Source organism: Elephas maximus, chromosome 16 (assembly GCF_024166365.1).
Source record: "Elephas maximus indicus isolate mEleMax1 chromosome 16, mEleMax1 primary haplotype, whole genome shotgun sequence".
Classification (NCBI taxonomy): domain Eukaryota; kingdom Metazoa; phylum Chordata; class Mammalia; order Proboscidea; family Elephantidae; genus Elephas; species Elephas maximus.
The window spans coordinates 7,211,631-7,355,809 of NC_064834.1; the positions used below are offsets into that span (position 1 = coordinate 7,211,631).

Genomic DNA, 144,179 nt, shown 5'->3' on the forward strand with positions numbered 1-144,179 from the left:
AATCAGGTAGACATCACAAAAAAGAAAATTACCAACCAATATCCCTCATGGACTTAGAAGTAAAAATCCTCAACAAAATTCTAGCCAATAGAATTCAACAACATATCAAAAAAAAAAAAAAAAATTCACCATGACCAAGTGGGATTCATACCAGGTGTGCAGGGATGGTTCAACATTAGAAAAACAATGTAATCCATCACATAAATAAAAGACAAGAACCACATGATCTTATCAATTGACTCAGAAAAGGCATTTGACAAAGTCCAACATCCTTTCATGATTAAAAAAAGAAAAACTCTCAGCAAAACAGGAATAGAAGGAAAATTCCTCAACATAATAAAAGGCATTTATATGAAGCCAAGAGCCAGCATCAACCTAAAAAGAGAGAGACTGAAAGCATTCCTCTTGAGAAAGGGCACCAGACAAGGGTGCCTTTTTAATCTTTTAACCTTACTTTTACTCTTTACCACAACAGCTCGTTTCTATTGAGCAGACACCAAGGCTGGGTCTCCCTCTCAGGGCCAGAGGCTGTCTGATGTAATTAAAAAAAAAAATTAGAATGAGTTAATTGTTGGTGGGTGGGCAGAGAAAAGCTTCCTCACTCCTAGGAGTTGGGGGTTCAAATCCCTGCTGTGCCACAGCTGTGAATGACACTGAGAAAGACATTTCACTCTAAGCTTCAGTCTTTCCGTCTGTGAAATGGGTTCATAACCCATACCTGGGCCCCGGGAGCTGTCGCCTCAAGCGCATCCCTTCACCTCTTCCTTCTGTGCCGGGGCCCCTGAGAGGCGCGAGGGACTCAGGGGGCAGCCCCTTGCTGGGGAGGTGCCTAGGCTGGCACATCGGCCCCTGTGCTTGCGGGGTGTCTGGGCTCTGCGCCACCCGCGGGGTGTGCCGGGCCTATGGAGGGGGCGGGTTCGCTGGAGCCAGAAAGCCCGGAGACGCCCAGGAATTTTGGCTCGGACCGCGCGCATTTCCTCCCGGGCCGGCCAGCGCGATCCCGAGGAGGCGGCCGCGGGCAGACGCGGCGCTGCGCTCGGCCGAGCAGCACCATGCGGCCCCTGCTCTGCGCACTGGCCGGGCTCGCCCTGCTCCGCGCCACGGGCGCCTTCGCGGGTGAGTGGGGCATGGGCCGGGGGACTCGGGGAGGGCCAGTCGAGGATGAGCAAGACACAGAGATGGAGGGACGGAGAGGAGTGAGAACTGGGAACAGAGAGAGATGGAGACGGAGAGAGAGAGACAGAGAAAGAGAGAGAGACACAGAGATAGGAACAGAGATGCAGAGAGAGAAAATCAGAGGAATGGAGACAGGGAGAAAAGAGAGAGGGAGGAATGAAGAGAGGAAAGGAGAGGCTGAGGCAGAAAGGGAATGTGGAGACCACAGATGGGCATGGACTAGGATGGAAAGAAACAGGAGTTTGAGAGACAAAGGAGCCAGTGAAGAAGATAAATAGGAACTAAATGGCAAGAGAAAAAAGGAAAGAGATGATACGGAGGCAAAAAGATAGATTGAGAAAGACAGAAAGAAAGAGAGTGAGGGGGGAAACTAACTCGATGCCAGGCCCAGAGCTGGGGAAAACAGGAGACAGGGCCAGGCAGAGATGACGGGAAGTGGCAGGTCACTGCAGGGTGACGGTGGGGTGGGCTCCAGTGGGCTCCCCTCCCTCCAGACCAGCTCCCTCCCAGAGGCCCAGCAGAGCACCAAGGCCTGGTGTGGTCAGGCATGCTGGGTAGCTGAGCTCAGGCAGGTGACCCAGCTGTCAGGGACCAGGCAGACTGCCCCAAGACAGTCTTCACCTGCCAGGTGGGCTGCGTGGTTTCCGAGGTCTGGGTGAGGAAGACAGCCTCGGGACCTGCAGAGAGCTTTCCCGGGGGCCTGGGCTGCTGTGGGTGGGGGTAGGGGCATGGGAAGGAGCTGCCCTCTGGGCCTCTGATGGCTACCATGGTCCTTGCCTTGCACTGCCCCCTTTACCCTTCGCACCCCCCTGCCTTTAGTGCTGCTGAATCACAGGTGAGACCCCCAGGGGCCAGGTCATATTAAGTGTTGCTCCAGCTGGTAACGGGCAGGGCTGCAACCCAGTCCTTCAGGAGTGGGCACAGATGTTCGCTCCACCGCACCAAGGCCCTGCGCACTGAACAGCACTCCACAGTTTACAAGCCACGTGCCCGTTCACCCACTGTCTCCTGCAGTCCCCTTAGCCAGAGAAGGCTTGGCGCAGCCCAGGTGTCCGGATGAGAAGGAGGCTCAGGTCTCAAGGTGGTGCCAAGGCACAGCCCTCACCAGGCCCCCAGCTCCTGGCCCTTTGTTGGCCCTTGCCTCTTCCAGGCTGTTCCCCCATCAGCCTGGAGCCAGGGGACTTTGAGTTACCCAGTCAGTGCCCTGCACTAAGATGGAAGCCCCAGGTTCACCTGAGGCCACAGTGAACTCTGGGAGTTAGCACTGAGGGAAAGGGTCAAGGCCAACCCTGACCCTGGAGGAAGGGCCTGGTGTTCGGGTTACCTCAGGTAAGTAGCTTCACCTCTCTGAAGCTGTTTTCTCTTCTGTAAGTGGAGGAGAAGGGTACTCACCCCGCAGGGTCGGCTATGGGGATTGGGTAAGCGGGGAAACGCCCAGCACAGGAGTCAGGACACATCGAGTCCTTCCCATGTCCACTTGGACAACTCCATTGTTTCTTTGAGCCTCAGTTTCTCCACCTGTTAAGGAGGAACAACAATGGCTTCTTCACAAGGCTGCATGAGGAGTGGCAGGGAGTATGCCCGGCATGGAGCCTGGCCCACAGCAGCTGCCCTTCCTTTGACCTCCCTCCCCCTTAGCCTCCTCCCAGCTCAGCACCAGGGTGCAGGGGCTGAGGGGACAAAGAACCTCCCCCAGAGGGAGGAGCCCCATCTGGACACCAAGTGGCCTCTTTTGACACAACTGATCAAAAGGGCACATGGCCAGGTCTTTCTCCTGCAGAGCAGCTGGGTGGGTTGGAACTGCCAACCTTCTGGTTAGCAGCTGAGCACTTAACCGTTTGCAGCGCCATGGCTTCTTAAGAAAAATAGAAAGTATAAATGTGTGAACAAAATATCACGTTGATGTCACACATTTTTGTGTATAACCTTTCAGACTTCAGACAATATTCTATTTTTTTTAACTTTTTATTATGAAAAGTTTTGGATAAAAAATAAAGGAAATAGCATAGTGAACCCCTGTGTTCTGACCACCCTGCTTCAACAAGTATGAACTCAGGGCCAATCTCATTTCATCTGTAAACCCGGCCTTCTCTTCCCTTCCTTTTTTTTTTTTTTTTTCTCTTCCCTTCCTAGATTATCTTAAAGGAAATCCCAGACATAATATAGTTTCATCTGTAAATACTTCCATATGTATTTCTAAAAGATAAGTACTCTTTTAATAAACATAACTGCAATACCATTATCACACCCCAAAAATGGACAATTATCATCAAAATCCAATCAGTGTTCAAACTTTCCTGATTCTGTCGTATGTCTTTACATTTGGTTTGTTTAATCCAAATAAGATACCTACGTTGCGTTTGGCTGACATGTCTGTTAAGTCTCTTTTAATACATAAGTTCTCACTTCTTTTTTCATATCCCCTCCCCCTTTAAAATTTATTTGTTGAAGAAACTGAATTGTTTGTCCTGTAAAGTTTTCTACATTTAAATTTTATTGATTGCAACCCCCTGGTTTCATTTAAATATTTCCCTGGTATTTAGAGCTGGAAGCTTTGTCTGATGGTAGTTAGATTTTATTTTGGGTACAAGAATGCTTTATAGGTGGCCTTCATTATTTTAATTTGCCTTTCTTTGACTACTGAAGTTAGACTTTCTTCAAATTCCTAATGGTCATTTCTACTAATTCTTGTAAATTATCCTAGACTTTTCCAATTTTGGTGTTGGGATTTTTCATATTGATCCGTAAATCCTCTTTATATATTAGGGGAAATGTTTTGTGTTACTTGTAGAGACTTTTTATTAAGGTAAAGCTTTACTTGCATCTCTCTCGTGGTGTATTATTACACGCATCTTTTCATGTGTTTGTTGGCTGCTTGAATGTCCTCTTTGGTGAAGTGTCAGTTCATGTCCTTTGCCCATTGTTTAAGTGTATTGTTTGCCTTTTTGTTGTTGAGTTGTTGAAGTTTTCACCGTATTTTAGATATTAGACCTTATTGGATATGTCCTTCCTGAAGATTTTTTTCCCAGTCTGTAGGTTGTCTTTTTACTCTTTTGATAAAGTCTTTTGATGAGCATAAGTATTTAATCTTTAGGCAATCTCAGTTATCTAATTTGTCTTTTGTTCATGCATTTGTAGTTGTTTTTGATAGTCTTTTTTTAATAGGTCCCATAGTCAAGGTGAGGCCTTAGCTGAGTTCCTTTCTTATTTTGCTGCTAGAAGCGTTTGCAGGATCAGTAACCATTCTTACCCACGCCTGGGGCACCACTGGGGGAGCCCTCAGGGTCCCTCCCACTCCCCATGGGCATCTGTCTTCCACTGGGGTCTTGCTTTTTGTTTTGGGTGAAAAGGAAGATGCTAAAGAGCTGTGGCAGGGATTGTGGCCTTTTTTACTTCTTGTAAAAATAAATGTAGTAGAGAGCATACCACTCAGAGACAGTTTGACCCAAGGCACACATTTGGGCTCTCTGGGGCCTCAAGGCAGCTGCGTAGGTGTCACGTGTACAGCTCATCTCTGCTCCATATCCATCCACCCAGCCTCTCATTTCACAGAGGAGGCGGCTGAGGCCCAGGATGGGAAAGCCCTTAACTTGCACAAAGTCACACTACTGCCAAGTCATCTCTGACTCCCAACCTTGTATTCTTTTGATGAAGTCTTGGTCATCTAGTGCTGCTATAACAGAAATATCACAACTGGATGGCTTCAGCAAACAGAAGTTTATTATCTCATAGTCTAGTAGGCTACAATTCCAAATTCCGGGCGTCAGCTCCAGGGGAAGTTTTTCTTTCTGCCGGCTCTGGAGGAAGGTCCTTGTCATCAATCTTCCCCTGGTTAAGGAGCTTCTCAAGTGCAGGGACCACGGGTCCAAAGGACGCGCTCTGCTCCCAGTGCTGCATTCTTGGTGGTAGGAGGTCCCCCGTCTCTCTGCTCGCTTCTCTCTTTTATATCTCAAAAGAGATTGGCTCAAGACACCTCCAGTCTTGTAGATTGAGTCCTGCTTCATTAACATAACTGCCGCCTATCCCACCTCATTAACGTCATAGAGGTAGGATTTGCAACATATAGGAAAATCGTATCAGATAACAAAATGGTGGACAGTCAGTCACACAGTACTGGGAATCATGGCCTAGCCAAATCGATACGCATATTTTGGGGGGACACAATTCAGTCCATGACACATGGCATATAGGGAGACATTTATCCTGGATGGCTTTTTAGACCTTCTCAGCATTCTGGGGGTTTTGGAGTGTTCTAGTACATTGTTATAACCCAGTGCATAAAAAAAACCCAAAAACACAGTGTTCCAAGGTAGAAGGAATCTTTATGGCTTCAGGGAGTAGAGCTGCCCTCCAGCCCTGACCACCACCAGCCAGTCTACCTGATACACAATACCAATAAATGAGAAATAAACACATATATAATTGAGGGGAGCTCTTTGTTACAGTAAGGTCCCTGGGTGGTGCAAACAATTTGCGCTTGACTACTAACCTTTACTAACCTAAAAGTTGGCAGTTCAAACCCCTCAGTGTCCCCATGGAAGGAAGTCCTAAAGATCTGCTTCCAAAAAAAGCACAACCAAGAAAACCCTATGAAGCAGTTTCACTCTTCAATACATGGGGGTCACCACAATCAGAATAGACTCGACGGAAGTGGGTTTTTTGGTTCCTTTGTTACAGCAGCTTAGCTTGTTCCTAAGCAAAATACTAACCGAATTTACTGGAACGACATTGATAAACTCTCAGGGTGACCAGCAAGGCTCAAATCCAGACCAGACCTGGAAAATGATTGAGACCAAGGGAAACAGACACAACCGTTCCCCAACAACAACAAAAAAAATGTTCCTCAGAATCTGAGTTCACTTTTGGGGGACTGAGGGGACCCTTTCCTGTTTCAGTCACAGGACTGCTTCACATATTGGACTTGCTCATATGATTGTTTGAAAATAGGCTCTGCTGAACCAGAACCACAAAAACTTTACACAAATATTGAATGTGGTCAGATATATTATCATATTATATTGACTTTTTTTTTTTTTATTGACTTACAAAGCAGACTATGTCTTATGACGATCCAGAAAGCACTGCAGATCTGTCAGGGTCACCCCTGAGGAAAGATTTCTTTTCATCCAGCACAGGAGACATCATTTGTGTTGTGAACACTTTCTTAGTGTTTGGGTCGCAGATATAAGAGGTGTCGTATGCTCTCAAATGGTGGGGGGCCCATACTTCCTACCCAGGCGTGGATTATCCAAGAGGCAGGTAAGCACCCTGCTTACCTTGCTTACCAGATCATCTGTAGTGAACAATTTCACATTTTTCACCACATCAAAGATTTTCTTCTAGGTGCAGCTGGCATCTATCTCCCTCCCAACTCCATAGCACCTTCCTACACAATCAAAACCTCTTTTCCCGTGTACAGTTCCTGACAGGGATTTCCCAGTCAGCAATGTAAACACAGGCTTCCTTGTGCTTCCTTACTAATCTGTAGTGCACAATTTCACATGGGTTTTGATGTGGTAAGTCCCATGTGAAACTGTGCACTACAGATTAGTAAGGAAGCACAAGGAAGCCTGTGCTTACCTTGCGTTTGGATAATCCACCCCTGTTCCTATCTCAGAGGACTGGGACCCAGTGGTCATGTCTCTTCAGAAGCTGGGCCAGCGAGCACCCGACCTCCGGCATCCACCCGGTAGCTTGCTCTCTCCAGCACACGGATGCCCCACCCACGGCCCCCACCCAGGGTGCACACCAGGCCCAGAGCAGGAGCCGGGCCAGAGAAAGCACCCAGCATCAAAGGTTCACTCTCAACTGGCAGAGCTGGGAGGGTGGAGGGAAAGAAGAAAGGAAACACTGGGGAACCACAGGCTTGGCTGTTCAAGGTCCCTCATAACCATCCTTCTGCCTTCCCCACATGTGCTCTTGTTTGAGCTCCCCAGCAGCCCTGTGAAGCAGGCATTATTATTGTCCCTTACTGGCCAGGAAAGAGAGTACAGTGGGGCTGCTGTGTGCGTACGGGGGAAATGGAAGGCGCCCAGCTCCCGCCTGGCTGGAGCTGCTGGTCAAATAAGCAGCCTCTTCATCACTCACACTGGCTCTGTCCTCGTAGCTAAAAGTTGAAGCCTGTGGGCATCTGGAGGCAGGGCCTCGGGCTGACCCCACCCATGTCCCGGGGTGCGGGGGGAGGGGGCAGCAAAGGCTTGGGGAGGAGAAGGTTTCCTGTGTTGTTGTTAGGTGGCGACCAGTAGGTTTCGACTCATAGCAACACTATGCACAACAGAACAAAACATTGCCCAGTCCTGCGCCATCCTCACAATCGTCACGCTTGAGCCCATTGTTGCAGCCACTGTGTCAATCCATCTCATTGAGGGTCTTCCTCTTTTTCACTGATGCTCTACTTTACCAGGCATGTTTCCCTTCTCCGGGGACTGGTCCGTCTTGATAACATGTCCAAAGTACGTGAGACGAATTCTCGCAATCCTCGCTTCCAAGGAGACTTGTTCATTCTTCTGGCAGTCCATGTTATACTCGATATTCTTCGCCAACACCGTAATTCAAAGGCATCAATTCTTTTTTCAGTCTTCCTTATTCTTTGCCCAGGTTTGCATGCATTTAAGGCAATTGACAGTATCATGGCTTGGGTCAGGCGCACCTTAGTCCTCAGAGTGACATCTTTGCTTTTCAACACTTAGGTTTCCCATAGTCATGCAGCAGTTAGTGGCTGAGCCAGGTGCAGGACTGGGGTTGCCACTGTATTTTCTACCATAGTCTGCTGAAGTCAATGCCATGGTCAGACCACAGGGAGGACGGAGCAGGAAATACAGGGTAGTTGTTAGGGCCCTGGCCTTTAGTGGAAACTCTGGTGACGTAGTGGTTAAGAGCTACAGCTGCTAACCAAAGGGTCAGCAGTTTGAATCTACCAGGCGCTCCTTGGAAACTCTATGGGGCAGTTCTAGTCTGTCCTATAGGGTCACTATGAGTTGGAATTGGCTCGACGGCACTGGGTTTGGTTTTGGATTTTTTTTGTCCTTTAGTTTGTTGGGAGGACTGAATGAACTCATGGTCAGCTGCACCGCGGTGCACAGAGTGCAGATCTGCCCAGATGTGAAGGATTAGTGCTGTGTCGGTGTGGATAGCAAGCCCAGCCCAGTCTTTTCCTTAGAGATGTTTTGGGGCCAAGTTAGGCCTCATTGCAGACATATAGAGAGCAGGGTGTTTCAGGCCAACAGAGAGGAGCGGCTTTACGTTGTCTGTGACTTACAAACCCAGCAGATCCCCACTTGGCTGGCAGGGCCCCATTGTTTCCCCTTGGCCTAACCTGGGAAAGGAAGTGGAGAGGGGAGTAATTTAGGGACTAGCAGAGGGAGAAAGGCTCTGGGGAAAGACTTGGCCAAAGGTCCCTGGGTGGAGCTTGAGCGAACACACACACACCAGGACAGATCCCTTCTTCCTGGGACAGCTCTCCCTGTGAGTGGGAGTAGCTCTCAAGTCTTTCCCTCTCCAGACTGATCTTTCAGCTAGTATGAGTCAAGGATTTGGAGTCCCTTCACCAAGGCCCCCTCTTGGCCTGCTCCTGCCTGTCGAGGGCCTCTCAGAATAGAGCTCAGCCTCTGGGCGTGGTTCCTCTGACCACCTCCTCCCGTGTCCTGAATGTTTTTATATCAATGTGTGCAGCCTGTAATGGCTTCTGCTTTTCGTTGGCATCTCCAGCATACAACTGTCTTTTTATTACGGAAAATTTTAAACAATATATTTTTTAAAAATAGTAGAATGAACCCTGTGTCCCCATTACTCAACTGCAGTGATCAACTTTGGCCAATCTTGTTTGCTATATACCACCACTCATGTCTTCCTCATTCCCCAGGCTGAATTATTTTGAAGTAAATTCAGGATATCATAGCATTTCATCTGTAAATATTTCACTATGGATTTCTAAAAGACAGTCTTTCAAAAAAGATAACCAAGCTTCCATTATAACACCTCCCTCCCAAGTCAACAATAAGACCACTGTCTTTTGAAGAGGCTTTTCTAAGCTCAATTCAGGGAAATAATTAAATACATTTAAATATTTAAATAATTAAAAACAAAACAAAACAAATTGTTCTCCACACACAACAACAAAAAAACCTTAAAGATGTTCAGAGTGGAAGGGAGTTCTTGATTGTCATCCTTGACTGACAGAGTCTGGATCCAGAGGGAATTGGAATGAGAGAATCTTAGGGCAGGTGGGCTTTGAGGCAGAGCTCCAAGAGATGAGCTTACTGAAGCGGGGTCAGTCATCTGGCTAGCTGTGTGACCTCGGGCAAGTCACTTAACTTCTCAGAATTACATGTTCATCACCAGTAAAATAGCACACCATCTCCTCCTCACCTCAAGACCTGCCAACCTTCTGGACAACTTTAAATATCCTCTTGGGCAACGCATCCAACACCAAGGCCTTACAGTTAAAAAGAGTTTTGCTCCTGGAGAGGTCTTAACCCTACTCTGCTTCAGATGTCCCACCACCGTGGCCACAACATTGGTCATTGTTACCTGAAGCTGCTCCACCTCTAAAAGCTGAAATTGCAGTATCCCTTACAGTTTGTTCCCTCTGTCGCTGCAATTACCTCATCCCCTCTATTTTTCCCAATTTATTGGCCCTCTTATTGGCCTACTTTCTTCCTTATCCGAGCTAGACTCCAGAGCTCATCCGTTAAACTGTCAGTGGATAAATCCTACATTCCGTGGTTGTTTGCCCTCCACCATACTCATCCTGCAGACTCCCCGATTCCGCTGCAGACAACCACCTGCCTTTGCTGCTCTACATCCATACTTCTGAGCACTGTCCTGGAGGACTAGTGCTTCCACAGTGCCTCATGGTTCCTGGTCATTCTGCAAGGTCCTCACATACAGCCTTCCTCATTCTCCGCATCTCCTCCTGAAGCCCTTCTCTTACTCTAGCCCCCATACAGTGGTGTGCTGATAAACTGACCCTCAAAAAAAAAAAGCACTTGCCGATTTCCATGGTGTAAATGCTCTCGCCATGACTCCTATTTATTGGCTGTGTTTAACAGTCCACTCACAAAATTTCTGAAAATCTAACTAGCTCTCCTCCCTTCTAACCTGTGTGAATTTTCAGCAGGTGAGTCCCCTCTTACTTTACAAAATGAACAATGCTATCAGGTGGGAACTCACTCAGCTTTTTGTTCCTCTAGAAATTTATCTATAGCCATTTTTGGTGAATTCCTCTCTCCTCCTTCCCTGTGTTGCCAGTTCCCCTCACAGGCATTTCTGGATTCCGTGACCCCCTCCCGTCTCTCTGGGAAATGCCTTCCTTTGGTTCTCCTTCCTTCTGCCTGTCCCTCAGCTGTAAACACTACAAGCATGATTGTGTTTCTCCAATGCTGAAAAAACAGGAGCAACAAAAAGAAGCACTTCTCTAGACCTTGTGATCTGATCTCCCTCCCTTCATAGCAAGCTTCGTGAAAAATTTTTCCAGGATTAGTTCCTACCTCCTAACCTTCCCTTGGAGCCCTGGTGGCACAGTGGTTAAGAGCTGGGTTGCTAACCAAAACGTCAGCAGTTCAAATCCACCAGCTGATTCTTGTAAACCCTAGGGAGCAGTTCTCCTACGTCCTGTAGGGTCGCTATGAGTTGGAATCGACTTGTCAGCAATGGGTTTTCTGTGGATTAACCTTCCTTTCTCACCCCACTGCGATCTGAACTGCTGTGCCTCCACACTCTGCTAGAAGTGTGTTTAGCAGTAACTTTTGTATTGCCCTGTTTTTTTCAGTCCTTATCTTGCTAGATCTCTCTGCTGTGTTAGGCCGTGCGGACACCCCATCCTCTGTGAAGCTCTTCTCCCTGTTTCTGGGACAGCACCCTTCTTCCTGTCAGTCTTTGCCGAGGTTCCAGTTAATTCTGATGCCCACAGACACCTTAGATCCACTGACTGTAGAAGCTGAGCTCTTAACAAGGCTGCAAGTCTTCTGGTGTGAGGGTTATTCATGCTACCAGATGAAGAGGAGGAACCCACCTCGGGGAGGAAAATAATGAATCGAGAATTGGACAGATTGAACCCTAGATCTACCACTTACTAGCTGTGTGACTTTGGACACACCACTTAACCCCTCTGTGCATCAATTTCCTTACGTGTAAATTGAGAATAGCAATAGGTTATTGTAGAGGTGGAATGAGTTAAGAGTGTGCTCAGTAAGCATGGTACACGCTAACACTCATCAAGTGTCAGGTATTATTAACTGGCCACCTGTGTCAACGGTACCACGAACATGTCTCCACCGTTTCTTCCTCTCTTCCTACCACTGATACCTCCGTTCGGCCTTCCTCACTTCTTCCCCTGATGACTGCAGTAACCTCCTGTCTTCAAAGACCAAACAAGAAGCCAAACCAGTTGCTGTCAAGTCAGTTCTGACTCACAGCGACTCCCTGTGTTTCGGAGTAAAACTGCACTCCGTAGGGTTTTCAGTGGCTGTGCGCTTTCGGAAGAAGATTGCTAGATCTTTTCTCTGAGGCTTCACTGGGGGGATTTCACTGCCAACCATTCAGTTAGTAGCTGAGCGCTTAATCATTTGTGCCACTCAAGGACTCTTGTCATCAAAGGCATTTCCCTCCAATCCATTGTCTGTATTTTGAACATTCATGTGTGTGACTGTTGTGTTAAAACAAACCCCAAAACAAGCATTATAATTGGTTTCCGAAAGTCTCTGGCATAAAGTTCAGCCCCCTTGGCTTAGTATCCACAATCTACCTCTCTGTGTACTTTCCAGCCACTCCAGCTCCCTTGAGGGTTTGTCCCACGAGCCATGCTATGTCATGCCTCTCTGCCTTTGCACGTGCTGTTCTCCCTGGCTGGAACCTTTCCTCCCTGCCTTAACTGGCTGACCCTGATCATTCCTGAGCCTGCTCTGGCGTCACCTCCTTGAGGCTCACCTGTGACTGTAGGTGATCACGGCCAAAGGGACACATGAGTGGTTGGGGAGGCACACGCTCGCATGCCCACCCACACCTGAGCGTCCCTGCTCCTCCAGGTGGCTGTCTTCAGGACCTCACTCGAGCCAGTGTTCTTCCAGAGTCTCTAGTTACAGGGAAACCGAGGGCCCCATGGTGACTGGCCTTGTCTTCCCACAGCTGCTGAACCCTTCAGCCCCTCCCGAAGAGACCCAGCCCGGAGCAGCGTGTGTGACAGACACATGGCTATCCAAGGCCGCTTAGACGTCATGGAAGAGGTACAAAGGGTACTCTGGGGAGGACCCACAGCTTCAGGATCACCTGCTAGGCTGGTGGTTACAGAGCTCAGCCCAGCCTCGCTCTGGAATGTCAGGAGATTCTGCCCAGTGACCACCATGTTAAACAGCTCCCTGCCCCATTGGGCTGTTAGGCTGACCAGCTCCCAGCAGGCCTCCCCTGGAGCCTTGCTTACAACCCAGTCAGAGATCTCCGCAAAATTACTGACAAGAATGTAGAAATTCTGTCACTGTGTTGTTACACAGCCATGGTTCTTAACCTGCGCTCCATAAGCTTATGTGGGGAAAAAATGACATCTTTATTTTCACAGAACCCCATAACCAAATCCGCTGCTGTCACGTCCACTCTGACTCATAGTTGCCCTATAGGACAGAGTAGAACAGCCCCATAAGGCTTCCAAGGAGCAGCTGGTAGATTCGAACTGCTGACCTTTTGGTTAGCAGCTGGACTTACTGCAAATATCTCAGAATATCACTTATTCTCATCAGTATGCCAAATTATGGTAGCCATTGGACCTGATGTTAGATCATGTCATTTAATGGGTTAATAAATATATATATCAAAATTTTATTTTTTAATACTTGACTATTTAATTGGTGTCCTTTGTAATCCTGTATGTTTCTTTCTTTCTTTTTTTTTTTTCATTTAAAGCATTATTCTGAGAAGGGTCCATAGGCTTCACCAGACTGCCAAGAGGGCCCATTGGTCAAAAACCATTACAAGAACCCTGAATAGAAGTAATTTCAAAATCCCAAACCTGTCATTTGGGAGAGATGCCACTAGGGGGCAGGACAACAAAAGGAGTGTGAGGTCCAGGTAGTGTCCTGAAAAGGAAGACGGTATCCCAGGGTGGCTCCACCACAAACCTGTGACCGGGTAAAGCCAGTGAGCGCCAGAGCCAGGAGCAGCCCTACAGAGGGAACCCTTCATCCAGCCCCTACATATTGTTATCTGGGGAAACTGAGGCACAGCTGGGGCAGAGCCGGGGCAAGGAGAACGCAGGTCCCCGCTGAATCCTGCACTGAGTGCTCATTAGGATGTGGCTGATAAAGGGAAGTCAGGGTTGAGTCTGACCCCAAGGTCCAGGGTGAACTCGGCAGCACGCTGTCCTCGACTGTCCCTCCTCCCCTTGCTCTGAGCAGACAGTGGAGAAGACGGTGGAGCACCTGGAGGCAGAAGTGAAAGGCCTGCTAGGTCTGCTGGAGGAGCTGGCCTGGAACCTGCCCCCGGGGCCCTTCAGCCTAGCCCCCGACCTCCTAGGAGACGGTGAGTGGCTCGGGTGGCAAAGAGGACGGCCCCCGGAGATGAGGCCGGGCAATGGGGCAAGCAGGACAGGAATGGCTGGTCCCCCACATGGGTGCCCCTCGACAAGCAGGGAGAGGCTCGGGCCCTTGGGACAGGAGTGGGGGGGCACACCCCCTCCCACTCCCCACCTCGGGGGTTGCTGCAGCCCAGCGTCAGGTCAGGGCTCCCGGAAGAGCTGGCCCCTTGGGTTCCCCTTTCAGCAAAACCCTGAGGCCGAGAAGCTGCCTCCTTCACTGGCCATTTCCACTCCGCAGACAAAGCCCCTGGGCTCCTTTCCTCGCCGTTCCGTTCGGGGTCCACGCGTGTTCCACCACAACACACTCTCGGGGAAGACTGGTGTTTCCACTGCTCAGGGAGGGGTGTGTGCCACCCTGCTCCCTCCCTGAGCCCCGAGCTCCCTGGCACAGGAGTTCCCAGGCCCTGGGAGAGGGAGAGATGGAGGCTGCAGGGCACTCCGGGGCCCTGCATCGCCCCCTGCTGGCTCACTCCCAGGTCGCCCCCTTTCTTTCAGATCCCTCCTGAGCACCAGAGGCGGAAGCCCAGAGGCTGGAGGTGCTACACCTGCTAGACAGCTCTTCTCTGCGAGCAAAGCTGCCTTCTCGCCTACCTTTTCCAGCACTGCATGAAATCACAGCAACTCCTTTGGTCCCCTTTGCGTCTGCTGAAAAAACGACCCTTGTAACACAGGCCCTTCCACGTCTACTCCCATGTCCTGAGGTCCGCATTCTCTCCAGGCTCAGACCCGGAGCCCCCCGTCATTTCTGCGTCAGCACTCCTTGTTTCTGGGAGCAGGCAGGGCAGGGGCTGGTTCACAGAGGAGAGGGACCGGCCGGAGAGACAGCAGAAAGCCATTCTAGAGCCTTCCTACTCAGTGTGGCCACAGGTGAGCACAACAGCGTCACACCTACTCGGTGTGGCCACAGGTGAGCACAGCAGCATCACCTGGACCAGAATTTGCATTGTAACACCATCTCCAAAGGAAGTGTCACATTCAAGTTTTTATTTAAACTGATGTCAAATTCACATAACAAAATTCACCACTTTAACCAGTTTACACTACAAATTCAGTGGCTTCCAGTGTTTTCACAACGCGGTGCAACGTCACCACTATCTAATTCCAGAACATTTTCATCGCCCCAAACAAAAACTCCTTACCAATTAGGAAAATGGAGGGAGACCCCTTTCATCCTCTCACCATCCCCTGGCAACCACCAACCCTTTTCTATTTCTAGGGATTTGCCTATTCTGGGTATTTCATACCAATGGACTCACACAAGTTATGGCTGTCTGTGTCTGGCTCCTTTCGTTCAGCGTAATCATTTCAAGGTTCATCCATGTTGTACGTATCAGTAATTCATTCCTTTTTATAGCTGAATATTTCATTGTATGGGTATACCACATTTGTTTATTCATTGATCAGTTGGTGGACATTTTGTGTTATTTCCCCTTTTGGGCTATTATGAATAATGTTGCATGAACATTTATGTAAAAGTTTTTGTGTGAACAGATGTTTTCATTTCTCTTGGGAACATGTCTACGAGTGGAACTGCAGGTTTGTATGGCAATTCTGTTTAACTTTTTGAGGAACTGCCAAACTGTTCTCCACAGCAGCTGCACCACGTTACATTCTCTCCAGAAATGTATGAGAGTTCCAGTTTCTCCACATCCTCTCCAACACTTGTTATGATCTGACTTTTCAATTATAGCCATCCGAGTGGGTGTGAAGCGGTATCTCATTGTGGTTTTGATTTGCACTTCCATAATACATAATGGTGTTGAGCATCTTTGCATGTGTTTGTTGGTTATTTGTATATGTTCTTTTGAGAAACATGTATTTGCCCATTTTTTGATTGGATTGTCTTTTGTTGAGTTGTAGGAATTCTTTAAATATTGTGAATACTAGACCTTTATTTTAGATATATGATTTGCAGGTATGTATGCTTTGCAAATACTTACTCCCATTCTGTAGGTCATCTTTTCATTTTCCTGATGGATGGACAAAGCTTTTCAGTTTTATGAAGTCCAAGATATCTATTTTTTTCTTTTGTTGCTTTTGCTTTTGATATCATATCCAAGAATCCATTGTCAAATCCAAAATCATGAAGGTTGACTCCTATGTTTTCTTCTAAGGGTTTTAGCTCTTCCACTTAGGTCTTTGTTTTGAGTTGATTTTTTTATTATGGTGTGAGATAGGGCTCCAACTTCATTTCTTTGCATATGGATAAGCAATTGTACCAGCACCATTTGTTGTAAAGACTATTCTTTCCCCTATTGAATTGTCTTGGCACCCTTGTAAAAAATGAATTGGCCATAGACGAATGGGTTTATTTCTGACTCTCAGTTCTATTCCACTGATGTGTAGATCTATCCCTGTGCCAATGCCACACTTTATTACTGTAATTTTGCAGCAAGTTTCGAGATTGGAAAGTGTGTTTTCTAACTTTGTTCTTTCAAGACTGTTTTGACTATTGGTCCCTTGCAATTCTATATGAATTTTAGGATCAGCTTGTCTGTTTCTGAAAAAAGGCAGCTGGAGTTTTATTAGGAATTTTTTGAAATTTGCAGATCAATTTGGGGAGTACTGCCATCTTAACAATATTAAGTCTTTTAATCCATGAACACAGGATGTCTTTCCACTTATTTAGGTCTTCTTTAATTTCTTTCAGCAGTGTTTTATAGTTTTCAGTGTACAAGTCTTGCACCTCCGTGTTTACTATTTTTATGCTATTATAAATGGAATTGTTCTTAAATTTCATTTTTAGATTATTCATTGCTAATATACAGAGATAGAGCTCTGGTGGTATAGTGGTTAAGAGCTCGGCTGCTAGCCAAAAGGTCGGCAGTATGAATCCACCAGCCACTCCTTGGAAACCCTATGGGGCAGTTCTACTCTGTCCTGTAGGGTCACTATGAGCCAGAATGGACTCAACGGCAACAGGTTTTTTTTTTTTTTTTAATATATGGAAATACAACAGATTGTTTTATTGCTGTAAAATATATACATATTTGCCAATTTAACATTTTTTCAGTGACACCAATATACCACTGATTTGTGTGTGTTAATCTCATATCCTGTAACTTTGCTGAATTGGCTTATTAGTTCTAGTAGTTTTTTTTGTGAGTACTTTGGCATTTTCTGTATATAAGATCATGTCATCTGAATAGAGATCATTTTACTTCTTCCTTTCCAATCTGGTTGGCTTTTATTTATTTTTCTTGCCTAATTGCCCTGGTTAGAACTTCCAGTACAGTGTTGATTATAAATGGAGAGAGTGGAAATCCTTGTCTCATTAGAGGGAAAAGCTTTTCAGATGAATGTCTTAATTTCTCCTTCATTTTTGAAGGGTTGTTTTGTTGGATATAGAATTTTTGGTTGACAGTTTTCCCTTTCAGTACTTCAAAGCTGCCTTCCGGACTCTATGGTTTCTGCTAAGAAATTGTCAATCTTATTGAGAATCCCTTGTACATGACAAGTTTCTTCTCTCTTGCTGCTTTCAAGATTCTCTTCTTGTCTTTGGCATTTGACAGTTTGTGTCTTGGTGTGGATCTCTGAGTTTATCCTACTTGGGGTTCATGGAGCTTCTTGGATGTGATTTGTGTTTTCATCAATTTGGGGATTTTTTGGCCATTTTTTCTTTAAATATCCTTTCTGCCCTTTTCTCCTTTCTTCTCAGGGTTCCCATTATGTGTAAGTTGCGCTTAACGGTATCCCACAGGGCTCAGGATTTTTTTTTTTTTTTTTTTCTGCTCCTCTGTCTGGGTAATCTTAACTGAACTGTCCTCAAATTAGCTAATTCTTCCTTCTGCCTGCTCAAATCTGCTGTTGAAATTCTCTAGTGAAAATCTTACTTCAGTTATTGTATTTTTCAACTCCAGATTTCCTATTTGTATCCTTTATATTATTATTCTCTATTTGGTGAGGTATTGTTCTCATGGTTCCCTTCAGTTTGTATATGGTTTTCTGTTGCTCTTTAAGAATATTTAAAACGGTCGATTTAAAGTCTTTATCTAGTAAGTCCAACTTCCGGGGTCTCTCAGGGAGTCTCTATTACCTTCTTCTTTCCCTGTGTACAGGCAGGCCAGACTTTATGTCACTGCATGCCTCATAATTTTTTGTTGAAAACCGAACATTATGAATAATCTGACAGTTCTAGAAATCATATTCCTCCCTCCCAGGCTTTATTGCTGCTTCTTGTTTAGTTTTTAGATGGCGTACCGTATTTTTAGGCAAACATTTTACACTGCAATGCCAATTCTTTCTACATGTCGCTGTTAAAAAAAAAAATTAGTATACTGCACTTATGAAAATACCTCACGGGGGAGGTCACGGTCGGCAAATAGAAGACATGCATTCTTTGCATAAAAATACAGTAGTTTGTTTAGGGACTTTTCTGAACTAATTTTGCAATGTCTGTAGTCTTTGTCCTGTGTGGCCACTGAATCAGTGCCCATTTCACTTAGTGGTTCTCACAGCCTTTGCAGATGGGCTTTGTGTGTCCAGGCACACCTTCAGCACTCAATGGGCAGTTCACAACTCTGCTCAGCCTTCCTTTCCCATCTCATCCCTCAGCCTTTGCTTCCAAGCTTTTATGTCTATTGTTTGCTCCATCTGTTATCCCTTACTCTATGCAGCAGGGGCTAATTCATTTGCCTTTAAATGCCCCCTCCCAGTGTTGCCATCTCCACTCTGGGAGAGTTCCAAGTTAGAGGAAATAAAGGTAAGCCCTTTGAGCTAGTCCTTCAGAGAGCCACCAGACAGGTCAAAACTTACCAAAAAAAAAAAAGTTGTCATCGAGTCGATTCCGACTCACAGCAATCCTATAGGACAGAGTAGAACTGCCCCATAGGGTTTCCAAGGAGCAGCTGGTAGATTCAAATTGCCAGCCTTTTGTTTAGCAGCCAAACTCTTCACCACTGCGCTACCATAGTTTTTTGAGAATAAGGTCCATTCTAGTCTGTCTGGTACTAGGAAGCTGTACCACGAGTGCAGGCTGTTGTCTTCAAGGTCCCTGCTGAGCACAGGGATTGGGGCCAGGTAAGTTAAAACGCCACAAAGCTCTCTAGCCCAGATTCAGGTTTTTCTCTTCACTAAGCACTAGCTAGCATGGCTGTTGTAAACTTGATTAGTTTCCAGAGTTACGATAAAGTTGATTCTCACAATTTTTGCAGCTTTTTCACAGCTTTTGTGCTGACCACATTAAAGTTTAAGAAGCTCTGATCTAGTTTATCCCTCATTTTACAAAGGGACAGTGGAGGCCCCAAAGGGGAAGTGACTTACCCAGGGTCAGTGGCTGAGTTGTGTGCTCTTTCTGCTTTGAGACTACATCAGCTTTTACCGTTGGAAAGGAACCAGGCTCAGGGTGGATCCCAGTATTAAGCCAAGAGGCAGCTTTCCAAGGAGCAGGGGCTAATGGTAAGAGCCCCTGGAAGAGCTGGGGGCTTGACTGACTTCTTTGCTAAGAGGAGATCCTGTTTGGGGGCAGGTAGGGACCTGAGTGATGATATCTCTGCTCTTTAGAGGAACACAGGCAGAGAGCTTCTGGGTTTGGTAAGGTGAACATTTTAGCTGTCATCTGCCTGGGGGAAACATAATTAGCTTGGTTTCCATTTCCAGGTCTGACTCTGGGTCCGTACCAGCTGGGGCAGGAAAGGGCTGACAGCAGAGATGAAGGGCCAAGGCCTAGGCTGGCAAGGCCAACAAAGGATGGACACAGTATGGCCATTCAGTCGCTGCTTTAACCACGGGCACCGGCAAAGGTTCATCTTTCAGATCCCACATCCCAAGGCTGGGAGTAGCCTTGTTCCATCTCCCATCACCTGACTGAACTCCGAACAAACACGCCCTGCCATCTGCTTACCTGCTGCCTGTGTGAACACCTCTCGTCTCAGGGAGCTCTCTGCCTCAGTGCAGGAGTGTTTAGATCAGCATCAGAACCACGAGGCGACCTGGTTACAGATGCAGTCCGCCAGGCCCCGTGCTTGATCAGAACTGTGAGGATGGGCCCCAGGGAATCGCACTTTGACGAGACCCCCAGGTGATGCCGATGCACACTAGGGCTGAGAACCACTGCTTCAGGCCTCTTTACTCTCCACCAAGCGAGCCCTCCAAGACTCCTTCCTTACGTTTTGGACCCAAGTGCCTCACTCTAGTCCCTGTCCTGCCCCTAATACATGTTCCTTCCAGCGCCCCCACAGCTGCTGAAAATTTACTCAGGGATGAACTCATTTGATGTCTTATCCTCTAGTTGCTATTTTGGAAGTGAGATTAGACATGTAGCATAGATTGGCCTTGACTAACACCTCCAGGAAGTAGGGAAAAAAAGTGTGGTTCTCTCCCAGGAAGATGACCTGTATGGTCATGTGTCTCCTTGTTTTTTTGTTTTTTGTCCTAGGCATAAAATCAGCAGTATTGACCCCAACCTCCCGCTGGTCTTGGAGGGCAGTAATTTTTTTCTTGTTGTTGTTCCTGGGGTCATCTCAATGAGCTCACTCAGTCCTCCAGTCCATAGTTATCATCAGTTGGCGCTCATGGTCACGGCCAGGAGGGCAGCCAGGAAGCCAGGGAGAACCAACACTGGAAAACCCAGGGGTGGTCACCAAGAGTGTAGACCAGAAGCTTCAAACTCAAAGTCCTGCAGGGGACAAACAGGCAACATGGGTTTGGTGTGACACAGTAGGGAGTGGTGAGGCCTGTGGCAAGACGGCAAGTACACACTTTGTCTACAGGGGCAGCTGCGACGTGGCTCCGGCAGCTCCTGCCATACAGGAATGCAAGCCTAGTGTTGCTCAATTTCTGATTTTTCAAGAGAAGCCAAGATTCCTGAATTTTTAAAATATGAACTCTCCCAATGTTAAAATGTTGGCAACAAAGTCAACATTCTAAAGAGACATTTTGAGATACATGAGACTAAATGGGCAGCTCTCGTCCAGAGGTGAAATGAGAAGGCAGAAGGGGACATTAGCTGGTCACACAGACACAGGAAATCCGGGCTGGAAAAGAGAAGTGTGCTGTTACATTATAGGCAGAGCAACTACCGTCACATAACAAGGCGTGCGTAAATTTTTGTATGAGAAACTAACTTGAACTGAAAACTTTCACTTAAAGCACAATAAAAAAAAAAAAAAATTGGGGGGGAACAAAGTAAATGCATCTGCAGGCTAGATACTGCCTACCGGACTCCAGGTTGAGACCTCTCGTGTAGACAACTGGGCAAAGTAATGGCACGGAACCTTCAGTCACATCAGAGCAGGCTGGATCTAGGCCCTGGCACAGCTCAGGCCCCCAGGGTCTGCCCGAGTTCATGGCAAGCTGTGCAGCGCCAAGCAGCTCATTCCACTGGGCGGGTCCCCCCTGGCAACTGCGAGCAATGGGCCAGCCCTATGGGAGGGGTTTCTCAGGAATGGGGCCTAAGCCAGGCAGGCCAGGTCTTGGGTGGAAGTGGACTAGCTCGAGAGGCTCCAGGCCCGGAAACTGAGGCAGGGCTGAAGGAGGGAGGATGGGGCTCAGTGATCCCAGTACCCATGCCAGTCTCCCCTGGCTCAGGAAGGCAGGTCTAGGTAGACCAGGTTAGCGCTTAGCTCGTGGCTGCTGCATGCCCCTTGTGTTACTCTTCTCACTACGCCTAGGGCAGTGACAGTCGAGCGGTACCCCAAGCAGATGTCTACTCTGCGGACAAAACATTCTCAGGGGCCCTTGGCAGGTCCCAGCAGGCTTGATCTTCCACCCTAGTCTCTCTGGACTCTCCCCTTTATCTAAACTTTTCAACACAGTAGGCGATGGACAGACCAGAAAGGGATCCGACCAGTAAGACAAGCTCTGGCTTCTGGACATGACACAGTGGTTTCTAGAAACTGCCTCTTCTGGAGTCCCCTTCTCTAAACACCACAACCACACACCATCAACACACAACAAAGGGCCTGCTACAGACCACAGCAGGGGAGACACATTTCAGGCCAGAGGCTCCCAGAGGGAAGACACCGGTCTTATGCTTCTTTGGGCTGTTCCCACCCTCTCCTCTGCCCCCCCCACCTCCCCCCCGCCCCGGCCATAAGGCTTAACCACCAGCTAAGCTGAGATGTACTACCACGCCTACCCACACCCTTCCTCAGGAGCCGAGGAAGGACCACACTGTTCCTACCTCACCCTCAGGGGACTTCACTGCACCCACACCGGACCAAGATCCTTGTGGCTTTTCAGCGTCTGTGCACCCACTATAGATTTCAGGAACCTCCCTCCTCTTGTCTTTACAACCCAAGTTCCTGTAAATGAGCTTCTGCTCAGGGGTTCCTGAGCACAAATTTCTACTTAAAGTTACAGGAATTTTTATTGGTTAATATGCTGGAACTGCTGAGCAGCAGGGTGGGATAATGAAGCAGAAGAAAACAAGCTGGCACCAGGAAAAAATTCTAGAACATTCCAGAACTGGCTGGCTTTAATTTGCAAACAGCTTTTGGTTATAGACATTCAGGTTAAAGGCACATCCCAAAATACAAGGAGCCCTGTCACTGCCAGGGAACTGGCTTTCTCCTCGTGGTTTTACATGAAAGATGGAACAAATGACGCCCTGGTCTTTTTTTTCCTCTAAAAAGGAGTGCGTTTGGCAATAACAAAACTCATGACACATACTCACCAGATGCAAAGATTTACCCTTAAAGGTCCTCTTTTTACGCCCCAGTGAAGACACAGTGCTCCCCCACCAGAAATGTGTACACAGTCGACAGACTTGCATGCATTTGTCTGGCGACGACCATAGAAAAATATGCCTCCAGATAAAAAATAAAACTACATGACTGAAATGAAGCCAAGAGTCTTAGACACAAGCAAAAGGAAAGGATCACATGAGACAGGAAATAAAACATCTACTTTAGCAGGAGGCCATGGGGAGGGGGGATCCTTCCTGAGAGAGGTTTAAACCGACCCAGGTCCTTCAGCACAGTATGTGGGTCAGGAGGGGTGGGTGTAGGACAGGGGCTGAGGCTCTCTGGGTGGTCCACGCTGAGACCCTCAGGCTACTTTCTGGGTGGTGTTAGAAACAGACATTCTTTTGGCCTTTTCCTGGCATTGCTGTTGCTGGCAGGCAGGCAGAAGTGACCGCCGGGCACTGCTCAGTCATTACCACCACAGATCTTCAGCAGAATCTTCCGGTAATCCCCCGAAGTGTCTCCCTGGCCACGGGAACAAGGAGGACACCAGTTAAGGGAGGCCACTTTTGACCTCCCAGCTCCTCATTTTCTTCATTTCTGAGTCCCCTTACAGAGAGGCAGGCCTCACGCCAGAGAAACTCCCCACCGCACTGGCCCTACAGTGGGTGTCAGGCTCGTATGCTCGGTGTCACAGGTGTCACAGACCATAAAAAGCTGTGCTCCCTGTCACCCCAATTAGAAAAGTTAGAATTTGGAAGATGAACACCGAAAAAATTAAACATCAGCCACAAGAACCACCGCTCAGGGCTAACTGGTGCTGGTCTTACTCGATGCGTGTCCTGAGCCACATGAGGACCATACCACAACGCACTGTTACGTCCTGCAGAGGAACTGGAATCGACTATTACATGACCATCAACGGTGGGGACCATTATGATTCAGGTGTCCCAGTTCACACCGACGCCTCCCCTGGAAAAGCAAAGCCTGTGGCTTCTTCCCAATGCCCACAGCCCACTGACCCACCAGGGATACTCTGTAAATAGTCACAATTCTCTGCTATCAGTGGCATCGTTTTTAGAGCCAGAGAAATGGAAACTAGCTTCTCTGAGTGACTTGCCCAACATCAAACGCTACTGACATATATATCACAGGGGCAGTGGTGGTTCAGCAGTAGAATTCTCGCCTTCCGTGCGGGAGACCTGGGTTCGATTCCTGGCCAGTGCACCTCATGTGCAGCCACCACTTGTCTGGCATTGGAGGCCTGCACGTCACTATGATGCTGAACGGGTTTCAGTGGAGCTTGCAGACTAAGGTGGACTAGGAAGAAGGCCTGGTGATCTACTTAGAAAAATCGGGCCAGTGAAAACCCTATGGATCACCATAGTCTGATCCCATTGTACAGGGGGTGGCCATGACTCGGGGCCAACTCGAGGGTGGCTAACAACAACATGTACATGACAAAACGTGTTACAGGGACCGCCTCACTCAATACTCACAACACCCACAGGGAGGAACTATTATTACCCTGACTTTAAAGATGATGGAACTGGGGTTCAGGGGGGTTCAAGGAAGCTGCCTGAGACCACACAGTTAGCAGGTGGAAAAGCCAGAACTGGGGCCCACACTCTAAAGCGCCTTCCTCTGCTGCCTCCACCGTGACATGAGCGGAAGCAGCAGCATCAGTGAGCCAGAGCCCAGCTTCAGAGCCCCTGGGACGTAAGTTCTCACAGGTGGTCAGGACGCTGAAGTCAGGCACCAACCAAGGTGGGAGGGTCCTGGTATCTGTCCACACGGTGGGGGATGCAGGGTGGGTCGACAGCAGGGTGCAAGACCCACCCTGCTCTCAAGGAGCTTACAATCTGTTTGAGGGCAACTGGATGTACAACTGAAAAGCTAAAAAGAAACAACTCGAGGTCCATAAACAAGATTCCAGTGTGCGGCAGAGGCCTCGGCCATGGGAGGTGGGAGGAGGGAGAGATATGGGGGAGACTGGAGGGGCCGGGGAGGTCCCAGGTGAGTAAGCCACCAAGAGGCAGCCCCAGGCCGTACCGAGATGTCGTTGTACAACGACTTGCCGTACATCCTCTTGTATTCCGCTCTGATGTCCAGAAGGTCAATCTCACTGCGAGACACCATGATGCGGATCAGGGTCCGGTCCTTGGTCCCTGCTCCCTATAGAGAGCCCGCCCGAGAGTGTGAGTGCCAGTCCCCCTCGCCTGCCATCCTCCCTGGCACTCTGGTCCCCTCCTGTACCTCCCGGGGCAGGGGGACATAGGGAGCCTCACTCCCTGTCCCCCTGAGCTGTCAGGCCTCTTGGCTGGAGGTGTGGTTCTCCCCAGGCCTCTATCCTCAGCCCCAGCCCCGGGAGGGCTGAAACCCCCCTTCTCCATCCCCAGGTCCTCTGCACGCAAACATTACGTACCCTCATGGCCTTGTTGAGCCTTTCAGCAAAAAAGGCTGGGGTATTCTTGAGACATTTCACTAGAAAAGAGAAACACAGCACAACTGGATTTACAGAAAGTCCTCAGTCCCAGGCGGCACGGAGCATACAGACATCCAAACATCAAGCCCATCACTGCATCCACCTCCCCTACCCCTCCAGGCTCACTATCCCACAAGCATGGCTCCAGCTCTTTGGAATTAAAACATGCAACCTCTTTCCTGGCAACCAACGTGGCAGAAGGAGTGAAAAGCAGAGAGGGGCCAGGGTTTTAAACGGTGCTTACAGCTTCAAAGGAGGAAGCATGGAGGGTGAGGAGGGACCAGGCCTTGGCTTGACGGGGGAGGAGGTGAGTGGAGATGCAATGACCCTCCCAGAGAAGGGGACCAAGCAGATAAAGCGCTCCCTAGAGTTCTCTGTCCAGCAGGCCCAAGGCCCACCAGGAGGGGCGTGCAGGGAAATGAGGCACATTTATGTGTGTCCCACCCAGAAAGCTCCAAGAAACCAAAGCAAAAATGGGAAAACTGCCATTTTTCCCAGTGGGTATAAACAGGGGCTGCGAGGGCCGTAGGTGGGGGCCTGACCCCTTAGGGTGGGGGGGACCAGGAGCCCATCAGGCACTGCTTTAGAAGGTATGGGCACTGCCAGGGGCACGCCCCTAACCCCCCATCCTGGGAGCTGGGCCAGCTGTTCTTAGCACAGGCCTGCTTTCCTGTTGCAAGTAAAAATCTTTCCACGTGTTTCCATCACAAGCATCTGACAATTGCCTGCAGGGGTGTATTTTTAGAAGAAACTTGGCAGGATCAGAGTCATCGTCCTCTCAGAGAGAAGCTGGATGCTCTCCCGTGAATACCCATGCTGCAGCTCCCTTCCCTAGAATGGAGCTTGAATACAAACAGGATGCCTCTGGGACAGAAGGCCCACTCAACTCAGCAGTGGTCCTGGAAGGGGTGTGACCCCCGCCAAGCAGCTGCTGAATCTGGCAACAATCGACCCTGTGGTCCTCTGCCTATACCACCCCTCTGCCAAAGGGTGATGAGACCCTGACAACTTACAAACACATGTTCACCCCAGAGACAACCAACCCTGGGGGAGAGGCTGAGCCCAGGCCCTGTGGGCAGTGGGCAAGGCAGGCCCAAAACACCTACCCACAGCCAGCATGCCCTGCTCCAGGTCCCCGGACATCTCCCGGCAGATGCTCTTCTCAAAGTCCCGGCCTGTCATTCGCTGGTACTCGTTAAAAACTAACAGGAAACAGAAGAGACAGACGGTGAGGAGGCCTCTACCCCTGAGACTTAGAAACACCAGCTGCCCTTTCCCGGAGCCTACCCCGTCCACTTGATTCTCAGTGCCCCAGACGGCCCCACCAGGGCGCCAGCCCAGCCCTCCAAACCCTGCTCCTAAACAAGGCAACACCCCTGCCCCACACTGCACCTCGCTGGCCTGCTTACTCCATCCCACCTCATCCTCTCCAGGCCCTCCCTGCTCCCCAGCAGTCTCTCGTTCGCAAGCCCCACAGGTCCCTTCCCACTCCTCCTCTGTCATTCACATGTCAGTCTTGTCCTTCTCAACCTGTCTAGAAGCCAGCTGCTCCCTGCTGCTTCCCCAGCACCTCCCACAAGGCCCCGCCCACACGGGAGCTAATTTATCCTTGCAGAATAACCCAAAAGTAAATAAATGTTAAAACAAATTCCAGCTCATGACAACCCCATGAGTGCTCCAGAGGGTTTTCAATGGCTGATTTCTCAGAAGATTGCCAGGCCTTTCTTCCAAGGTGCCTCTGGGTGGACTGAAATCGCCAACCTTTCTGTTAGCAGCCGAGCGCCTTAACTGTTTGCGCCACCATCCAGGGACTCCTAGTGTTATTATTATAATTCTTATGCCACACATTGCATGACATTGGGTTGGGTGCTCTTGGGGGCTCACGACTCTCTTCTTACACATTCTAGTGAGTAAAGATGCCAGCCAGCAGGAGCCTACCACCTCCCTCACCTCTTCCTTTGCTTCCTCCAGAACGGGACGCTTGGAGAAACTCAGGAAACCCCTGACAGCATCTTTTTATATCACCACCAGGGGGCTCCTCTGAAGAAGCAAAGGCTCCATGTAGAGCAGAAATGTCCCATGGTCCTGGCAAGCTTAGTTTCCCCACAATACCTTATCTGCCCTCATCTAACTGGCCCCAGGGAGGCCCAGGACTGCCTTACCTGCCACTAGATGGATCCGGCTCCGAGAGCACAGAACTGCGTTGAACTTGGACTCATCTGTTCCCAGGCGGTTCTCCCCAGCTGCATACAGCTCCTGGACACAGAGGAATACAGGCATGCAAAGAGGGCCCTGCCCCACCCCGGTTCAGGGCACCAGGGAAAGCTTGGCAGACAGCCTCCTCGCCCTGCTGGCCGGGGGGAGACGAGGGGAGGTAGCACCCCGGCACGGGAGCTGTGTTTGCTGAGATGCTGCTGTGTAACATTACCAGGCCATCCAGATACCCTCCACACATCCCCTCGTGGGGCGACACAGGGTCCTGACACTGGGAGAGAACTCTGGACCAGAGAACCAAGGTACAACCCAGGCCAGCTAAGGAACAGCCATAACCTGCCCAAAAGAGCAGTGACACCAGGAAGAAATGGGACAAGAGGCCTGGGTCTGAGTCCCAGCTCTGCTACCAACTTGTCGTGTGGCTCTAGGCAGGCCACTGCCCTCTGAGCTTCTGTTCCCTCATCTGGAAAGCAAAAGGACTAGACTAGAAGAGTCCTCTCTTCCAGCCCTAACGGGGGCATTCCTTGTGGTCCTTCTCCAACCTGACACATGACAGATGACCAAGAGACCAGTGGGACTTATGCAGGGGCAGGTGCAATAGTGGGGTATGCTGGAGCCCCTGGGCATGTCCAGCTCCATCCCACCAGGACACCACAGGTGTCTCCAGCCAGAACACTATGGAATCAGTTCACTAGCAGGAAATGCAAACTCCTCCAGAGAGGGACCAAGCCCCGATGCCTGGACAGAGACAGGAAATGGCAGAGGGACTTTCCCCCTCTTGTCTGCCACTCACACCAGGCTGGGGACAAGGGCGCAATTCTTCAGCTGCACCACTGATGTGAAAGCTGGTTTCTGCGCTCAAACCTCCAAAAGCTTAACAGGCAAGTGCAAAGCGTGCCCCCTGCCAACATACCAGTACATGCAAGTGAGCACAGGAATGGCACTGAGTCACGGGAAATCTTCTACAACCTGCTCAACCGACTGTTGAAATATTTAGTATCTTGCAAGTTTCCTCTTATAAATGGGGAAACTGAGGCCCAGAGAGGGTAGGTGACTCGCTCAAGGTCACACAGCTGACAAGCAGCAGAGCAGGGCTGACTTTTGGAGCATCCTGAGTCCTCTCCTCATCCACTGCTCTTTCGAACCTAGAGCACCTCCCTTGAGCTGCGAGATGGTGGGTGGCACCACCTGGTTGAGGGGGTCCGGGTTGGGTACCTGGCCATGCTGTCACTCACCTGGACATCTCTCTGGACGAGTGACATGTCCACATTGGTGCTCTCATCCCGATTTCCCTGAAAGGACGCAGGGTACAAGATCAGACGTCTCCCTACAGCTGCCTGCCCTCCTCCCAGTCCCTCTCCTCATGGCTCCAGGCCCCTCCTGGCCTGACCCATGCTCTCTGCCCTGAGCCCCAAGCCCTGCGATGGGAGAGGCACCTGAGAGAGGGAGATGAGGAGCCGCTGGAAGTGCCCCGACGTGTCGCTCCGAATGGCCTCCTCCAGCGTCTTCTTGAATTCTGAACAGGGGAGACACAGGGAAGGTCTACCCTGCAGCCCCCAGATGGAGCTGCTTGCCCAGTGCAGACACCATCCATAGGGGGTACAGGGGGAGGCAGGGGTCCAGAGGGGCCTGTGACCTCTGGGCTGACCTGGCCTCTGGCGGGCTTGGCCCAAACCACACCCAAGAGGTTTTCCCGGCCCTCCCTTCCTTAGTCACCTGCCCTGTGTGCAAACAGCAGGCAGGTTTGGGTCTTGGGTCAAAACCCAATGTATTGGGGGTGTAGGAATGGATGACAAGAACGCCACGAAGGAGTAAGAATCCCTGGGAAGGGATGTGGCCAGGGCCCAGAAAGCAGAGGGACCTGCAGAGCACAGCACCTAGGGGCCTGGGAGCCGCCTGCCTCACCTGCTTTGTAGGCTCTGCTCAGCTCCCGGATGTGCTCATTGCTGCGGGACGCCAGGATCTCAATCAGGCAGGCTTCATCGGTGCCAGCCCCCTACAGGAGCAGAGAACACAACCAACCATGTGTTTACAGTCTCCTCTAACAGCACCCAGGAAAGGTAGCAGGCGCCAGGCCGCTGCGCTATCCCTTGGGGCACCACACCCAGCAACAGAGGCCCCAGCACAGAGACACGCCCCTCCTGCTGCTGCCCAGACTCCCTCCACAGCCCTGGCCAGGCAGGCACCAGATCACGACAGCAACAAGGGTGACAATCAGGGATCACCTGGGAGGAAACTGAGAATCAGAGAAGCAGCGACTTGCCCAAGGCCACATGGTCCACAGCCATGTTGGGATGGGACCCAGGGCTGTTTTATTCCAAATTCAGCCCATGACTGAGGTAAGAAACAGCTGAGAAAATGGGTTTAACCCAAGAGAGATCAGAGAGTACAGTCCCCGGGTGGCGAAAACGGTTATGCATTCAACCACTAGGCGAAAGGTTGGTGGTTGGAACACACCCAGAGGCGCCTCGGAAGACAGGCCTGTGATATGTTTCTAAAAGGTCACAGCCTTGAAAACCCTACGGAGCCGTTCTACTCTGCACATGTGGGGCCGCCATGAGTCAGAGCCGACTCAACAGCTACTAACCCCAACAACAGAGTGGACTGTGGAGTGTCTGCAGGCTACTAGGAGAAGCCAGCAACAACGAGGACAGAAGGGATGACAACGCTAGGGACAGTGAGAAGGCAGAGGACAAGGCCAGCAGCCAGGCTTTTATGTAGATGTGAACGGTGGTTCTGCTGCTTACAAGCTGTGTGACCTTGGGCATGTTACTGAACCTCGCTGGGCCTCAGTTTCCTTGTCTGTACGATGGGGGTGATACTAGAACCTACCTTAGGGAAGTCATGAGGATGAGATGAGTGAACGCTTAGAACAGTGCCTGCCCGCAGAAAGCCCTCCACAGTGCAGGCCTTTAGCGCCATTACCACTCCCACTGCTGTTAACCAGCTCAGAGGTGACAGAGCTTCCATTTGCTACCTTAGTCAGCCTTCACCACGTCATGAAAGAGACCACCCACCTTCCCCACTTCTAGAAGCTCAAGGACACACAGCTAGCTAGTGACAGCTGTCCCCAGCATCTGCTGTTTCCAGCACCCAAAACTACCACTGCCTGAGATGGCTGGAGGCAGGGGGCTGGGCAGATGCCCTCCCCTGCTCTTCCCAGGCTGTGGGCCATTCCCTGGGCCCCCCCCCAGAAGAAGACACAGAGATGTACTTCTCCCCGCCAGATCACTACGTTGCATTCTCGGCTTCTCCTGGGGACCAGAAGGTCACTGCACCTGTCAGCCTCTGAGTAAGTATCTGATTCCTTCTGGGTGACCTGCTCCATTCACAAAGATTCCCCCCATTCTGTGGGATACCTGCCATGGTTCTCGGGAGCCATAGGGACTGCCTGGAATATATATGGCCCTCCTTCTGGTCATAGCTGATTGGAAGTGGGGTGGGGGAGAGAGGGAGCCCAAGCTGAGCTGATCTGCCTTCTACTTGGAATCTGACAGACAGCTGTTCTCGTCTGTGGCCGGATCTCTGAGTGTAAACAGAGGTTGACAGGCATGCCCTGCCAGGCAGACATGAAGGAGCTGCACAAAAGTTGACAGAAGAAGGAAGAAGCCATGACGAGCTTCCCCATGGGGAGAAGTCACGCCCAGATCCCTGTCATTCACATCCCCGGCCCGGGCCCTCTAGATGCCGGGCTGCACTTGTTTACCCTCCCAACCGATGCCTCTCTTCTGTCACTTACGCTCCTCAGGTGTGTTTCTGTCATTTGGTGATAAGAGTTCCCAGGAATGCGAATGACATTGGCTTCAGCCTCACACCCTCTCTTCACCGTATCCCTAGCTTCCTCCACAACCCCAGCCCCCTCCACTATTTTAGGATGGAGAAAGGTTTTGATGCTCCTTGAGGAAATCACGTAAAGTTCAGCTGTCCACCTGGACTCCAACTCAGCTGCCACACAATCCTCTGGGCTCTGTGTCCACACATGTGAACACACAGACAGACAGACAGACACATGTACACACCTTGATGGCCTCCTTTATCTCATACACGTCAAAGAGGACCGGGGGCTTCATCATAGCCAAGATTGTCTTCTCAAAGTTTCCTGATAGCTCAGATTTCAGATCTTTGATCAAATCCTGATTGGATAGTAAACAAACAAAACCTACCCTGAGAACCCACAGAAGACCCTTAAACAGAACCACGTCCCAGACCCCAGCTGCTGGAGGACAGTCCGAGGGCCAGCAGTATCACCACATCTCAGGCCCCATCCCATGCTTGCGCCTCGGAGTCTCCCTTTTAAGATGCCCGGTGGATCCGCGGCACATCAGAGTCGGAGAAGCACGGGGCTAGAGCGCTAACCTATCTAATACTTACCCAATTACCTTCCTAAGATTCAAAATGTGGCCCCCTTGCATTTGTTCAGTATTTAACGCCTTTTCCTTCAAAGTTCTTGTATCAGCTAAGCCTCCTAGGGCAACTGTGAAGAGAGCTGATTTGACAGGTGGGGACACAGAGTGGCAGGTGGGTTGGGTGGGGAAAGGCCTATCCGTGGTCTTGGCGAATTGTGGCAGAGCCAGGGCTAGGCCCTTTCTTTCAGCCAACCTCAGTGTTACACGGGCCCTGGGACTTCTCCCTCAGGTCAGCCTTCAATTCTAAAAGATGCCACCAGCTGGGAGGCCACTGGCTGCTGGGCAGCAAGAGTGGAGCTGTGCAGAGGAGACCCCCAGGATGTGGCCTGGCCCAGCTCACTTACCTTCCCATACGCAGTCTTGAAGGACAGGAGGATCTGCTGGCGCTGCTTGTTGGAGCGACTCCCCAGGCAGTCGATGATGGCCTGCTCGTCAGTCCCTGGAGGAAGAAAGGGCGGGGAGTGGGCAAGGCTGGGGTCACGGGATGCTCATCACCTGCAAACTTTCCTTGCTTGGGTCCTCTAATCCACCTGGGTATCCCAACTGCCACCTCCATGGTCACCTTTTCTCCTATGGCCACTGGGACCAGGTTTGCCTCTGCCAGCTACCCAACCCATAGGGCCACATGTAACCACCTGGGGGATCCGGACCTGGGAGAATTTCAGCCCCCTGGGTCTCTCACCAAAGCCTTTCATGGCCTTCCGCAGGACCTCGGCATCTCGTAGGGGGTCAAAGCCTGGAGCATCTGCGATGGTGCCTCGGTTCCCAAACTACTCGGATAAGCAGACACAGGTAAGACGTCTTGCATGCCTGCATCTCCCAGAAACAGGACTGCCCACCCCACACTCTGGGAACCATCCTTTCTCTAAGAGTCTGAGGCTTGAAGAGGCCCCTGGTCAGCAGCACAGAAGACTCTACACTGAGTCAGCCTGACTTGGCTGTATCTGTCCTCAGGTTTCGGGACTGAAGCATCTGCCCACGACTAGGAGCCCATCTGGAGCTAGTCCTGACCCTGACTACCTGCCCCAGCCCAGTCCTCCCTCCAGCCCCACAAGGACCGCAGCTGTGGGCTCCTAATGACAGGCCAGCCTCAGGAGCAGGAGCTGCGACCTCCCCTGCCACCTCTCCACTGTCACGTGAGCACATCTCAGGGTCCTCCTAACAGCCTGGCTAGCCGAAGTGGCATCTTTGTGCAAATTAGAAAAAAGCATCACCTCCAGGTGAATACAGCCCCACCCCAGGTGCGCAACCTCACCACAGGACACAGTAGCCCTGATCCTTGATGGAAACCAACTCCCTCTTGGACTGGCCCAGGTTCCTGGCACTGCTCTCTACATTCCACAACCAGCTTGCCGCCAGACTTCTTCCTAGTGTCTACAGCTGTACTGCCCAGCAAGTTTGAACTTGCCAAGCTAACCTGTCTCCCAGTGGGTCATTCCCTTGTGACTAGTACAGACTGGTTATCACACAGTTAAGGAGATAAGCTCAGAGCAAAGATGAGGGAGGCAGGCAGTGAGAGTGGATGGAGAGCAGGGCAGGGGTGGAGAAGAAGCGGACCCTCCATCAAAAAATAGCAGGCATACAGATACCACAGCCCTGTGCTGGGCTGGCTGGGCCACATAACCATGACAACCAAGTCTGGGCTCTGCGAACATAAACTATTCTCCCAAACGAGCCAAGATCAACCTGGGGCAGGGAGAGCTGCCAACTGTCCCTACCCAAAGGAGGTCCTAAGATGCCTCGAAAACCTGTGGGGATGGGACGGGGGGAAAGCACGTCAAGGGGACTGAAGACCAAGAGTCGCTGGCATAAAGCTGGGGCTAGTGGCATGCAGCCCTAAACAGAACACACGGCCAGCAGTAAGCACGCACAGAGGAGCACAGAGCCCGCGGGGGCATCCTGACCCAGCTCGCACACAGCACCTCTGGCCACGCTGGGACTACAAACCAGGGATGAGGGTTCTGCGAAACGCACACTCTGTGAAAACACGACGTTATAGCTGAAGGACCAAGCCCTCCCCACCCAGCCCCAGCCTTGCTGGCAGAGGATGCTGGGCCACATGTCTCCTGGACCAAGGGCAGCGCAGGGCTCACACTCACCTGGGCTGGGGGCACAGCAGGGGTGACAGTCCCGGACCCTGGGTATGCTGGGTAGCTTGGCACTGGCTGCTGCTGTTGCCCAGAGGGAGGCACTGGTGGCTGCCCAGGGTAGCCCACTGGTGGCTGGCCAGGGTAAGGCCCTGGGGGCTGCTGTCCAGGGGGTGGCATGGGTTGGCCCGGCACAGGAGGAGCCCCTGGGTATGGCGGGTATGAGGGCATCCCAGAGGGCGGGTTTCCTCCAGGGGGTGGGTACATTCCGTACGGAGGAACAGGCTGCTGGGCAGAGGGAGGCTGCCCAAAGCCCCCAGGGGGGACTGGAGGGTAGCTGCCCCCAGGGGCCCCTGGGTACAGGTTTGGCATGTTGGCTCCTCCAAATGTCCCCGACATGTTGGCCGCCTGAAAGGAGGCAAAGCAACACCTGAGATGAGAGGCCCTAACGAAGCCCAAATGTACTCTCTCCCTCTGCCCTTCCCACCCAAAGCCTGAGGTGGGCTCCTAACAGCCTCACTCAAGCGGAGTCACCCATCCACCAGCACACCATCAATGCGTTCCTGAGCACCTACTGTGTGCCCTGCCTGTGCTGAGCTCTCTTCCTGCCTCATCCAGTTCGAGCCTCGTAGCTCCACTTGTGAAATAGGAAGTATCACTGTACCCACTGTACAGATGGTAAAGTGGGTTCAGAGAAGGGAAGCCACTTGTTCAAAGCTATACAGGCGATAAATGGCTGAGCTGGGGCTCTGACTCAGATCTCTCTGGATCTGAGCCTGCGTCCTTCAGCAGGGAGCTGGCCTTCCCTCACCAAACCTGGTCCTTCCATCTCAGGCCAGCTGGGGGAAGGTAAGAGCTCACAGCCCGAGGCATGTGGGCCCGTCTACAGGTTCGGGGGTGCACCATCTCACCAGCCTGTTCACCGTAGACACCTCTGGGAGCAGAGGCTCAGGTGGGCTTGTACTTCTACCTCCTTTATGGTCAACACCACACCCAAAGTAAAAGTCTAAATGCTGACGACAGTCTCCCGCACCCTCCAAGAGCTGGACCCCCACCCATCTTCCACTTCCCCCCTTGGCTACACTTGGGTATGCTGGCCTCCTAGCTGATGGCTGAGTGTACCAGGCACAGCGTTCCCTCTGCCTAGCACACCTGTCCCTAAACATTCGTGGAGCACACGCCCCCCTCCTTTGTGCCAACATCACCTTCTCAGGAGGCCCACCCTGACCACTCAACTTAAAATCACTGTCCCACACCACCCCTGCACTCCTGATCCCCCAACTTGGCTCTTCTTTCCCCCTAGCACCAACGCTGTCTGTAACTCTTATGTTTATGATTTGTCTCTGCCCAGGAGATGACAAGCACACCAAGGCTGAGATTCCAGTTTGTTTTATTCACATGTCCCCAGTGCCTAGAGATGGGCCTCGCAAACGTTAGAGTGTATATTATTTGCACCGTTCACATTGCGCATACTTGTTTTCACATTATAAAATATATTCTTTTAAAAGCAAAACCACAAATACAAGTGGCATATCTGTCATGCTGACACTCCCTAGTCTAGTCCAACCAGCATAGCCATCCACACACACACACATACATGCGCACACACACAAGCACACATGTATCCCCCACCTCCCTCCCTACCCACACAGACTCCAGCCCTATGCTCACAACATACACAAAGTGCTCAACAAATATTCCACGAAGGCACCACCCTGTACCCAGCCACCCCGGAGCTGAAAGGGACCTGAGACACCATCAGTCCACTACGTTCCCCTTCCCCTCATATTATTGATGGTAATATTCACAGCCAGAGAGGGACAGTGAGGGGGTGGCAGAGCCCTGATGAAAACCCTTATGTCCTAAGATGCATGCAGCTCAACACAGCCCACGCCCACAGGGGAATACACACAGATCTCTCGGAAGCCATAGGAAGCCAGCAGCTGCCCCCCACGCAGACCCGGCCCCAGGGGCAGCCCCAGAGGAGGGTGGGACTCACCATTCCTGACAGGTAGTCCTGGTTGAACTGCCCCGCATAGCTGGCCACGTTATCCAGCCCGATAGGGGGCACGTTGGGCATAGGGTAGCCAGCGCCCCCCCAGGCACCGCCACCTGAAAGCAACAGCAAGCCCTTTAGCCCCGCTGGGTGACCCCCCTAAAGGAGCCGAGCTCCCGGTCATCAGGAGGGGAGGTCAGGAGGCGCCCTGGGGACAGCTCTGCAGACCACCGGGAGCACACGTGGCGGGAAAATCTAACAACCCGCCGCCAAAGAGGGGGAAGAGGAACCCCTCGTTCCAGGGAGGAAGTCCAAGTTCAAGAACACTCCTCAGAACCTCGGGGCTATTAGGAGGTACAACCCTGAGAGCAGACCCGGGAACAGACGGTTTGGGGACACCGTGCTGAGCACATAACAGTGGTGAGCCTGAGAATCCAGGAATAATGCAATAGTACTGGGGGGGCAGGTCACTAGACCACCCTCCCACTTGACAGGTGAAGAAACAGGCCCAGAGCAGGGCAGTGGCTCAGTCACTGTGGCTGTTTGCTTGCAGCGCTGTAAAAGGCAGGGAGGGGCAGGGCGGGAGGACACTGGGAGGGGACAGGACTAGGCTGGATTGTGGGAAGCACAAATGTTACTGGTCCTTAAAGGGACAGCAGTGAAAAGCCCCAGCTTTGAGACCAGCAGGATCAAAATATGCATCCTGGGCAAGGCCTATGGCCACTCGGGCTTCCGTTCCTGGGTGGACAAGTAGTGATGAGGATAGTCTCCCTCCAAGCCCCGTGATGAGGACTGGTGAGTGGACACCCACGCAGAGATTAGCTGGGTGCATGGTGAGCCTCACACTGTCACTGTGTCGTAGTACAGCTGCCGTCACTGTGGGGCTGCTGGTGGTGACAAGCATTCCTGCCCATGGCAAGGAAAAGGCTTGAGGGCCTGAGTTTGGCTTCTCTGCTCCGGGCTGTAGGATACTCGGGGCAGACCCTTCTCTAAGTCACTATCCAGCATACTCCCGCTGCTCAGAGGCTGCCCCACTGAGCTGACATAGGGTGGCAGTGCTAGCATTCCCACTAAACAGAGGGGACTGAGGCAGCCTGGGGTGGGAGCTTTGTTCAGATAAGCCCAATAACCCAGGGACAAGGCCTGAGCCACCTCCCACTCTGGGCCTGCTTCTTCACCTGTCAAATGGGCAAGATGGGTCCCAATGACCTGCAGATGCCCAAAGGTCTCCTGGGGTGAGCGGACAGCTGCCACTCAGGCTCCCTCAGAAAACCAACCTTGCACAACGGCCCCCCTTCTCCCCCTTGTCCCAAGGCCCTGATATTTCCCACTGTGGAGACCAAATCTCCTTTCTGGAAAATCAGGTGTGGCCAGGGCTAGACTGCTTCTCAGTGTGAAGGGAAGCATGACTTTGGGGCCGTGTCTGCATCCTAGAGCGTGGTTTGCTGTGCTATCTGCTGCCACCACTTCTGGGCAGCCACTGTGAGTAACGTCTGACCCTGAACATCTGTTCCCACAGTACAGCCTCAACTTCCTCGCTACAGGAGGTCCCTGCTGCAATAGCAGGTGCCTTTTCAGCATGGGGTAGCAGAAGTGACAAGTGGCACCATCACCTAACAGTGCTTCAAGGACACAGTGCAGAGGCCCGACCTGCTTGCTCATGAATACCAGTGACAGTCCAATGAGGGAGGGATCATGAAGACACGTGGCAGAGGAGAAACTGAAATCAGAGAAGTGAGGCCATTTGCCTACTGCTATAGGAGCCCTGTTGGTGCAGTAGTTCAGCGTTCAGCTGCTAACCAAAAGGTCAGCAGTTCGAATCCACCAGCTCCTCCTTGGAAACCCTATGGAGCAGTTTTACTCTGTCCCATAGGGTCGCCATGAGTCAGCTTGACGGCAATGGATTTGGGGTGGGTCATCACCCATCATAAGAGCTCAGGCTGCTAACCAAAAGGTCAGCAGTTCGAATCCACCAGCCACTCCTTGGAAACCCTACGGGGCAGCACTCGTCTGTCCTATAGGGTCGCTATGAGTCGGAACCGACGAGACAGTAATGGGTTTTGGATTAGCTACCAGGAACTCTGGTGGTGCAGTGGTTAAAGCATTTGGCTGCTAACCAAAAAGTCGGTGGTTCAAACCCACCAGCTGCTCCTCGGAGAAAGATGTGGTAATCTGCTTCTGTAAAGGTTCACAGCCCTGGAAACCTATGGGGCAGTTCTACTCTGTCCTACAGGGTCGCTATGAGTTGGAATTGACTTGATGGCAGTGGGTTTTTTTTTATCAGCTACTAAGGCAGAAGGCTGGGTCCCAGGCTCCACCTAGCTTCAACCCCCACCTCCAGCCCCACCCGTCTTCTCCTCCCCCACCTGGCTGCACTGTCGGGAAAGATGGGGCCTGAGAGAACTACCAGAAAAGGTGATCATTATCCCCGTCTCCACCGGCTGCTCTAAGCAGAGCTGCTTTCACTTCCCCACCCACCTCAGACCTCTTACCTGGTGCAGCTGGGGGGTAGCCCCCGGCGGGTGGGGGATAGCCTGGGTAGCTCATGGCTGGATCTGAAAGGCAAGAAGAAAACACCCTAAGACTCTGTTCAGGAGCCCTCACCTGCCCTCGCCCTGACCGACAGACACACAGGGCTGGTCTTCTTGGGAAAGCAGCAACAACCCCGACCCACAGGGCCCTGCAGGAGGAGAAGCTGCATCAGGTCTGACGTGTGGCAACCAATTTCACCCTCTACCTGCCGGGGCCTCCAGCCAGAGACAGTGAGAGCCTGCAGGCTCCTAGAGCGCACTCCTCAGGATACACAGGTTTCACTTCCGCGTGGGGTTTTCCTGGAGAACCACTTTCACCCCAGCTTCACTTCTAGGTCTGGAGGGTGTGTACTGCCCCATTCTCAGGGGTCATGGTCTCCTCGTCTTTCTCTTCCAGTGCTGGGAGTCGCTGGGTAGTGCAAACCGTAAACGCATTCAGCTGCTAACTGAAAGGCTGGAGGTTCAGGTCCACCCAGAGGCACCTTGGAAGAAAGGTCTGGCAATCTACTTCCAAACACCAGCCACTGAATGTAGAGCACACTTCTACTCTGCCACACATGGAGACACCACGAGCTGGAATCAACTCGATGGCAACTGTGATCATCATCCCTCTGGCAACAGAGTAAACTACAGGCCCCAAGCTATCCACAGTGGCCTCCATCTCTGGCCTGTCTCAAGCTACACATTTCATTTTCTAACCATTGGATTACTGGGCCAGGGAGCCCCGCAAGATATGGGATCATTGTTTCTAGAAACAAGGCCTCATCTGATCCAGGGTCTGGAATCTGAGCAAACGAGGTAGCACGTCCTGTTACTGTAGATGAGACAGGTGATGCTCAGAGAGGGCCAGTGACCCACAGATCAGTCAGGAAGGGAAAGAGAAGCCTGGGCCCTTGGCGGCTCGTGGCCTGTGGGACACCAGCTCTTACAAAGTCCGTCTTCATGTGAATCTCTCTGCTGAGTCCTATGCCAACTGAACTGCCTGGAAGGGATATAGACCCACCGTGACACTGGCCACACAGACACTGTCAAATAACCTGCCTACTCTGCTGCTGCAGTTTGCAAGGCACCCAATGTCTATGAAAAACAAAACAAATCTCCAGATTCCTTAGAAACCATACCAGCCCCAGGAGAATTAGGTGGTGCCCGGCTACCACCAATGATCGCCCTGACAGGGAACACAGCGTCCTGGGCAAAGCAGGAGAAAAACGTAGAACAGAATTCAAATTCACCTAAAAAGACCAGACTTAATGGTCTGACAGAGACTGAAGGAGTCCCCGAAACTATGGCCCCCAGATACACTGTTAACCCAGAGCTGAACCCATTCCTGAAGCCGACTCTTCAGGCAGATTAGACAGGACCATAAAACAAAAAACAATACACATGAGGAATGTGCTTTAGTTCAATCAGATATAAGAGACCAAGTGGGCAGCTCCTGTTCAAAAGCAGGGTGAGAAGGCAGGAAGGGACAGGAACTAGACAAATGGACACAGGGAAGCCGGGGTGGAAAGCAGGAGCATGCTGTCACATTGTGGGGATTGCAACTGATGTCACAGAACAATATGTGTATAAATTGTTGAATGAGAAATTAACTTGAGCTGTAAACTTTCACCTAAAGCATAATTCAAAAAAACAAAAGAGAATCTGTAATTCTGTGTATGTTTTCAAGGTTTCCATGTAAGTGTAAATACATACCCTAAAAACAAAACAAAACAAAACCACCACACCTGCTGACCTCAGGTGAGCTGCCCCTCCCTGCATCTGGGTCCCAAACCAGCAGAGACAGGAGTTCTCACACCTCAGCCAGCCATCACAGAATCACCCGGGGGGCTTGTTAAACAGATTGCTGGGCCCCGCCCCCAGAGTTTCCCCGTCCGTTGAATCAGGATTTGCATTTCCAATGAGTTCCCAGGTGGTGCGATGCTGCTGGTCCGGGATCACACTCTGAGAACCACTGCTCTCGATGCCTCCATCCATCTACAAGATTCTAATTGCCCTTGCTATCTACCTTGAGGAACTGGGCATGGGTTTTCAAGAAGCTGAAAGACTTCCTTAAGGTGCCACTGGCCCCTACAGGGTTGTCCTGGTTCTTAGCCCTATGGATGTGTTCATTTGGTCAGTAAGTCCAGAAGTGACAACAGACAAAGCCATGTGGAAAGCCACAAGATGGCCCAGTGAGCTTGGAGAAGGCTGGAACTGGCTGCCGGCAATGTGGACCAAAAGGTCCCTGGGTGGTAGAAATGGTTTGCTCTCAGCTGCTAACCTAAGGGTTGGAAGTTTGAATTCATCCTGTGGTGCTGTGAAAGAAAGGTCTGGCCATGTGTTTCCATAAAGATTACAGACAAGAAAACACTATGAAGCAATTCTACTCTGTAATACACGTGGGGTCACCAGGAGTTGGAATCGACTTGATTGCAAATGGTTTGGGTTTTTTTTTAAATGTGGATGAAGGTGCTCTTAGTCTTTCTGAGCCTCCCAAACCTATGGTGTGAGATCCTCAGTGGCTCTGCTCTTGGAGAGGGTCTGACTCATCCCCCTGCGGCTGGGAGTCTCAGAATAAAACTCTCCAAGTACCTGCCCTTAGCCTGACCCTAAAATGCTCTAAGTATCTGCTTTCGGCCCAACCTTTCTGCTCAGATTCTGCCAGAACCTTAGACTTACTCGTGCAGAGAGTGTAGGGGATTTGAAAGGTGGCCCAGGGATCTTCTAAACGGAGAAGAGAGAAACTGCCCGAGGGGAAGCAGGGTGAACTGCAATTATGTTCCAGACAGCCTCTGTGGTGCAAGGGATCGCTGCTGTGTGGCCTTTCTCTCCACAGTCTTTTGACTCCCCGCCCAAGCGACTGGGCAGGACTGTGTGATGGGGTAATTGTGGCCAACCAAAAGGCTTGGTCAGTTTTGCCATCCCACTGGGCTTGAAGACAGCCACCCTAGAGATGGGAAAAAGAGGATGCCACCACCACGGAGGAAGAATGGCCAGGAGCCAGCGCAACCTCTGGACCGAGGATCCCTGCACTGAGAAGCTCCTGGAACTGGAAGACAGAGGGCGAGAGCGCTGTAACATGGAAGACAGCAAGACCCAGCAGCAGGAGATGGCGTGGTGGGCTTCCAGGTCCTCAGAGACAGAAAGCTGAGTGCCTTTGGGCAGAGGCCTAGAGCCAGCGGGCGCTGTGCCTGGGAGCACGGCTGGGAAGAGGTGCCCTGATGGAAAAACTGTATCCTGAGTGTTCCCAAGGCTGAGAAGAGGTGTCCTGATGGGAAAACTGTATCCTGAGTGTTCCCGAGCCTGAGAAGAGGTGTCCTGATGGAAAAACTGTATCCTGAGCCTGAATTGTAATTGTTATTGTCTAATATACCTCATAATCATGAGTATTGTCCGAGTTCTGCCTGGCCAGGGCAATGTATTATTGAACCCAGCAGAGAAGTAGAGAGTGGCATGGGAGGGACCACTGGTGTCAGAATGGGTAAAGATGGCTGAGAGAGGAGCCATGTTTGACCTCTGCCTCACAAGCAGCGGCAAGGCCGTTGATCTTGATTCTCCTTCCCCACTATAAAGTTAAAGGAGGTCAGACACTGCCCCCATGTCGTTTTTAACACTTTCCTCTCTGGAAAGGGCCACTAAGCAGGGCCTTTGGGCACCAGAGACCTGCCTTCCATCCTGGTCCCCTTTCAAAGAAACAAGGCCAAAAGGCCCATCCACAGCAGTGACAAAAAAAAAAAAAAAAAATATGCAAATAAAGCTGGAATACCACTCTAGGCCTCACACTAAGTAAATGAGATATAAGTCACATAATTAAATGTAAGAAATGGCCCGAGGCCCCAAAGACATAAGAAACAAGCAAAACATCATAAACTAAGACAACAGCAACAACAATCTTAGGGAAAATATTTTATGGTCTCCCTCCCCTTCAGCCCCCCAATAAAAAACTCTCTAAAAATAAATTATTAAGAAAACGACCAAGCCCCCACTAGCCTGAGCCCAGAAGAGCTAGACGGTGCCTGGCTACCACTACCGATGGCTCTGACAGGGATCAAAATAGAGGGTCCCCGACACAAAGCAGGAGAAAAATGTAGAACAAAATTCCAGACCAAACTTACTGGTCTGACAGAGACTGGAAGAACCCCCAAGACTATGTCCCCCAGACACCCTTCTAACTCAGAAATGTAGCAACTCCTGAAGTCCACTTTTCAGCCAGAGATTAGGCGGGCCTATAAAACAAACAACACATGTGAGCAATGTGCTTCTTAGTTCAATCGAGCGTATGAGACCAAATGGGCAACTCCTGCTCAAAGACAAGAACACAGAGCGGGACAGGAAAACTGGATGAATGAACACAGGGAACCCTGGGTAGAAAAGGAGAGGGTGCTGACACATTGCAGGGACAGCAACGGATGTCACAAAACAATTTGTGTATTAACTTCTGAAAGAGAAACGAATTTGTGCTGTAAACTTTCACCTAAAGCACAATAAAATTAAAAAAAAAAATTGACAACAGGAGGAACTCAAAAGATTAGCTAGGAGCTGGGGGGGGGGCAGCGACTTTATGTTAATACGGGAGGAACAATTCAGAAAAAGAGGATGAGAAGGGCTGCACAACTTGAAGAATGTAACCAGTGTGACCGAACTGTACATGTAGAAATCGTTAAAGTGGCGTATGTTTTGCTGTGTATAATTTCAACAACAAATAAAAATTTTTTAAAAAGACTAATAACCACTGGAGAAATTATCAAATGATGTCAACAGGCAATTACAAAAGAGGAAGTCCAGATGTTCACCTTCACTAATATACCAAGAGAATTTTCAATTAAAAATTCAGAGATGTCACTCTTGATTTATCAAGATCGGAAAAAGTAAAAAGTTGATAATACGCTAAATTGGCTCGAGCTTGGAAAAGCAAGCCCCTCAAACTGGAGAGCACTCCGGGAAGGCCTAGCAAAGTCGAAAGTGCACACACCCTTGACCAGGCCGTGTGAAATGGCACGTGGACACGCATTTTACTGAGCCATTATTTGTAGTAACAAACAAAAAGACACCTGAATAGCTATCACTAAGAGGCTGGTGTAATAAATTAAGGCAGGTCCAGACAACAGACACCATGTAGCTATTTTAAAAGCTTGTTGTTAGTTGCCCTCTAGTCCCTTCTGACTCATGGTGACCCCATGTGGGCAGGGTAGAACTGCTCCACAGGGTTTTCATGGCTGTGACCTTTCGGGAGCAGGTTATCATGCCTGTCTTCTGAGGTGCCTCTGGGTGGGTCCAGCTAGTAGTCCAGCGCTATAGGAAATGATCACCGTTATTGACCAAAAGCACAACACTAACTTCTTATAAAAAAGAAAACACACAAACTTAGACCTTTACACACACACACCACTCACCTTCTCTGAAATGATAAACAAGAACCTGGGTAACACTTTGCCTTCGGTGGGGACACTGGGGACAGAACAAGGCTTACTGTTTATATACATACACCCTCACTGCATTTTTTGTCACATGCAGGTATTCCCTATTTAAAAAAACAACATTCAGGAGGGGAAGTCTGAGAGCCGAGGCTGTTCTTCGAGATTAGAACAGCTGCCCAGTCCACACTGCCCGACTCTGTGCCTGGGGCTAAGCGGGGACTTGGACCTGTAGGGAGCGCCACACGTCCACCACTGAGCACCACCACCTCTGCTTGTACCTGGCGGGGGGGGTGTGCGTGCTCATTCCTAGGGGGCTTTTAGGGAGCTCCCCCTGTAAGAGTCAGAATCTGCCTTCGTGCCGAAGGCCCCACAGGGCGAGTCTGATCCCACCTCCCTGCTGCAGGTCCTGAGCCCTGGGACCTCTCCACTCCCCAAGAGACGTTCTCAAGCCTTCCCACCCTGTCTCCCGGAAGAACAGCCTCATCTTTCCCCACCATTTTCCGTCAGAAATCATGCCACCCACTCTCATCTTTCTCTGAGCTTCTTCAGAACCAAAGATCCCAGGTACAGCCTGAAAAGCACAGGCAGGACCATCACCCCCCTCCTTCCAGGGGATGCAGTCCCCCCCCGACCCCCGCCATCGGAACTGCTGGGGTTTCTGTCATCCATTGCTCCAGCCTGTTGTTCTCTTGGGATTCTGACTGACATCAAACGTCTTAGCGTGCTCTCTCAGCTACTTTATATGACCAATTTGGTAAGCATGACACTTGTGTTCTTCCAGGTAACTGATACAAAAAGGGCAACAACCGACATCTGTGAACTGTCACCACAGACAATAACCTGGTTGGACATCAGCCCACTCTGCACCACTGTGGGGCAGGCATTCGACCAGCCATACGGTCACCTGCCTACTGCAACCCGGTACACACTGCCCAGCTTGCTCACAGCAGCCCCCAGAGCCTCCACGCAATAATCTGCCAGGCCTAGAGCACTCCACCTCACCTGCCTAACAACTGTGGTGAAAAATCAACACAGTTCCCTGGCAGCCTCGAGGGAGCTGTTTGGGTGGGCCTGCCCTGGCTTCCTAGACCCACCTCTTTCCTTCCTGGGGACTCACATGCCAACTACCGTGTGTCCTAGGAGGCTGCCGGGATCAACATGCAACTCCCAAGCTTGTGAACTCTACATTCTGCCCCCTTTTTTGAAGATTAAGGAATCTGCTGACCTACCAGTCTTCCGGTAACTCTAGCCTCTGCTTCTTCCCAAAAGAGGCCAGCCCCAAGAGGCTGCTGTCCTTGGCAAAGTCACCCCGGGAAAGGAGGGGTGGTGGCAGTGCCATGCCTGGCACAAGGATACAGAAGTGTCTCCCCAGGAGACAGCACGGGGCTCCACCAGGGACAGAGCCTGGAAGAGAGGCAACAGCTGGCTGGCCAAGCAGGCCAGGACCAGAGCGGAGCTTTCATGGCGTGACCCTCACTGGCCCTCCTGCTGGTGGCTGAGATAGTCATCGGTGATTTCTAACGTTAAAGCCTTCATCTGTTTATTATTATTATTAGATTTTTACAGCTTTATTGAGGCATAACTGACATACAGAAGATGACACATAAAGTGCACAACTTGAGAATTTTTGACACCTTTAAATGTTTTTATATAAAAATTTAAATATATAGTTTAAACCACACAGCTCAGATAATCCCTACTTACATTATTTTAAAAATACGAGGAATACAAGCACACAGTAGACAAATCCCAACAGAGCAGAAGGGTACCAAATGGAAAGTCATCTCCTTCCTCTATCCCCTATCCCAAGGTCACTGTGCAGTTCCTAATGTATCATTCGAGACCTGCCCCCCCAAAAAACCATACACACATACATAGAAATGTATATTTAAAAAAAAAAAAACTGTTGCCATCAAGTCAATTCTGACTAATGGAGACCTCACGTGTGTCAGAGTAGAACTGCGCTCCACAGGGTTTTCAACGGCTGATTTTTTTGGAAGCAGATTGATACCAGGCCTTTCCTCCGAGGTCCCTCTGGGTGGACTTGAACCTCCAACCTTTCAGTTAGTAGCCGAGCATGTTAGCCATCTGCACCACCAAGGGACTCCATAAAAATTATACATACATATAGTTTATACGTGTTCATATGTATATATAATTTCTTTTAGAGCAAGAGATATTTATTTGCCTCTCTGCTAATTCTCCCCACTTCAGTACAAAGTTAGGTTTGAGCCAGCTCCAGTGTGCTCTTCCACGTCCCTACCTGGGGAACCAGGGAGTGCTGTTAGGAGAGAAGCTAACCCTCTCCAGTCCGAGCAGCTCCAGTCTGAGCAGCTCCAGCCTCTACACTGCCCTGGGGGGCTGGACAGTCTTCCACAGGTCACTGGGCTGGAGAGTAAGAGGCAACACTCAAACCAAGGTGCAATAGTGGACTGGAGCAAGAAACTTCTTCCCTCCGGCCAAAAGCATGAAAGAAATGCCTATTTAAGGTAGCCCAGTCCCAAGAATCTCACCCCAGAAAAGAATCCCAACCAGGGCACCAGGCCCTCACCTTCCCAGACCTAACTGCACGATAAGGGGCCTGAGCTGCCTCGCCTCTTAGTGCTTTCTTCCTCTTAGATTTCAGGGCTTCTGAAGGCTTTCACAAAGACTCACAAAATGTCCACTCTGAAAGGGATCCTGGAGATTCTCAAGTTTCCAACCCCCTCGGTTTTGTAGCTAATATACTCCGGGGACACGGTTTGCCTGAATCACAAACACATTGAGGAGAGGGCCTGTGGGAGAACCTGGCCTGGTGACAGCAAGGCCTGCCTGCCTTCCCCTGCAGGGTAGCGTCTCAACACCTGTGACCCCTCAACCTGGGCTGGGTTAAGTGTTTGGTGGTCCCAGCCTTTCCTGCCATTGGCAACTGACTTTAATACTCCTCCCCTAAGGACAGTAAATGTGCCTCCAACTGGGGCCTGCCAAAGCCATGCCTCGTGGTCAGAAGGTTCCAGAAACTTGCAGGGGCCTGAACCCACACCACACCCCCTCCTCACCATGGCTACAGGGGAGGAGGGGAAGCCAGGGACAGCTGGAGCTCTGCCACACACGTCATTCAAAGTCGGCCACAGGAGCAGGCACAAGTTTTAAACACCCCAGGAGCCCCGTGTCAGTAACCGTGGCTTTGGAATTCCAAGCAGTGAACCATGGTATGTATGCAAGCACTGATTGATAATGCTGGACATTTTAAAAACCTTTCTACTGTGGAGAACATAACAAAATAGAACAGCATAATAAATCGCCAGCCCTCACCTTCAACAATTATCACTTCAAGGCCAATCATGATTCACCCATCCCTTACCCCTGCCTCTGTATTTTTTTTTAAATTGTGGTAAAATATGTATAACAAAACAGTTGCCATTTCAACCATTTTTACATGTACGATTCAGTGCCATCAACTACGCACACCGTGTGGTGCTGCCATCATCACAATATACGTTCCCAGATGTTTTCATCACCCTCAACAGACTCAGTGCCCTTTAGGAGTAACTTCCCTCCTCCTCCTCCTTCCTGCCCTGGCCATACCCACCGCCGCTGAGTCGATTCCGACTCATAGCAACCCTGTAGGACACAGCAGAACTGCCCCAAAGGGGTTCCAAGGAGCGCCTGGTGGATTCCAACTGCCGACCTTTTGGTTAGCAGCTGATCTCTTAACCACCGTGCCGCCAGGGCTCCGTTCCTGCCCCTGGAAACCACTGATAAACTTTGGTCTCTGCGCATTTGCCTGTTCTAGCTATTTCGTATTAGTAGCATCACACAGTATTTGTCCTTTTAACCAAAAATACCACACCCACTGCCGTCGAGTCCATTCCGACTCCTAGCGAACCTATAGGACGGAGTAGAACTGCACCATAGAGTTTCCAGGCAGTGCTTGGTGGATTCAAACTGCTGACCTCTTGGTTCATAGCCGTAGTACTTAACCACTATGCCACCAGAGTTTCCTTTTAGGACTGACTTATTTTCAATGTTTTCAAGGTTTGCCCATGTCACAGCATGTACTAGGACTTTATCTTTATGACTGAATAATAGCCCATTATATGGCTATACCATGTTTTGTTTATCCATTCATCTGTGTCCTCTATATTATTTTGAAGCAAATCCCAGACATTGTATTATTTCATCTGTGAGTACTTTTCTGTATCTTTAAATATTAGAAATTAAAAAAATAAATAGGTAACTACAAATAGCTGGAACTCTAAGCTATGATTAGGCTTTGATGCCAGTAGACAACTCAGGTGTTGATTCAGCTTAGGGGGAGGGCTTAGAATGCTTCAGGGGGCACCTGTCAATTCAAGGGGCCCAATGACCAACCTCCCCAGGACTCTTCCAGTCCCTAAACCAGTGAGCTCTTACAAAATGGAGACGCTTTCAACCATTTACAAATGGCATTTTCCAGAGCAATGAATTCATTCCAGGTAGTTACCCCAGGGGCTGGCGTAATGCACGTCCCATAAATACTACCTGGGTGGACAGTGAATGGAGGCCCAGGGCCTGGCCTCTGTTTTGGCACTTAGCAGCTGAGGGAGCTGGGCCAAGTCAGTAAACCTCCTCCAACCTCAATTTTCTCCTTTGTAACCTCTGGTACCCTACGATCATTTAAGATACCAAATATGAGCTATTTGGTCTGCACACGCAGGCCAAGGAATGGCAAAGTAAGCACTTAGAAATCCAAGGCATCTGGCAAGGACATTAAACACCCCCTTTGCCTGTAGGCTTTCTGTAGTAACGCGTGACCCGCCTGGCTCACGGCACAGCCAGTTCCGATGGCAGTCGAACAGCTACAGGTACTGGGAGCGTGCACAATCCAAACATTCTCTCCAGGCATCAAGTCTGCTCATCTTCACTACAACCAGCTTACTTCTGAGATTCTACCACCTACCGCCCTCCAAAGTCTCCATCCTCAAATCCTGAAGAAATAAAAACCTTGCTCAGGTCTGTCCTGGACGCCCGCCCCCAGCTCGGCCTTGCTCAGGTCTGTCCTGGACGCCCACCCCCAGCTCGGCCTTGCTCAGGTCTGTCCTGGACGCCCACCCCCAGCTCGGCCTTGCTCAGGTCTGTCCTGGACGCCCACCCCCAGCTCGGCCTTGTCAAGCAGAAACAGGCTGCGTGATGTATGGCTCAGGCTTCCTGAACTGTGTTCTTGGACACCAGCTTAATGCCTTCCAAGCTGCAAATTTAACAGGTACTCTGTTCAGAAAAAAACAGTTCAGTTATCCAAAACTTTCGGAAAATGCTGCCTACTACATGCCCTTCCAGGAGAGTGCCAATTCACAATAGTGTAATAAAGGCTGAGAAGGTGCACGGTGAATTTTTCCAAACGCATCAAATCATACTAATGATAGCTAGTATTTTCTGAACACTTACCATGTGCTCACAGTCTATGCATTTGGCTTCTAACTGAAAGGTTGGAGGTTTGACTCTACCCAGAGACACCCTGGAAGAAAGGCCTGGTGACCTACTTCCAAAAAACTGGCCATTGAAAACACTACGGAGTGTAATTCTACCCTGACACACATGGGGTTGATGTGAGCTGGGGTCAAACTGATGGCAACTGGTTGCTGCGCTGGAAACCCTGGTGGCCTAGTGGTTAAGAGCTACGGCTGCTAACAGAAAGGTGGGCGGTTCGAACCCACCAGTTGCTCCCTGAAAACTGTATAGGGCAGTTCTACCCTGTCCTTTTAGGGTTGCTGTAAGTTGGAATTGTCTCAGGGGCAACAGGGTTGGGTTTTTTTTTATTATTATTATTAGTAGTAGTAGTAGTATGTTAAACGCTTTCCATGAAATTTAACTTTATAACAACCCTGAGATGAATACAAAAATTTTTACTCCCATATTAAAGATGGCAAATCTGAGGTATGGAGAGTTTATGAGCTTGCCCAAGGTTACAGCTGGGAAATGCCTGAGCCAGGATTCAGACCCAGGTACCCGGGCTCCCAAGGCAGGACTTTCATCACTACATGCTGCCACCGGCCCAGGAACTAGTATCTCAAGGATCAACATTTGAGAAACACCGGTGTGATGAACAGCGCGGGATTAAGAATCCCATTTTCACTGTGTGGTCCTAGGTCCTTCATTAAAGACAATATGGAGTGGTGGGAAGAACTCTGAAGCCAGACTGCCCAGGTTCAAATCCCAGCTCTGCTCCCTGCTAGCTATGAGATCTTGGGCAGCTTACTAACCTTTCCGGGCTTCTGTTTTCTGCATCTGTAAAATGGGGACACTAATAGTTTAGCACCAACCTCGAAGGGCTGGTTTAAGGATTAAATGACTTAGTGTACATAAAGTACTTAGACAAGCACTGGATGCACTGTGATTTCTACGTAAAGCTTTGCTCTCATTGTATCTTCTACCCTCTCATTACGTCAGCTTCCCCACATGTAAAACAGCAAACAGGATAGGATGGTCCCTGAGGGCCCTGGGCCCTTTGATCACACAGGAGGAGAAATGTGAAGCTACGGAGGGGGCAACATGGAGAGGTGGGAGTCAGGCCCCTTTGAAAGGCAAATGACAAGAAAGGGTGGACAGCAGTCTGCCAGCTGCTCTGCCACGTAGAGTCCCGCCCTGAAGCTGCAAGTCCCGGTCACAGCTGTGCTGGACTCTTTGGTGGGACAGCCAACGAGAAACTGGCAATGTTTTCCTTCCATTCTCTCCACACGCCTGGGTGTCTGGGGGCTGGTTCCAGCTGCAGGAGTAGAGAGGACAGCAGAGGCTGGTGGGAGGAAGGCGTGGGGTAAGCCACCTCCGCAAAGGCCTCTGGAAGACAAACCTGCTTGGGAGGAGGGAGCCAGGAGAGCGGAGAGCTGCAACTCTGCCCCTGAGGGGGGAAGGAGCCAGTTCTCAGTACTTTCACTTTGAGCTCTCCGCAATGACAGACACCTTCTTCCTGCCTCAGCAGTCTTTCTAGACCAGGTCCTTGAAACTGAGCCAGGAGGTTGAACAAGGAGATCCCTCTCCACATAAAGCTATGCACACTGAAACCTATGCCCCCATGAACTTTCCTGCACATTTCTTGGGCAAACCTGCATTACCTTTCTTCTTCCTAGGGAGAGCACCCCTGTTTGAGACCTGGCCAAAAAGGTTCCCAGAAGAGCCAACACTTAGCCAAACATCAAGCCCAAATCAGGGTTTCTGGGGAATGGAAAGCAAGAAACAGAAAGAAGGTGAACACGGATAGGGTGCCAATATCTGGCTGGCACCAAGGCCCAGAATGTGACGGGGGCTGAAGCCCTCATAGACACCAAGCTTCTGGTGACAGACACAGTGGCAGCAACAGAAAAAGTCCTAACTCTAAGGTGTGGTCACATACCCCCTCAAAAGAAAAGAGAAGTTGTAGGTTGTTTCTATGTGCAGCTCAGGCTAGGGGCAGAGACAGGTCTGTGTCTTCATTTCACATAGAGGAAGCAAGGTGCTCCCAGCTCTCACCAACAGGTCAGAAGGGGCTTCTCCCAGGACCAGTCTGAGGAACAGAAGGAAGGACCAGCAGAACAGTCCTGTAGGCTGATGTCACCCGAGCACTAGTCTTCGAGTGGTTTGGGGCATCCCTGGCCTGCGTCCCTCACCTATCAAACCCCTCCATTCCCTGAGAAGTCCAAACCAGTCCCCATTTCTCCCAGATGGCTTGGCCCACAGGGAAGGCTCCACACCCCAAGGCTTAGCGCACTTACTGTCTGCACAACACAACCCTTCAGTGGCTCAGCTGGAAGGGAGCTTGGGGAGCTCCTTCCCCCATGCCCTGCCTTGTCTGCCTTGAGGAAAGGGGAAGCTGAACAGCTCATCCCAGCTTGTACACCCTAAGCCTCACCAAAGCTCGGTTTCGAACTTCTAACCCCGGATTCTCAGCTGGTTCTTTTACTCCCCATTGGCTCTCTCTCCCACACTTAAACCAGTTCTCTCACTGTTATGGACTGAATTGTGTATTCCCTGAAAATACATGTCGGAATCCTAACCCCTGTACCTCTGGAGCCCTGGTGGCACAGTGGTTAAGAGCTCAGCTGCTAATCAAAAGGTGTGCAGTTCAAATCCACCAGCCACTCCTGGGAAACACTATGAGGCAGTTCCACTCTGTCCTATAGGGTTGCTTGGGTCAGAATTGACAGCAAAGGGTTTGTTTGTTTGTTTTGGGGGCGGGGTGGGTGCCTCTGGATGTAATTCTGTTTGGAAATACGGTTTTGTTTGTTATGTTAAAGAGGCCTTAACAGTGTAGGGTATGTTTTAAAACCTAATCACTTTTGAGCTATAAAAAGAGCAGATTAGGCTCATGTGAGAAGCAAGCACAACAGGGGAAGGACAGATGCCACAGGGAACTGAGGAACTCTGGGCTAGAGAATCAGACAAGGGTTCCCCTCAGAACAGACGGTGAGAGAGCCTTCCCCTAGACCAGTGCCCTGAATTCAGACTCCTAGCCTCCTAACTGTGAGAAAATAAATTTCTGTTCTTTGAAACCACCCACTCGTGGTATTTGTTACAATAGCACTAGGTAACTACGGCACCCATCTCTGTACGGCCCACACTCCCTCATCAAGAGCCACAAACGTCAGAGGACAGTCACAAGAGACTTCTCAGCTCTGTTGCATGAATTTTACTACAGCCCACGCGGCTCTGATGTCACCTACACAGCTGCTGAGGGACAGTGGTGGCAGGCTACCCAGGGGCTGGAGTCTATGACAATGACTCCAATTCTAGCTCTACCTCTTGGTAGCCGTGTGACTCTGAGGATACGGTTTGAGCTCTCCTCACCTGTAACGTGGGGAAAATACATCTATCTGTGAATTACACCTATACATATATCAAATGTGTATCAGTGCACTGAAATCTTACAGCCACATGGGATTACACATGCATATGGAGTCCTGGTGGGCAGCGGTTAAGAGTTCGGCTGCTAATCAAAAAGTCGGCAGTTCAAATCTACCAGCTGCTCCTTGGAAACCCTATGGGGCAGTTCTACTCTGTCCTACAGGGTCACTATGAGTCAGAATCAACTCAACGGCAATGGGTTTGGTTTTGGGTTTTGGTTATTTATGCACATACATGTATATATATGTATATTATGCATATGTACACACATGTATACATACACACATATATACATATATATACAAAAAAATCAAACCCACTGCTGACAATTCTGACTCATGGTGACCCTATAGGACAGGGCAGAACTGCCCCATAGGGTTTCCAAGGAGAGTCTGGTGGATTTGAACTGCCAGTCTTTTGGTTAGCAGTCATAGCTCTTAACTAGTATGCCACCAGGGTGTACATATATGTATGTATGTGTGTGTATATATATCTATATCTATATAGATATATATACACACACATACATATACGGCCAAAAAGGACAGGCTCTGACCTTTGAAGAAAGGAAGAAGGGTCAAAGATCCTGGACACACACCCAAACCTGTTTAGTTGACACCCACCTGCCAGGTGTCACGGTGAGGGGAGCGCCTAGTCAATGGTTAGGGGGATGGCAGACCTCAGGAGACAGCTAATAAGAGCAAGGTACAGAAGGAAGGGGTTTTCAAAGCCCAAGAGTGAACCACCATCCGTTTCCCTGGTTAAGGCCTTCAAAAATATCCCAGACAGTGTGATACACTGAAATACCTACTGTGGTAGGCAGAAAAACGCCCTCTTCCCCTGCCAAGTAATGTCTAAATCCCTAAAACTTGTAAATACGTTATCTTCCATGGCAAAAGGGACTCTGCAGATGTGATCAAAGTCACCAACTTTGAAATGGGAAAATTATCCTGGATTATCTGGGTGGGGTCAATCTTACCACACACACACACACACACAACAAAAAAACCCAAACCCACTGCCATCAAGTCAATTCCAACTCATAGCGACCCTACATGACAGAGTAGAACTGCCGCATAGCGTTTCCAGGGAGCGGCTGGTAGATTTGAATTGCCAACCTTTTGTTAGCAGCCGAGCTCTTGCCCACTGAGCCACCAGGGCCGGAATCTAATCACACAAGTCTTTAAAAGCACACAACCCTTCCTGGCTAGGTTAAGGATGAATGGATTGGAAGGAGAGATTTGAAGTGTGACACTCAACCTGTGGAGAAATGGGACCTTGAGCCAAGGAACACAGATGGCCTCTAAAAGCTGGAAAAGGCAAGGAAATAGATTCTCCTCTACAGCTTCCAGAAAAGTACACAGCCCCAACAACACCCTGATTTTAGCCCCAGTGAAATTCATTTTGTTGCTTTAAGCCATTAATTTTGTGGTAATTTGTTACAGCAGCAATATAAAACTAATGTACACAGTGACCACTTCTCTTTCCTTCTCTCCGGATCCTTCCACGGTGTTCTCTTTGAAAGGGCTTCTCCCTCGTTGTATAAGAGGCTCTTGCCCAAGTCTACCTAACTTCTCCTTGACAAGAGGAGCAATACACCACTAAGACCACACACAGCAAACCAACCCAACAATAAAAGGCGGGACAAGGCACTGCCTTTTCTGCAAGGCTGGGGGTAAGAACTCAATAAAGGTTTGCTCACTTCTATTAGTCAACATGAGTCACCACGGTGAGACTCGGGGCTCTCTGGTGGGTCCTGTGTGGCCAGGAGAGACACACCCAGCCAGCCATCTGGCTGAGCAGATGCAAATTCTCTGAGGGAGAGAAAAGGTAAGCAGCCCCATTTGCATGGTAGGGCAAGCAATAACACCCCAATTAGCTAGGATCATATAACTGGCACACCAGAGGTCACCTGGACCCTTCCAGATGATTCAATTAATTCCTGCCTATCCCACCCCACCTCCAGTGCACAAATGACGAAATTGACAATTAGATGGGGTAAGATGATATGCTGAGATGACAACAGCAAGACTGTAACAGGGCTGGCTCAGAACTCCCATTACCTGCCCCTCAGCCAAGAGAGCTCGTGGTTCAAAGGGCGCATGGTTCAAAGGGCAGGGTGAGGGCACAGGCTGACTGATCTCAGAGTGTCTAGAAGACTCAGATTCACTTCTCTAAGATGTTTCTTTTTGTTCCTTTCATCACAGGACTCTGAAGCCATTGGAGTTGAAGCACAGCTTGCTGTCTGAGGCAAAGGCGTGTAAAGTGGGAAGACCAGGGCTGAAGAGAGAGAAGAGTTTCGCAGTATTTGGGATGGTCCAGGCTTTGCGGGCAGCCCACTGATGGGAACAAAAAAATTTTATTATCGTTATCCCCTCCCACCCACCCCTACCCCATGTCCTCACAGCTTCCAGTTAAATTTTTAGTGTCTCCCTCCTTAATACTAACAGACAGCCAAGTATCACAGAACATCTGAGGAAGGTCTCCAACAAGAAAGGGAGAGACCAAACAGACAGAAGAAAAGGAATCAAAGGAAGCAGAGACAATGCTACCAACTGGAGGGAAAAAAATATGACTGATTAATCCTCAGAGGCATAAGAGAAGATACTGCATCCATAAAACAAGAAAAGGATGCTATGAAAATGGAACAATCTGAGAATAGGAAGGTGTCTTTAGAAACTGAAAATAGAAGGAATAAAATTAAAAATTCAACAGAAAGGTTCGAAGATTGAGTTGAGGAAATTCAAAAAGAGACAGGATACAGAAAAAAAAAGAAAATGAAAGGATAAGAGTCCCAATATCTGACTAAAAGGAGTTTCAGAAAGAACAGAGAACACAGATGCAAGAAAATTATCAAGGTTCTAACATGAAAATGTTTCCCAACACTGAAATACATCTCTATATTGAATGAGTCTCAATATTCCAGGCTAAGACAGACTAGGGAAGAAAAAAAAAAAAAAAAAAAAGGCCTGGAGATCTACTGAAAATTAGCCAATGAAAGCCCTATGGATCGCAACAGAATATTGTCCGATACAGTGCTGGAAGATGACCCCAAACATACCAACGATCATGAAGATGGCAAGAGACCATGTAACGCTTCATTCTGATATACATAAAGTTATGGCTGAGTCCAGATGACTTAAGGGCAACTAACAACTATACCGAAAGAGCCATCTAGTGATAGACCAAATGACTGGTTAAAAAAAAAGATCAAGAGCAAAACATGTTGTTGTTAGTTGCCATCAAGTCGATTTCAATTCATGGTAACCCTGTGTGTTACAGAGTAGAACTTCTACATATGGTTATCTTGGCTGTAATCTTAATGGAGGCAGATTGCCAAGTCTATCTTCCCCAGAACCACTGGGTGAGTATGAATCACCAACCTTTAGGTTAGCAGTCAAGTGTAAACTGTACCACTTAGGGACCTCAGCAAAGCATATCGCTGTGAAATTTCAGAACAACAGAGGCAAAGAAAAAGACTCTAAAACTTTTAAAAAAAAAAAGAAAAGAGATCACATTAAAGGAATGAGAATTGGAATGACACTGGACTTCTTGTACTCACACTGGAAACTCGAAGACAATGGAACAATGTCTTCAAGTCTGAATGAAAATTATTTTCAGCTTTATAATTTTATAGCCAGCTAAATTATCTACCAATTTAGGAAAGGATGGAATAAAGGCATTTTCAGGCAAACAGAGACTCAAAAAAAAAAAAAAACTACTCCCTCATGCACCTGTCTTAGGAAGCTGCTGGACGATTCCAACAAAATGAGAAACAAAAGGAAAAAAGTAATGACAAGAAATATATAGGTCCAGGAACAGGGGGCATCTAACCCAGAAGAATGTGAAAGGAAGTCCTAGGATGACAGCTGAGCAGTAGACCCAGGGAGAAACCAGTCTAGTCTGGGGCAAAAGAAAGAAAATCAGGATAAAAGAAGAGGTAGTTGTTAACTTTAGGATAATGGAACATGAGGGACTGTACTCCTGAATGTGTGACCATGGTCTATTACTTGGCATAGCACTGAACAATAAATTTATGGTCACAATAATATAACCAATAACGACTGATATGTTTATTGATTCCATTGTCTATCAGGGTAGGAAGTCACCACATGACATCTAGATTGACAAATTAAGAAACAGCAATTAAGCCCATTTGTTAAAGACAAGGAGATAGTTAAAAACGGTTAAGCCTGGAGAAAAAGCTGGGAGATGGGGGACAGGGGTCGGTTAGGGGACTGCTGGTTTCATTACAAGCCTTCCAGATCAATATATTTGACTTACCTCATTTTTTATATGGACTGTTCTTTATAATTAGCAATACCCACAATGCATATGTGAGTTATGAAATGTAACACCAAACAAGCGCCCATGTACCCACCATGTAACTGAAGAAATGCAATATTACCATTACAGCAGAACTACAGTGCTCATCTGCTTTCTGAAAAAATTCACATTTTCTGGATGAAAACAAAAATTAATGAAAAAACAAAACACCTTTTGCTTGCGGACTCACCTTTTCCAAACGACTGGGTTTTTTATAGGACATACAGGGATAGGTCCCAACTTTGTGCGGCCTGAATTTTTAATTTAAGAATACAAAACATCGTACTTCTTTTTGCAAATTTTACAAAACCCCATGACTTTATGAATTCATTGCCAGAGCTCTCCCAGGACTCGGAAGGGCCCTGTGTAAGCGAAGGGGCCTGAAGCCCAAGTTTCATTGTTGTTGCTGCTGTCAGTTCCCCTCAAGTTGGCTGACTCACGGCGACCCTACGTACAACGTAATGAAACGTTCTCCGCTCCGGCGCCATCCTCATCTTCACTGGCCTGTTTTAGTCCACTTGTTGTGACCACTGTGTATCTTGAGTGCCTTCCAAACTAGGGAACGCTATGCCAGACAATACTCTGTTGTGATCTGTAGGGTCTTCAGCTCTTCCTTCCTAGTCTAAGTCCGGAAGCTCCAATGAAACGTGTCCACCAGGGGTGACCCTGCTGGTATGTGAAATACTGGTGACACACCTTCCAGCATCACGGCAACATGCAGGCCACCACAGAGTAACAAACTGACAGACGGGAGGCAGTAAGTTTTTTGAAGTTTCCTTAGCTTCACAGTAATTCCGCCTCTGGGCTCATGGAGGCAGTCAGGGCTGGGCTGGGCTCCCTGGACAGAGGAAAAACAACCGAGTCCTGGCCTGCGCCAGGCCTTCCCTCTAGCTGGGAGAGAAACACAGCGCAGCACTTACAGGAAAACACACACCCCAATGTTTAGGAGCCAGTTCCAGGAAAACTGGGGATGTAGACTCTGTGAGAAGTCAGGAAACACGTTCTTTGGTGGGGGCTGAGGGGAGAGGTGAGCATGGGGCAGGGGTGGGAGTGGGGGGAGTTCTAGGAAACTGGCTTCTCTCTGATGGGCCTTCGCAAGCTTAAGGCTCTCCTGGCCTCTCTTCACCTCACCTATTAAATGACTAAAACTGTGAAGGATCAGTGGTTTTCAGCTTGTGATTCCCTGAACCTAGGCTCCAGGAAGGTGATGGAACTCACACACATTTATTCTGCTAGGGGAGACCGAGGGTTGCAAGAGACAGACTCTCGGCCTGACTTACTTTTTTTTTTTTTTAATGGAAAAATAGGTGATACAGCAACAAAGGTCCTACATTTCCACACGGTGACACTCAGCTAGGGCTGGCACACCTGTCCCCTTTGGCTAGGATGTGGCTGCTTCAGCTGCCCACTGTTCCCAGCTGGAATGTCCCTGTATCGGTAACCACAGGAACAGATGCTCACCCAGGGCCCTTCCAGGTGTGGTTCTTCATTTCACCTTCACATGAACATGTCAGACCAAGTCTAAAGGCAAATGGTTAATGTGCTTGGCTGCTAACCAAAAGGTTGGAAATTCAAATCCACCCAGAGTCACCTTGGTAGGAAAGCCTAGTGTCTACTTTTGAAAAATCAGCCGCTGAAAACTCTATGGAGCACAGTCCTACTCTGAGACACATGGGATCACCATGAGTCGGAATCGACCTGATGGCAACTGGTTTAAAGGCAGAAGGGAGTCCCTTGGCCACTTCCAGGGAGGCCCTGATGCTCCCATCACCCAGTCTCCAGGGCTTGTTCAAACCACTTTGGAAAGGCTCAGCCCTTCAAACCTAGACTTGAGACAGCGTCTACTCCAGCTCCAAATGGCTGAGGCACCCGCCCTGCTTCGAAGCCCCAGGAAATTGTTCCTTCAAACAGCAGTTATCAAGAGCTGCTCTTCTCATGGTGACAAAGTCCCCAGTCAACCATGTCCAGCCCCAATAGGCCCAGAGCTGAAAGAACCCACCAGAACCTACAGACCACATTGGAGAAGCTTCTGCTTCAGGTCTCAGGGATGGGGTTGGCTCTTCTGCAGCAGGGATGCAGCTGTGCCAAGGGGCTCTGGGCCAAGAGTTACACTGTGCCATGGAGGAACGGCAAGAAAATGGAAGGTACCCCAGGTACCCACGTGGTGTGAGGATCAGGGAAACGCACAGCCAGCAGCTCAGGAGAGCCTTGACCTCCTCATTTTCCATCTTCAGGACTTTTGCTCAGATGTTCCCTCTACCTGGCTCGTCCTCCTGTCTCCTTTACGCCTTCCCTGTTGTTGTCAGCTGCCATCAAGTCGGCCTCCGACTGGCGGCAACCCAATTCACAACAGAACAAAACGCTGCCTGGTCCTGTGCCATCCCCATGATCAGCTGCAGATCAGACCTTTGTGACCCATAGGGTTTTGATTGGCTCTTTTCAGAAGTAGACTGCCAGGCCTTTCTTCCTAGTCTGTCTTCATAGCAACACACCAGCCTCTACTGACAGGTGATGGTTGCACACGGGGTGCAGTGGCCAGGAACCTAACTTGGTCTCATGCATGAAAGGTAAGAATTCTACCACTGCCCCCACCCCTTCCTTAAACCTAAGTAAATCCTGGCCATCCTATGAGCCAGATGGACTCCCACCTCTTCCAGGAAGCCCACCCTGATCTCTCCACCTCAGTGATTGCTCTTCCTGAAACTCCTCTGGCACTTGGACCAAAACGTTTTCTATGTCCTCTAGTGTTCTAATAATACTCCCTTTTTTGAGGATCCATGATGGGCCACGTGTCTGTCAGTTTGTCGTACTGTGGCGGCTTCTGTGTTGCTGTGATGCTGGAAGCTATGCCACCAGTATTCAGATACCAGCAGGGTCACCCATGGAGGACAGGTGTCAGCTGAGCTTCCAGACTAAGACAGACTAGGAAGAAGGACCCAGCAGTCTACTTCTGAAAAGCATTAGCCAGTGAAAATCTTAATAGCAGCGGAACGGCGCAGGACCGGGCAGCGTTTCGTTCTGTCGTGCACAGGGTCGCTATGAGGGGAGACGACTCGACAGCACCTAACAACACCACCACGATGGGCCAGAGACTTCATAAACGTTCTCACTAAACCTGAAGACAGATGTTACCACCCTCATTTTATAAACAAGGTGACTCGGGCTCAAGGGCGATTCTTGACAAACAAAGGTCACACGTCCAACCAGCGTCAGAGCCAGGAATACTTTCTTTCTAGACCTCCCAGTGCACGAGGAAGCACCACGGCCTGGGCTGGGCCTCTCCTCCTAACTCCCAGCACCGCCTGGCAGGCGCTGGGCACAGTGAGGCCTCTGCCACATGCCACAACAACAACAGAACTTCAGTGACTCAGGTTCACCTCCTCCACACGCTGGTCGGCACCTGCTCCGAGGGCCTCAGCTTCTGCAGGTAGGCTCAGGAATTCTGCGGGTGGAGAGGACGCATCTAGGACATTCCCCTCTCTTGTTCCCACCCCAAGGCAGGACCTTACGTGATAAGAGAGGGCGTGTGAACACCCCTAATTCTGCTGGGAAGGGCAGTGTGTCCTGAGGAAGGCTGCAGAGTCCCAGCTGAGGCAAAAGTCCCTGCGTCCTGCCCTCACGGGGCAGGGCACTGCCTTACCTCTGAGGTGGGGTCACAGGTGCCATTAAGTCACAGCACCAAGGCAGAGAGCCCCAGGGCAGCGCTCCCCCAGCCCTGACTGCATTCTTCCCAGGTCCCAAACAAAAAGCCTACAGAAGGTGCTCGTTAAACATTCATCTCCCCACCCACATGCCATGAATTAGAAACAGTTGGAGCCGCCCATCAATCATTAGCCAGGCTGTGCCTCAGATGATGCCCTCCAAGGGCTGGCGCCTGGGGCTGCCCAGCTTGGAGAAATTCCAGGCAGAGCCGGCTGCGAGAGCAGCAAGCTGCTTTGTCTAGGACCTCGCCAAGAGGCTAAAGTTGAGTGACAAGTTCTGAAAGACACCTCTTAGAAATAAAAGATAAACTAGCATTCTGATTACACAGAAATCCTAGGAAATCGGAGCCTGAGGGCACTTTCATGAGGACATCTGGTTAGACCAGCTGACTTCACTGAGGTGGGAATTGAGGCCCGCCCAGAAAGCAGAAGGGGCCTGCTTGAGGCCTGGGGGGCTGGGGAGGCAGCTGTTGGCAGGACAAAGACTAGACCACAGTCTCTTGACTTCCAGGCCAGTGCATTTCGGCCCAGTCTGGCTTCCACCACTCAGCATTCTGGCCTCCATCCCTCCTTCCCTGGGAAGGTGGGAAATAAAGATTAACCTGGGAAAGGCAGAATGAGAAAGTGACTCTGCTGCCCGCCACCCCCCCATACTTTTCCCACATAATCATGCCACGCAGAAAGTGTCATTTGCTCCAGAGGAGTATCTGTGGCAATGTTTCTCCAGGTTCAGCTCCCTATGACTTGACAGTGACAGGAGAACATAAAGGGGTTGGGAGCCACCGCCATTATCTTTCCGGGGTAGGAGCTGGTATCAGGCCCAGCTCAGCTCCGGGTGCAAAGCCCCCCAAGCGCCCCTGGAAATAGCTACGTACGTGTAATTACTCCATGGTGGGGGTGGGGGTGAGTTGGAAGGAGGCAGCCAAGATAGTCTCCACCCCAAAGTTGGGTCTTGGAGGGGCCACTCTGATCCCACCAGATCTTGGAAGGTTGGGAGGACAGTCCGATGGCAGAGTGTGTAGCTCCCAGTCCTAACTACAGAGAATGGGCCGGAAGCAGCAGGGACTCTCAAGAGTATCCGCAAAGCAGCAGCAGTTTGCCACCTTATTCACCAGCCCATCCCAACAGAGACTGCCTTGCCAGGCCTGCTGGTTTGCCTCCTGAGAAGTGCTGGCCGAGTTAAGGGAAACAGCCAACAGTAAAACTGACAAGTGTAGTAGAAGTTTCAAATTCAGGAGGCCAGTGGGTGGTGTTCCAGAAACTTTTGGTCGTCCCTGCCCCCCCCCCCGCCCCCACATCCATCTGTCTCTTCTTACTCTGTGTTAGAACACTCACTGTAACGTGGCCATAAATGTGCCATGGAGATGACTCTGATTCATGGTGAGCCCACATGGCTGACTTTTCAGAAGTACCTCTCCAGTCTACTCGGAGGGGCTTGTGGGTGGACTTGAACCTCCAACCTTTTGGTTAGCAGCTGAGCACATTAACCATTTACACGAGCCAGGGACTCCACATAGCAGTCCCACATAAAGACAATGTTTCCCAGCCTCCTGGCAGCTAGGCACAGCCCCATCATATGGATATGAGAGTAGCTGTCTTGGGCCTCACAGACAAAATAAACACTCCAAGGCAGTGGACTCAGAGTGTGGCAGCATTAGCAGAACCTGGGCACTTGCTAGAAATTAAAACTCTCAGGCCTCACCACGGGCCTCCTAAGGCAGAATCCTTCATGATGGTGTCCAGGAATCTGTGTTTTAAGAAGCCTTCCTGGTTATTCTTATGCATGCGGCAGTTTGAGAAGTGCAGCCCTAGAGGATGCTGGGAGCAACATTACAGACCAAGCCTGGTGCCTGGACACGTCCCAGGGAGACACCTATGGACCCTGGACTCCTAGTTCTGGAGAGAGAGAAACTCCTCTCTTATGCAGAGCCAAACCTGTATCCTATCACAGGTGGGGGAAGAGGAGGGGTGATGAGAAACCAAGTCAGCAAAAATAAGGGGAGGAAAGAAACAACATCAAAACACAATAGTAAACAGAAAACAAGAAGCACAGAATAAATCATGTATATCTGGCATGTGAACAGCCGCAATTCCTCCATCAAAAGGCAGAAACCATCAAATGAGCTTTGCTCTTGTTGCTGCTGCCTTCTTGCCTTCTGCCATCTCTTCCACACACCCCCACCTCCCTCAGCCATGTGCTGAGTACAAGAGAAACCTTTTTTTTTTTTTAAGTGAGAAAGAAAGGTTAAAAATTAGGGGTCCAGCAAAGACATACCAGTTAAACTCGGAGAAAATTCAGAAGTGGAAATATTAACATTAAAACTGTCAACAAAATAATAAAAGTTGGAGAGGCTGTGGAGAGACTGGAACACTTCTACACTGCTGGTGGGAATATAAAATGGTACAACCACTTTGGAAATCGATTTGGCACTTCCTTAAAAAGCTAGAAATAGAACTGCCATACGATCCAGCAATCCCACTCCTTGGAATATATCCTAGAGAAATAAGAGCTTTACACGAACAGATATATGCACACCCAGGTTCATTGCAGTGCTGTTCATAATAGCAAAAAGATGGAAACAACCTAGATGCCCATCAACAGACGAATGGATGACAAATTATGGTATATTCACACAATGGAAAACGACACAACGATAAAGAACAACGATGAATTCACAAAACATCTCGTAACATGGATGAATCTGGAAGGCATTATGCTCAGTGAAATTAGTCAGCTGCAAAAGGACAAATATTGTACGAGACTAATATTATAAGGACTCAAGAAAAAGTTTAAACACAGAAGAAAACATTCTTTGATGGTTACAAGGGTGGGGATGGAGGGAGAGCAGAATTCACTAACTAGATAGTAGACAAGAATCATCTTAGGTAAAGGGAAGGACAACACACAATACAGGGGAAGTCAGTACAACTGGACTAAATCAAAAGCCAAGAAGCTTCCTGAATACTAGCAAACACTTCCGGGGACAGAGTAGCAGGGGTGTGGGTCTGGGGACCATGGTTTCAGGGGACAACTAGATCAATTGGCATAACGAAGTTTATTAAGAAAATGTTCTGCATCACACTTTGGTGAGTGGCATCCGGGGTCTTAAAAGCTACCAAGCAGCCATCTAAGACGCGTCAACTGGTCCCAACCCACCTGGAGCAAAGAAGAGTAAAGGACAAAGACACAGGGAAAATACTAACCCAAGAGACAAAAAGGGCCACATAAACCGGAGACTCCATCAGCCTGAGACCAGAAGAACTGGATGGTCCCCAACTACCACCAATGACCTCCCCGACAGGAAACACAACAGAGTCCCTGAGAGAGCAGGAAAAAAGTGGGGTCAGAACTCAAATCCTAGCAAAAATACCAGACTTAATGGTCTGAGGCTGGAGGAACCCCGGAGGACACCGTCCCTGGACTCTGTTAACCCAGAACTAAAACCATTTCCGAAGTCAACTCTTCAGACAAAGATTAGATTGGACTATAAGACATAAAATGATACTTCTGAAGAGTGTGCTTCTTATTCTTAGTTCAAATAGATACACGAGACTAAATGGGCAGCTCCTGTCCGGAGGCGAGATGAGAAGGCAGAAAGCGACAGAGGCTGGTTGAATGGACATGGGATATCCAGAGTGGGAAGGAGGAGTGTGCTGTCACATTACAGGGAGAACAACTAGGGTCACGTAACAATGTGTGTATAAATTTTTGTATGAGAAACTAACTTGAGCTGTAAAGTTTCACTTAAAGCACAATTAAAAAAAAAAAAAAAAAAAAACCTACGTCAAGAACTTTTCGATAATCCTGCCTCAGCAGGCCAAGGTTTTTTTCCGGCCATCTTTCAGTCATTTGCTTTTACCTGCAAACATGGGACTTGGAAAACTACTCACGAAGAACTCATGGTACAGCCATGGTCAGGCCCTTCCAGTCCCTGGAGACAGTTTATGTAACATAAGAGGCAGAGAAAAGAGCCTAAGATGCCCAAGGCATGCAGATATCCCACCGGCCTGTGAGAACTTGTGCCCTGACCACTGTGCAATATCCCGATTGCAGAACAGTGAAAGCCTGCCTTTCCGCCTCAAATGAGGAAGGAAAATGTGCAATTGCAGGTCAGGGCCCAGCATCTCCTTGGGCCTAAGAGAAGAGGGGTGCCGGGGGAGGGGTGCCAAGGCCAGGCCACTGCCCTGCAGTTTGCAAGCAAATCTCCTTTTCTCCATCCTCCCTAAGCCTGGTTGTCACACAGGCCATAAAGGGAAGGGTGCTTGCTATTATCAGAGAGCTGAGCAACAGGCGGAGGAGGCCTGACTACTACCCGCTCCACTGCACCTGAACAGAAAATAAAGGTCTCAGCTTGAACACCCGTCTGACTGATGGCTCTCTCTAAATTTCTCAGCCTTTCGCGTACTGTCTTATAAAATGCACTTATTTATTAAGTTTAAGGCTGTAAAGGAGGATATTCTATTCCCCCAATCCTTCGCCATATATTCCCCTAAAACACAGATAATATGGGATTTAAGGCCAAAAGGATAAAATAAGCAACAAATGACAAAAGGTGCGATCGACAAAGATAAGCTTGATAAAGCTGCACACACCAAAGTCAAGTCACATCCATAGAGCTAGTACTCCCACACACGCAAGCAGAGCCTGAGGTAAAAACATACGTAGTAAGAGCGTTTCACGTACCTCTCAGAATCTGACAAGTCAATAAGCAAGGCTGTAGAGGGCAAGCTCACGCTAACAGACATATCTAGAGTCTGCGCCTCAGAGAGCACATCTGTCCGTGAAACATTTTAACATTGATCACGCAGTGAGGCCACGGTGGTTCAGTGGTAGAACTGTCACCTTCCACACGGGAAACTCAAGTTCAATTCCTGGCCAGCGCACCTCATGCACGGCCACCACCTGTTTGTCAGCGGAGGCTGGAGTGTTGCTGTGATGCTGAACGGTTTCGGCAGAGCTTTCAGACTACGATGGGCTAGGAAGAAAGGCCTGGCAATCTACTTCTGAAAATCAGCCAATGAAAACCTTATGGGTCACAAAGGTCCAATCTGCAACCGATCACGGGGCTAGCGTCAGAGCGGGCAGCACTTGATTCCACTGTGTGTGCGGTTGCCCTGAGTCAGAGCGCTGACTCTCAGGCAACTAACGACGATAAGTTGGCCACAAAGAAAATCCCAACACAGCTGATCAGCAGAGATTCTGCACATCACATTCGCTAATCATTATCTAATAAAACTAGCAGTCACAATAAAATACGATCATAAAAAAAACATGATCATAAAAAAAAAAAATTATCTACCGGGAAGTTCGGGACCTTATCGTCTCAATAATCCCTGCATCAAAGAACAAACCAGATTTAACAGTGACTGGAAAGTAACAGAAAGTTGAGCACTTCACACAAGAGCCAACCAGCGAGCGTGCACTCAAAAGAAAACGTTGAGTATTATGTTTAATTTAAAAGACTAAAATTAAATGAACCTATGTAGATATTAAAAGAAGAGCAACAAGTGCTGGCCTCAGCAGCACGTACACTAATGTTGGGACGATACGGAGACGATTAGCGCAGCCACTGCGCAAGGATGACATGCACATTCGTGAAGCATTCCATATTTTCTTGACAGGTCGTGGGGTTGGCAATCAATGTCGCAAAACAATATGTATATTGTTTAATGAGAAACTAGTTTGCTCTGTAAACCTTCATCTAAAGTATAACAGAAAAAAATGTTTTAAAAAAAAGCAAAGCAACAATATAAATCAAAAGAAGGAAGGAAATGAATAAAGGCTGAAATTAATGAACCATCAAACAGAAAAAACGGTAAAGGATACACAAAAAAATTAAAAAAAAAAAAAAACTCCAGCAGTACCCAGTTAGAATAAAAGCTGTATTACAAGATCTGTAATTTATCCCTGATTTGGAAAATTTATCATAAAAATGTCAACTATTCCCAAACAAATACATTTATTGACATTCCACCACCATGCATCTGTCAGTTTGTCATACTGTGGTGGCTGGCGTGTTACTGTAATGATGTAAGCTATGCTACTGGTATTTCGAATACCAGCAGGGTCACCCATGGTGGACACGTTTCAGCGAAGTTTCCAGACTAGGACAGACTAGAAAGCAGGAACTGGTGATCCACTTCTAAAAAAATTGGCCAGTGAAAACCTTATGAATAGCAGTGGAACATTGTCTGATGTAGTGCCAGAAGACAAACCCCTCAGGTTGGAAGGCATTCAAAATACAACTGGGGAAGAGCTGCCTCCTCCAAGTGGAGTCAACCTTAATGACCTGGATGGCATCAAGCTTTTGGGACCTTCACTTGCTGATGTGGCATGAGTCAAAATGAGAAGGAATAGCTGCAAACATCTATTAGTAATTGGAACATGGAATGAACAAAGTATGAATCAAGGAAAACTGGAAGTCATCAAAAATGAAATAGAACACATAAACATTGTTATCTTAAGCGTTAGTGAGCTGAAATGGACAAGTATCGGCCATTTTGAACCAGACAATCGTATGGTCTACTACGCCAGGAATGACAAATTGGAGAGGAATGGCATTGCATTCATCATCAAAAAAAAAAAAAAAAAAATTCAAGATTTCTTCTGAAGTACAATGCTGTCAGTGATAGGATAATGTCCATACGCCTACAAGAAAGAACAGTTAATACGACTATTATTCAAATTTACACACCAACCACTAAGGCCAAAGATGAAAAAATTGAAGATTTTTACCAGCTTCTGCAGTCTGAAATTGATCATACATGCAATCAGAGTGCATTGATAATTATTGGTGATTGGAATGGGAAAGCTGGAAACAAAGAAGGATGGGTAGTTGGAAAATATGGATGGCCTTGGTGATAGAATGACTCAGAGATCACATAATAGACTTTTGCAAGACCAACAACTTATTCATTGTAAATATCTTTTTCCAACAACATAAACTGCAACTATACAAATGAACCTCACCAGATGGAAAACACTGGGATCAAACAGATTACATCTACGGAAAAGAGATGATGGAAAAGCTCAATACCATCAGTCAGAACAAGGTCACAGCTGACTGTGGAAGAGACCACCAATTGCTCATATGCAAGTATAAGATGAAAAAAAAGCTGAAGCTGAAGAAAATTAAAACAAGTCTGCAAGAGCCAAAATATGACCTTAAGTATACCCCACCTAAATTTAGAGACCATCTTAAGAACAGATTTGACACACTGAATATTAATGACTGAAGACCAGATGAGACGTGGGATGACATCGTGGACATCATGCATGAAGAAGCAAAAAGTAATTAAAAAGACCAAAATGGATATCAGAAGAGACTCTGAAACTTGCCCTTGAACATCAAGTAGCTAAAACAAATGGAAGAAATGATGAAGTAAAAGAGCTGAACAGAAGATTCCAAAGGGTGGCTCGAGAAGACAAAGTAAGGTATTATAGTGAAATGTGCAAAGACCTGGAGTTAGAAAACCAAAAGGGAAGAACATGCTCAGCCATTTCTCAAGCTGAAAGAACTGAAGAAAAAATTCATGTTGCAATATTGAAGTAGTCTACGGGCAAAATACTAAACAATGCAGGAAACATCAAAAGAAGATGAAAGAAATAGAGTCACGGTACCAAAAAGATTTGGTCGACATTAAACCATTGCAGGAGGTAGCATGTGATCAAGAACCAATGGTACTGAAGGAAGAAGTTCAAGCTGTACTGACGGCACTGGTGAAAAACAAGGCTCCAGGAATTCATGGAATACCGATTGAGATGTTTCACCAAACAGGCACAGCACTGGACGTGCTCACTTGTCTATGCCAAGGAATTTGGAAGACAGCTACCTGGCCAACCGACTGGAAGAGATTCATATTTGTGTCCATTTCAAAGAAAGGTAATCCAATTGAATGCGGAAATTATAGAACAATGTCATCAAGTAAGATTTTGCTAAAGTTAATTCAAAAATGGTTGCAGCAGTGCATCAAGAGGGACCTGCGAGAAGTTCAAGCTGGATTCAGAAGAAGACATGGAATGAGGGATATCATTGCTGATGTCAGATGGGTCCTGGCTGAAAGCAGAGAATACCAGAAAAATGTTTATCTGTGTCTTATTTACTATACAAAGGTATTCAACTGTATGGATCATAACAAATTATGGATAACACTGTGAAGAACAGGAATTCCAGAACACCTAACTGTGCTCATGAGGAGCCAGTATATAGACTAAGATGCAGTCATTTGAACAGAACAAAGGGATTCTCTGTGGTTTAAAATCAGGAAAGATGTAGTTCTGGGTTCTGTCCTTTTACCATACTTACTCAATCTGTATGCTGAGCAAATAATTCAAGAATCTGGACTACATGAAGAAGAATGTGGTATCAGGATTGGAGGAAAACTCAATAACAACCGGTGATACGCAGATGATACAACCTTGCTTGCTGAAAGTGAAGAGGACTTGAAGCACCTACTGATGAAGATCAAAGACCACAGCTTTCAGTATGGATTATACCTCAACATACAGAAAACAAAAATCCTGACAACTGGACCATTAGCAAAATCATGGTAGTAAATGGAGAAAAGACTGAAGCTATCAAGGATTTTATTTTACTTGGGTCCACAATCAACGCTCATGGAAGCACCAGTCAAGAAATCAAACGATGTATTGCATTAGGCAAATCTACTTCAAAAGACCTCTTTAAAGTGTTAAAAAGCAAAGATGTCACCTTGAATACTAAGGTGCGCCTGACCCAAGCTATGGTATTTTCAATTGCCTCCTATGCATGGGAAAGCTAGACAATGAATAAGGAAGATCAAAGAAGAATTGATGCCTTTAAATTACGATGTTGGCAAAAAATAGTGAATATACCATGGACTGCAAGAACAAACAAGTCTGTCTCAGAAGGAGTACAGCCAGAATGCTCCTTGGAAGCAAAGATGACAAGACTTCATCTCACATACTTTGAACATGTTATCAGGAGGGACCAATCCCCAAAAAAGGAGATTATGCTTGGTAAGGCACAGAGTCAGCAACAAAGAGGTAGGGCCTCAGTGAGATGGACTGAAAATAGTGGCTATAACAACTGGCTCAAACACAGCAGTGACTGTGAGGATGGTGCAGGGCCGGGCAGTGTTTCGTTCTGTTGTACGTAGGGTCACTATGAGTCGGAACGGGCTCAATAGCACCTAACAGCAACACACAATGACATTCTAATCAGGATCCTTACTGGATGGTTTATTCTAACACTATATGAAGTCACTAAAGACAGTAAAAAATCTCAATGCCCATCACTAAGGAAAGGCTGAATAAACTATGGCATGCTGGTATTTCAGAGCACTCCACAGGTGTAACTGATAAATTAATTCAAAAACAGAAGCTACAAAGTAAAGTGTACAGCAGGAACCCATTTGTGTGAAGCAAGCAAATCTTTTTTTTTTTTTAATTTTTCTTGTGCTTTAAGTGAAAGTTTACAAATCAAGTCAGTCTCTCACACAAAAGCTTATTTACACCTTGCTACATACACCCAGTTGCTCTCTCCCTAATGAGACAGCCCACTCTCTCCCTCCACTCTCTCTTTTCGTGTCCATTTCACCAGCTTCTAACCCCCTCCACCTTCTCATCTCCCTCCAGGCAGAAGATGCCAACATAGTCTCAAAAGTCCACCTGATCCAAGAAGCTCAATCCTCACCAGCATCCCTCTCCATCCCACTGTCCAGTCCAATCCATGTCTGAAGAGTTGGCTTTGGGAATGGTTCCTGTCCTGGGACAACAGAAGGTCTGGGGGCCATGACCACTGGGGTCCTTCTAGTCTCAGTCAGACCATTAAGTCTGGCCTTTTTATGCGAATTTGGGGTCTGCATCCCACTGCTCTCCTGCTCCCTCAGGGGTTCTCTGTTGTGTTCCCTGTCAGGGCAGTCATCAGTTGTAGCTGGGCACCATCTAGTTCTTCTGGTCTCAGGATGATGTAGTCTCTGGTTTATGTGGCCCTTTCTGTCTCTTGGGCTCGTAATTACCTTGTGTTCTTGGTGTTCATTCTCCTTGGGTCCAGGTGGGTTGTAACCAATTGATTCATCTTAGATGGCCACTTGCTAGCGTTTAAGACCCCAGATGCCACTCTCTGAAGTGGGATGCAGAATGTTTTCTTAATAGATTTTATTATGCCAATTGACTTAGATGGCCCCTGAAACCGTGGTCCCCAAATCCCTGCCCCTGCTACGCTGGCCTTCGAAGCATTCAGTTTATTCAGGAAGCTTCTTTGAAGCAAGCAAATCTTTATGCATGCCTATGTCTGCATGGGAGTCCCTGGGTGGTAGAGATGTGCTCAGCTGCTAACAGAAAGGTTGGCAGTTCGAATCCACCCAGAGGTGCCTTGGAAGAAAGGCCTGGCAATCTAATTCCTATAAATCAGCCACTGAAAACCCTGGTGGTGTAGTGGTTAAGAGGTACATGTGCTGCCCAAAAGGTCAGCAGTTTGAGTCTACCAGGCGCTCCTTGGAAACTCTATGCGGCAGTTCTATTCTGTCCTATAGGGTCACTATGAACTGGCATCGGCTAATGGCAATGGGTTTGGTTCTTCTGGTTTTGAAAACCCTATGGAGTAAGTTCTACTCTGACACACATGGGGTCACCATGAGTCAGAATCGACACGACAGCAACTGGTAGAGAGGAAAGACCCCCAGCTTTAGGTCACAGACACTGCTACCTTCTCGGGTGGAATAGGAGCGGGAGGCTAGGATGAGGTAACCGGAAGCAAACACTCCCGCAACATCATCCTTCCCCAGTTACCACTCAATCTTTCTCCTCTCCTTCAAAATCAACATTGTCAAAGCCAGGTATACGGCCGGTATCCCCAGACTGTCACCTCCAGCTATTCCAATCTGGCTTCTATTCCCACCACTCCACCAAAATAACCCCAGCTGAGAGGGCCAGATCTGCTGCATCTCTTCCATGTCACTTATCACCCAGCGGCAGTGGCCACCACTGACCCCCCTTCCTACTGAAGCACTTCCCTGCCTTCTATGACACACCCTATCCTGGTTTTCCTCCCACCTCTTGGCTGCTTTTTTTTTTTTTTCACTCCTTGGCAGGCTCATCTTCCTTTACTTGGCTATTTGAGGTGAGTTCCTCAATATTAATATGTCCTTGACTTCAAATACAACCTAGACAGGAATGTCTCTCTAAAAAGATGCAAATAACCAAAATAAAAAATGAGAGAGGGGACACTACAACTGACCCAACAGAAATAAAGAAAATCATGACAAAATATTATGAACAACTGTATGGCAACAAATTGGATAACCTAAATGAGATGGACAAATTCTTAGAAGGACACAGCCTACCCAAACTGACTCAAGAGGAAATAGAAAATCTCCACAGACCCGTAACAAGTGAAGAGATCAAATCAGTGCTCAAAACCTCCCAACAAAAAGAAGTCCTGGACCAGATGGCTTCACTGAGGAATTCTACCAAATATTTATAGATGAAATGACACCCATACTGTTTAAACTCTTCCAGAAGACAGAGAAGGAAGGAATACTCCCAAATTCATTCTATGAAGCAAATATAACCTTGATACCAAAAACAGACAAAGACACAAGAAAACAAAACTATAGGCCAGTATCTCTTATGAACGTAGATACAAATATCCTCAAAACAAATAATAGAGAACAGAATCCAAAAGTATATTAAAAGACTCACTCATACACCATAACCAAGTGGGATTTCTTCCAGGAATTCAGGGATGGTTCGACATCAGAAAATCAATCAACATAATACCCCACTCCAACAGAACAAGAGAACCAAATGATCATCTCTATACATGCAGAAAAAACATTTGCTAAAATCCAACATCTTCTCTTGATGAAAACCCTAAAGAAAATTGGAAGAGAAGGGAAATTCCTCAGTATGATTCAGGACATTTACGAAAAGCCAACAGCAAACACTAGACTTACTGGAGAAAGACTGAGAGCCTTCCCCATGAAATCAGGAACAAGTCAAGGGTGCCCGCTCGCACCACTTCTATTCAATATTGTATTAGAAGTTCTGGCCAGAGTAATAGGACAAGAAAAATAAATAAAAGGTATCCAGATTAGAAAAACAAGTAATAAAATTATCTCTATTTGCAGATGATATCCTATACATAGAAAATCCCAGAGTCCACAAGAAAACTTCTAGAGCTAACAGAGGAATTTGGCAAAGTTGTAGGGTACTAGGTCAACAAACAATAATCCGCTGGGTTTCTACACACCAGCAATGAGAAATCTGAAAGGGATTTTAGGGTAACAGTTCCATTTACAACAGCATCTAAGAGAATAAAATACCTAGGAATAAATCTATCAGGAAGGTGAAGGACTTACACAACAAGAACTGTAAAACACTGCTGAAAGAGATTAAAGAAGACTTAAATAAATGGAAAGATGTTCCACATTCATGGACCGGAAGACTTAATATTGTTAAGATGTCAATACTGCCCAAAGCGATCTATAGATTCAATGCAATCCCAATCAAAATTCTAACAGCCTTCTTTACAGAAATAAAAAAAACAATTCTCAACTTTATATGGAATGGCAAGAGGCCCCGAATATCTAAAACAATGTTGAAAGAGAAGAACAAAGTGGGAGGACTTACACTTCCTGATTTTCAACCATACTATACAGCTATAGTAATCAAAACAGCCTTGTACTGGTAGAACAATAGACGCACGACCAATGGAAGAGGACTGAAAGCTCAGAAATGTACGCACACATCTATGGTCAACGGATTTTTGACAAGGGTGCTAAATCCATTCGATGGGGAAAGAAGAGTCTTTTCAGTAAATGGTGCCGGGAAAATTGGATTTCCACATGCAGGAAAATGAAACAGGATCCATGCCTCATACCATATACAGAAACAAATTCAAAATTGATTAATTACCTAAATGTGCAAACTAAAACCGTAAAATTCTTAAGAGAAAGAGCAGGGGCAATGCTGTCAGGCCTAGCTTTTAAAAGTAGCTTATCTAATATAATAACAAAAGCACAAACAGCAAAAGACAAAATAAATAAATGCGATCGCGTAAAAATTTAAAGTTTTGCTCATCAAAAGATGTTAACTGAAACTGAAAAGACAACCTACATGCTAGAAGAATATCTTCAGAAACCACACATCTGACAAAAATCTAATAATCAAAATATGTGTAAAACTTAACAAAAATATAAATGACCCAATCATAAAATGGGCAAAGGACTTGAACAGCCATTTCACCAAAGAGGACATTCAAATGGCCACCAAAACATGAAAAGATACTCAGCATCATTACCCATCAGAGAGAGGCAAATCAAAACCACAATGAGATACCATTTCACTCCTTAGGATGGCTAAGACTTAAAAAAAAAAAAAGAAAATAAACGTTGGCAAGGACATGGGGAAATGGGAGCCCTTATCCATTGCTTGTCGGAACACAAAATGGTACCGCTGTTGTGGAAACAGTGTGATGGTTCCTTAAAACAGTAAAAATAGAACTGTCGCATGACCCAACAATTCCACTCCTAGGTATAGACCCAAAAGTCTTGAAAACAGAGACTCAAACAGAGACAAATTTACCAGCACTCATTGCAGCACTATCCACGATAGCCAAAAGATTGCAACAACCTAAATGCCCATCAATTGATGAAAGAATAAACAAAATGTGGTACATACATACAATGAAATACTACTCAGCCAGTAAAAGAAATGAAGTCTTGATATATGCTACAGTATGGATGGAGCTTGAAGACTTTATGTTGAGTGAAATAAGCCAATCGCAAAAGGACAAACATTGTATGACCTCACTTATACAAAAATACAAGAAAAGGCAAATGTATAGAGACCAAAGTTTATTAGTGGTTACCAGGGGTAGAAGGGAGGGGAAAGGGAAGTTAACAGTAATGGAAAAATTGCATTGATTAAGGGTAGGGTAAAAAAAAAAAAATTTTTTTTTTTTTTTTTGTGCAGCCAATTATTGTAATTGCTGTCAATACGTTGTACACCTAAAAAAAGTTGAATTGGCAAAAGCTGTGTGATAGACAAATTTACAACGATCAAAAAAAAAAGTGTAGCTGCTGAAGCTGCTTATATACAACCAAACGCCTCATGGGATTTGGTACCTTGGTTTAGAGGTTTAGGTTCATAATTTCACGGGACATCCCAGTTAATTGGCTTAATAATGTGTTTAGTGCTTCTGTTCTACCTCCTACTTTGTTGCGTGGTACCTGGGGTCTTAAAAGCTTGCAAGCAGCCATCCAAGGCTCAACAATTGGTCTCTATTCACCTGGAGCAACAGAGAAAGAAGAAGAGTCAGGAATAGGAGAGAAATTTCGAATATGTGGCTAAATGCCTCCATGAACTCTGCCATGAGACCAGAAGAATTAGATGGTGCCCAGCTACTGTTACTGAACATTTTGATCAAAGACTCCATAGAAGAATCCTGATCAAAAGGGGAAAAACGCAGAACAGGATTTCAAATTCTCATGGACTCTAGACTTTCTGGAGCCATGGACGGTGGATAAACCCTTGAAGCTATTGCCCTGACATAATCTTTAAACCTTAAACCAAAAATATCCCCTGAAGTCATCTTAAAACTGAAAAATAGTTTAGCTTAACTAGTAAAAAAAGGTCTGCTTTGAGCATTATGCTCTTTCAAGAACTATACATAGGATCAAATTGACAACAGCAACTCAAAAGACTGGATAGAAACCTTAGGGGACAGTGAGTTCATGTTAATGAGGAAGGAACAACTCAGACAATGGATGGTGAGAACGCTTGCACAACTCAAAGAATGTAATCAATGTCACTAAATTGTACATGTAGGCACTTTTGAACCATGGTGTATGTTTTGTTGTTCTATTCTCAAAAACAAACTAAATAAAATGTAGAGGAAAAAAAAAAAAAGTCTCCCTATCCCAGGCCTCTCCTGTGCTCCAGACCCACCTGCCCACTTGATATCTCAGAGGCACCTCAAACACAGTATCTCCAAAACCAAATTCATGACCTTCCTCATCCTCCAAACCTGGTTCTTATCCAGTGGCCTGTGTCTCAGTGGCATCTAGGGGGACAAGCCTAGAGTAGATGGCTTACCCTTCTTTTGTGTACACATCACAGGGCTAGGCAAACAGTGGGTACTCACTAATGAAACACTCCCATCACTTCCTTCCTAAAAACAGCTAGGTCCTTTTCGGTGGCACAGCAAGTCACACCTGTTATCGCTCTTTCCTGAGATGCTGTTCTCCAGGCTTAATGGGCCATGTGCTCCCTCCATCCCCCGTTAGCAACCTCTCTCTAAGTATCTCCTCTCTGTTCTCACTTTGATTTCTCACATCTCATTCTCCCCTAAGCCAGCCTTTCAGATCTGCTCTGGTCTAGGACTAGGACTTTACTGCCATCCTGGAGTTGCCCACTGTTTTCTTTAGTCTCTCAGAGCCCTCCATTTTCAGAGACAAATTTCAAGTCACTGGTCCATGTCTGGACACCACCACACCCTAACTGATCTCAAACCCCTCTGCGATCCTCTGATTCTCCAAATCTGAGATATTATCCAGAACACTGGGGTCCTGTGTGGCTAAATGGTTTGTCCCAGGTTACCCAGAACGGATAGGATTCTGTGTCCAGACAAATTCCTCCACAGGGCACTACTTTCTCACATTAGTGTGGGCGAGGCCGCTGTGGTTTGAGTGAATCACTGTTCAGGCTGTACTGTCAGGGTCCTCCCAGGTAATAAACCATCTTTATTTCATGGGTTATAGGGGTCAGGGTCCATAGGCCTGGCTTCCTTGGTTATTAGAAAGCTCCACTGAATTTTGAGAATTCCTTTTAAAAATGCAAATCCCCACCAGAGAAACATCTGTTTCTTTATTTCCCCTAAGAGCTTTCCTATCCGGGAATAACCCCAATTCCTGGTATTCTGGGGGGTGTTGTAGAGAAAAATCCAGAGAAACTGGAGAGTTTGCTTGCTTGGCTGGGTCTGTGAAACACACCCATGCAAACTCTTGCCAGAGTGCTCCCATGGGACCAAGTGCCAGGGCCGGCTTCAGGTTTAAGCAGGGAAAAGATGGCAGCTAAGAAGAGAGGAAGAGGGGGCGAGCAAAGGAGGAAGAAGAGGGAGCTTCAGAAAGATCCTGGGCCCTCTGAACACCCAGTACCCAGCTTGCATCTCTCCAAGATTACGTTTCCACATTCACCTCCTGCCCACACAAGGTTCCTTTTCTCTATTCTACAGTGAGGCCTCGAGAAGAACCGCCTGTTCTATTCTGGGTTGCCTCTCACTCCAGACATCCCAAACTACCCCTCCCCCACAATTGCCCATAACAGGCATCACTAATCGATCTTGGCCTTCTAGATCTCAAAATCCAAAATAGGCTCTTTCTACCATCCTTGTCCTGGTGTTAAAACTGAATTGTGTCCCCCCAAAATATATGTTGTAAATCCTAACCTGTGTGGCACAGAGGTTAAAGTGACGGATTCTAACTGAAAGGTCGGCTGTTCGACATCACCAGCAGCTCTGCGGGAGAAAGATGTGGCAGTCTGCCTCGGTAGAGGTTTACAGCCTTGGAAACCCTCAATGGCAGTGTTTTTTTTTTTTTTTTTTAATGCCTGTGGTTATAAGCCCATTTGGAAATCGGTTGTCTTTGTTATGTTAATGAGGCAGGGGCTAGTGTAGGGTATATTCTGAGTCACTGTCTTTTGATATATAAAAGAGACCAAACAAAGGAGCAGAGGAGAGATGGGGTAAGACAGATGGAGATGTCCAAGGAGCCAGGCAGCAGGAGCTGAAGAAACAGGCACCTTCCTTCAGGGCAGAGAGAGAGAGAAGGCCTTCCCCTAGAGCCAGTGCTCTGAATTCAGACTTCTAGCCTCCTAAACTGAGAACATAAATTTCAGTTTGTTAACGCCACCCATCTGCGGTATTTCTGTTACAGCAGCACTAGATAACTAAGATGCCTGGCCAAACAAACAAGTCAAACTGGACGCCTGCCTGGCCTCTGAGCCAGCTCCTACTCCCACCTACCAGCCTGCCCACTCTGGCCCAGGGCCTCCCCACTTTTCTTCCTCTCTTCATCCAGCCCTCCAGGTCAGGTATTCAACAACCAGCTGTATGAAGCCTTCCTCCCCTGGCCTCTTTCATTCAATTAACATTTCCTGAACACCTACATTAGGCAAGGCCCATCCTGAGTGCTCTGAGAGACCAAGAGATGAGTAAGGCATGGCCCCCACTCCCCAGAGACAGAGGGCAGGGCAGAGACAAGACATGAGGGCACACAAATACACGGAAACGCAGAACTGGGCCGTGCGAAGGAGTGGAGGAGCAGGGCTGCGTGAGCTCAAGGCCATATCCAGTCCCTTCCTGCTGGTGATCTAGCACCATGCTGCCTCCGGGAGGATGTTGAGGACATGGATGTACAGAAACGAGGGAAAGGCATTCTAGGAGGGTGGAACAGCATGCGCTAAGACAGAGGGGAGGATGAGAGGAGCAGTTCAACTTGGTTGGACCTTCAGCTGCATGAAGGGGATAATAGCTACTATCATTTTTACTATTATCATTATCGTTGATACACATGAGCCAGACCCTGCTGTAAGCACTCTGTCTAATCTGGGTGATGTCCACCTGGGACGCACAAAGATAGTGTACTGGTTACCGTCTGTTCTGATTGGTCAGCGCCTGAGCGTATGGTTAAACAGATTAACTCGTTTAACGCTCACAATCACCTTGTGACATACTATCACCATCACCATTTTAGAGATGAAGAAACCAAGGCACAGAGAATAGTAAGAAGTGTGATTAGGAAGGTACGCAGCCAATGCCAGGCCAACACACTCCCCTGGCACCTCACTGGCTCCTCTGCTCACAGAACCCTTTCAGCACTAGGAGTGCCTTTAGGGCAGGGCCCTGTGAATCCTGGAATCCCAAAAACTGACTGAAGCATGGAAGCAGTGAAGAAACACAATGACAGCCAGCTAGGGGGTGAGCCAGATAACAGGCCCTGCTGTCTGGTCCCAGCCAGGCTTTTGTCCCTATTGAATGCGCAATGCCTGCTCACACCACCACCCCAGGCCCAGCCCAGGGCAGCAGGGAGCAGTAAGGGAAGGTCTGGGGGAGGGAGCAGTGTGGGTGCATACGCAGATACCAAGGTCCATCCTGAAACACCCAATCTCCACTCCACAGGAAGGTCACTGATTAGAGAGGTGGGAACAGAAACACCCTGGGCAGCCTGGCATGGGCCAGCCGTGGCCACTTGACTTCTCCCCTCTAAATTCTGTATCTGGCAAACTTCCCATATTTCCTTTAAGCCAACAGCCTGGTCTTTACCCTTTTAAGCCTTCGGGAGCTGGGGCTGAACTGGACAACAGCTCTGAAGGGGAGACATAAATCCCAGAATTCCTCCCTGATGCTGGGGACCAAGGCGGAAAAAGGGGTAAGGCAGGGAAAGTAAACACAAAGGTGAGCACAGCACCTGGGATGGATCCCACATTCTCTCAAACACTTGGGAGAGTTCCTTACAAATAAAGTCCAACAGCAATGTGCGTCGTCCCTGTTGTGAAAGAAAGTTTTTGAAGAAAGCCTTTTCCATTTGGTCTCCTCAGCACAAGCCTTGCAGGAAGGGCTCACACTCTATCAAGCACTCGGAAGGGCTCGGCCACCAGCCGCCCTTCACTCGGGCCAGCGCCTCCAGGTCGCAGCTTCACCAGCCCCAGGTTGGCCGCAGTTCAAGTCCCCAACCCGACCTAGGCCAGGACTGAGCCCCGACCCCGGGCACGCAGCAGAGTCACGTGGCCCTGGCTAAGGCGAGCCTGGCCTGTGCACCCCGGCCCCACAAGGAGAGCACCCCTAGTCCAGCCACTAACAGGGCAGAGGCAGTCAGGCCGGTGCGGTCCGCCCGGGACCAGCCCCGACTGTCCCCCCACCACCCCGCCCTGCAACCAGGAAGCCGCAGGGTCCTGCCGGGTAACCCCGGGCCTCACGGGCCGAAGCCGGGCCGACTGCCGCCCCCCGGCCCCGGTCCGGCCCGAGACCCTCACTCACCTGGCCACGGGCCGCAGGACTGGGGCCGCAAGGGGTGAACAGGGACGCGTTCGGAGCGGCTCTATCCGCGGGTGTCCCCGGAGCAGCGTCTCGGGTCTGCCTGCGGCTGGCCTGTAGTCCCGCTCCCGGGGCGCTCTGGGCGCTCGGGGGTCTCGGGGCGCTCTGGGCGCTCGGGGCTCTCGGGGCGCTCTGGGCGCTCGGGGCTCTCGGGGCGCTCTGGGCGCTCGGGGCTCTCGGGGCGCTCTGGGCGCTCGGGGGCTCCCGGGGCGCTCTGGGCGGTCGGGGCGGCGGCAGCCGTCAGGGCGGGCGAAAGGCGGAGCCCGCTCCGCGGAAAACCGGCCCGGGCGCGGCGGGCCGGGAGGGGCGAGGCCTGACACCGCCCACAGCCCGAGCCAGCCCCCGGAGCCTGGAGGACCGAGCCCGAGCCTTCCGGCTGTAGGCAGGCGGGCGGGGCGGGGACGCGCGGGCGCCTGGAGCTCGGCCTCGAGCCTCCCCCGGGCCCCGTCGGTCGCGCCCTGCGCCGCGCGCCCCCTGCTGGAGGCAGTGGACGTTGTCAATCACTGCCTTGAACCGTACAGAAAAGTTTTTACCTTAAAAAGGGCACACAACTATACGGAAGCCGGGTGGGGAAAAAGAGCGACTTTACAGTGGAGAAAGCTGACGTACTACCTCAGCCCGGTGATGCTGGTTTACATGAACAGTGTTAAGGCATACTGATGGTATGTATCCTTGATAAAAAACGAAGATACCGCTGTGAGGGCTAAGGGTATTTTCAATCGCCCCGTAGGCGTGCCAAAGCTGGACTGCGAGTAAGAAAGACTGAAGAATTGATGCCTTTGAATTATGGCGTTGGCCAAGAATTTTGAATATACCGTGGACTGCCAGAAGAACGAACAAATCTGTTTTGGAAGAAGTACAGCCAGAATGCTCCTTGGAGGCGGATGGCGAGACTTACCCACTTTGGACTTGTTATCAGGAGGGATCGGCCCCTAGAAAAGGACGTCATGCTTGGTAAAGTGGGTCAGCCAAAAAGGGAAGACCCTCAGTGAGATGGACTGACACAGTGACTGCAACAATGGGCTCAAACATAGCAACGACTGTAAGGATGGCGCAGGACCCGGCAGTGTTGCACTCTGTTGTACACAGCGTTGCTGTGAATGGGAACTGACTTCACCGCGCCAAGCAACACGACAATCCTCGATATAGGAGCCCTGATGGCGCGCTGATCAAAGCGCTCGGCCGCAGGGAATTCAGCCCACCAGCCGCTCCTGGACAGAAAGATGTGGCAGTCAGCTTCCGTAAACACTATGGGGCAGTTCTACTCCGCCTTGTAGGGCCGCTACCATTCAGAATCAACACCACGGCAATGGGTCTTTTTTTTTTAATCCTTGATACGATGCGATCAGAATGGCTCTGTGGTATTTACCTCTGTAGCCTTCCTCGCCAAAACGCATAACCCCCAGATAATCACGGGAAAAACAGACAAATCCCAATTGAGGGATAGTCTACAAAATAAATGAGCAGCACTCAAAACTTCCAAGGTCATTAAGAACAAGGAAAGTTTGAGAAACTGTCACAACCTAGAAGAGCCTAAAAAAAAAAAAAAGAAGAGCCTAAGGAGACATGAAATGTAAGGCGATGTCCTTGGTGAGATCCTGGAATGTAAACAGGACATGAGGTAAAAACTAAGGAAATCTGAATAAAGCCTGGACTTTAGTTAACAACAATGAATCAAGGTTCCTAACAAATGCACCGCTAACTTCAGATGTTGGTATTAGAAAAAACCGGGCTTTATGGGAACTCTCTGTACTGTCTTCAGAATTTTTATGTAAATCTAAAAGGCTTCTAAAAAAAAAACAAAGTTTTTTTTTTAAAGGTCACACACCACAAGTATGCAAAGGAACAAAAATGAAAACTGAGATTCTCTATTCATTTAACACTCACTCCCAACCTCACTGTTGGGTGTCTCCTTGCAGATGTCTCTCCAGACATACACACTCCATTAATGTGTGCATGTATTCATGTAGACGTATTATTTACAAAAGGTGTTGTACTTTTTTTTTTCCCCCCCTTAAACTTGCTTTTTTACTCACTACATCGTAGCGGGACTTTCCATGCAGGCGCGTCTGGAACCCCCCGGTTCTAAGGATGGCACAGTACGCACTCTCTTGAGAGTGATCATTCGTGACTCCCTAGCTCCTTACCGATGGACGTTTAGGTGCTGTGGTTTCCTATTTGTGGCTGTTACAAAACAGGCTGCAGCTCCTATTTGCCGAACCAACAATAAGAGCCGGGAGAACACAGGTGGTAGGCAGGTCCCTGGCGAAGGCCGGCGGGGAGATTCTGGGCTCCCTCTGCCCCAGTCAGGGTGCGGGTGTGGGTGCGGGCGGGAGCCGCTCCCCACAGCGGGCTTTGCTGTCCCGGCCTACCTCTCGCCCTCTCTCCACACACCTGGGCGCGGCTCCTTCAGGGCTGGGCAGCGTGTTTTGGAGGTAAGTGGCCGGGTGGGCCTGAAACTCGGGCGGGAGACTGGAGCGCACTTGAGAGAAAACGTGCGCGCCTTGGAGCAGAAGAGGTGCGGAGCGTCAGAGGCCTGGTGTGGTTATGACCCTGGGTCACTGGGTGGGGGTGCTCGCGGTGGCGCGGGAGCGGGCGGGACCCTGGGCGCTCCGGGACAGCTGTAGTTACCCGGCTCCCACCCTGGGCTGGGACGCTCGTCACGGAAGGTCACCTGGCACCGACCCAGTCCCTCTACCAGGAAACCCTTTCCTCGGCCGCAAAGGCGAGCCTCTTTGAATGGCTGACTTTTCTCCTTGACTGAGCAGAGCAATTGCGTCTTAAAATATGTTAAAAAAAAAAAAAAAAAAAAGAATAAACAAATCATTTAGGGTGGGATTCCTTCCGTATGTAGCACACACTTTGCTGCCTCATAACTGAACTCTTCAAAGCCAGAATGGTGAATAACTACTACTGTGCTCGGCTTTTCAATCATTTATTTTCAACAAACACACGGTGAGCCCCGACTCGGAGTCCGCACTGTGCTGGGGGCTTGGGGAGATGTTGGCACCGCGGCTAAGCGAGGTCCTGGTCCTCAAGGCCGACGGGCCGGGTAGCAGCTCAGTCCTCCCTAGGAAATGCTCCCCTTGTCGGGGAAGGGCAGAGAAAAGGGGGGAGGGGAGATGCTACAGCTGGGTTTCAAGTGCCCGTGTTCTAGTTATGATTCTGACATTGCCCGTGTTCTAGTTATGATTCTGACACTTGCAAACCCTGGTCCCAGGAACCTCGGTTATCTCACCTATAAAATCTTCAAAATAATCTATAAAATTTCATAAAATAATTCCTGCTTCATTGTTTCTCGAGGCTGATGCAAACATCAAAGGAGGTAAGGAAAAGTAAGTGCCCTGTAAAGTAGGTCGAGCGCTGCAGAGCTCGGAGGAGTACCGTATTAAATACAGTACTAGCAAAAGGTTGGCGGCTGGAACCCACCAGGGGTGCCTTGGAAGACAGAACTGGTGATCTGCTTCTGAAAAGCCACAACCTTGAAAACCCTATGGAGCAATTGAATCGGAATTGACTCAGGGTGACCAACAATAACACGCATCTTTCTTGCATTGATTCATTCAACAGCCAGCGGTGGAGTCTCACCAGCTGGTACCCCCGTAGAGAGGCAAAAGAAAAATTCCTTGCTTTTAACACAGCTCATAATCTTAGGAAAACAAATTGTAAACATCACATTGTAATAGATGCTTGCAAGGAGGATGGAAGGAGCTAGAGGGAGCAGATGAGAAGACAGGCTGGGGAAGCCCACCGATCAGTCCCCCCTGAGGTTCATCTCTTTTATCAGGCTTTACAACGAACCTGCCTTTAATTTTACCATGTTAATCCTGTTAAAAATTAACTATTGCTTGCATTTCTGATTTTAATTTTTATAGTTCTATTCCTTCTACTTTCTTTGGATTCACTCAGGTGTTCTTTTTCTGATTTCCGGAGTTGCTCATTTATTTTCAAAGTCTTTTTTTGTTGTTTTATACATGCATATAAGACTATAAATCTCCCTCTAAGTCCTGGTTGAGAAGTCTATGGGCGGCTACTAATCAAAAAGTTGGAAGTTTGATTCCACCCAGAGGAACTTCAGAAGAAAGACCTGGCACTCTAATTCCAAAAAATCAGCCATAGAAAACCCTAGGAGCACAGCCCTACTCGACACACATGAGGTGGCCATGAGCAGGAGCTGACTTGGTGGCAACTGGCAAGTACTGATTCATAGCGCAAGTTTAATACGCCATGCCTTTGTTAGTTTTCAGTTACACTTTTTTTTTCCATTAGGATTTCATATTTAATTCATGAATTATTTAGAAGTGTACTTTTTTTTCTGTTCAATCTATTGATTTCTGAGAAAGTGGTTTAACATTTTCTACTTTTATTGTGGATTTACAAATATTTCCTTGTAATCCTGTCTGATTTTGCCTTATAATTTTGTGCTCAAATTGTTAGGTGCTTACAAGTTCATAATTGTTTTACCTTTTTGTGACTTGACCCCTTGATAAGTATGAGATGATCCTCTTCTTCTCTTTTATTACTTTATTATTGTCGTTAGGTATGAAATGATCCTCTTCCTCTCTTTTATTACTTTATTATTGTCGTTAGGTGCCATCAAGTTGTTTCCAACTCTTAACGACCCTACGTACAACAGAACTTAACACTGCCCAGTCCTGTGTCATCCTCATGATCGTTGTTTTGCTTGAGCCCATTGTTGCAGCCACTGTGTCAATCCAGCTTAATGAGCCTCTTCCTCTTTTTCGATGACCCTTTACTTTACCAACCATGATATCCTTCTCTGGGGACCTATCCCTGCTGATAACATGTCCAAAGTATGGACACAAAGTCTTATCATCTTCTCTTCTAAGGAATGTTCTGGCTGTACTTCTTCCAAGACAGATTTGTTCATTCTTTTGGGAGTCCATGGTATATTCAATATTCTTGGCCTATGCCATAATTCGAAGGTGTCAATTTTTCTTTGGCCTTCTTTATTGATCATCTGGGAAACCCTGGTGGCATAGTGGTTAAGTGCCACGGCTGCTAACCAAAGGATCAGCAGTTCGAATCTGCCAGGTGCTCTTTGGAAACTCTATGGGGCAGTTCTACTCTGTCCTATAGGGTAGCTATGAGTCGGAATTGACTCAAAGGCACTGGGTTTGGTTTTTTGGTTTTTTATTCCTTGTCCAGATTTCACACGCATATGAGGCAACTGAAAACACAGCTTGGGCCAGGCGCATCTTAGTCTTGAAAGTGACATCTTTGCTTTTTAACACTTTGAAGAGGTTTTTTGCAGCAGATTTACCCAATGCAATGAGTTATCTGACTTCTTGACTGCTACTTCCATAAGTGTTGATTGTGGATTCAAGTAAAATGAAATCCTTGACAACTTCAGTCTTTTCCCTGTTTACCATGATGTTGCTTATTACTCCTTAAAAATTATTACGTATGCTACTAATATTATTCCCTAAGATAGTGTTGGTCTAGTACTCTCTCACTCATTTCTGTATTGTTTAACTGTGTCTCTTGGAAACCACATCTAGTTTCCAAACATGTAGAAAATCAAAACATTCATCTGAGAGTGTTTGCTTTTAATTTGTGAGTTTAACCAGTTTATATTACAATGATGACTGAATATTATGCTTAATTTTGTTTAATTCTGCTTAATTTTCATCTTTTCTAGAAACTATCCCTGCCCTCCCTTTTCAAGGTAGTGGACTGAGTGTATATTGCAGCCTTCCTTCCCAGCTCCAAGCTGTAGAAATGACAGGAAGTAAAAAATTAATGTTCTCAAAAAGATGACGGAATGTGCAGAGAATCAGAAGCACCAAGGACTTTCTGAGTGACTGAAAGCAGACAGAGTCAGATTTAGTACAACAGCCAGCTCATCACAGTGGCCAAGAAGACTATAATACAAGAGTATACTGCTGTTAAAACAAAATCATGTTAAGCCAATTGTCACGGATTGAACTGTGTCCCCCCAAAAATATGTGCATCAATTTGAGTAGGCCGTGATTCCCAGTGTTAGGTGATTATCCACAATTTTGTCATCTGATGTGATTTTCCTGTGTTGTAAATCCTATCTCCATGACGTTAATGAGATGGGATTAGTGGCAGTTATGTTAATGAGGTGGAATTCAATCTATAAGATTAGATTGTGTTTTAAGCCAATCTCTTTTGAGGTATAAATGAGAGAAGGAAGCAGAGAGAGATGGGGACCTCATACCATCAAGAAAGTAGTGCCAGGAGAAGAGCACGTCCTTTGGACCCGGGGTCCCTGTGCTGAGAAGCTCCTAGTCCAGGGGAAGACTGATGACAAGGACCTTCCTCTAGAGCCAACAGAGACAAAAAGCCTTCCCCTGGAGCTGATGCCCTGAATTTGGACTTATAGCCTACTAGACTGTGAAGGAATAAATTTCTCTTTGTTAAAGCCATCCATTTGTGGTATTTTTGTTATAGCAGTACTAAATAACTAAGACACCTCCAGAAATGAGCTACCAATCCTGGATCTAAAATAATCATTTTGATAGACATCTCTCAGCTTTAGAGAGATTTATAGAAAGTAGTTATAAATAGTTAAGCCACCTTATTTAGTTACCTTGGGTATACATTTCATAACCAGTTTTTTAAAATAATTTTTATTGTGCTTTAAGTGAATGTTTACAAATCAAGTTGGACTCTCACACAAAAACCCATATACACCTTGCTACACGCTCTCAATTACTCTCCCCCTAATGAGACAGCCCGCTCTCTCCCTCCACTCTCCCTTTTCATGTCCGTTTTGTCAGCTTCTAACCCCCTCCACCCTCTCATCTACCCTCCAGGCAGGAGATGCCAACATAGTCTCAAGTGTCCACCCGATCCAAGAAGCTCACTCCTCACCAGCATCCCTCTCCAACCCATTGATTGTCCAGTCCAATCCATGTCTGAAGAGTTGGCTTCGGGAATGGTCATAACCAGTTTTACTAGGAGGGCGTATTGTCCTTAGATGAGCTGCAGCTGTTTGTTTATTTGTTTTTTAATGACTAAATAGGGTATATTGTTACACACTTAGTCCACAATTTGTCCGGGCTTTTTTTTTTTCTTTTCTTTTTTTGCCTTTGCATTTTATGGAGTGGAACTCTGGGGCCTCAATTACCCGTTCATTGCATTTTTAGAGAACCGTCAAAGTTCCTCCCAACTTGGATCTTGGCTCTGCCAGCAGGGACCCTCTTGATATACATTGGAGAGCATGTAGGTTGGCCTCTTCTTCAGGAATGTGTTCTTGTTGGCACCTGAGTTTTCTAAGAGGATCTAACAGAAGCCCCAGCTCAGTTTATTTCTAAGCCATATAGTTGCTCTTTTAATTTGCAATGGAAAGTACCAACACTCTAAGTAGAATCTCAACCTCACAGCCACACTGTGTGTTTCAAGAGCTTGGCTAAGAGAACTGCTCTTTATGGGCGAGTGTTTGCCAAGTAGGTGGTCTATTCAGTCTCTAGACTTGTGTTCTTCTATATATTACTGACTAAGCCAGAGCAGCAGTGAGTTGTGTACTTGACCGCCTCCCACTGGCTTCTTGAAAACTTCATTGCAATCCTTTGTTGGTTGTCCTCAGGCTGTACTGAGGGACAGTGTAAGAAATATAGTTTTGAAAATTGATCCCTTATGTGCTGTAGGCAGTGGTGTCTCTAGGTGGGTGCAGGGGTGCGGACCACACTGGGTGACACTGTCAGAGAAGGTGACACCAAAATTACTGTCTATAAAATTTTTGTACAGTGTTTCAGCAGGAATTTATTATTTTTTATAAAAAATCCTTGTAGTTAAACAACAAAAACATTCTTCATAAAAAAAAAATTTTTTTTTTTTTTATAAGCCCAGCTTAAACCCAGCTTACATGTATCAATACACCTACAAGGATAAAGCTGTATGCTAATTTGCTTTTTGAACCTTCGAATGCACTTTGGTCGGAGTTGTCATTATTACCCACTAACAATGACTCTTCAAATCACATGGCTTCAACCGTACGGGCTACAACTACGCGCTGCTGTTTTCATTGCTGCCAGTGTTTTTATAGTCGCTGATCTTGTCACGCTTTCTGGTGTTTCTGTTATACCATTGTGGTAATGAGTATCTGGGAACCTGTATTGGTAACTTTTTTGAGAATGAAGTAGTAATTAAAGGAAAAGAAGGAGAAAAAAATTTTAAAGGCTTCCACTGGTTGTGAATGTCACTACTATTGCCATTGTGTTCAGAGATACACGGGAATTAGGATTTACAAGTAACATTACTAAGGATTCTGTATCGTCTGGTATCAGAGGAGGCCCACGGGCAGGGTGACACCATGAGTTACCGCACTGGGTGACACCAATCCTGGTGAAGCCACAGGCTGTAAGGATGTTCTTGAGGACATTATGATGTTCACAGTGGTCTTGCTATGATGACTTAAGAAAACACGCTTTTTGGTCTCAGTGTTTGGAACGGTAGTGCTGCTTCTTGTGCAGTCTATGAATCTGAAACTTACAGTGGACCGTCTTCTCGCGTGCCGTCGGCTGCCGGGGTTTTAGGACTAACTCCATGACCGACCATGAGACCGTGCGAAGGGGGCTAGTCGCTCAGGTTGGCATGGTTGCTGAGCGTGGAATCAGAGCGTGGAGTATGGGGAAGATGCTTTAGCGGCCCTACCTACCATGGGCAGATCCCGATGTTGAGATGTTGAGTATCGGGGCATTCCCTCCCTTGGAGAGGGTTGGAGACAGGGGTCCTCCAAACCAGCCTTGTCGAGGTGCCTGTGGATACCACTCCCCCCACCCCCACCCCATCCCACTTTAGGGATTACCAGTTATGATAGAGTGATGACGAGGGGATACAGGCACATCTGGTCCTCTACCTTTCTCCCTCAGCTGCTTTCTTTCTTTTATTAACACACGTGGCATTGCTGGGAACAGCAAGGACCTCACGTGAGTCAAGCACCAAGTATTTTCCACGGTTTCACCCATCGTGGTCTCCTAAAAATAATTATACTAAGTTTAATTCAAAGAATTATATAAAGAGTAATGATAAGATGCAAAATTTTAAAAAGCGAAGATGTCTCTTTGTTGACTAAGGTGTGTTCGACCAAAGCCATGGTCTTTTCAAATGCCTCATACGCATGCGAAGCTACATGATGCAAAAGGAAGACAGAAGAAATATTGATGCATACAAACTGTGGAGCTGGGGAAGAATATTGGCTATACCACAGACAGCCAAAAGAATGAACAAATCAGTCTTAGAAACAATACAACCAGAATGTTCCTTGGAAGCGAGGATGACAAGACTTTGACTTGCTTACTTTGAATACATCATCAGTAGAGACTGATCGCTAGAAAAGGACATCATGTTTGGTGAAGTAGAGGGCCAATAAAAATGAGAGAAACCCTCGGTGAGACGGATTGACACAATAACCACGACAGCGGACTCAAACACACCCGATCATCATGAAGGCGGCACAGGACCAGGCAAGATTTCTTTCTGTTATTTATAAGGTCACCAAGAGTTGGAGCCTAATGGACAGCAGCTGACAACAACAAGGTGTAATGGAATCCTATAGGGTTACTGTCCTATAGCTGAGGAAGAATACCCAAGGAAGGACAAACTTGGAAGGGGGACCTCTCCCCCAGGAAGGGAATCAGACCTTGTTGGAGGAGGTGTGGTTGCAGCCCACTGGAGGGGGAGAAGTTTGCTGGGTTGCCTGGGCCAGGGCTGGTCCGAAATCACTGCACAAACAGGAAGCAAACCTCCTGGACACAGCACAGGTGAACCATAGCCAGCGGGTGGGTGTGTGGGCATGTAGAGGAAGCTAGGTTTCCAGCACAGGCAGAGTCTTGGAGCCAGCAGTGTCCATGTTGGGAGAGCCATGGGAAGGTGATTACCAGGTTGGGCTGGGACTTCAAGGTCACCGAGGGGTGGTATGTTCTGGGCATGTGACAAGGGTAGAGCACCACAGATGTCTCATACCCACCAGAACCAACAAGGGTGGCTCCTTCCTCCTGCAATGTTCGCCCAGCACCCTCTACTGGGAAAGTTTAATGTTGTGCTCACTGTAAAGGAGAGATGCTTACAGGAATTCACCTTGCTGTCACAGAGCAGGTATTAAAGGGTGAATTTGGAGCTGAGAAGCAATAAATTGAGGACTAGCACAGATACCTTGAGGCATTTGAAGAAAGCGGGAAGCATTCTGTGTAGGTATGTATACTCATGCATGTACACGTATGTATAGTTTCCACCTTACTCATGGTCCTCCTAGGATGTTCACAGGCCCCAGGTGAAAGCTCCTGACCACCACCACCTGTTCCCGTTTAGTCAGTTCTGATTCATGGGGATCCCACGTGTGTCAGAGTAGAATGGTGCTCCATAGGGTTTTCAAAGGCTGACTTTTAGGAAGTAGATTGTCAAGCCTTTCTTTCAAGGAACTTCTGGTGGACCCGAAACTCCAAACTTTCAGTTAGCAGCCAAGTGTGTTAACCATTTGCAGCACCCAGGAACCCCTAAGGCTCCTGCTGGAGAGGTTATATAAAGGCAGGCCCACTCATGGTTCCAGGGCAGCTACAGCAAAGCCTCTGTAAAGCATTGGAACTCTCTCGTGGAGGTGGGGCAAGGGGACATGAAGGAACTGATAACAAGTGTTCTGAAACCCTGTCCCAATTACACAGGTGACATTTCTTCCTCCTCCATTCCTTTCTATATTGCTCAGGGTCCCAAGCGGTGATCTGAAGGCTCTCTAGCAGAACAAGTCTTTTTTTTTTTTTTCATTTCCCTCAATGTCTAGCTGGTCTGTCTAAATGCTTGCACACACAGTAGGTAGGTTTCCTGGGTTATTTCACAGACTCCTGAAACAGTGAGTTTGCTCCCCCAACTAAACACAAAGCTCCTTGTGGACAGGGACGTACATCTGCCTCCATACATTCTACCGTTCCTGACGTGGTAAGTGCCTGCTCATGGCCCTGATGGGAGGAAGAGCCCAGAGGCTGATAGCTTGTCTCTCATCTCACTTACCCCCATCAGTAGGGCTGGGTGTTGGCAGAGGTCAGAGACCCCTGAAGAATGAGATGATTCCATTAGGTGCTCAATAAGTGTAAGATGCATGAGTGGGGCTTCTGGCCTACACGTCCACATCTGCCAGAGTCAGGAGTGGGCCCAGGGGCTGGGTGTATTCTGAACAGGACCGCCCACCCCAGCAGGAGGGAAAAAGGTTTTCTGGAACCGTATTCCTAGCAAGGTCCCTGCCTCTCTTCTGCCATCACTGACACCTCACCAGCACTATTGCCTTGAGAGCATTGGCACCCACCTCATTAGGACCATTATCCCTATTCGCAGCAGTCACTCCAAGAAGCTCAGGAAGAGCTACATAGCACTTATCACCCGTTAAAAACCCACTGCGGTCAACTTGATTCCAACTCATAGCGACCCTATAGGACAGAGTAGAACTGCCCCGTTGGGTTTACCGGCTGTAATCTTCATAGAAGCAGACTGCCACATCTTTCTCCTGAGGAGCAGCTGGTAGGTTCAAACCACCGAACTTTCGGTTAGCAGCCGAGGCTTTAACCACGGGGCAACCAGGGCTCCTCACACTTATCACGGTGTCTCATAATTGTTAATTTGCTTGCTCCTATCTTATTTTCAGCTCCTTATTGGCAGGAATAATTTCTTTTTCTTTTTTTTTCTTTTGGTGGAAGCAATATTTAAAAAACCTTTGTACTTTACAAAAGTAGAATATACTGGAAGCATATCCGTTATCACTTCATTAAATGAAACAGTAAGAGGATGGGATAGAGATCATTGTGGAGGGTGAAAGGGAACTAACATTTCTTGTGCCTGAGATTATGGGAGACTGTCTTGGGCTTTGGTCGGCCCTGAAGATAAAGAGAGGCAGAAGAAGTGTTCAGACTTGGCTTCAAAGAAGGGTAAGCTGCTGTGTGGGACTGGCCGTGTGCTCCACCTGGAAGCTGAGGGGAGAGGTCAGACACGGGCTTAATGAACAAAGGCCTTGGCATTGTGGGCCAAGAGGGAAGAGCTGTTAGTCCCGAGATGCAGAGGCTACGCAAAGCCCCTCACCTTTTCCACACACGGGAATGTTATGTTTAACGCACCCTTCGGGACAGGTGCTGAGGTGAGACAACGGGGAGGATGCAGGAGGCAGGCAGTAGCAGCAGGACACCCTGGCCAACATGGAGTCAATGGCACCGAGGCAGAGTAAGCTGAGTGAGGTGACACGAGAGCTCCAAGAAGGCCTGTGTCTGCATCTGAAATCCCACCGTTGGCGCAGTCCACAGACTGGAACACTGCCTGTCTTGTGTTCAGGTTCCCTTAATTTAAAAAGCTGCATCCTGGCTGTCTCAGTTATCTACTGCTGCTATAACAGAAATACTACAAAGGATGGCTTTAACAAACACAAATTTAATCTCTCACAGTTTAGGAGACTGGAAGTCCAAATTCAGAGTGCCAGCTCTAGGGGAATGCTTTCTCTCTCTGTGGGCTCCGGGGGAAGGCCCTTGTCTCTTCATCTTCTGCTTCCTGGTTTCTTGGAGATCTCTGTGTGTCTTGGCATCTGTTTTACCCTTTCTCTCCTCTCTTTTATATTTCAAAATGGATTGACTCAAAATACACCCTAATCTAATCCTACCTCATTAACATAACAAAGAAATCCATTCCCAAATGGGATTGTAACAACAGGCATACCAAAAAAACAAAACCAAACCCATTGCCATCAATTCTACTCCAGCTCATAGCAACCCTATAGGACAGAATAACTGTGCCATAAAGTTTCCAAGAAGAGCCTGGTGGATTCAAACCGCCAACCCTTTTGTTCCAACCTTAGCACTTAACCACTACACCACCAGGGTTTCCGCAACAATAGGCATAGAGGTTAGGACTTGCAACACATATTTGGGGGGGGATATAATTCAATCCACAATATTCCACCCTTTGGCCCCTCAAAATTCATGCCCTTGCCACATGCAAAACACATTCACCCATCACATGATCCCAAAAGTCTTAAATCAACGCCAAGTCCAAAATCTCATCTTCTGAGAGTCATCTAAATCAAATATGGTGAGACTTTAGGTGTATTCCATCCCAGGTCAAATTTTTCTTCATCTCTGAACCTGTGAAACCTAGAATACAAGCTATCTGTTTCCAAAGTACAATGCTGGAATAGGCACAAGATAGACATTTCCATTACAACTTGGAAAAATTGGAGAGAAATAAGGGATAACGGGCACCAAGCAAGTCCAAACTCAGCAGAACAAACTACATTAGCTCTCAATGCCTGAAAATAATCCTCTCTTCTGTGAGACCATCTGGGCAACAACCTTGCCTTCAAGAATCTGATGTTAGCCAAGACCTCTGAATTCCAGGTGGAGGACCCACGGCCTTGGGCTTCAGCTCCACTTTCCAGGTCCATAGGGACGGAAGCTCTGTTCCCTCAGCTTTGGGACGCCCCATTCTCTTAGATGTTCCCACCCCCTCAGCCCCGGCAGGCCCTGTTCTTCTGCCTCTTGGGCATGGCAACCCTACTCCCTCAAATTTGGGCAGCAGCCCCATCCCCCTGGCACACCTTAACAGCCCCACACTTCACAACCAAGTTGGTGAAGATTCGACTCTTTGAAACCTAGGAGGCTGTGGCCCCATCTTTTGAGATCCAGGAGACTGTGGCTCCACACTTTGAAACCAAGAAAGCCCTGCTTCTCATACTCATTCCAACAGTTCTGCTAATCTCCCAGCTGCTCCAGGGATGGTCCTTTTCTTTTCTTGAGGACAACAGGTGTAGTAGTTCTTTTGGCCTGTTTCCTGCCTCTAGACAGTTTTTTTTTTTTTTTTCCTTTCGTACTGTCCCTGATCCCTTCGGTCTAAGCTGATGGGTTTTCTGCTGTGGTAGTTTCTCAGATCCATCAGTCACAGGCTTAATCTCTTTAACAAAAGATTGTGTAGCCACATCTTTGCTGAACATTCTAGGACACGTGTCCTTAGTACAACAGGATTTTCCAAATCATTAACTTCTGTTTTCATTTTGCACAACTCATTTTTTTTTTTTTTTTTTTTTTATAATAACTTTTATTAAGCTTCAAGTGAACGTTTACAAATCCAATCAGTCTGTCACATATAAGTTTACATACATCTCACTCCCTACTCCCACTTACTCTCCCCGTCTTGAGTCAGCCCTTTCAGTCTCTCCTTTCTTGACAATTTTGCCGGCTTCACTCTCTCTCTATCCTCCCATCCCCCCTCCAGGCAAGAGTTGCCAACACAATCTCAAGTGTCCACCTGATATAATTAGCTCACTCTTCATCAGCATCTCTCTCCCACCCGCTGACCAGTCCCTTTCATTTCTGAAGAGTTGTCTTCGGGGATGGTTCCTGTCCTGTGTCAGCTGAAGGTCTGGGGAGCATGGCCGCCGGGATTCCTCCAGTCTCAGTCAGACCATTAAGTTTGGTCTTGTTATGAGAATTTGGGGTCTGCATCCCACTGATCTCCTGCTCCCTCAGGGGTCCTCTGCTGAGCTCCCTGTCAGGGCAGTCATCGATTGTGGCCGGGCACCAACTAGTTCTTCTGGTCTCAGGATGATGTAGGTCTCTGGTTCATGTGGCCCTTTCTGTCTCTTGGGCTCTTAGTTGTCATGTGGGCTTGGTGTTCTTCATTTTCCTTTGCTCCAGGTGGGTTGAGACCAATTGCTGCATCTTAGATGGCTGCTTGTTAGCATTTAAGACCCCAGACGCCACATTTCGAAGTGGGATGCAGAATGATTTCATAATAGAATTATTTTGCCAATTGACTTAGAAGTCCCCGCAAACCATGTTCCCCAGACCCCCGCGCTTGCTCCGCTGACCTTTGAAGCATTCATTTTATCCCGGAAACTTCTTTGCTTTTGGTCCAGTCCAATTGAGCTGACCTTCCATGTATTGAGTGTTGTCTTTCCCTTCACCTAAAGCAGTTCTTATCTACTGATTAATCAATAAAAAACCCTCTCCCACCCTCCCTCCCTCCCCCCCTCGTAACCACAAAAGTATGTGTTCTTCTCAGGTTTACTATTTCTCAAGATCTTATAATAGTGGTCTTATACAATATTTGTCCTTTTGCCTCTGACTAATTTCGCTCAGCATAATGCCTTCCAGGTTCCTCCATGTTATGAAATGTTTCAGAGATTCGTCACTGTTCTTTATCGATGCGTAGTATTCCATTGTGTGAATATACCACAATTTATTTACCCATTCATCCGTTGATGGACACCTTGGTTGCTTCCAACTTTTTGCTATTGTAAACAGAGCTGCAATAAACATGGGTGTGCATATATCTGTTTGTATGAAGGCTCTTGTATCTCTAGGGTATATTCCTAGGAGTGGGATTTCTGGGTTGTATGGTAGTTCTATTTCTAACTGTTTAAGATAACGCCAGATAGATTTCCAAAGTGGTTGTACCATTTTACATTCCCACCAGCAGTGTATGAGAGTTCCAATCTCTCCGCAGCCTCTCCAACATTTATTATTTTGTGTTTTTTGGATTAATGCCAGCCTTGCTGGTGTGAGATGGAATCTCATCGTAGTTTTAATTTGCATTTCTCTAATGGCTAATGATCGAGAGCATTTTCTCATGTATCTGTTGGCTGCCTGAATATCTTCTTTAGTGAAATGTGTGTTCATATCCTTTGCCCACTTCTTGATTGGGTTGTTTGTCTTTTTGTGGTTGAGTTTTGACAGAATCATGTAGATTTTAGAGATCAGGCGCTGGTCGGAGATGTCATAGCTGAAAATTCTTTCCCAATCTGTAGGTGGTCTTTTTACTCTTTTGGTGAAGTCTTTAGATGAGCATAGGTGTTTGATTTTTAGGAGCTCCCAGTTATCGGGTTTCTCTTCATCATTTTTGGTAATGTTTTGTATTCTGTTTATACCTTGTATTAGGGCTCCTAGGGTTGTCCCAATTTTTTCTTCCATGATCTTTATCGTTTTAGTCTTTATGTTTAGGTCTTTGATCCACTTGGAGTTAGTTTTTGTGCATGGTGTGAGGTATGGGTCCTGTTTCATTTTTTTGCAAATGGATATCCAGTTATGCCAGCACCATTTGTTAAAAAGGCTATCTTTTCCCCAGTTAATTGACACTGGTCCTTTGTCAAATATCAGCTGCTCATACGTGGATGGATCTATGTCTGGGTTCTCAATTCTGTTCCATTGGTCTATGTGTCTGTTGTTGTACCAATACCAGGCTGTTTTGACTACTGTGGCTGTATAATAGTTTCTGAAGTCAGGTAAGGTGAGGCCTCCCACTTTCTTCTTCTTTTTCAGTAGTGCTTTGCTTATCCGGGGCTTCTTTCCGTTCCATATGAAATTGGTGATTTGTTTCTCTATCCCCTTAAAATATGACATTGGAATTTGGATCGGAAGTGCGTTAAATGTATAGATGGCTTTTGGTAGAATAGACATTTTTACTATGTTAAGTCTTCCTATCCATGAGCAAGGTATGTTTTTCCACTTAAGTATGTCCTTTTGAATTTCTTGTAGTAGAGCTTTGTAGTTTTCTTTGTATAGGTCTTTTACATCCTTGGTAAGATTTATTCCTAAGTATCTTATCTTCTTGGGGGCTATTGTGAATGGTATTGATTTGGTTATTTCCTCTTCGGTGTTCTTTTTGTTGATGTAGAGGAATCCAAGTGATTTTTGTATGTTTATTTTATAACCTGAGACTCTGCCAAACTCTTCTATTAGTTTCAGTAGTTTTCTGGAGGATTCCTTAGGGTTTTCTGTGTATATAATCATGTCATCTGCAAATAGTGATAACTTTACTTCTTCCTTGCCAATCCGGATACCTTTTATTTCTTTGTCTAGCCTGATTGCCCTGGCTAAGACTTCCAACACGATGTTGAATAAGAGCGGTGATAAAGGGCATCCTTGTCTGGTTCCCGTTCTCAAGGGAAATGCTTTCAGGTTCTCTCCATTTAGAGTGACATTGGCTGTTGGCTTTGCATAGATGCCCTTTATTATGTTGAGGAATTTTCCTTCAATTCCTATTTTGGTAAGAGTTTTTATCATGAATGGGTGTTGGACTTTGTCAAATGCCTTTTCTGCATCAATTGATAAGATCATGTGGTTTTTGTCTTTTGTTTTATTTATGTGATGGATTACATTAATGGTTTTTCTGATATTAAACCAGCCTTGCATACCTGGTATAAATCCCACTTGATCAGGGTGAATTATTTTTTTGATGTGTTGTTGGATTCTATTGGCTAGAATTTTGTTGAGGATTTTTGCATCAATGTTCATGAGGGATATAGGTCTATAATTTTCTTTTTTTGTAATGTCTTTACCTGGTTTTGGTATCAGGGAGATGGTGGCTTCATAGAATGAGTTGGGTAGTATTCCGTCATTTTCTATGCTTTGGAATACCTTTAGTAGTAGTGGTGTTAACTCTTCTCTGAAAATTTGGTAGAACTCTGCAGTGAAGCCGTCCGGGCCGGGACTTTTTTTTGTTGGGAGTTTTTTGATTACCGTTTCAATCTCTTTTTTTGTTATGGGTCTATTTAGTTGTTCTACTTCTGAATGTGTTAGTTTAGGTAGGTAGTGTTTTTCCAGGAATTCATCCATTTCTTCTAGGTTTTCAAATTTGTTAGAGTACAATTTTTCATAATAATCTGAAATGATTCTTTTAATTTCATTTGGTTCTGTTGTGATGTGGTCCTTCTCATTTCTTATTCGGGTTATTTGTTTCCTTTCCTGTATTTCTTTAGTCAGTCTAGCCAATGGTTTATCAATTTTGTTAATTTTTTCAAAGAACCAGCTTTTGGCTTTGTTAATTCTTTCAATTGTTTTTCTGTTCTCTAATTCATTTAGTTCAGCTCTAATTTTTATTATTTGTTTTCTTCTGGTGCCTGATGGATTCTTTTGTTGCTCACTTTCTATTTGTTCAAGTTGTAGGGACAGTTCTCTGATTTTGGCTCTTTCTTCTTTTTGTATGTGTGCATTTATTGATATAAATTGGCCTCTGAGCACTGCTTTTGCTGTGTCCCAGAGGTTTTGATAGGAAGTATTTTCATTCTCGTTGCTTTCTATGAATTTCCTTATTCCCTCCTTGATGTCTTCTATAACCCAGTCTTTTTTCAGGAGGGTATTGTTCATTTTCCAAGTATTTGATTTCTTTTCCCTCGTTTTTCTGTTATTGATCTCTAGTTTTATTGCCTTGTGATCTGAGAAGATGCTTTGTAATATTTCGATGTTTTGGACTCTGCAAAGGTTTGTTTTATGTCCTAATATGTGGTCTATTCTAGAGAATGTTCCATGTGCGCTGGAAAAAAAAGTATATTTTGCAGCAGTTGGGTGGAGAGTTCTGTATAAGTCAATGAGGTCAAGTTGGTTGATTGTTGTAATTAGATCTTCCGTGTCTCTGTTGAGCTTCTTGCTGGATGTCCTGTCCTTCTCCGAAAGTGGTGTGTTGAAGTCTCCTACTATAATTGTGGAGGTATCTATCTCGCTTTTCAGTTCTGTTAAAATTTGATTTATGTATCTTGCAGCCCTGTCATTGGGTGCATAAATATTTAATATGGTTATGTCTTCCTGATCAATTGTCCCTTTTATCATTATATAGTGTCCTTCTTTATCCTTTGTGGTGGATTTAAGTCTAAAGTCTATTTTGTCAGAAATTAATATTGCTACTCCTCTTCTTTTTTGCTTATTGTTTGCTTGATATACTTTTTTCCATCCTTTGAGTTTTAGTTTATTTGAGTCTCTAAGTCTAAGGTGTGTCTCTTGTAGGCAGCATATAGATGGATCGTGTTTCTTTATCCAGTCTGTGACTCTCTGTCTCTTTATTGGTGCATTTAGTCCATTTACATTCAGGGTAATTATAGATAAGTAAGTTTTTAGTGCTGTCATTTTGATGCCTTTTTATGTGTGTTGTTGACAATTTCATTTTTCCACATACTTTTTTGTGCTGAGGCGTTTTTCTTAGTAAATTGTGAGATCCTCATTTTCATAGTGTTTGACTTTATGTTAGTTGAGTCGTTACGTTTTTCTTGGTTTTTGTCTTGAGTTATAGAGTTGTTATACCTTTTTGTGGTTACCTCATTATATACCCCTATTTTTCTAAGTAAAAACCTAACTTGTATTGTTCTATATCGCCTTGTATCACTCTCCATATGGCAGTTCAATGCCTCCTGTATTTAGTCCCTCTTTTTGATTATTGTGATCTTTTACCTATTGACTTCCATGATTCCCTGTTATGTGTATTTTTTTTTTTTTAATTAATCTTAATTTGTTTGTTTTTGTGATTTCCCTATTTGAGTTGATATCAGGACGTTCTGTTTTGTGACCTTGTGTTGTGCTGATATCTGATATTATTGGTTCTCTGACCAAACAATATCCTTTAGTATTTCTTGTAGCTTTGGTTTGGTTTTTGCAAATTCTCTAAACTTGTCTTTGTCTGTAAATATCTTAATTTCGCCTTCATATTTCAGAGAGAGTTTTGCTGGATATATGATCCTTGGCTGGCAGTTTTTCTCCTTCAGTGTTCTGTATATGTCGTCCCATTCCCTTCTTGCCTGCATGGTTTCTGCTGAGTAGTCAGAACATATTCTTATTGATTCTCCCTTGAAGGAAACCTTTCTTTTCTCCCTGGCTGCTTTTAAAATTTTCTGTTTATCTTTGGTTTTGGTGAGTTTGATGATAATATGTCTTGGTGTTTTTCTTTTTGGATCAATCTTAAATGGGGTTCGATGAGCATCTTGGATAGATATCCTTTCGTCTTTCATGATGTCAGGGAAGTTTTCTGTCAGAAGTTCTTCAACTATTTTCTCTGTGTTTTCTGTCCCTCCTCCCTGTTCTGGGACTCCAATCACCCGCAGGTTATCCTTCTTGATAGAGTCCCACATAATTCTTAGGGTTTCTTCATTTTTTTTAATTCTTTTATCTGATTTTTTTTCAGCTATGTTGGTGTTAATTCCCTGGTCCTCCAGATGTCCCAGTCTGCATTCTAATTGCTCGAGTCTGCTCCTCTGACTTCCTATTACGTTGTCTAATTCTGTTATTTTATTGTTAATCTTTTGGATTTCTACATGTTGTCTCTCTATGGATTCTTGCAACTTATTAATTTTTCCAGTATGTTCTTGAATAATCTTTTTGAGTTCTTCAACAGTTTTATCAGTGTGTTCCTTGGCTTTTTCTGCAGATATCCTAATTTCATTTGCACAACTCATTTTTAAGCCCATCTCTTTCCTCTCTCATTCTACTATAAGTGGCAAGGAGAAACCACATGGCCCACTTCAGATCTTGCCAGAAATCTCATCAGCCAAATATCCAAGTTCAACCTTCCACCAGACACTTGAACATAATTCAGACAAGTTCTTGCCACCACACAAAAAGCAACCCCCTTCCTCCATTGTCCGATCACCTGTTCATCATTTTCTTTTAAAGCTTCACCAGAGGAACATTTAACATCCACATTACTAGCAACACTCTGTTGCTGGTGCCATATGTATTCTCTAAGACCACAGAGACTTTCTCTATAGCTCTCCTCACTTCCTTCTCAGATCTCACCAGAATTGCCTTTGACGTCCATAATTCTACCAACAGTCTCTTCAGGACAATCTAAGCTTTTGCTATTAGGCACCTTAAAGCCCTGTCAGCCTCCACCCATTACCCAATTCCAAAACCACTTCCCTAACGTAGGTATTTGTTAGAGCAGCACCCTCACTTCTTAGTACCAAATTCTGTCTTAGATATCTAGTGCTTCTATAATAGAAATATCACAAGTGGATGGCTTTAACAAACAGAAATTTATTTTCTCATAGTTTAGACGGCTAAAAATCTAAATTCAGGTTGCTGGCTCTAGGGGAACACTTTCTCTCTCTGTTGGCTCTGGAGGAAGGTCCTTGTCTCTTTTAGCTTCTGTTCCTGTGTGATCATCATGTGACGCAGAATCTCTCTTCCCCCATCTTTGCTTCCTAGCTTGCTTATTTAATCTCTTTTATATCTCAAAAAAGATTGACTCAAGATACACCCTACACTAATCCTCCCTCATCAACATAACAAAGACCACCCATTCTCAAATGAGATTACAACCCCAGGCATTGTTGTTGTCATTAGGTGCCATCCAGTTGGTTCTGACTCATAGTGACCCTATGTACAACATAATGACGTGTTGCCCAGTGATGGGCCATCCTCACAATCATTGTTGTGTTTGAGCCCATTGTGGCAGCCACTGTGTCAATCCATCAAATAGAGGGTCTTCCTCCTTTTTGTTGATCCTCTACTTTACCGACCATGATGTCCTTCTGATAACATGTCTAAAGTAAGTGAAACAAAGTCTCGCCGTCCTGTCTTCTAAGGAGCATTCTGGCTGTACTTCTTCCAAGACAGATTTGTTCCTTCTTTTGGCAGCCCATCGTGTATTCAATGTGCTTTGCCAACACCACAACTCTAGGGCAACAATTCTTCAGTCTTCCTGATTCATTGTCTATCTTTCACATTCATATGAAGTGACTGAGAATAATGTGGCTTGGGTCAAGTGTACCTTAGTGAGGTCTTTTGCACCAGATTTGTCCAGTGCAATACGTCATTTGATTTCTTGACTGATGCTTCCATGGGCAATGATTGTGGATCCAAGTGAAATGCAATCACTGACAACTTCAGTATTTTCTCTGGTTATCATGATGTTGCTTATTGGTCCAGTTGTCAGGGTTGTTTTTTCTTTATGTTGAGGTGTGATCCATACTGAAGGCTGTCCTCTTTGATCTTCATTAGTAATTGGTTCAAGTCCTCTTCACTTTCAGCAAGCAAGGTTGTGTCATCTCTATATCACAGGTTGTTAATTAGTCTTCCTTCAATTCTCATGCTGCATTCTTCTTTGTATAGTCTAGCTTTTCGGGTTATTCGCTCAGCATATAGATTCAATAAGCATGGGAAAAGTATCCAAACCCGATGCACACATTTCAAGATTTTAAACCATGCAGTCCCCTTTTCTGTTCAAAGTACCATCTCTGAGTCTATGTACAGGTTCCTCATGAGCACAATTAAGCAGTTCTGAATCCCTATTCTTCTCAATCTCATCCATAATTTGTTATGATCCACACAGTTGAATGCCTTTGCATAGTCAATAAAACACAGGTAAACGTCTTTCTGGTATTCTCTGGCTTCACACAAGATCCATCTGAAATCGACAATGATATCCGCTGTTCCACGTTCTCTTCTGAATTTGGCTTGTGTTTCTGGTAGTTCCCTGTTGATACACTGCTGCAATCGCTTTTTAATTATCTTCAGCAAAATTTTACTTGCATGTGATATTAATGATATTGTTCCATAATTTTCACATTCTGTTGGACTGCTTTTCTTTGGAATGGGCACAAATGTGGACCTCTTCCACTTGGTAGGCCAGATAGGTGACTTACAAATTTCTCGGTATAGAAGAGCCAGTGCTTCCCACATTGCATCCGTTTGTTGAAACATCTCAATCGGTATTCCAACGATTCCTGGAACTTTGTTTTTCGCCAATGCCTTCAGTGCAGCTTGGACTTCTTCCTTCAGTACCATTGGTTCTTGATCATATGTTACCCCCTGAAAAGGCTGAATGTCAACCAAGTGTTTTTGGTACAGCGATTCTGTGTATTCCTTCTGTGTTTTTTTTTATTCTTCCTGTGTCATTCAATATTTTTCCCGTAGACTCCTTCAATATTGCAACTTGAGGCTTGAATTTTTTCTTTATTTTCTTTCAGTTTGAGAAATGCTGAGCTTGTTCATTCCGTTGGTTTTCTAATCCAGGTCTTTTCACATTTCATTATAATACTTTACTATGTCTTCTCCAGCCACCCTTTGAAATCTTCTGTTTGGCTCTTTTACATCATCGCTTCTTCCATTCAGTTTAGCTATTCTACATTCAAAAGCAAGTTTCAGAGTCTTTTCTGACATCTGTTTTGGTGTTTTATTTCTTCCCTGTCTTTTTAATAACTTTTTGCTTTCTTCATGTATGATGTCCTTTTTATCATCCCACAACTCCTCTGGTCATCTGTCATTAGTGTTCAATGTGTCAGTTCTATCCTTGAGATGGTCTTCAAATTCAGGTGGATACACTCAAGGGTATACTTTGGCTCTTGTGGACTTGTTTTAATTTTCTTCAGTTTCAACTTGAACTTGCATATGAGCAACTGATGGTCTGTTACACAGCTGGCCCCTGACCTTGTTCTGACTGATGATTTTGAGCTTTTCTATCATCTCTTTCCACAGATGTAGTCGATTTGATTCTTGAGTATTACGTCCGGCAAATTCCATGTGTATACTTGCCGTTTACGTTGTTTGAAAAAGGTATTTGCAATGATTAAGTTGTTGGCCTTGCAAAATTTTATCATGTGATCTCTGATGTCATTTCTATCACCAAGGCTGTATTTTCCAACTACAGATCCTTCTTTTGTTTCCAACTTTTGCATTCTAATCACTAGTAATTATCAGTGTATCTTGATTACATGTTTGATCAATTTCAGACTGCAGAAGTTGGTAAAAATCCTCAATTTCCTCATCTTTGCCATTATTAGTAGTGTTTTAGTCATCTAGTGCTGCCATAACGGAAACACCACAAGTGGATGGCTTTAACAAAGAGAAATTTATTTTCTCACAGTCTAGTAGGCTACAAGCCTAAATTCAGGGCATCAGCTCCAAGGGAAGGCTTTCTCTCTCTCTCAGCCCCGGAGGAAGGCTTCCCCCGGTCGAAGAGCTTCTCAAGTGCAGGGACCCCGTGTCCAAAGGATGCACTCTGCTCCTGGTGCTGCTTTCTTGGTGGTATGAGGTCCCCCAGTCTCTCTGCTTGCTTCTATCTTTTATATCTCAAGAGATTGCCTCAAGACACAATCCAATCCTGTATGTTGAGTCCTGCCTCACTAACACAACTGCCACCCATCCTCCCTCGCTAACATCATAGAGGCAGGATTTAGAGCATATAGGAGAATCACACAATACCGGGAATCATGGCCCAGCCCAATTGATACAGACATTTTTTGGGGGACATAATACAATCCATGACAAGTAGTGCATAAATCTGAACAATAGTCGTATTAACAGGATATTATCCTATCACTGACAGCACTGTACATTGTCTTTTGTCAATGAATGTGACACTTTCATTTTGTCATTCCTCTTCATTTTGTCATTTCTGGCACAGCAGACCACATGATTGTCCTATTCAAAATGACCAATATCAGTCCATTTCAGCTCGCTAATGCTTAGGATATCAATGTTTATGTGCTCCATTTCATTTTTGATGACTTCCGTTTTTCCTGGATTCATATTTGTTCATTCCATGTTCCAATTACCAATAGATGTTTGCAGCTGTTCCTTCCAGTTACTAATAGATGTTTGCAGCTCTTCCTTCTCATTTTGAATCGTGCCACATCAGCAAATGAAGGTCCCAAATGCTTGACTCCAGCCAGGTCATTAAAGTCTGCTCTACTTTGAGGAGGCAGCTCTTCCTCAGTAGTCGTTTGAGTGCCTTTCAACCTGAGGGGCTCATCTTCCAGCACTGTATCAGACAATGTTCCACGGCTATTCAAAAGATTTTCACTGGCCAATTTTTTTTTAGAATTCAATCACCAGGTCCTGCTACCTGGTCTGTCCTAGTCTGGAAGCTCTGCTGAAGCCTATCCACCAGGGGTCACCCTGCTGGTATTTGAAATACCGGTGGCATAGCTTCCAACTTAACAGCAACACGCCAGCCGCCACAGTACAACAAACTGACAGTCTGGCATATAAAACCCAACACATTGCTGCCGAGTCAGTTCTGATTCATAGAGACCCTATAGGTGTTTAATAAAAATGTATCAAAGGGAAGGAGCAAATGCAAGCATCTTTAATGCCCTCAGTTTTCCAGGACTCAGTCTCCACAGGAGCCCCGTTAGTTTTGTTCTTGTTGTTAGGTGCCTTTGAGTCAGTTCCTACTCATAACAACCCTGTGTATGACAGAACGAGACACTGCCTGGTCTTGGGCCCTCTTCACAATCGTTGTTATGTTTGAGCCCATTGTTGCAGCCACCATGTCAGTCCATCTCATAGAGGGTCTTCCTTTTTTTTTATTGACCCTCTACTTTACCAAGCATAATGTGATAAGCGTGTCCAAAATACATGAGATAAAGTCTCACCATCCTTGCTTGTAGGGAGCATTCTGGCTATACTTCTTCCAAGATGGATTTTTTCATTCTTCTGGCGGCCCATGGTATGTATATTCAATATTTTTCACCAACACCGTAATTCAAAGGTATCAGTTCTTCTTCGGTCTTCCTTATTCATTGTCCAGCTTTCACATGCATATGAGGCGATTGAAAATACCATGGCTTGGGTCAGATGAACCTTATTCCTCAGAGTGACCTCTTTGCTTTTCAACACTTTAAAGAGGTCTTTTGCAGCAGATTTGCCCAATGCAATACATCATTTGATTTCTCGACTGCTGCTTCCATGAGCATTGATTGTGGATCTAAGTAAAATGAAATTGTTGACAACTTCAATATTTTCTCCATTTATCGTGATCTTGTTTATTAGTCCAGTTGAGTTAGTTTTGTTGCTACTTTCCAAAGCAGACCTAAACCGCAGGCCTTCTCCCACACTGGCTTCTCCCAGCTATCTGGCAGTTTTAGAGTGTGAGCTTTGGAGACAGACAGGCTTGGGTTTGAACCCTGGCTCCATCCACCTTTGAGCCTCAGTTTTCCTTATCTCAGGAATTTATTGCCATGGTAATTACATGGAAGTGTGTGCCAGGGCTCAGCGTATAGTAAGTGCACAGTCAATGATGGCTAGTACAGAGGCAGAGAGCAGGGTGAGGAACAGCAAGTGTACTTCATCCCGTGAGCCATCCCCCACTGGTTGGTGGGTGCTGCCTCGGGTGTCGTGCTGAGATGGACTCCGGGCAGAGCCTGAGCTCAGGAGGAAAGCGGCCCACAGTTGAGTTAATAATGTGTCCTGGGCACGGGGGCTGGAGAGCAGGGAGGAGTAAGAGTGGCAGACCCAGGCCACACCTTTGCCATCCTGACCTCACTGTTCCTCCCACTTATTTCTGTGCCAGAAACTCTTTTTATTTTTCACAGTATTGCATTTGGGGCTATTTTTTAACTTCCAGGTCTCCAGCCTACAGCAGAGGCTGAAAATGCCTTCGAGGTAGCCATTTTGTCTTTGAGAGCTGACATGGTACCTTAGTGTCCCTGGGATGCTGTGACAAAGTACCACACACTGGGAGCTTAAAACAACAGAAGTATGTTCTCTTTCAGTTCTGGAGGCCAGAGGCCAGAGTTCAGGCTGTCGGCAAGGCGAAATCAAAGGCCCTAAAGGAAGGTCCTTCCTTGTCCCTTCCAGCTTCTGGAAGCCGCAGGCATTCCTTGACTTGTGCCTGCAGCATCACTCCAATCTCTGCCTGCCTTCACATGGCCAGCTTCCCTCTGTGACTCCCTCTTTTCCTTTTCTCATCTGGACATCATCGTATTCGATACGGGCCTACTCTCCTCCAGTGTGGCCTCTTGTTAATTTAACTCATTACGTCTGCAATGACTCTACTTCCAAATAAGGTTGCGTGCAGAGGTACTAGGAGTTAGGACTCGAAAATATCTTTTTAGGGGACACAGTTTAACCTGTAACCCACAGGAAAGCAGAAAGTGTGCTGGATTAAGACTCAGAAAATCTGGTCTGACTGTGTGGACTTCTCATCTTGCCTGAGCCTCAGCTTCCCCACCTGAAATTGGGAACCTCAAGATGGTTCCCTGCCCACTGCACCCCAGGGCTGCTGCGAGATGCCGTTTCATAGGGCTCCGTAGAGAGGAAGCGGGCTCATGTTCTCAGGGTCCTCTGCCCTCACCACGTCTGAGGCTGGAGCTTCTGTAGATGCTCAACGCACTGTCTTCAGCAAAGGGGAAGCAACGGGCATTCGGGGGGCACAGACAATGGAGCCTGGAGGATAGACAACACACACAGACTTTTCTCCTCTTCCAACCTGCAGGCTTGAAGTTAGGACCCAGGAAAGTTAAATGCTCCCATCTGCCGGCCGTTTTCTGTATAGCACCATCATCATCATAACGTGTTCAATTGTTTTAAACTTGGTACAGCACCTGGGGGGAGGAGGTGGCATTTGCCGAGTGCCTGCTGTTTCCAAGGAACTGTGCCCAACGCTGTGACTGTAGACATGAATTAGTCTTGGATGCTACCAATAAAGAGGACACAGATTCCAGAGAACCAGGGCTGCCTCTTAATGGCTGTGCACCTTTAAGCCCAGACTTTGACCTTTCTGCACGTCATCTGTCCAGCCAAGGGGATGGACTAGGATAGTCTCCAGGGACTTGGAGGGAGGGGATGGCATTGAGCTGCACCTTGAAAAATGAATAGGGTGTTGGTAGGAAGGAAAGGGGAGGACAGAAAAAAGTGAGGCATTCCAGGCAAACGTGAGCAAAGGCACAGAGAAGGATTTCAAGAGAAGCCCCTGGGAAGCCTGGCATGTGTCATCTTCTTTGGTCCCCTTATTTGTAAAGCCAGGGCGTTGAGTTCCAGGCCTGTAAGGGCCTGTAGTTCCCTGACTTGTGGTCAGACAAAGGGCCAGAGGAGTTGAAAGGCTTCTTGGAGAAAGAATGAAACAAACACCTGTGTACCTGCCACCAAGTTTAAAAGCAGAACCATATCATTACCCTTAAAAAGTATGGTACAAATGCCTAAGCTTGGCTGCTTACCGGAAGGTTGGAGAATTCACCCAGAAGCATCTTGGGAGAAAGGCCTGATGATCTGCTTCCCCAAAATCAGCCACTAAAAACCCTGTGGAGCACAGTTCTACTCTGATACGCACAGGGTCACCAAGAGGCAGAATCGACTCGACGGCAATTTTTTTTTTTTAATTATATGAACATATTATACTTTCTTTATGCATTTAAAAAAATATTTTTATTGTGCTTTAAGTGAAAGTTCACAAATCAAGTCAGTCTCTCCCACAAAACCTTATATACACCTTTCTATATAGGGTCACTATACGGTCGCTATGAGTCAGAATCGACTCGACGGCAGTGGGTTTGGTTTGTTTTATATACTCCTAGTTGCTCTCCCCACAATGAGACAGCACATTCCTTCCCTCCACCCTGTGTTTCTGTGTCCACTCAGCCAGCTTCTATCTCCCTTGGCCTTCACTTCTCCCCTCCATACAGGAGCTGCTCAAATAGTCTTATGTGTCTGCTTAATCCAAGAAGCCCACTCCTCACCAGTATCACTTCCTGTTTTATAGTCCAGTTCACTCCCTGTCTGAAGAGTTGGCTTTGGGAATGGTTCCTGTCTTTAGCTAACAGAAGGTCTGGAGACCATGACTTCCACAGTCCCTTTAGTCTCAGACCATTAAGTCTGGCCTTTCTACCAGAATTTGGGGTCTGCAACCCACTGCTCTCCTGCTCCTTCAGAGATTCTCTGTTGTGTTCCCAGTCAGGGTAGTCATCGGTTGTAGCTGGGCACCATCTAGTTCTTCTGGTCTCAGGCTGATGTAGTCTTTGATTCATGTGGCCCCTTCTGACTCTTGGGCTCATACTTACCTTGTGTCTTTGGTGTTCTTCATCCTCCTTTGCGCCATGTGGGCTGAGGCCAATTGTTGCGTCTTAGATGGCTGCTTGCTAACGTTTAAGACCCCAGACGCCCCTCTCCAAAATGTGATGCAGAGTGTTTTCTTAATAGTTTTTATTGTGCCAATTGACCTAGATGTCCCCTGAAACCATGGTCCCCAAACCCCCGCCCCCGCTACACTGGCCTTCAAAGCATTCAGTTTATTCAGGATGTGCGTTCTAATGCTGATGGACATGTGAATTGTTTCCCATTGGTCCAGTGTTTGCCACCCTGGACATCAACTTGCGTGCGTTTGTCAAGTATATATCCAGGGGGTAGACTTGTTGGGTTGTAGAGAATGGGCATTTTCAACTTTGTAGATAATTGCAGCATATTATCCAAAGAGGCTGCACCAATTTAAACCCACATCAGAAGTGTGTTTAGTTCTACTACTCCACATCCAATGCGAGCACCCAATATTTACATTTTTGAAGCTTTGCTAACTTGGTGGGGTACAACGATGTCTTTCTGGGTTTCCATTTACATTTTTCCAAATTAATCTCAGCATGTTTTCACACATTTGTTGATTTGGGGGGTTCATTCTTCTGTGAAATACTTACGTATTTCTTTTCTCTATTTTTCTGTTTTATCTTATTAATATGCAAGAATTTAAAAATATATTCTAGATAGAAACCTTTTATCACTTATGCATGTTGTAAATTTTTTATCCCATTCCGTGGCTTGTCTTTTCACTCTTTGATGGTACCTTTTGAAGAACAGAAGTTATTAAATACAATGTAGTTGTGGCAGGCGGAATTCTAAGATGACCCTCAATGGCCCTCACCCTTGTATAATGATCTTCCTTGGGTGTGGACAGATTTGCGCTCTTGTTATCTTACACGGGGAAAGAAATTTTGCAAATGTAACTAGGATTACTAGTCAGTTAACTTTCAGTTGCTCAAAGGGGAGATTATCTGGGTGGATCTGACCTAATCACACAATACCTTCAAATCTTGGTCTAGAGACAGAGACAGGAGAAGTCAGACCCGAGCATAAGAAAGGTTCGACATGCAGTTGCTGGTTCTGAAGGTGGGGGAGGCTCCATGGCAATGCAAGTGGCCTCTAGGAGCTGAGAGCTGCCCCTGGCTGACAGCCAACAAGGACTCAGGGATCTCAGTCCTACAACCCAAGAAGCTGAGTCTGTTACAACCACACCAACTTGGAAGAGAGGTCCTGGAGCTCCAGATGAGAACACAGCCTGACTGACACCTTGAGTTAAGCCTGTGAGACCCACCCATGCCGTACCTGGAATTCTGACCCACAGAACTGTGAGCTTATAAAACGGGTAGTGGTTTAAACCACTAAATATGTGGCTATGGGTTACTCAGCAATAGAAAACTATTAAAGTAGTTATATTTATCAGTATTTTCTTGTTTTTACTTTACTTTCTTAGTCAACAAATCATTCTCTACCCTGAGGTCACGAAAGTATTCTAGAAATTTTATAGTTTTGCATTTTTTTATTGTGGTGAAATGTCTATACCAAAACAGTCGCCATTTCTCCCATTTTTCCTTCACGTGTGAGTGACATTATTTATGATCCCCATGTCGTGCACTCATCACCATTATCTGTTTCCAGATGTGTTCATCGCCCGCTGCAGGAACTCATTACCACCTAAGCAACCCCTCCCCTGCGCCCCCTCCAGCCCCCAGTACCACTAATAAAATTTGGGCTCTGTGTATTTGCCTGTTCTGGATATTTCATATGTTTGTCCTTCTGTGTCTGACTTAGTTCACCCAGCATAATTCATTCATCAAACACTTGTACTCCAGTGTGCATTGCAGCATTACTCATAACCCCCAAAAGGTAGAAACAACTCCGTTGTCCATTAGCTCATGAATGGATAAACCAAATGTGCTATAGACATACCACAGAGTATTACTCAGCCATGAAGAGATGAAGTTCTGATACATGCTACGACATGGACGAGCCTTGTAAACATGCTGAGTGAAATAGGTTGGACACAAACGGACAAACGTGGTATGACGCCACTTATAGGAAATATCCAGAATAGGCAGAGGCATAGAGACAAATGTAGGTTAGTGGTTATCAGGGGCTGAGGGGAGGAGGAATGAAGAGCTATAAAAATAAATTAAATTTAAAATTAAAAACAACCAAACCCGTTGCCGTCGAGTCGATTCCAACTCATAGTGACCCTAAAGGACAGACTAGAACCACCCCACAGGGTTTCCAAGGAGCACCTGGTGGATTCGAACTGCTGACCTTTTGGTTTGCAGCCGTAGCTCTGAACCACTAGGGTTCCTAAGGGTTAAAAAAGAAAATGTCTACATTCATACTTGAGTAATATTTTGGCTGGATATCTAATTCCACGTTGGCAAGCATTGCCCCCTTTGAATTTTGAAGCCATCTCTGCAATGCCTGCTAGGTTTCAGTGATTTTATTAACAAGTCTCAGGTCCTTCTGATTCTTGAGTTTTTTGGGTATGTTTCCTATTTTTAAAAATTATCCACCCTGGACTCTCTGTTAACCTGTAACTGAAACCATTCCCGAAGCCTACTCTTCAGACAAAGATTAGACAGGACTATAAAACAAAAAATAATACTCTTGAGGAGTGTGCTTCTTAGTTCAATCAGATACAGGAGGCCAAATGGGCGGCTTCTGTCTGGAAGCAGGATGAAAAGGCAGGAATTGACAGGAACTGGTCAGCTGGACACAGGGAACCTGGGGTGGAAAGGGGGAGTGTGCTGCTACATCACGGGGATTGCAACTAATGTCACGCGACAATACGTGTATAAATTTTTGTATGAGAAATTAACTTAGGCTGTAACCTTTCCCCTAAAGCACAATAAAAAAAAAAATTATCCAGAAGTTTCTTTTTATTCCTGGAACTCTGTAAGTCACATGATGTGCTGTGTATGGATGTTTTTCTATCCATTTCATGGAGCTCTTCACAAATGCTTTCAATGTGAAAATGCACACTGTTCTGGGAAGGTGGTTTTTAAAAATTATTTAGATTTTTCCTTCAATCTGTTTTTCTGTTACTTCTTTCTGGAATTCCTATTAATCAAATGTTGTACCTCTGGATGGATTTTTAAATTTTCTCATCTTTTCTTTCCTATTTTCTATCTCTTTTTCTTCTTTTACTAGTTTGGGAAGAGTTCTACAACTTTATATTCCTGCTATGGAATTTTCACTTCTGTTTTTCTTTTTTTTACTTCAAAGGACCTTTTTTTCTCCTGTGACTATTTCTTTTCTCTATTTTTTTTTTTACAGCCTGTCCCTGTTTCATGTACATGAATCTTCTTCTATCTTCCTGAATATTAGTAACATATTTTTAAATTTTCTTCTACCTACATTGTTTCTGTCTTTTTCGAGTTGCTTTGTAGGTGTGTTCATTTTGGCCTTCATATTTCATGTTAGATGCTTTCTGGTAATTCCTAGAAATCCTTGTCTGTCCATATTTAGTGAAACACTAAATTACTGGAAGAATAATTCAGTGCCTCACTAAATAGGGAAGAAATCCAAGCTACACTGAAGGCATTGGCAAAAAACAAGGCTCCTAGAATTGATAGAATACCACTTGAGACATTTCAACAAACACGCAGAGCTGGAAGTGCTCACTCATCTATGCCAAGAAATATGGAAGACAGCTACCTGACCAACTGGAAGAGATCCATATTTATGCCTATTCCCAAGAAAGGTGATCCAACCGAATGTGGAAATTATCAAACAATATCACTGATATCACACACAAGCAAAATTTTGCTGAAGATCATTCAAAAGCGGCTACAGCAGTATATCAACAGGGAACTGCCAGAAATTCAGGCCGGTTTCAGAAGAGGACGTGGAACCAGGGATACCATTGCTGATGTGAGATGGATCCTGGCTGAAAGCAGAGAATACCAGAAGGATGTTTACCTGTGTTTTATTGACTATGCAAAGGCATTCGACTGTCTGGATCATAACAAATTATGGATAACACTGCCAGGAATGGGAATTCCAGAGCACTTAATTGTGTTCATGAGGAACCTGTACATAGACCAAGAGGCAGTTGTTTGGACAGAACAAGGCGATACTGAGTAGTTCAAAGTCAGGAAAGGTGTGTGCCAGGGTTGTATCCCTTCATCATACCTATTCAATCTGAATGCTGAGCAAATAATCCGAGAAGCTGGACTATATGAAGAAGAACAAGGCATCAGGATTGGAGGAAGACTCATTAACAACTGGTGATATGCAGATGACACAACTTTCCTTGCTGAAAGTGGAAGGACTTGAAGCACTTACTGATGAAGATCAAAGACCGCAGCCTTCAGTATGGATTACACCTCAACATAAAATAAAAACCTTCACAACTGGACTAATAAGCAACATCATGATAAGTGGGAGAAAAGATTGAAGTTGTCAAGGATTTCATTTTACTTGAATCCACTATCAATGTCCATGAAAGCAGCTGTCAAGAAAACAAAAGACACATTGCATTGGGCAAACCTGCTGCAAAAGACCTCTTTAAAGTGTTGAAAAGCAAAGATGTCACCTTGAAGACTAAGGTGCGCCTGACCCAAGCCATGGTGTTTCCAATTGCCTCAGATGCACGCAAAAGCTGGACAGTGAATAAGGAAGACCAGAGAAGAACTGATGCCTCTGAATTATTATGTTGGCGAAGGATATTGAATGTACCTTGAACTGCCAGAAGAACGAACAAATCTGTCTTGGAGGAAGTACAGCCAGAGTGCTCATCAGAAGCAAGGATGTGGAGCCTTCATCTTACATACTTTGGGCGTGTTATCAGGAGTAACCAGTCCCTGGAGGACATCATACTTGATAAAGTGGAGGATCAGAGAAAAAGAAAACGACTCTCAAGGAGATGGACTGACATAGTGGCTACAGCAATGGGCTCAAACATAGCGACTCTTGTGAGGATGGCACAGAACCGGGCAGTGTTTCATTCTGTTGTACGTAGGGTCACTATGAGTTCGAACCAACTCTATGGCACCCAACAACGTAATAACAACATTTAATGATACTTTTTTTGTATGAATTTTTGCTCTCTTCATGGTTATTGTCAGAAAGAATGAGATACTACTTCACCCGAAAATATCCCAGGATATTTGTTGTGTAGAATTTTTCAAAATTTGGAAGGAGGAACCATATAGCACTTACCACCTGTTAAAAACCCATTGTCATTGAGTCAATTCCAACTCATAGTGATCCTGTAGGATAGAGTAGAGCTGCCCCATAGGGTTTACAAGGCTGTAATCTTTATGGAAGCAGGCTTCAACATTTTTCTCCTGAGCACCGGCTGGTGGGTTTGAACTTCCGACCTTTCAGTTAGCAGCCGAGGTTTTAACCACTGCACCACCAGGACTCCTCACACTTATCACAGTGTCTCACAACTGTTAATTTGCTTACTTCTATCTTATTTTAAGACGAAACCCTGGTGGCGTAGTGGTTAAGTGCTACAGCTGATAACCAAAAGGTTGGCAGTTTGAGTCCTCCAGGCACTCCTTGGAAACACTGTGGGGCAGTTCTACTCTGTCCTATAGGGTCGCTATGAGTTGGAATCAACTCGACGGCAGTGGGGTTGGTTTGGTTTGGATTGGCAAGAACCATGTCTTTTATTTTTTTACCTTAATGTTAAAAAAAAAAAAAAAAACTTTGTTCCTTCCAGAAGTAATATATCCTGGAAGCAGTCCGTTATCTCTTTACCGAATGAAAGAGTGACATGAGGACGTAGAGATCATTGTGGAGGGGGAAGTGAACTAACATTTCTTGTGCCTAAGATTATGGGAGAGCGTCTTGGACTTCGGTTGGCTCTGAAGATAAAGAGAAGTGGCAGAAGCATCCAGACTTGGCTTCAAAGAAGGGTAAGCTGCTGTATGGGGCTGGCCGTGTGCTCCACCTGGAAGCTGAGGGGAGAGGTCAGACGTGAGCTTAACGAACAAAGTCCTTGGTGTTGTGGGCTGAGTGGGAAGAGCTGTTAGTCCTGAGATGCAGAGGCCGTGCAAAGCCCCTCGCCTTGTCCACACATGGGGATGTTATGTTTAACTCATCCTTCGGGACAGGTGCTGAGATAAGACAACTGAGAGGATGCAGGAGGCAGGCAGTAGCAGCAGGACACCCTGGCCAACATGGAGTCAATGGCACTGAGGCAGAGTAAGCTGAGTGCGGTGACATGAGAGCTCCAAGAAGACCTGTGTCTGCGTCTGAAATCCCACCGTTGGCAGCAGTCCGCAGACTGGAACACTGCCTGTCTTGTGTTCAGGTTCCCTTAATTTAAAAAGCTGCATCCTGGCTGTCTCAGTTATCTACTGCTGCTATAACAGAAATACCACAAAGGATCACTTTAACAAATTTAATTTCTCATATTTTAGAAGGCTAGAAGTCTGAATTCAGAGGGCCAACTCTAGGGGAAGGCTTTCTTTCTCTGTCAGCTCTGGGGGAAGGCTCTTGTCTCTACATCTTCTGCTTCCTGGTTCCTTGGAGACCTCCATGTGTCTTGGCATCTATCTTACCTCTGCTCGCTTCTTTAATCTCTATTATATGTCAAAGGAGAGTGACTCAAAATACACTGTAAACTAATCCTGCCTCATTAACTTAACAAAGACAATCCGTTCCCAAATGATATTGTAACCACAGGCATAGAGATTGGAATTTACAACACATATTTTTGGGGGACATAATTGAATCCATAATATTCCACACTTTGGCCCCTCAAAATTCATGTCCTTGCCACACGCAAAACATGTTCACCCATCACATGACCCCAAAAGTCTTAAATCAACTCCAAGTCCAAAATCTCATCTTCTGAGTCATCTAAATTAAATACGGGTGACACTTTAGGTGTATTCCATCCTGAGTCAAAATTTTTCTTCATCTCTGAACCTGTGAAATCTAGGATACAAGTTATCTGTTTCCAAAATACAATGGTAGAACAGGTACAAGCTAGACATTTCCATTTCAAGTGGGAGAAATTAGAGGAAAAGAAGGGATAACAGGCACCAAGCAAGTCCAAATCTCAACAGAACAAATTACATTAGCTCTCAATGCTTGAAAATAACCCTCTCTTCTCTGAGACCATCTGAGCAAAGGCCCTGCCCTGCAGGCTCTGGTGCTGGCCATGCCATATAGATTCTGGATGATGGTCCCTCAACCCTGGACTTCGGCTAAGCCTTCCAGGCCCACTGGGATGGCAGTTCTGCTCCTCAGCTGTAGGATGCCCCATTCTCCTAGGCAAACCTCCCTTTAGCCCTGGAAGGCCCCGTTCTTCTGCCTCTTGGGCATGATGACCCTACCCCCTCAGCTTTGGCAGCAGCCCCATTCCCATGGCACGCAATAACAGCAGCCCCACACTCCAGAACCAAGTTGGCGAAGGTTCTACTCTTTGAAACCTAGGAGGCTGTGGCTCCACCCTTTGAGATCCAGGAGACTGTGGCTCCACTCTTTGAAACTGAGAAGGCCCTGCTTCCTGTGCTTCTTCTAACAGTCCTGCTGGCCTCCTAGCTTCTCCAGGGATAGTTCTTTTCTTTTCATGGAGGAAGACAGAAGTAGCTCTTTTGGCCTGTTTCCTGCCTGTAGAATTCCAGGAGGCAGTTTTCTTTCCTTTTATACTGTCTCCGACGCCTTCAGTCTAAGCTGGTGGGTTTTCTGCTGTGGTAGTTTCTTAGATCCATCAGTCACAGGCTTAATCTCTTTAACAAAAGATTGTGTAGCCACGTCCTTGCTGAACATTCTAGGACACGTGTCCTTAGTACAACAGAATTTTCCAAATCATTAAGTTCCGTTTCCATTTTGCACAATTCATTTTTAAGTCCATCTCCTTCCTCTCGCATTTTACTGTAAGCACCAAGGAGAAACCACGTGGCCCACTTCAGATCTTGCCAGAAATCTCATCAGCCAGATATCCAAGTTCAATCTTCCACCAGACACTTGAACATAATTCAGACAAGTTCTTGCCACCACACAAAAAGCATCACCCTTCCTCCATTGTCCAATCACACGTTCATCATTTTCTTTTAAAGCTTCACCAGAGGAACATTTAACATCCACATTACTAGCAACATTCTGTTGCTGGCGCCATATGTATTCTCTAAGACCACAGAGACTTTCTCTATAGCTCTCCTCACTTCCTTCTCAGATCTCACCAGAATTGCCTTTGCCGTCCATAATTCTACCAACAGTCTCTTCAGGGCAATATAGGCTTTTACTATTTTATTTATATTTTTACTATTAGGCACCTTAAAACTCTGTCAGCTTCTACCCATTACCCAATTTTGAAACTGCTTCCATATTATAGGTATTTGTTAGAGCAGCACCCCCACTTCTCAGTACCAAATTCTGGCTAGTTATCTAGTGCTGCTATAACAGAAATACCACAAAGTGGATGTCTTTAACCAACAGAAATTCATTTTCTCCCAGTTTAAAAGGCTAGAAGTCCAACTTTAGGGTACTGACTCTAGGAGAAGGCTTTCTGTCTCTGTCGGCTCTGGGGAAAGGTCCTTGTCACTTTTAGCTTCTGCTCCTGGGTGATCTACATGTTCCTTAGCATCTCTCTTCCCCCATCTTTGCTTCCTAGCTTGCTTGTTTAATCTCTATTATATCTCAAAAGAGGTTGACTCAAGATACATCCTACACTAATCCTCCCTCAGTAACATAACAGACAATCCATTTCCAAATGAGATTACAAGCACAGGCATTGTCGTTGCTGTTAGGTGCTGTGAAGTTGGCTCTGACTCATAGTGACCCTATGTACAACAGAAGGAAACACTGCCTGGTACTGCACCATCCTCAGAATGGTTGCTATGTTTGATCTCATTGTTGCAACCATCGTGTCTATCCATCTTGTTGAATGTTTTCCTCTTTTTTGTTGACCCTCTGCTTTACCAAGCATAATGTCCTTCTCCAGGGACTGGTCCCTGCTGGTAACATGTGCAAGTTACACAGGATGATGTCTTGCCATCTTCTCTTCTAAGGAGCATTTTAGCTGTACTCCTTCCAAGAAAGATTTGTTCATTCTTCTGGGAGTTCATGGTATATTCAATATTCTTTGCCAACACCATAATTCAAAGGCATCAATTCTTCTTCGGTCTTCCTTATTCATCGTCCAACTTTTGCGTGCATAGGAGGCGATTGAAAGTACTGTGGCTTGGGTCAGGAGCATCTTAGTCCTTAAAGTGACATTTTTGCTTTTTAACACTTTGAAGAGGTCTTTTGCAGCATATTTGCCCAGTGCAATATGTTGTTTGATTTCTTGACTGCTGCTTGCATGGGCGTTGATTATGGATCCAAGTAAAATGAAATCCTTGACAACTTCAATCTTTTCTCCCACTTATCATGATGTTGCTTATTAGTCCAGTTGTGAAGGTTTTTATTTTATGTTGAGGTGTAATCCATACTGAAGGCTGTGGTCTTTGATCTTCATCAGTAAGTGCTTCAAGTCCTCTTCACTTTCAGCAAGCAAGGTTGTATCATCTGCATATCACCAGTTGTTAATGAGTCTTCCTCCAATCCTGATGCCCCATTCTTCTTCATGTAGTCCAGCTTGTCAGACTATTTGCTTAGCATACAGATTGAATAAGTACGTGAAAGGATACAACCCTGATACACACCTTTCCTGACTTTAAAACGCGCAGTGTCCCCTTGTTCTGTTCGAATGACTGCCTCTTCGTCTATGCACAGGTTCCTCAAGAGCACGATTAAGTGTTCTGGAATTCCCATTCTTCACAGTGTTATTCTAATTTGTTATGATCCACTCAGTCAAATGCCTTTGCACAGTCAATAAAACACAGACAAACATCTTTCTGGTATTCTCTACTTTCAGCCAAGATTCATCTGACGTCAACAATGATATCCCTGGTTCCACATCCTCTTCTGAATCTGGTTTGAACTTCTGGCAGTTCTTTGCTGACATCCTGCTGCAACTGTCTTTGAATTAACTTCAACAAAATTTTACTTTCATGTGATATTAATGATATAGTTTGATAATTTTCACATTTTGTTGGCTTACCTTTCTTTGAAATGGGCACAAATGTGAATCGCTTCCAGTCAGTTTACCAGTTAGCTGTCTTCCAAATTTCTTGGCATAGATGACCGAGTGCTTCTAGTGTTGCATCCATTCGCTGAAATATCTCAATCGGTATTCTGTCGATTCCTGGAGCTTTGTTTTTCGCCAATGCCCTCAGCGCAGCTTGAATTTTTTCTTTCAGTACCATCAGTTCTTGATCATATGCTGCCTCCTGAAATGGTTGAATGTTGACCTATTCTTTTTGGTGCAGTAACTCTGTATTCCTCCCGTCTGTTTTTGATGCTTCCTGCGTCATTCAATATTTTGCCCATAGAATCCTACAATATTGCAAGTTGAGGCTTGAAATTTTTCTTCAGTTCTTTTAGCTTGGGAAATGCCAAGCGTGTTCTTCCTTTTTGGTTTTTTAACTCCTTTATAACACTTTACTCTTTCCTCGAGCTACCCGTTGAAGTCTTCTGTTCATCTCATTTATGTCATCACTTCCTTCATTCGCTTTAGCTACTCTATGTTCAAGAGCAAGTTTCAGAGTCTCTTCTGACATCCATTTTGGTCTCTATTTTCTTTCTTGTCTTTTCAATGACCCTTTGCTTTTTTCATGCATGATGTCCTTGATGTCATCCCACAGCTCCTCTGGTCTCTGGTCATTAGTGTTCCGTGTGTCAAGTCTATTCTTGAGATGTCTCCAAATTCAGGTGGGATATACTCAACGTGTATTTTGGCTCTCACGGACTTGTTTCAATTTTCTTCAGCTTCAACTTGAACTTGCATACGAGCAATTGATGGTCTGTTCTACACTCTGCCCTGACCTTGTTCTGACTGATGATATTGGATTTCTCTATCGTCTCTTTCCACAGATGTAGCCGATTTGATTCTTGCGTATTCTATCCACATGTATAGTCACCTTTTATGTTGTTGAAAAAAGGTACTTGCAATGATTAAGTTGTTGGTCTTGCAAAATTCTATTATGTAATCTCCAGAGTAGTTTCTATCACCAAGGACATATTTTCCAACTACCGATTCTTCTTCTTTGTTTCCAGCTTTTGCCTCCCAATCATCAGTAATTATTGATGCATCTTGATTGCATATGTGATCAAATTCAGAAGCTGGTTAAAATCTTCAAATTCTTCCTCTTTGGCATTAGGAAGACCAGTTAATATGATTATTATTCAAATTTATGTGCCTACACTAATGCCCAAAATGAAGAAATCAAAGATTTTCACCAACTTCTGCAGTCTGAAATTTACCACAGACATAGAGGTTAGGGTTTACAACACGTATTTTTGGGAGACATAATTCAATCCATAACACAATTTGCAGATTTTGAGAATGCTGGAGCCCCCCATCTTTGAGGAGACTTAAGGAGCTCACTGCATGTTTTTACAGGGGTCCAAAGAGGTCTGATCCCCTTCTTGCTTAGAACTCCCAGCCCTGAAATTGCTCTGAGCAGCTATGACTGTGCTCAGAGCAGCTTTCTTTAAAAAAAAAAAAAGATTTTATTTTTGTTCCTGTTGTTGAGAATATACACAACAGAACATACACCAATTCAACAATTTCTATATGTACAACTCAGTAATACTGATTATATTCTTTGAGTTTTGCAACCATTCTCACCCTCCCTTTCTGAGTTGTTCCTTCCGTGTTAACAGAAGCTCACTGCCCCCTAAAGTTCCTGTCTAATCTTTTACGTTGCTGTTGTCAGTTTTATCCCATATAGATGGACCTTAAAAGAGCACAATGCAGAGCGACTCTCTTTCAGTATAGATTTCCTTCCAGTGATTTCTGCAAATGCTGGTGTTAGCCCAGGGCAGGGCGGGGCTGGATGCTGCTGCAGTACTCTGCCTGTCTTCTCCAGTATGGCTCTCTGCCCCTCACTGGTGCTTTCTTCCCTGCCAGGGCTGCATCCTCTCTGCCCTGGACAGCCCATGAGAGGGCAGTTGCTGGCAAGACTCACTTCCTGCTGGGTTCCAAGAAGAGAGGAGATGGCTCCTCGTGCAGGCCCATCTCACTTCCTGTGCAACTCCATTAAGCCTCCTCCTGAAAGCAGCAGTTGTCTCTGCTTGAGTGCTTCCTGACACCTGGGACCTGACAGGGAGAGAAGACCCGCCTCCCAGGACAGAATGCTTCCTGCCTGGCTCAGGTAACAAGCGATAAGCAATTTATGTGCCTTACTGATAATCCTTCCTTGTACTGGTTTTTCACAGTGTCGCTTGATCTGAGTTTTGCAAAAGCTATTTTTAATCCCATTTTAGAGATGAAGAAACTGAGGTTTACAGGGGTAAAATAACTTACCTAGTGGCATGTAACTGATAACCAGTGGGACTAGGACTAAAATCCAGTTTCTGATCTTTATACCAGATCCCCTTTCCCATATGAATTATGGGGAGTTAAGGGAAAACTCCACTCCCTTAGTGGAGATTTTATGAAGTGACTCTTAGAAAAAATTCTGACCTTCTCCCTCCTCCCTGCTCCGGAGCAAAGATAAGTTCCCTCAAAGGGACCAGGCCAGGAAGCTGGAACCTACCCAACTCTATAAAGTGACAGAGACAGTTTCTGCGAGTGGGTCTAGACACTTCGGACCTGAGCTTTACAACAGAGTGTGTATGTGGGGTGTGGTAGTGTGTTGTGTATGTGGGCGACAAGTGTGTATATGATGTGCGTCTGTGATGTTGGTATGTGTGAGTGGGTGCTGTGGGTCTACGTGACTCTGTGGTGCAGTGTGTGTGAGTGTGTGTGTGTGTATGTGGTATAGTGTGTGTATATGTGCATGGAGCGTTGTGTGTGTATACAATGTGTGGTCGCTGCCTTGTACGAGTGTGTATGGTGGGTCTTGGTGAGTCTGTGTGGTATAGTGTGTGTGAGTCTGTGTGATGCAGTGTGTGTGAGTGCGCACATGGGGAAGGCAGGTCTGGAATTAAGGAACATGACATGTCATGGGCTTCTCCATGAAACCCATGTCACCTTTCACAGGTGTGGCTCATGGCTGGTACCCCATGTACCATCTGGGGCAACACTGCCATCCTGTGTGGCTAAGACCCGCTTCAGTTTGTTCACTGGGGTTTCTTTTGTTTTTAAATAAGGCCCAAGTGCTTAGTCTAGGCCTGGATTTCAAATTGGCCCAATTCATAAGCGTAGATCCCTTCCAGACCACCAGCTTCCCCGAGGCCCCCAGGGACTTCCACCCACAGAAGAGCCTCCTCCCAGCCCCAGGAGGGGAAGAAGTCATCTCTGTCTTGACCCACAATAGTCCACATCAGTGGCTCCTTTTCTTCCCATCCCTGACAAAAAATCAAAACCAATGTCTGACGGCAGCTTTCTCAAAGCTTCAGTCCTGGCCAGGGTGGGGCAGGGGCAGAGTGGGGGGAGGTCTGGAGCCTCCTCAGCTGTTGTCCTCTCAGGGAGGCCTGTCCCGACCTCCCTCTGCAAATCACAACACTGTCCTCCCCTCCTCCCCACCCCTCCCCCGCACTCTTGACCCCCCCCCACTCACCGTGTTCTCTCTCTCTCTCCTGTTCAATAGCACTTAACCACTTTCTAACCTTCTCTGTAATTAAAAAAAAAAAAAGTAATTTACTTACTGTTTATTATCTGTGCCTCACTGGAGTGATAGCTTCACACGGGCAGGGACCTTTGTCTGTTTAGTTTCTGGATGTCCCTAGAAGAAGTCATGGTTCCTGGGTGGTTTCACTAGACTATTAATCTACAGGATGGTGGTTCGAACCCACCCAGCAGTGCTGCAGCAGAAAGGCCTGGCCATCTGTTTCTGTAAAGACAACAGCCAAGAAAATCCTACGGAGCAATTCTGCTCTGTAACACGTGGGGTTGCCGTGAGTCAGCATCGGCTCAACGGCAACACTTTTGGTGTTTTTTTAGAAGAGGTGGTAACATTTGGAAGGCGCTCAAAAAATATGTGTGGGGGAGAAAGGAAGGGGGAGGGAGGGAGGAAAAGAAGAAGGAAGAGGGATGGGTGGGAGGAAGGAAGGGAGGAGGGACTTAACACTTAGGCTTGGCCTTTGGTCAAAGGGTAAGAGGGTAACTCCCCTTGCCCTCCCGCCGCCCACTCAGTGACCCGGCACAGCCAGAGGATGGCCCCTCTGGGCACAGGCACGACGGGCAGCCCTGTCAGCTTCCCAGCCCGGGCCTGATGAGAAGGCACAGCTGTGGTGGGAGGGGAGCCGGGAGGAAGAATGTGTCCAGTTTATCAGGACGGAATGACTGGCAGGGGATGCACTTAATTTAGCCTGAGTGTGGCCAGAGCAGACTAAGTCAGGTCAGGTGCAGCCTTTCCTTGGGGCTGGGGCCTGGAGGCCAGGGTAGGGTTCTCCTGAGCCCTAGACAAGTGTGCTCCTGGTCCAAGGGGCCTGGAGCCAGGTCCAGAATGGGCAAGGCCAACACCCCTTGGAACATAGCAGTCCTCCCCGCAGGAGGCTGGGACAGCGTCAGAGTCAGCCTGCTCCTCTTTCCATGCCTTAGGCTTTACAGCAGATCCCCTTCTGTGAATAGGGTCTCCACCTGTCGGGAAACTACAGGCTCCAGTTTGCAGGTGAGGAGAGGGAGGGCAGAAGAGGCTTGGAGGAGTAGGGAGGCACTGGCTGTGGGGCTCCTGGCTCAGATCCAGCATCTGTGCTTGCACTCTGTCTCAGTCTGTGTTCTCAAGAGGAGCAAAGCCAGTGAAGTGTGTATAGATATACAGAGAGGGAATTTACTTCAAGGAAATGGCTCACACAACTGTGGGCCCTGGCAAGTCCCAAATCCATGGGTCAGGTGACAGGCTGGAGACCTCTGCGGGCTCTTGTGGTTGGGGGGGTTGGTGAATGAATCCAAAATCTGCAGGTCAGGCAGCAGACCAGAGACTTCTGCAGGCTTATGTCTCAAGAACCAAAGGTCAGACAACAAGAAGAGTGCAGGGTCAAGAGAGCTTTGCCAGAACATGTATTTATATACCGGAGCCAGGCCACACCCCCAAGGAAACTCCTCTTTCAACTGATTGGCTGCTCATGTCAGATCTCAAAATGGAAAGTGATTACATTGTGCCTGCCAAACCCCTGAGAATCGTAACCTAGCCAAGCTGACACATAATATTAACCATCACATACCCCTACTCGTACACACTCATCTGCTCCCCCGGCTGTGAAATGGGCCCCTGGCGAGATAGGACGACCCCTCCAAGCCCACAGCCTGGCCCTATGCTGATGTCAGGAAGGCAGGGCAAGCCCAGCTGGATAGCAGAATATCAGGGCTTGATTCCTGGCTCAGTCACAGATCAGGCAATTCTTCTCTGCTCTCTGGAACTTTATTGCCCCATCTGGACAACCCAAGCCCTGTCCAGTCGATGGTGCTAAGGTGAGCTTCAGAGAAACTCAAGCACAACTAGGTTTTGGGCTCCACTCATCAGCCAGGAGCTTCCAGAAACTTCCAAGCGACCGAGTTCATTCTGCCCCTTTCTCTTTCTTCCCACCCTCCCTTTCTTTCTCTTCCTGTTCTCTCCCTGTCCTGGCCTGGTCATGGCATCTGAATAAAAGCCAAAGCAGCTATCCAGGGCCCACTCCCCCGCAGTCCCTCTGCCTTGCCACCACGACCACCACAACAGCTGCCTGGGCTGGAGGGTCCTGACACGTTCATTCACACCTTGAGCACCCCACGAGAGGACTGACACTTTAAAGGGGATTCTGCATGGGGCAATGCTTAACCCAAAGTGTTGAGGAAAGACGTTGAGGCTGCTGCAGGCTTCCAATTACTTCCACTTCAAAATGGGGCCCGTGGTAGCAACAACCCAAATGCCCATCAATGGGTGAATAAACAGAGTGTGGCGTATCCCTGCAGTGGAGTATTACTCAACCATGAAAAGGAATGAAGTTCTGAAACGTGCTACGGTGTGGATAAACCTCAAACACATCGTGCTAAATGAAAGAAGCCAGCCACATAAGGTCACTATTGCATGGTCCCATTTATAGGAAACAGCCAGCAGGGGTAAATCCATAGAGACAGAACACAGCTGGTGGCTGCCAGGGGCTGGGGAAGCGGGGAATGGGAGCCACTGCTTAAAGGTACAGGGTCTCCTTTTGGACAACGAAAATGCCTTGGAGTTAGAGGTGGTGGTTGCAAAACAACGTGAATGTGCTAAACGCGCCTGAACTGTTCACCTTAAAACGGTTAGTTTCATGTTGTGTGGATTTTATCTCAGTTAAAACCAGTGGGGCCAAGGCGCTATGATGTCCGCAGCTCCCTGCCCTGCCCAGTCTTGCTGCCTCCAGATTCCTACTTCTAGGCCCACCCACACCCCTCCTCCACGACCTCCAGGGTTCAGCCCTGCTTCCATTGCAGACCAGCCCTAAAATGCAGGCAGGGTTAAGTCTCCCTATCCCAAGTCACTCTCCCTGGGGCTCCACTAAATTTAATGCAATGACTTCATTTATTGAGCACCTGCTGCATACGAGGCCCGTGTGGAGCACTCGCAGCACCTGTGAGGTGGGCACATTCTCCCCACTTGACAGGTGGGGAGATGTGAGGTGCCCAGTGCTGATACCCTTCTGCTCTCCTGTGGGGGGACAGCCCTCGGCCAGGACCCTGGCACTGTTACAGCAGGTCTGCCATTCTCCAAAGCCCCACCCCCAGACACCCCAGTACAAGTTTCCACTCTGTCCCCACTCCCTGCACAGGACCTGTGAGCCAGGCCTGCCCCCTCAGGGCCTTGTCACTATCAGCCTCCAGCCTGTGCCCTGCTGAGGTCCCTCAGTTGACTTTGTGCCTGGGCAGTGGCCAGAGAACATCCTGACCCTTGGGCAAGACCTGGCCCTCCTTGGATATGGGCCTTGAATCAGCACTTGGCGCCTCCAAGATATGAGATGAACCAGGAGCTCTCAGTCTCACCAGGAAGAGCCATTGCACGTAATTAACTCTGATACAATAAGATTATAGAGAAAGCTGTCACTCCTTCAGTGAGTCCCTTTGCACGTCACCTGTCACTGTCCACCTAACAAAGGTCCCAGGTACAGGGCAGCAGGGTGGTCTAACAGCAGCCTCTGCAGCTGGAATCACTGTTCTAGTCCTGGTTCCACCACTTACCTGCTCTGTGACCTTAGGCAAGTTACTTAACCTCTCTGGACCTCAAATTCCTCATCTGTAAAGGTGAGCTGTAAGTGCCCTTATTTCACTGGCTTGCTGTGAGGGATTGGTTTTCAACCTGCCTCATGGAAAGCACCCAGTACAAGACATCTGCTTTTATTATTGTCAGGAAGTCTATGGGTGGCGCAAATGATTAAGTACTTGACTACTAGCCAAAAGGTGGGTGGTTTGAAACTACCCAGAGGCACCTCGGAAGACAGGCCTGGCGATCTGCTTCTGAAAGCTCGCAGCCTCGAGAACCCTAAGGAGCAGTTCTGCTCTGCACACACAGGGTTGCCGTGAGTTTGGAATAGACTCAACTCATGGCAACTAACAACCACAAGTTATTACCGTTATCCAAGCTTCTAAGGCTCAGGGAGCCGACGTGACCGGAGGGAGGTCGCTCAGCCGGTGTTAAGGCCGACGTGACCGGAGGGAGGTCGCTCAGCCGGTGTTAAGGCCGACTTGACCGGAGGGAGGTCGCTCAGCCGGTGTTAAGTGGGTTTGGGTTCGTGGCTTCTTTTTTTTAGAACATTTTAAATTTTATTAGGATAAAATATATATAACATAAAGTTTGCCACTTTAGCCATTTTTAAGTGTACAATTCAGTGACGTTAACTACATCCACAGTGCTGTGCAACCTTCACCGAAACTATTCCATCACCCTAAACAGAAACTCAGCACCCCTTACGGAATAGGTCCCCATTCTGCACTCCCCACGGCGCCTGGTGATCACTAACCTACCTTTTTATTGTGCTTTAGGTGAAAGTTTGCAGAGTAACGTAGTTTTCCACTCGATATTTTGTACATAAAGTGTTTCATGGTCTTGGTTTCATTTCCCGTAATATGTCAGCACTCTCCCCGCTTCCGCCGTGGTTCCTCATTTTCTTTTGTGCTGATTATCTACTCCTTCCTGCCTTCTCATCTTATAACTGATTGTTCTAAGGAGTACGTTCCTCTTGAGTGTTATTGTTTATCTTATGTGCCTGTCTATTGTTTGGCTGGGAGGTGGTCTCCGGGAACAGCTTCATTTCCAGGTCAGAAGGGTGCTTTAAGCCATAGTCTCGTAGGTTCCTCTAGTCTCTGTCAGATTGGCAAGCCTGGTCTTTTTTGTGAATTTGATTTTTCCTTGTTGTTGTTCTACAATTTTCTCCCACTTTGTACAGGACCCTCTGTTGTGATCCCCTTCAGAGCGGTTGGTAGTGGTAACCAGGCACCATCTAGTTCTTCTGGTCTCGGGTCCTGTAGGTTGTGGTTAGTGTGGTTCCTTTGGACCAATTGCTCCCTTGAGTCTTTGCTTCTCTTTCACTCTTCCTCACTCTGGACAGGAAGAGACCGATAGTTACATGGCTGTTCATAAGCTTTTAAGGCCCCAGACGTTACTCACCGAAGTAGGATGCAGAACATTGACGTTACATACTGTGTTGTTGTGTTGACGTAGATGTCCCCGAGCCTATGGTCCTTTGTCTCCTAGCCTAGGAACTTCATCGTGCGAGGTTTTTGGTTATGTCTTAGAGGTTTATCAAAACATCCACCACCAAACCTGTATTTGCTGGTGGGTGTGTTCCACTACATCCTCCCACACCTCCTGACATATCTCTCTATCTATTTGTCCATTCGGAAATTATTGTTTGTTAATACTATTGCTGCAGGATTGTCTTAGCTGTAGTAGTTACCTACCCCAGTGCCCCAGTGCTGTTGAGTCGATTCCGACTCATAGGGAGTGATGAGTACTTACCGTAGCTGCCCTTTATTCTCTTTATTCTTGTGTTCCTATCAGTGTCCTCTTTTGCATTGGTCATGTTGTACTGGCTTCCCCCATATTATGTATTGCCTTTCCTTTCACCTATATTAACTTGTGTCTTCTATCCAATTTGTAATTTTCCCTCCCTCCCCCTCTGTGAGGAAACCCTGGTAGTGGAGTGGTTAAGCGCTACGGCTGCTAACCAAGAGGTTGGTAGTTCGAATCCACTAGGTGCTCCGTGGAAACTCTATGTGGGCAGTTCTGGTCTGTCCTATAGGGTCAGTGTCTTAGTTACCTGGTGTTGCTATAACAGAAATACCACAAGTGGATGGTTTTAACAAAGAGAAATTTATTTCTTCACAGTAAAGCAGGCTAAAAGTCCGAAGTCAAGGTGTCAGCTCCAAGGTAATGCTTTCTCTCTCTGTCGGCCTTCTCATCAATTTTCCTTCAGACTAGGAGCTTCTGTGCACAGGGACCCTGAGTCCAAAGGATGTGCTCTGCTCCTCGCACTGTTTTCTGGGTGTTATTAGGTCCCCTGTCTCTCTGCTCACTTCTTTCTCTTATATCTCAAGAAATTGCCTCAAGACAAAATCCAATCTTGTAGATTGAGTCCTGTCTCACTAACACAACTGCTGCCCATCCTCCCTCATTAACATCATAGAGGCAGGATTTACAACATACAGGAAAATCACACAATACCCAGAATCATGGCCCAGTCCAATTGATACTCTCATTTTTTTAAAAAAAATTTTTATTGTGCTTTAAGTGGAAGTTTACAAATTAAGTCGGACTCATAAAAAATTTATAAACACCTTGCTGTGTATTCCTAACTATTCTCCCCCTAATGAGACAGCACACTCCTTCCCTCCGCTCTCTCTTTTCGTGTCCATCCAGCCAGCTTCTGACCCCCTCTACCTTCTCATCTGCCCTTCAGACAGGAGATGCCAACATAGTCTCATGATACACACATTTTTGAGGGGGATACAATTCAATCTATGACAGTCGCTATGAGTCAGAATCGACTCGATGGCAATGGGTTTGTTTCCCCCCACCCCCCACCCCGCACCCTGTGATGGTTTAGATTGTGTGTCAAATTGGCTAGGCCGTGATTCACAGTGTTTCTGTGTGATCACCCCCATGATGGGATCTCCTGTGAGTAGCCAATCAGTTGAAAGGGAGTTTCCTTGAGTGTGTGGCCTGCATCCAAATACAAGTGGACGTTCTGGCTTTCGCCTACTCTGGATCCTGCAGCTGCCTCCTGTTCATCTCACCTCCAGTTCTTGGGACTTGAGCTAGCAGCTCACCTGCTGACCTTGGGATTCGTTGATCTTCACAGCCTGTGAGCAAGAGCCCTGCTCTCCGACCTGCCGATCAGTTTTGTCTTTTCACCAGCCCCTACTGCTACGTGAATCAGGAGAAGCCTCTATCCTGACCCACAGACTTGGGACATTCCAGCCTCTAGAAACAAGTGAGCTGTTTCCTTGATATAAATCTCTTTATATATATATATATATATACACACACACACATATCTATGCTTTACTGCTTTTGCTTCTCTAGAGAACCCAGCCTAAGACACCCTCCCACCCCTGGTAACCATCAAAGAATGTTTTTTCTTTTTTTCCTGTGTGTAAACCTTTTGTTGTTACTTTATATAGTGGTCTCATATAATATTTGTCCTTTTGTGATTGACTTATTTCACTCAGCACAATGTCCTAGGAATTAATCCATGTCGTGAGACATTTTGTGGATTCATCATTATTCTTTATTTTTGAGTATTATTCCATTGTGTCTTCCTCATTCATTGTACAGCTTTCACATGCAAGAATACCAAAGAAGAATTGACGCCTTTGAACTGTGGTGTTAGTGGAGAATATTGAATATATCATGGACTGCCAAAAGAACGAACAAATCTGTCTTGGAAGAAGTGCAGCCAGGATGCTCCTTAGAAGCAAGGATGGCAAGACTGCATCTTACATACTTTGGACATGTTGTCAGGAGGGATCAGTCCCTGAAGAGGGAAATCATGCTTGGCAAAGTACTGGGTCAGCAGAAAAGAGGAAGACTCTCAATGAGGTGGATTGACATGGTAGCTCCAACAATGAGCTCAAGCATAACAACGATTGTAAGGTTGGCGCAGGACTGGGCAGTGTTTCTTTCTGTTGTGCACAGGGGCGCTGTGAGTCAGAACCAACTCAATGGCACCTAACAACAACAACAACAACATCCCATTGTGTGGATGTACCACAGCTTGTTAATCCATTCATCTGTTGATGGACACTTAGGTTGTTCCTTTTTTTATATTGTGAATAATATTACAATGAACATGGGTGTATGTATTTCTATTCATGCCATGGCACCTATTTCTTTAGGGTATCTACCTAGAAGTGGGATTAGGGGATCATATGGTACTTCTATTTCTAGCTTTTTGAGGAAGAGCCATACCGTTTTCCAAAGTGGTTATACTATTTTACATTCCCATCAACAGTGTGTAAGAGTTCCAATCTCCCCACAACCATGCCAACATTTGTTATTTCTGTTTCTTTTTATTAGTGCCAGTAATAGCGAGGTGAGATGGTATCTCACTGTAGTTTTGATTTGTATCTACTAGCTATAAGGCCTCTATGAGTTGGAATTGACTTAATGGCAATGAGTTTGGTTTTTGGCTTTTTTTAATAGCTAATGTTTGTTAGCCGCCTGAGTGTCTTTTTTGATGAAGTGTCTGTTAGTATCCTTTGCCTATTTTTTAATTGGATTGTTTGTCTTTTTATTGTTGAAGTTTTCTATAAATTTTAGAGACTAGTCCCTTGACTAATCTACTTTTTTCTCTTCACATTTGCCTATTCTAGAAATTTCATATAAGTGGGATCATACAATGTTTGCCCCTTTGTGTCTGCCTTATTTCACTTGGCATAATGTTTTCAAGCTTCCTTTGTATTGTAGCATATATCGAACTTCATTTCTCTTTATGACTGAGTAGTATGTCGTTGTGTGTATATACCACATTTTGTTTATCCATTCATCTATTGATGGACACTAGAGTCGTTTCCATCTTTTGGCTACTGTGAATAGAGCTGCAAAGAACATTGGTGTACATGTGTCTGTTTGAGTCCTTGCTTTCAACAAAGCATGGACTTTTGAAGATGGTACAGGGCAGAGCACAACCAGTTCTTCTGGTGGTGGGGGCCTTTAGGAGGTTATAGGGGAGGCCTGCTGGGACCTGAGCCAAGGGCTTCAGAAGAAGGGCAGCCCTGGGTAGGACCATGCCTGAACCTGGGGTCTTCTAAGCAGGGGATAGAAGGAGGATGGAGATGTTGGAAAGGGCGTGGGGCAGAGAAGGGTTTACAGGTACTCAGACAACAATTGTATTTTCCTCAGCTGTAAAATAAGGTGATTGTCCCTGGACGGCAACCATCAGCGGTGGGCAGAGGCTTCTAAGGGTCTCAGGCATCATGTAGCCAGCGTTGGAGACACGGCTGCCTCCTGGGGCAGGGTCCTGAGCCTTCCCCAGACCAGACGGAGGCCTCAGAGTCCTCCAGCACCTCATCGGCGGTACTTGTCCCACAGCGTTGCCTGACAGAGAAGGAAGCTGGGGCTCATGGGTGTACAAATGACTTGCCCAAGGTCCCATCGCAGAGCTGCTTTTGGAGCCCATTTCATTCTCCATTAGGCATGTCTTCACGTACCAGAACCCAGAGGGAAGGGCCATGACAGGAAGCTCCTGGGCCTTGTGGTGTGAGACTGAGGTCCTGGGAAGGCCCCAGGCCCCCTGTCCTCGAGTCCTCCATTAGAGATGAGCTCCCTGGGAGTCGGGGACAATTCACTATCCCATGTTCGGGGGTTAGTTTGTCATAACAAGGCAAAGATTGTGTAGAGTCAAAATTAGCCTTGAAAATCCCTTAGGAGACGCCTCAGTGGGATCCTGCATGCAGCCCCTCAGCCCGCCCCACCCTGACTGATGTTCCTCCCTCATTGGCTCAGATCCCTGGGTCTTCGGTGGACAGCAGACAAATGTGTCTCGAGGCCACTTTGTATTAACGTAGCTATCTGTTAACCTGGGGTTACTCTTTCACAGGGGGAGAGACGGAGGGCCAGCAGAAGGCAACAGGCTCAGTGTCCCCTTGTCAAGCTCCACCCCAATCACACCCTCCTGAGACCCAACCCGCCCCCAGTGCCCTTGAGTCGATTCCGACTCATAGCTAACCCTCCTGAGAGGAACTAAATATCCCACACTAGCTTGATCATTCTTGCTTCTTATTCGTACTCTTGGTCCAATGTGTTCAGCTGAAACAGCATGGGTTCATGGCCAGGTGGTGCTTGGCTGGCCGCGGTGTCCAGGTGGGTCAGCCATGCCTCTGCCCCGCAAGCTTCTAGGCAGGTAACTGTCAGGTCGTTTCCAGACTGCATGGTAGCGTGGGAAAAGGGCATGGTTCAAATCCTGGCTTTGCCATTTCGTGTCCTCCGAATAGATTAAGTCTCTTATCCTCGCTGACCCTACAGTTTCTTATTTGTCAAAGAGAAAAAGCAATATACTGGAAGATAAGATGAAATTTATGGAGTGTGATACATAACATAGAGTGTGATATGTCACGTAACTGTCAGGAAGAGGTGGTGAGCATGCGTGCACACACAAAGACACATGCACACATGCACACAGGCACACCCGTGCACACACATGCACACACATACGCCTCCAGGGCAGGACGCATGGGGAAATGGAGAAGGAGGTCAGAGTTTCCAGTGTGCTGGCAGGCAGTTGGAAGGATGGGTAGGAATCTGGGGGAGGAGGATGCTGGAAAGGCTGATGGATGGGAGTGCTGCTGAGCCAAGAGGCCCCCAGCCCAGTCCAGGCCCCCAGCCATACTGGGTGGAAGGTATCTTGGGAAGTCCAGCCAGCCAGGGAGCAAAGGAGTGGCAAAAGTCCAAACACCAAAGCTGGGCTCGAGGATTTCGGCCAAACGAAGAGCAGCGGGAAGTGTGTGTGAGTTGAAAGGCCCAGAAACCCCGTGTGTCTGAGATCCCCGAGGCTTCAGAAGGACCTGGGTTGAGTGCCTGGGAGCCTTCTGGAATCTGTCCAGACCCCTGCTCAGCTGTCTATTTGACACATGTTGGGGGAAGAGAGGAGAGAAAACAGAGGCAGGGGAGGGGAAGCCACGCAGCTGTTCCTGGGCTGGGGGCCTCGGCAATTTAAGCCAAGCTGCAGGCTGCTGCCAGGCCAGGCTGAGAAGGCCTCTTGGAAGCCGACTTCTGAGGCCCTGGCCCCGCCTCGCCAGCAGCCCCGGGATTAGCTCAGCAGCCTTCTCTGAGCTCTGAACATCTGCAGCCTGGAGTCCACTTCCCTGGCTCCAGCCCCGTGGGGCAATCTCCTGCGATGACAGGAGGGGAGCAGACAGCTGCGACCTGGAAGGAGGCGTGGGAGGGGCCCCTGACTGTCCTAAAATTCAGGGATTAGGGTATAGCCTCAGTGCAGGAGCTGCCTGGGCCTCGTTCCAGAAATGCCTTCCCCTTCCCCCCATCTTGTCAGCCTGATGGAGATGGGGGTGAGGTGAAACAGAAGGGAAATAACATCTGTACAGCCCCACTAGATGCCAGGGAGGTGCTGGGCACTTTACTTCAGCCTCATAACTGTTTCAAGGTTGCTCCTATTTCCATCCTTCATTTGAGAAAACAGGCTCAGAGAGGTTAAGTAACTTGTCCACAGTGACCCAGCAAGTAAGTGGTAGAGCCAAGATAAAAACCTAGGTCCATCTAGTTCTAAATCCGGAGCCCCCTCTTTTTCTGGAGCCCAAAGAATTGGAACTAGGCAGGTGAGAATGGAAACCAGGGCTCAGTGCAATCACCGGCTAAACTGCTGAAGAAGGAAGGAAGGGACAGCAGGCTTTGCAAGTTGCTCCTGGGGTATTTTCAGTTCTCATGCTACACTGTTATCCAGAAGAAAAGGCTCAGATGAGAAGCCAACAAACCACATCACAGGAGGCTAATTGGAAAATCCTGGGCTCTCCAGCTTGGCGACCTCACGGAAGAGGCTAGATTGTTGCTGGCCCTGAGCAAACTATTTCAGTGGACTCAGTTCAGCCAGGATAGGCTAGGTTTGCTGTGATAATGAACAATTCCCACATCTCAGTTTATTTTTTGCTCACATCACATGTTCAGCACAGGCCAACAGGAGGTGCTGCTTGTCCTGGTCACTCAGGGGTCCAAGCCAAGTGGGGCTTCATGTAGAATGAGCACCCCCAGCCTCTGCAGCCTTGAAACCGGAAAGAGGTAAACTGCACACTGTCTTTTAAAGCTTCTGCTCACATTTCATTGGCCAAAGGAAGTCACATGGCAACGCCTGACTTCAGGGGCAGTCCTACCCAATGCTCAGGAGCAGACTGGTCAAAGGAGTAACTGGGACTGTGGGTCAGTGCATCAGAAAGCAGACCTTAAGTCCCAATAAGCAGGATCTTCCCAGTGAAATAGTACCGTCAACAGAGGTGGCAAGCCACAGCACGATGGGTACACTGCAGGAAGGTGATGGAAGAACCTGGGCCATGGCAGGGTCATGGGACACGGCCTGTGTAGCCATACAGGGCAGCGGTGGTCAAGGGCAAGGGCTCTGGAGCCAGAGGCACCTGCATTCAGATCCCGTGGTGCTCTCTTGTTGGCTGTGTTCCTTCGTGCAGATTACCTGAAACCTCTGCGCTCCATCTCCTCCTCTGTAAGGTGGGGATAATAATGTCATAGGGTTGTTGTGAGGCTTCAACAAGGCAGTGCACGTAAAGCCTAGAGGACCGTGCCCCATGCTTGGCACGTGGGAAGCTCTGGTCAAGTCAGTCGCTCTTGTTGTTGTTCTCAGTCCTCCTCAAGGTTCTGTGGCCCTCCCCTCCCAGAATCCTTGGCTGAGTCCCTTCCTGGGCCTCTCACATCCCTGGAACGTTAGTCAGCGGCCAGGGCAGGGTAGGGAGAGTCCTGTATGCTGGCCAAGCAGGCTGAGCTTCCCCACTACTGCTGTCGCACGGTCTACGGAAGGAGGGCGTTTGCCTTCTTAGGAGAGCAGTCCCCTCCTTCAGCTCATCGCCAGTCTTCCCTGACAACTGCTGAAAAACCTGACTCCTGTCTGTATTATTTTGCCATTTCCTTAAGGTCACAGAAATGGAGCCAGACAGCATGGAGATTTTTTGTCTCTTGAGTTATCTGCTTTATTAACCCTTGGACATATTACATGGGAGATTACCCTTTCCTCTCCTCCCCCTGGAGTCCCTGGGTGGTACAAATGGTGAATGTGCTCAGCTCCGAACCAAAAGGTTAGAGGTTCGAGTCCACCTAGAGGTGCCGTGGAAGAAAGTCCTGGCAATCTACTTTCAAAAATTCAGCCATTAAACACCCTGTGGAGCACAGTTCTACTCTGACACACACGGGGTCACCAGGAGTCAGAGTCAACCTGATGGCAACTGTTTTCTTCTCACTCCCCTCACTCCCTGTCCAGGCATCACTGGCGTTTCCTTGTTCGTTGCTATCTTTGTAATGTGCTCTCAGCTGTAGCAGTACTTCCAGGGGCCCCACTTGCTGAGCTGAAGCTATCAGTTTTAGAGACATCAGGAGGAGGTGTGATAAAGTGAGGTGGTGTGTTTCAGAAATGGGAGCTGCGGGAGCGCAGAGGAGGGGCAGGAAGTTAGGGGAGCCTTTCGGGAAGAGGCGGGATTTGAGCTGAGCCTTGTCCATTTAACGTCTCTGAGGTCAGCTGCTGGCCAGCCCGCTGTGGGTCCTGTCAGCGAGCCCTGCCTGCAGTACCTCACTTCAGACACCAGGGGGAGGGCAAGTGGCTTAGCTGGGGCTGCCTCTGCTCAATAGCACCCCAGCTGCTCAGCCCTCCCCACTCCTGTCGGTATAAGCAGGGGCAAGGGGACCCGGCTCTGGGCTCTCAGCTCTCAGCCCTCTACCTCACAGGGGCTTGAACCCATAAATGCTATCTGAAGCTGTGGTTTCTTGGCCTCTGTTCGCTGGTATTGTCTCATCTGCGCTCCAGATTTCTCAAAGCCTGGTCCCTAGGGACCTTGCATGGGAATGAAACGTGTCTGAATCAGCTCGTTAAACATGCAGACTCCCAGGCCCTGCTCCAGGCCCTTTGTGAGGAGATGGGGCCCAGGAATCTGTATGTTTAATACTCAGCCCACGTTCCTTTCACACACAGGAAAGACTGAGACCCCCAGACTCTAGGCTTTCTATGACCTGACCCCTCACGTCTCTCCACTCTTCTCTCCCCTGCTCCCCACAGCGGTTTCTGGTAAAGGGTCTGTAATTCTGAGAAACGTAGCATACTCGACCACTGGAGATTCACAGTTCATGCTGCCATGTTAAAAGCCCCGGAGCTAAGGGGCCTGTGTGACTTTGTGGAACCAAGCTTTTCCCCAAATCATTTGACAGGGAAGCCTGTTCTCCCATGTTCATGCCTACTTCACCTCACCTAGCACTAGCTCGCTTGTCACTGCCTGGGCTGAGCTTCTGAGCAAAGGGAACTGAAGTGCTTGGAGAAGATGAAAAGCCATTGCAGCTCAAGTCAGAGGCCACCTGGGTTTCCATCCTCCACCCATTCTGCCCAGGGTTTCCTAGACTTTGGGATTTCAAGGTCCTGCAAGCAATTCCCCCGATACGGAGGGCCAAAGTAGGGTTCCCAATTTTTACTTTGTCGAGAATCCCATTAATGTATCAGCTAACCTGTACTTTGGTTTTCCCAAAGTGTGGTTCCTGGACCCTTTGGATGTGAATCACCCATTATTTTATAAAATCATTTAAATACAAATTCTGACATCAATATTTTATCTTAGTGCCAAAACAAGTAAAAGGAATTGAATTTCAGAAGAAAGGAGAGCCCCTAAATTAATAAATTTAACTTCATGGGAGCTCACTATGGAATCCTCACTTTTCTAGCTTGTGTGTTTGGGCCGGGGCTTGGGAATAAGCTGATATTGAACATCTGCTCTGAGCATAGCTCCACGCTGGGGGCTGTGTTGTGATTAAAATACCAAGGCTAAGTGTCAGTACTGGATTTTTACTACATATTTCATATAATACCCAGACCTGATATTTTAAGTGAAAAGAAGGCATTGTTGCAATTATTTCCTATACTTGGTCTTCATGCTATTTCACAGATTATTGTAGCTAGCCGCCACCAAGTCAGCTCCTGGCTCATGGCGACCCCATGAACAATGGGATTGGACTGTTGCGATCCGTGGCTTTCATTGGTTGATTTTTTCATAGATTACCAAGCCTTTCTTCCTACTCTGTCTTAGTCTGGAAGCTCTGCTGAAACCTGTTCACCATGATAGCAACATGCAAGCCTCCACTGACAGATGGGCGGTACCTGCACTTAAGATGCAAGAATTGAGGGGGTAGGAAAATTTAAGAATGCAATATTATCTTCAGCTTCATACATGGTGTCTACTGTGAGGATTGGAATGGATCTAGAGTCTGTGGCAGTGGTAGGCTCTGCCTTTTGGGCAGCATGGTCAGGATGGTGGAGGTTGGGAACCTGAATGATGGGAGGGAAGGAGAGGAGGAGCCAGAAATGCCCTCTCCAGAAGATGAGCCCTGGAAAGGTTAGGATGTGGCCTTCATATCTCCAAAGAACTGACCCAGGAAGCAGTATGCTGTCTGACACTCTGAGACCCTAGAAAGAGGAACTAGGACCAATGGAGAGAAGTTAAAAATTTAAGCATAATAGAGCTTAGGAATCAGAGATGCCTAAATATAGAAAGTGAGCTTCTCATCACTGGGTGTATGAAAATAGAGTTCAGACAGTCATTAGTCTGAGAGGTAGTGGAAAGGATTACTACATTTAAGTAAAATTAATTAAAAATGATTTTATATTTATAGTACTTTACATGTAACAAGTTACTTTGGTATAACTGTGTTTCAAAATAGTGTTGAGAGATAAATAAAGATTTGTTCTGACTTCAGATTCAACATGGCAGTGAACAAAACAAAAATCCTTGCCTTTGTGGAGTTCACAGTATAGAGATTCCATAGATTTTATGTTATCCTTGAGACATTGGAAGAATTTATGGACAGAGTAAAAAAAGACAATGTAAGTACAAAAAAAAAGACAATGTAAGTACAAAAAAAAAGGCAATTATAAACTCCAAGAAAAAAAGAAGGGCAAGAAAAACAAGGCAATGTAATCATAGCATACTATTGATTGCACAGTAAACAATATTTATATAGTCATAAGAATGTAAACACTGTCTGTTTTTAATTTTTAGAATCAACCTATAGGTAAAGCATAGAAACTTAATGATAAAGGCCAGAATGTAAATATTAACAACCTTGGCAATATAAAAATAAATGTATACAACACAGATGAACCTTGAAAACGTTATGCTGAGCAAAATCAATCTCAAAAGAACAAATACTGTATGATCTCACTTATATGAAATAAGCAAATATATAGAAACCAAAAATCATTAATAGTTACCGCAGTGGGATGGATGGGGAACAGGAAAGTTTTTGCTTGGGAGGTATTGAGTTTCTGTTAATGGTGGTGGAATACTTTTTTTTTTTTAACTTTTATTGTGCTTTAAGTGAAAGTTTACAAATCAAGTCAGACTCTCATACAAAAATTTGTGGATAACTTGCTATGTACTCCTAACTGCTCTCCCCCTAATGAGATGAGATAGCACCCTCTTTCCCTCCACTCTCTCTTTTCATGTTCATTCGGCCAGCTTCTGACCCCCTCTACCCTCTCATCTCACCTTCAGATGGGAGCTGCCCACATAGTTTCATGTGTCTACTGGATCCAAAAAGCTCATTCTTTACCAGTATCATTTTCTATCCCATAGTCCAGTCCAATCCCTGTCTGAAGAGTTGGCTTTGGGAATGGTTCCTGTCTTGGACTAACAGAAGGTCTGGGGACCATTACCTCTGGGGTCCTTCTAGTCTTAGTCAGACCATTAAGTCTGGTCTTTTTACAAGAGTTTGGGGTCACATCCCACTGCTGTCCTGCTCCCTCGGGGGTTCTCATTTGTGTTGCCGGTCAGGGCAGTCTTCCGTTGTAACCAGGCACCATCTAGTCTCTGCTTTATGTGTCTCTTTCTGCCTCTTGGGCTCACAATTACCTTGTGTCTTTGGTGTTCTTCATTCTCCTTTGATCCAGGTGGGTCAAGACCAATGGATGCATCTTAAATGGCCGCTTGCTAGCGTTTAAGACCCCAGACGCCAATCTCCAAAGAGGGATGCAGAATGTTTTCTTAATAGATTTTATTATGCCAATTGACTTAGATGTCCATTGAAACCATAGTCCCGAAATCCCTGCCCCGTTGCGCTGGCCTTCAAAGTATTCAGTTTATTCAGGAAACTTCTTTGCTTTTGGTTTAGTCCAGTTGTCCTGACCTTTCCTGTATTGTGTGTTGTTTTTCCCTTCACTTAAAATAGTTCTTATCTACTAATTAGTGAAAACCCTCTCCCTCCTTCCCTCCCTCCCCCCACTCTTAACCATCAAAGAATATTCTCTTCTCTGTTTAAACTATTTCTCCAGTTCTTATAATAGTGGTCTTATACAGTATTTGTCCTTTTGCAACTGACTAATTTCACTCGGCATGATGCCTTCCAGATACCCCTATGTTACGAAATGTTTCACAGATTCATCATTGTTCTTTATCGATTCCTAATATTCCATTGTATGAATATAACATAATTTATTTACTCATTCACCCATTGATGGGCACCTTGGTTGCTTCCATCTTTTTGCTATTGTAAACAGTGCTACAATGAACATGGGTGTGCATGTATCTGTTCTTGTAAAGGCTCTTATTTCTCTAGGATATATTCGAGGAGTGGGATTGCTGGATCCTACGGTAGTTTTATTTCCAGCTTTTTAAGGAAGCACCATATCAATTTCCAAAGTGGTTGTACCGTTTGACATTCCCACCAGCAGTGTATAAGCGTTCCTGTCTCCCACAACCTCTCCAACATTTATTCTTTTGTGTTTTTTGGATTAATGCCAGCATTGTTGAAGTGAAATGGAATCTCATTGTAGTTTTGATTTGAATTTCTCTAATGGCTAATGATTGTGAGCGTTTCCTCATATATCTGTTAGCCACCTGAATGTCTTCATTAGTGACGTGTCTGTTCATATCCTTTGCCCATTTTTAATTAGGCTATTTGTCTTTTTGTAGTTGAGTTTTTGCAGTATCATGTAGATTTTAGAGATCAGACATCAATCAGAAATGTCATAGCTAAAAACTTTTTCCCAGTGTGTAGGTAGTCTTTTTACTCTTTTGGTGAAGTCCTTGTATGAGCATACGTGTTTGATTTTTAGGACCTCCCAGTTATCTGGTTTCTCTTCTGCATTGTTAGTAATGTTTCTTATACTGTTTATGTCATTTATTAGGGTTCATAGCATTGTCCCTATTTTTTCTTTCATGATCTTTATCGTTTTAGATTTTATATTTAGATCTTTGATCCGCTTAGAGTTCGTTTGTGTGCTTGGTGTGAGGTATGGGTCTTGTTTCATTTTTTTTGCAGATGGATATCCAGTTATGCCAGCACCATTTGTTAAAGAGACTGTCTTTTCCCCATTTAACTGACTGTGGGCCTTTGTCAAATATCAGCTGGTCATATGTGGATGGATTTATGTCTGGGTTCTCAATTCTGTTCCATTGGTCTATGTACCTGTTGTTGTACCAGTACCAGGCTGTTTTGACTACTGTGGTGGTATAATAGGTTCTAAAATCAGGTAGTGTGAGGCCTCCCACTTTGTTCTTCTTTTTCAGTAATGCTTTATTACTTATCCAGGGCCCCTTTCCCTTCCATATGAAGTTGGTGATTTGTTTCTCCATCTTATTAAAAAATGTCATTGGAATTTGGATCAGAATTGCATTGTATCCATAGATGGCTTTTGGTACAATAGATACTTTTAGAATGTTAAGTCTTCCTATCCATGAGCAAGGTGTGTTTTTCCACTTATGTGGGTCTCTTTTGGTTTCTTGCAGTAGTGTCTTGTAGTTTTCTGTGTATAAGTCTTTTACATCTCTGCTAAGATTTATTCCGAAGTATTTTATCCTCTTGGGGGCTACTGTAAATGGTATTGATTTGGTGATTTCCTCTTCAATGTTCTTTTTATTGATGTAGAGGAATCCAACTGATTTTTGCATGTTTATCTTGTATCTTGATTCTCTGCTGAACGCTTCTATTAGTTTCAGTAGTTTTCTTGAGGATTCTTTAGGGTTTTCTGTGTATAAGATCATGCCATCTGCAAATAGAGACAATTTTCCTTCTTCCTTACCAATCTGGATGCACTTCATTTCTTTATCTAACCTAACCACTCTGGCTAGGACCTCCAGCACAACGTTAAATAAGAGTGGTAATAAAGGTCATCTTTGTCTGGTTCCCGATCTCAAGGGGAATACTTTTAGACTCTGTCCATTTAGAATGATACTGGCTGTTGGCTTTGTATAAATGGCTTTTATTATGTTGAGGAATTTTCCTTCTATTCCTATCTTGCTGAGCGTTTTTATCATGAATGGGTGTTGTACTTTGTCAAATGCCTTTTCTGCATCGATTGATAAAATCATGTGATTCTTGTCTTTTGTTTTATTTATGTGATGGATTACATTAATTTTTTTTCTAATGTTGAACCATCCCTGCATACCTGGTATGAATCCCACTTGGTCATGGTGAATTATTTTTTTGATACGTTGTTGAATTCTATTGGCTAGAATTTTGGGGGGGATTTTTGCATCTAAGTTCATGAGGTTATATAGGTCTGTAATTTTCTTTTTTTGTGGTGTCTTTACCTGGTTTTGGTATTAGGGATATGCTAGCTTCATACAATGAGTTTGGGAGTATTCCATCCTTTTCTGTGTTCTGAAATACCTTTAGTAGTAATGGTGTTAACTCTTATCTGAAAGTTTGGTCTGCAGGGCCAGGGCTTTTTTTGTTGGGAGTTTTTTAATTACCTTTTCAATCTCTTGTTTTGTTATGGGTCTATTTAGTTGTTCTACCTCTGTTTGTGTTAGTTTACGTAGATAGTGTGTTTCTAGGAATTCATGCATTTCTTGTAGGTTTTCAAATTTTTTAGAGTGCAATATTTTATAGTAATCTGATATGATTCTTTTAATTTCGGTTGGGTCTGTGGTAATATTGCCCATCTCATTTCTTATTCGGGTTATTTGCTTCCTCTCCTGTTTTTCTTTTGTCAGTTTGGCCAATGGTTTATCAATTTTCTTAATTTTTTCAAAGAACAAGCTTTTAGTCTTGTTAACTCTTTCGATTGTTTTTCTGTTTTCCATTTCATTTACTTCTGCTCTAATTTGTATTATCTCCTTTCTTCTAGTGCCTGAGAGTTTCTTTTGTTGTTCTCTTTCTATTTGTTCAAGTTGTAGGGATAATTCTTTCATCTTGGCCCTTTCTTCTTTTTGGATGTGTGCATTTATTGATATAAATTGGCCTCTGAGCACTGCTTTTGCTGTGTCCCAAAGGTTCTGATAGGAAGTGTTTTCATTCTCATTGGATTCTATGAATTTCTTTATTCCTTCCTTAATGTCTTTGATAACCCAGTCTTTTTTGAGCAGGGTATTGTTCAGTTTCCAAGTATTTGATTTCTTTTCCCTGCTTTTTCTGTTATTGATTTCTACTTTTATGGCCTTATGGTCAGAGAAGATGCTTTGTAATATATGAATGTTTTGGATTCTGCTAAGGCTTTCTTTATGACCTAATACGCGGTCTATTCTAGAGAATGTTCCATTTGCACTAGAAAAGAAAGTGTACTTGGCTGCTGTGGGGTGGAGTGTTCTGTATGTGTCTATAAGGTCACATTGGTTGATTGTGGCATTAAGATCTTCCATGTCCTTACTGAGCTTCTTTCTGGATGTTCTGTCCTTCACCGAAAGTGGTGTGCTGAAGTCTCCTACTATAATTGTGGAGCTGTCTATCTCACTTTTCTATGCTGTTAGAGTTCGTTTTATGTACCTCGCAGCCCTGTCAGTGGGTGCATAAATATTTAATATGGTTATATCCTCCTGGTATATTGCCCCTTTAATCATTATATAGTGCCCCCCCTTAGCCTTTGTGGTGGATTTAACTTTAAAGTCTATTTTGTCAGAAATTAATATTGCCACTCCTGCTCTTTTTTGGTTGTTGTTGGCTTGATTTTTTTTTTTCCATCCTTTGAGTTTTAGTTTGTTTGTGTCTCTAAGTCTAATGTGTGTCTCTTGTAGGCAGCATATAGCCACCCTCTGTCTCTTTATTGGTGCATTTAGTCTACTTACAATCAACGTTTTTATGGACAGGTATGAGTTTAGTGCTGTCATTTTGATGTCTTCTTTTGTGTGTTGCTGACAGTTTCTTTTTCCCACTTAATTTTTTGTGCTGAGTAGTTTATCTGTTTTTATTGTCTTTTCCTCTCATTAGCTGTTGTTGATTTTGTTTCTACTTAGTCTCTATTTTTTTCTTGTATTTTATTTTGATGATCAGCATAGCTAGTCTCCTTTGTGGTTACCTTAATATTTACCTCCATATTTCTAAGTTTAAACCTAACTTTTATTTCTTTATATTGCCTTGTCTTCCTTTCCATATGAAAGATCTATGACTCCATTTCTTAGTCTCTCTTTATTATTTTAATGTTGTCTTCTTTTACATAACGACATTGCTGTTTCCCTGTTTTAAGTGTTTTTTAACCTTGATTTATTTTTGTGGTTTCCCTGTCTGGGTTGACATCTGATTGCTCTGTTCAGTGTTCTAATCTTGGATTGATACCTGATATTATTGATTTTCTAACCAAAGAACTCCCTTTAGTATTTCTTTGTAGTTTTAGTTTTGTTTTTATGAATTCCCTAAACTTCTGTTTATCTGGAAATGTCCTAATTTCAAATTCATATTTGAGAGACAGTTTTGCTGGATATATGATTCTTGTCTGGCAATTTTTTCCTTCAAGGCTTTGTATTAGTCATCCCATTGCCTTTTTGCCTGCATGGTTTCTGCCGAGTAGTCCGAGCTTATTCTTATTGACTCTCCTTTGTAGGTGACTTTTTGTTTATCCCTAGCTGTTCTTAAAATTCTCTTTATATTTGGTTTTGGCAAGTTTGATTATAATATGTCTTGGTGACTTTCTTTTAAAATCTACCTTATGTAGATTTCGATGAGCATCTTGGATATCTTCTCATCTTTCACAATACCAGGGAAGTTTTCTGCCAACAAATCTTCCACATTTTCTCTGTATTTTCTGTTATCCCTCCCTGTTCTGGTGCTCCAATCACTCGTTGGTTATTTCCCTTGATAAAGGCCCACATGATTCTTAAGGATTCTTCAATTTTTAAATTCTTTTATCTGATTTTTCTTCAAATATATTGGTGCCAAGTGCTTTAACTTCAAGGTCACCAATTCTGCCTTCCACTTGCTCGATTCTGCTCCTCTGACTTTCTATTGAGTTGTCTAATTCTGTAATTTTATTGTTAATCTTCTGAATTTCTGATTGCTCTCTCTCTATGGATTCTTGCAGCTTATTCAATTTTTCCTTATGTTCTTGAATAACCTTTTTAATTTCTTCAACTGTTTTAACTGTGCATTCCTTGGCTTGTTCTGCATATTGCCTGATCTCCTTTCTGATGTCTTGAAGAGTTCTGTATATTAATCTTTTGTATTCTGCGTCCGGTAATTCTAGGAAGTCACCTTCATCCAGAAGATCCTTTGATTCTCTGTGTTGAGAGCTTGTTGAAGTGATCATGGTCTGTTTCTTTATGTGGTTTGATATTGACTGTTTTCTCCAAGCCATCTATAAATTATTATATTAGTTTATTTTATGTTTGCTTACTGTATCTTAGTTTCTTGCTTTGTTTTGTTTTGATTTCCCCAAGTGCGTTGCTTGAGTGAGCCAGCTTGATTATTTTCACCTTTGGAGCTCTGACGTCCTGAACCCAGATGGCTAGAGCTGTTATCAGGTATATCAGTCTAGGAGCCCGTTCACTTTTCTTGTATGAATTCACCTCAGGTTTCTAGGTAGCTGATCATCAAGTGTGTGGTACAGGCTCTGTCCTACAGTCTTAGAGGGGCAGGGGTGATTGGTGTATATACCGGTGTCTGATTACAGCAAGGGGTCCCACTCTGAACAAGGCAGGGGGCTGAGAATCGTCCCCCGAATGTCTCTGAGGAAAGTGTGTCCCTGTTCCCTAGAGCGTGCAGGTGGGTGGGTTCTGCAGATGGACCACGGGCACCCAATGGTTTTGGTTGTAAGAGCTGGGAGGTACCAGTTATCCTTGGACCCCTGTCACAGGTGGCAGGGTGACCTGAATGGAGCCACCAGTCCTTAGGCCCCTGATGGGGGTAGGTGAGGACCCTTTTTAATAGGAAAAGTGGTGTCAAATATCAAACACCCACCTCTCCACCTCACAGCTTAAACA

General features: G+C 46.6%; 2 protein-coding genes and 1 non-coding gene across 4 annotated transcripts; 2 read left to right on the forward strand and 1 right to left on the reverse strand.

Moving 5' to 3' along the window:
* The first annotated feature begins 902 nt into the window (after positions 1–902).
* PLAC9 (placenta associated 9) lies at positions 903–16,769 on the forward strand. The gene is made up of 4 exons (XM_049856029.1): positions 903–1,116; positions 12,301–12,398; positions 13,560–13,683; positions 14,234–16,769. The coding sequence occupies exons 1-4, from the start codon at positions 903–905 to the stop codon at positions 14,242–14,244; spliced, it is 447 nt and encodes a 148-aa protein (XP_049711986.1). The 3' UTR covers positions 14,245–16,769.
* Positions 16,770–22,126: 5,357 nt separating this feature from the next.
* ANXA11 (annexin A11) lies at positions 22,127–81,646 on the reverse strand. 2 transcript variants are annotated; one of them, XM_049856018.1, is made up of 15 exons: positions 81,566–81,646; positions 38,043–38,105; positions 35,554–35,666; positions 33,567–33,962; positions 32,150–32,237; positions 31,812–31,906; positions 31,081–31,194; positions 28,967–29,057; positions 28,498–28,577; positions 28,297–28,353; positions 27,010–27,103; positions 25,954–26,049; positions 24,788–24,846; positions 24,415–24,537; positions 22,127–22,887 (listed from the first exon to the last, which is right to left on the reverse strand). In XM_049856018.1, the coding sequence occupies exons 2-15, from the start codon at positions 38,095–38,097 to the stop codon at positions 22,828–22,830; spliced, it is 1,521 nt and encodes a 506-aa protein (XP_049711975.1). In that variant the 5' UTR covers positions 38,098–38,105; positions 81,566–81,646; the 3' UTR covers positions 22,127–22,827. The 2 variants fall into 2 exon arrangements, with proteins under 2 accessions (XP_049711975.1, XP_049711974.1); XM_049856017.1 differs by lacking the exon at positions 81,566–81,646 and adding an exon at positions 79,362–79,452.
* Positions 65,851–65,957, forward strand: LOC126060065 (U6 spliceosomal RNA). Its single transcript, XR_007513530.1, has one exon. It is a non-coding gene; the product is annotated as a U6 spliceosomal RNA (small nuclear RNA).
* Positions 81,647–144,179: the final 62,533 nt, after the last annotated feature.

Coding starts and splice junctions, on each gene's coding strand:
- ANXA11 (XM_049856018.1), bottom strand. CDS start 38,097: ATGAGCTACCCAGGCTATCCCCCACCCGCCGGGGGCTACCCCCCAGCT. Junction 35,667..38,042: donor CTACCCCCCAGCTGCACCAG/GTAAGAGGTCTG, acceptor TGTTGCTTTCAG/GTGGCGGTGCCTGGGGGGGC. Junction 28,578..28,966: donor GAGCAGAGCCTACAAAGCAG/GTGAGGCAGGCG, acceptor TCCCCTGTTCAG/AATTCAAGAAGACGCTGGAG.
- PLAC9 (XM_049856029.1), top strand. CDS start 903: ATGGAGGGGGCGGGTTCGCTGGAGCCAGAAAGCCCGGAGACGCCCAGG. Junction 1,117..12,300: donor CGCCACGGGCGCCTTCGCGG/GTGAGTGGGGCA, acceptor GTCTTCCCACAG/CTGCTGAACCCTTCAGCCCC. Junction 12,399..13,559: donor GCTTAGACGTCATGGAAGAG/GTACAAAGGGTA, acceptor TGCTCTGAGCAG/ACAGTGGAGAAGACGGTGGA.